This window comes from Artibeus jamaicensis, unplaced genomic scaffold (genome assembly GCF_021234435.1).
Source record: "Artibeus jamaicensis isolate MK-2021 breed Jamaican fruit bat unplaced genomic scaffold, CSHL_Jam_final contig_558, whole genome shotgun sequence".
NCBI lineage: Eukaryota > Metazoa > Chordata > Mammalia > Chiroptera > Phyllostomidae > Artibeus > Artibeus jamaicensis.
Genome location: NW_026521886.1, coordinates 5,639,498 through 5,783,676, shown reverse-complemented (window position 1 = coordinate 5,783,676; position 144,179 = coordinate 5,639,498).

Below are 144,179 nucleotides of genomic sequence, written 5' to 3'. Positions count from 1 at the left end.
GGGGCACCCAAATATATCAAGAAAATCTTAGAGGACTTCAAGAAAGATATTGACAGCAACACAATTATAGTAGGGGATTTGAACACCCCACTATCAAAAATGCACAGATTTCCAAACAAATTATCAACAAAGATATTGTGGCATTAAACAACACCCTAGATGAAATGGGCTTAACTGATATATATAGAGCCCTTCATCCCAAAGAAGCTAAATACACATTCTTTTCAAATGCACATGGAACATTTTCAAAGATAGACCACATGATAGGACACAAAACGAGCCTCAAAAAATTCAAGAAAATTGAAATCATACCAAGCATCTTCTCTGACCACAAGGGACTGAAACTGGAAACCAACCCCAAAGAAAACAACCCAAAGCACCCAAAAACATGGAGACTGAATGGTATGCTATTAAACAACGAATGGGTCAAGAATGAAATTAGGGAAGAAATCAAAACGTTTCTGGAAACAAATGAAAATGATCTCACAACAACCCAAAACTTATGGGACACAGCAAAGGCAGTCCTGAGAGGGAAGTTTATAGCAATACAGGCCTACCTAAAGAAGATAGAAACATTTCAAACAAACAACCTAACCCTACGCCTGCAAGAACTCGAGGAACAACAACAAAGACAGCCCAGAGCAAGCAGAAGGAAGGAAATAACAAAGATTAGAGCAGAATTAAATGACATAGAAACTAAAAGCACAATTTTACGGATCAATGAATCCAGGAGTTGGTTCTTTGAAAAGATAAACAAAATAGACAAGCCTTTAAGTAGGCTCATCAAGAAAAGAAGAGAGAGGACACAAATAAACACAATGAGAAATGAAAGAGGAGAGATTACATCTGATACCACAGAAATAGAAGGGATTGTAAGAAATTACTATGAAGAACTGTATGGTAAGAAATTTGAAAACCTAGGGGAAATGGACACATTTCTAGAAAAATACAATCTTCCAAAACTCAGTGGAAAAAAAAGCAGAAAATTTAAATACACCAATAACAGCAAAAGAAATTGAAGCAGTAATCAAAAAATTGCTATCACACAAAAGACCTGGACCAGATGGTTTCACAGAAGAATTCTACAAAGCATTTAAGGAAGAGCTAACCCCTATTCTCCACAGACTATTCCAAAAAATCCAGAAGGATGGAAAACTCCCAAATTCTTTTTATGAAGCCAGCATCATCTTAATTCCAAAACCAGATAGAGACACAACAAAGAAAGAAAACTTCAGGCCAATATCGCTGATGAACCTAGATGCTAAAATCCTCAACAAAATATTGGCAAATCACATCCAACAATATATCAAAAAAATCATACACCATGATCAAGGGGGATTCAGCCCAGGGATGCAAGGATGGTTCAATATTCGCAAATCAGTAAATGTAATACATCCCACAAACAAAAGCAAAGACAAAAATCACATGATCATATCAACAGATGCGGAAAAAGCTTTCGATAAGGTACAACACTTATTTATGATAAAAACACTCAGCAAGTGGGAGTACAGGGAGCATTTCTCAAAATAATAAAGGCCATATATGAGAGACCTACAGCCAATATCATACTCAATGGGAAAAAACTAAAAGCTTTTCCACTAAGATCAGGAACAAGACAAGGTTGTCCACTTTCACCACTTCTATTCAATATAGTATTGGAAGTTTTAGCCACAGCAATCAGGCAAGAAAAGGAAATAAAAGGCATCCAAATAGGAAAGGAGGAAGCAAAACTGTCACTGTTTGCAGATGACATGATAGTGTACATGAAAAATCCTATAGACTCTACCCAAAAACTGCTCAAACTAATTAATGAGTTTGGCAAAACAGCTGGTTACAAAGTCAATATCCAGAAATCAAAGGCATTTTTGTATACCAACAGTAAATCAGCAGAAGCAGAAGTAAAGAAAAAATCCCATTCGATATAGCAAAAAGAAAATAAAATATCTGGGAATAAACCTAACTAAGGAGGTAAAAAAACCTGTATGCAGAAAACTACACAGCCTTGAAGAACGAAATCAAGGAAGACACAAACAAATGGAAACATATATCTTTTTCATGGATTGGAAAAATTAACATCATCAAAATGTCCTTACTACCCAAAGCAATATACAGATTCAATGCAATACCTATTAAAGTACCAATGGCATATTTCACAGACATAGAACAAACACTTTGAAAATTTATATGGAACCATAAACGACCCCGAATAGCAGCTGCTCTTTTGAGAAAGAAGAACAAAGTAGGGGGGATCACAATACCTGATATCAAACTATATTACAAGGCCACTGTAATCAAAACAGCCTGGTACTGGCATAAAAACAGGCACATAGACCAATGGAACAGAACAGAGAGCCCAGAAATCAACCCAACTCTCTACAGTCAATTAATATTCAACAAAGGGGGCAGTAACATAAACTGGAGTAAAGATAGCCTCTTCAGCAAATGGTGTTGGGAGAACTGGGCAGCTACGTGCAAAAAAATGAAACTTGAGCACAGACTTACACCATACACCAAAATAAATTCAAGGTGGATAAAAGACTTAAATGTAAGTCATAACACCATTAAAGTCCTAGAGGAGAGCATTGGCAAGAAAATCTCAGATATTTCACTCAGCAACTTCTTTACTGATATGTCCCCTATAGCAAGGAATGTAAAGGAAAGAATAAACAAATGGGATCTCATCAAAATAAAAAGCTTCTGCATGGCTAAAGAAAGCAGTATTAAATTAGCAAGACAACCAACTGTATGGGAAAACATATTTGCCAATGATACCTCAGACAAAGGTTTAATCTCTAAAATATACAAAGAACTTACACGACTCCACTCTAAAAAGACACCCAACCCAATTAAAAAATGGGAAAAGGATTTGAAGAGACACTTCTCCAAGGAGGACACACAGAAGATCCAGAGACACATGAAGAGATGCTCAATATCGTTAGCTATCAGAGAGATGCAAATGAAAACCACAATGAGATACCACTTTACAACAGTCAGGATGGCTATCATAAACAAAGCAGCAAACAACAAATGTTGGAGAGGTTGTGGGGAAAAGGGGTCCTTAGTCCACTGTTGGTGGGATTGCAGACTGGTACAACCATTATGGAAAACAGTATGGAATTTTCTCAGAAAAATAAAAATCGACCTGCCTTTTGACCCAGCAATTTCACTGCTGGGATTATATCCTAAGAATCCTAAAACATCAATATCAAAGAACCTATGCACCACAATGTTCATAGCAGCACAATTTACAATAGCCAAGAGTTGGAAGCAACCTAGGTGCCCATCAGTAAATGAATGGATCAAAAAATTGTGGTACATATACACGATGGAATTCTATGCTGCAGAGAGAAAGAAGGAGCTACTACCTTTTGCAACAACATGGATGGAACTGGAAAGCATTATGCTGAGTGAAATAGGCCAGGTGCTGAAAGGCAAATACCATATGATCTCACCTTTAACAGGAAGCTAAACAAGAAAACAAACAAGCAAGCAGAAAAAAAAACCCACCAAAGACACTGAAATAGAGAACAAGGGGACAGTGACCAGAGGGGAGGAGGAAAGGAAGTTCAGGGGAAGAAGGGGGAGGGATTTGGAGGAACAAATAGGAAGGACACAGGGACGAGAACTAAGGGGGGTGGAAATGGGAGGGAGGTGGGGAGCAAGGGGCGGGGGAGGCTGGGATGGGAAAAATGGACAAAAGACTGTACTGAAAAATAACTAAATAAAATAAAAAAAAGAAATTAAAGAGGAGAGATTACAACTAACACCAGTGAAATACAAAGGATGGTAAGAAATTTCTACAAAGAGCTATATGCTGAGAAAATGGAAAACCTAGGTGAAATGGACAAATTTCTAGAAAAAATATAATCTTCCAAAACTCAATGAAGAAGAAGCAGAAAGCCTGACCAGACTAATAACAGCAGATTAAATTGAAGCAGTAATTTAAAAAACTCCTGACACACAGAAACCCTGCACCAGATGGTTTCACACGAGAATTTTACAAAGCATTTAAGGGACAGCTAACTCCCATTCTTCACAGAATATTCCAAAAAAATTCCAGAAGATGGAAGGCTCCCAAACTCTTTTTAAGACTCCAGCATCATCCTAATCCCACAACCATATAGATACATAGCAAAGAAAGAAAACTTCAGGCCAATACTGCTGATGAATATAGACACTAATATTCTAAAAAAAAATTGGCAACTGCATCCAGCAATATGCTGAAAAAAATCATACACCATGATCAAGTGGGATTCATCCCGAGGATGCAAGGATGGTACAATAGTCACAAATCAATAAACATAATACACCACATAAACAAAAGAAATGACAAAATCACATGATCATATCAACAAATGTAAAAAAAGCATTTGGTAACGTGCAGCACCCATTTATGATAAAAACACTTAAGAAAATGGGATTAGAGGATGCATTCCTCAACATAATAAAGGTTATATATGAGAGACCTACAGCCAACATCATACTCAGTGCACAAAAACGTAGAGCTTTCCCACTATGAGCAGGAACAAGAAAAGAATGCCTACTTTCACCACTCCTATTCAGCATAGGATTGGAAGCCATAGCAATTGGACAAGAGAAAGAAATAAAAGGCATTCAAATTGCAAAGGAGGAACGAAAACTGTCATTGTTTCCAGATGACATAATAAATGTTACATAGAATGTTTGCAGATGACATGATGTTACATGATACGTAGAAAATATTGTAGATTCCACCTAAAAACTATTTGAATAAGTGAATTTGACAAAACAGTGAGACAAAAAGCCAATGTTCAGAAATTAAAGGCATTTTGGTAGACCAAGAATGAAATATCAGAAATAGAAATTAGGAAAATAATCTAATTTTATATAACAGCAAAAAAATAGAGTACTTAGGAATAAACCTAACCTAGTAGGTAACCTCTTTTACCTAAGAGGTAAAAGACCTATTCTCAGAAAACTATACAACACTGAAGAAAGAAATTAAGGAAGACACAAAAAAATGGAAGCATGTACCATGCTCATGGATTGGAAGAATTAACATCATCAAAATGGCCATGCTACTCAAAGCAATTTACAAATTCAATGTAATCCCTATTAAAACACCCATGACATATTTCACAGATATAGAACAAATATTTCAGAAATTTATATGGAAACATAAATGACCCCAAATAGCTGAAACAATTTTGAGAAAGAAGAACAAAGCAGGAGGGATCACAATACCTGATATCAAACTGTATTACAAGGCCATTTTAATCAAAACAGCCTGGTACTGGCATAAAAACAGGCACATAGACCAATGGAACAGAACAGAGAGCCCAGAAAGAGACCCAAGTCTCTACAGTCAATTAATATTTGACAAAGAGGGAAGAAGCATAAAATGGAACAAAAATAACCTCTTCAACAAATGGTGTTGGAAGAGCTGGACAGCTATATGCAAAAAAAAACTTTATATTTTATCACCAACTTACAGCATACACCAAAATAAATTCAAGGTGGATAAAAGACTTAAATGTAAGTCATGACACCATAAAAGTCCTAGAGGAAAACATAGGCAGGAAAATCTCAGATATTCCACACACCAATATTTTTACTGATATGTCCCCTAGAGCAAGAGACATAAAGTAAAGAATAAACAAATGTGAGCTCATCAAATTAAAAGCTTCTGCATGCCTAAAGAAAACAACATGAAAATGAAAAGAGAACTGACCATTTCGGAAAACATATTTGCCGATGAAACCTCAGACAAGGGTTTGATCTTCAAAATACATAAAGCACTCACATGACTCCACTCCAGGAAGATAAAAACCCAATTAAAAATGGTCAAAGGACTTCAGCAGGTACTTCTCCAAGAAAGACATACAGAGGGTCCAGAGACAAATGAAAAGATACTCAGCATCAGTAGCCATCAGAGACACACAATTAAAACCACAGTGAGATACCACTTCACACCAGTGAGAATGGCCATCATGAACAAATCAACAAACGAGTGTTAAAGAGGTTATGGAGAAAAGGGAACCCTAGTGCACTGTTGATGGGAATGCAGACTGGCACAACCACTGTGGAAAACAGTATGGGATTTCCTCAGAAAAGTAAAAACGGAACTGCCTTTGGACCCAGCAATTCCACTGCTGGGATTATACCCTAAGAACCCTGAAACATCAGTCCAAAAGAACCTATGCACCCCAATGTTCATAGCAGCACAGTTTTCAATAGCCAAGTGTTGGAAGCAGCCTAGGTGCCCATCAGTAAATGAATACATCAAAAACTACGGTACATTTACACAATGGAATACTATGCAGCACAAACAAAGAAGGAGCGCCTACCCTTGTGACAGCATAAATGGAACTGGAGAGCATTGTGTTAAGTAAAATAAGCCAGGTGGTGAAAGACAAATACTACATGATCTCACCTTTAACAGGAACCTAATCAACAAAACAAATAAGCAAGCAAAATATAACCAGACATTGAAATTGAAAATAGGCTGACAGTGACCAGAGGGGAGAGGGGAGGGGATTGTGGAGGAAAAGGGTGAAGGGTTTGCAGGAACAATTATAAAGCACACATGGGCAATAACAAGGAAGGGTGCAAACAGGGGAGGGAGATGGGGAGGGCTGGGGTGGTGCAAAAAGGCAGAAAACTGTACTTGAACAGCAATTTTTCAATGTTTTTAAAATGTAATAATATAAATAAATAAATAAATAAATAAATAAATAAATAAATAAATAAAGGTGGGTCTTGGCACCCATCCTTGTGGCCACTTTGGGTGGCAGACCTGAAGTCTCCTCTCCCCTCACCTGAGCAATCCAGGCACCTCAGACATTGGAATGCCGTTGTGGTGTACCTACAAGATTTCCAGCACCCCATACCCACCCACATTCACTCCCCAGCTCATCTGGGCCACCTCATACTTTCTAGGCTAGTGACTCCTGCAGTCTACATCTTTTCAGAAACTGCCAGACGTGTTGGTGCAGGCCCCTCCAGGGACTATCTGGGGCCCACTTGCCTTTTTTTGGTGCAGACCTGGGTTTTGTGCTCACACCCAGCAGGCTTCCCAGCCCAGTCCATCAATACTGCCTATAAGCCCAGCCACCAGCCTCCCTGAGTCTGTTTTCTCCTCTGCAGCAAGGATAAGAGAGCTGTGGCTGTTCTGATTGTCCAGTATCTGTGTCACCCATCAATGGTTACATAGTGTGACATATTCTTACCCTGGCCCACAACAGATGCTCAAGTCCAGTTGGCATTTCCACATACACACCCTTCAGCTTTCGGGCCTATATTCCCTCTGCAGGTTGACACACAATCCTGGGCTCCAGGGGAACTTGAATCAGCATCTCCCAAAGGACCGGAGGATTGCTGAGGACCCCACAGCCCTCAGCCTGGCATAGGAGGTGCTGGCAGGGCTATTGAGGAGCTGTGTTTCAGATCAAAAAGCAGGCTGGCTGAGGGCAGTATTGATACATAGAGAAGAAAAAAAACCAAAGAGAGAGCTTCTCCTAGCAAACAGAGTGGGGAAGAGCACAAGGAAGTCTGTTTCATAAGTAGTGGTAAGTGCTCCCAGCTCAAGTGCAGAGCAGTTTGAGGTGGCCTCCATACCCAGTTTCTCCCAAGGTAAAACTGGGTGAGTGGCTGCACCTCTGTGAGCTAGGGCTCCTAACCAGGGACATCAGTCACCCTCCCTTCCCCAGGGCTTCAAAGATAGAATGAACTGGCAGAGGGAACATGTTTAGAGTGGTACCTGCACATGAGGCTCTGGTCAAGGTTATAGCTAAGCCACGCTTGGCATTGTGTATGTGCTAAGACTGGGCCCTGGACTCTCTTGTGAGGGAGATGTTGAATCAAAACAAGTGATGTACTCACACACACACACACACACACATACAACATTAAAAACCCTATGCAAGAGATTTTCATCTTTGTTTTCCAAGAGAGAGCTAGTGGCATGTAGGGAAGAAATTTGGAAGCAGACCCTGTGGGAAGCTGCCTGCAGAAAGATGGGGTTGGGCATTGGCATTTCTGAGTACATAACATTCATGGCCATGATGCACAATTGCACAAGGAGCTGGACACTGGCCCAGGCTGAGTGAGCCAGGTGAATTGGGAGCTAGATCTTACCAAAGCAAGTCTGCTACTGGTTCACATGTCTGGGAGTGGGTACCAGGGGGTTCAAACTTCTAGTGTAGCTCAGCAGCATCCTAAGCACCCCACTGCTTCTCTCATCTTGACCTTTCTCCTCTCAGGCCTGCTTCACCATTCATACCAGCTCCTTCCAGTGGCCTACAAGATGGTCACTGACAGCCCCAGAACTCTGTCTTCAATACCATTCATTCTGGCATCTTTCCCATCTCTAATAGTCAGTCACTGCAACCAGAATATCATGTGTTCTGGCCCACTCACATTTGGAGCAGGCTAAGCAAGTACCTGGCAGACAGGGATGACTCAGGGCACATTTCCCTATGGGCTATCCTAACTTCAGGTTGCAGGAGGACTTCACAGTTTGCAGATTGCTTTGTGCCCATAATCCATGGGGGCGTCATGCACCCTCCCCTGCCCCCAAGACACACCACCTTTACTACACTGTTCCCTGTGCCCAAAACGCCTCACACCTCTTCCTTCTCCTACCAAGAGCATTTCTTCTTCTTGCCCATGGTTCTAGTGGATATCTATGGTCTTTGCCTGCCTGGCATGCACAATAATTGTCCCAAATATTCATGGGGACCCCTAACTCTCAGGTATGTTGCTTCCTTGGAGCCACTTTCATCCTCTGTTCCAAAGTGGTCATAGGACTGGAATTATATTTCCTTGACTAGAGTCATTCACTCAGTCATAGGCATGTGACCCCATCCAAGCCAAATGAAGCACAATTCTGGGACTTTTATGGCAGGTGTGGAAAAAAATTTCTCTCTCTCTCTCTCTCTCTCTCTCTCTCTCCCTTGTCTCTATTCCCTCTCCCTCTTCCTTCTCCTATTTCTGTAGGTACTGAAGAGAGTATACAGCCTGCAGTTGTCATGTGTGGGTGGTACCTCCCAAGGGTAGAATCAATGTGAAGGAGGGCTCAGTCACATATAAAGCCATGGGGTCCCATAAATGCTTCTTTTTCTTGGCTAATTTGAATGAGTTTACTGTTTCTACTACCCAGTGCAAAAGCTCAGGACAATTGTAAAATCTCCAATGGAACTTCTGATTATTTGGAAGGCATTTGTCAACATTTTGTTCACATTCGCTGAAGCAGTTTCTTTTTCCTGCTCATATGCTTCTCTCCTAGTAGGGCATGAGTTCTATGAGGGCAGGGACCATAGCATCTGTGAAGCCATGTGGCCTGGAGACAGAGATGGGTTCTGGATCAGACATGACTGCCTCAGCCACCCTGGTGCTCTCCAGCTGTGTGACCTTGAGGAGATGGCTGTGATTCTCTGAGCTACCTCCTCTGTAAAAGTCATGAAGCTGTGCTGAGGATTCACTTAAAACATGTAGTCTGGGGCCTGGATTTTGTTTTCACTTATTTATTTAACAAGTTATTCTCTGGTGCTGTGTGGGTCAGGCACAGTTCCCTGGGCAAGAACAAGACCTCCTAGATCCTGCAGGCCAAAGGAAACAGGAGAAGATAAGCAAATGCACAAGCAGAGATAGATCAAGGCAGACACTGGTAAGTGTCATGAGGACAAGAGCACAGGGAATGGTCTAGACAAGTACAGTCCAGTAGACCCCCTCTACAAGGATTGAAAAATGTCCTGTATCTGCTCAGTGGTACTACTGAGCTCTTGTGATGTGGTCAGTGGGACTAAGAACCTGTGGCATTCGTTTAACTGAATTTCAAGTAATTTAACATTTCAAAACTTCTGCTCAAATTAGTTAAGGTATTTGCAACAACTTGGGTATGTAAATCTAATCTTTTGAAAGTAGAAAATACATTCAATCAAATATAAGTATAGATCAAGTATTTCCAATGAAAATTTAGCTTCTGAATTAATATGTGCAATAAGCATAAAATATATACTAGATTTCTGACTTAGTACAATAAAAAGAATGTAAGAATATCTCATTGAAATTTTTATTGATTACATGTGAATGATATCCTGAACATAACTTAAATAAAATATATTAATAATAAATATTAATGCATATTATATGTAAGTACATAAATAAATTTAAATTAATTTCTTTTTTAATGTGTTACTATAAAGTGTTTATTACATATGTGGCTTGCATGATATTACTATTGGATGGTGCTTTTCTAGAACATTCTTGGAAAGGGGCAGTGAATTAGGTTGATGGTCAAAGAAGGACACCCTGAAGGGATAACATTTGAGCTGAGTTCTTTAGCAGTGGAAGGAGCTAGTCACCTGGAGACAGAAAGTGCAAAAAACCCAAGGCAGAGTGTTTTCAGCATGTTTAAGGGACAGAAAGAAAGTAGGTCCCCCAAACAAGTGAGGGAGTGTGTGAGTCAGGACCACACTGTGTGCACTTGATAGGCTACTATTTTCCAAAGACAGCCACACCAATGTCTCTTATCTTGTATGTGCTTCTGCAGTGTGGCACTACAACTTTTCCATCTATGTCTCCTTCCCTTGACACTGAATGTGCCTGTGACTTTTTTGACAACTGAGTCAGTGAAAATACTCTACTATGTGACTATCAGGGCCAACTCTAAATAGGCTTTAAGCTTCCACCTTGTGCCATATCTCACTCTCCAGAAGCTCTGTCTCAGCCCCCACCCAACACCATGTTGTGATGGAGCCCAAAACTCATAGAGAAGACACATATAGATGTTCAGGTTGACAGTACCAGCTGAGCCCAGATCTGGTAGAACAGAAAGGAGCTGTCCCCCAGGTGCTGCCCAAAGTCCTGACACACAGAATCCATAATAGAAATAAAGTGGTTGTTGTGTTAATTACTCCACTAGGCTGGGATTGGTATGCCACCCACCATATTCCCCAGAAAATAGGACACAGCGAGGCATTTGAGCTGCATTCTAAGCTGCTTTGGAAGTTTCTAAACATAAAAATAATATGACTTGATGTATAATGTGTGAAATACTACTGGTGTGCTGAGAACTGACTAGGGGTGAGTAGGGCAAGAACAGAAGCAGAAAGATAGTTAAGAAGTACAGACAAGAGCGGGTGCAGCCAGGAAGGTGGTAGCACTCAACAAATCTCTGTGCCTTACTTGTATTATTGCATGTAATCCTGCCAACCCATATTATTGTTCCCTACCAGGTCAAATAGATAAGGGAAATTAAATAACTGGACTAAGATCACATGGCTGGGGAGGAATATTCTGCCATCCTCTGGACTGGAGGAAAAACACTAAAAATAGAGCCAGTGTTGGGGCTGAATCCCCAGCATCAGGCTTAAAGATGCCAGCCATAATCCAGTGTTGGATAAGTGCTATTAGGAGAAAACAAGTCAGTGTAGTTGGCATTGTGGGGCATTCATTGTGTGCCTCTTCTCTCCCATGAAGTCTTATTTCACCCTCCCTGTAACCATTCTCCACCTCTTGTAAGGAGCCTTGCTTTCCCCCATTCCCACAATGGCCTGGCCAGACCCCATAAGTCTGTCTTCTAGAAGAAACCCCAGGTTCTGGGCTGGCTCCACTAATTCTGGCAAAGTACAACAGGTCCATCATTAATTATCTGAATCTGATGGCAGCATGAATAACAGTCAGTCCACCCACCTTAATGAGTTTAATCAACTGGACTTGATGATTTTATTTGAAACCTAGATCCACAAAATTAAGTTCTTAAAAATGCACTTGAGCCCTGGCTGGTGGAGCTCAGTGGATTGAGCGCGGGCCTGTGGTTCGATTCGCAGTCAGGGCACATGCCTGGGTTACAGGCCAGTTCCCAGCAGGGGACCCGCGAGAGGCAACAATACATTGATACTCTCTCCCTCTCTCCTTCCCTTCTCCTCTAAAGATAAATAAATAAAATCTTTTTAAAAATGCACTTGAAATTTTTTCCTTATTTTTATAAATTTTATTGTTGTTCAAGTATAGTTTTCTGCATTTTCCCCCAACCACTCCCCCCTACCCCAGCCATCCCCACTTCTCTCCCCTGATTTCATCCCCCTGCTTGGCTTTATCCATGTGTCCTTTACAATTGTTCCTGAAATCCCTTCCCTCACCTCCCCCCTCCCCTCTGGTTACTGTCAGATTGTGCTTAATTTCAATGTCTATGATTATATTATGCTTGCTTGCTTGCTTGTTCTGTTAACTAGGTTCCATGAAGGTGAAATTATATGGTATTTATCTTTCACTGCCAGTCTTACTTCACTTAGCATAATGCTCTCCAGTTCCATCCATGTTGTCACAAAGGGTAGGCACTCCTTCTTTTTTGGTGCTGCATAGTATTCCATTGTGTAAATGTACCGTAGTTTTTGATGTATTCATTTACTGATGGGCACCTAGGCTGCTTCCAACACTTGGCTATTGAAAACTGTGCTGCTATGAACATTGGGGTGCATAGGTTCTTTTGGACTGATGTTTCAGGGTTCTTAGGGTATAATCCCAGCAGTGGAATTGCTGGGTCCAAAGGCAGTTCCGTTTTTACTTTTCTGAGGAAATCCCATACTGTTTTCCACAGTGGTTGTGCCAGTCTGCATTCCCATCAACAGTGCACTAGGGTTCCCTTTTCTCCATAACCTCTTTAACACTCGTTTGTTGATTTGTTCATGATGGCCATTCTCACTGGTGTGAAGTGGTATCTCACTGTGGTTTTAATTGTGTGTCTCTGATGGCTACTGATGCTGAGTATCTTTTCATTTGTCTCTGGACCCTCTGTATGTCTTTCTTGGAGAAGTACCTGCTGAAGTCCTTTGACCATTTTTAATTGGGTTTTTATCTTCCTGGAGTGGAGTCATGTGAGTGCTTTATGTATTTTGAAGATCAAACCCTTGTCTGAGGTTTCATCGGCAAATATGTTTTCCGAAATGGTCAGTTCTCTTTTCATTTTCATGTTGTTTTCTTTAGGCATGCAGAAGCTTTTAATTTGATGAGCTCACATTTGTTTATTCTTTACTTTATGTCTCTTGCTCTAGGGGACATATCAGTAAAAATATTGGTGTGTGGAATATCTGAGATTTTCCTGCCTATGTTTTCCTCTAGGACTTTTATGGTGTCATGACTTACATTTAAGTCTTTTATCCACCTTGAATTTATTTTGGTGTATGCTGTAAGTTGGTGATAAAATATAAAGCTTTTTTTGCATGTAGCTGTCCAGCTCTTCCAACACCATTTGTTGAAGAGGCTATTTTTTACTCCATTTTATGCTTCTTCCCCCTTTATCAAATATTAATTGACTATGGAGACTTGGGTTTATTTCTGCAGACCCCATTCTTGAAATATGGGATACCCCAGCTGCTGGGGGCTATCAGCAGGTGCCCTCATTATCACCCTAGCTGCCAATGCCACTTCCACAGGCCTACCCTACTTGGGCCCACATCTTGTAACTGTCCTACACAGATGCATCAAGTACTGGCCACCTCCCCTATTTGGGACAGCTCTGGGAGCCACTCTGGCTTCAGGTCCCAAGCTGCTCAGTGTCCACCTCTGTCTGCTCCTGCTTCCTCCATCCATGCAGACTGATCCAGGGCCCTCCTCAGGAGTCTGCCTTGTGGGGGTACCCATAGGCCACACCTCCAGTAACTCCTGGAATCAGAATCGACTTTCTCATAATCCACTGCTTTTTTCTGGCTTCTTAACCTTCACATCCCTGCTGTGGGTGCTGCATCACTTACTGGATCATTCTCCTCATGTACACCCTGGATCTGAGGCACACATTGGTGGGCTGTGGCCCCATGGAGCTTCAGGAAAAGGGCTCCCGTAGATCACAGGCCCGCTCTCATGGTCTCCTCAAAGAGCCTGGCTTCCATATCTGCCTGGCCTCCTGCCTCAGGGGTGGGGAATTCTTTGCTGCTTTGTGACTCTGGTTGCCATATCTTCCTGCTGGTGAGGGTTTAGGACAAGATCGGCCCACTTCTGAAGCCTAGAAAAGTTTGCTGGGGACTTTGAGAAAGGTCTTGGGAAATATAAATTTCCTCCCCTTGCTCCTGCTCCTGCTTAGGTCAGGAGCCTGCTATTGCAGCCCTGATGACAAAGGGTCAGAGGAGTGATCCCTGAGGCTCTTTCACTGGGCCCTGGCCTTTCTCTGGAGTGACTGAAATCTTGATACTGAGGGAAATGCATTTCCTTAGGGCTCAAGCCTGTTAGAGTCAGATGTCAGTTGCTTGCAGCCCTGGACAAGCTAGACCCAGGCTTTGGGACCCAGGCACCCCGACCTGCTGAGTCAGGCAGAGGACCATCCTTACAAACCTACACCTCTAGCTCCTCAGGCACTACCTGATGCTTGCAGGCCCTGGCATGGCTTCCTGGGCTGGTGTGAATGACCTCTTCTCCTTTCTCCCATTTTTCCTCACCCTTGAAGGCAGACATTGCTACTGCCTTCTCTCTCTCTCAATTTCTCTCTCTCTCTCTCCCTCTCTCATTTTCCTTCTTGTACAACAACCGTGAAATGGAGGACAGGGTGGCAAAGTACCTTTACCAAGGTTACTTGGCTGGCTTCTCTGTGCAGAGTGGGGATTTGAACCCAGGCTGTGTGGCCTCGAAGGTTCTGCTCCACACTACCATCTTTCAGCTCATAAAAAGCACTTGAAACAGCTCTGGGTACCCTAAAGGGCAGAGGGCTGATAGGGAGCTTGGGAGGCAGCTTCATCTGCTGTTGCTCTGTTCAGACTAATGGAGTGCTGGGCCTGCATTGCAGCTGGACCAAGGCTGCAGCCAGGAGCTAGCCTCTTCATGAATCTGCAGCTCAGTGCAGTGGTTTGGTTTTTGTTCTCTGGCCCACACTGCCCTGGCTTCCGCTGGTGATGACACTTCCCCAAGAACGTGAGATGTTTGTGCAGGGGGTTCCTGGTGGCTCCATGCCAAACTTTTCAGCCTTTTCCTCATTGATTTGAACCATCTGGCAGAGGGAACATCTGCTGATCTGCCCTGCTGAGACTCTACTCCTTTTTTCGCAACAGCCCTGATTTTGCTTTGGAGAGCTACCTTCCTATGTCAGTGCGAGAACTCAGGTGGGGTAGCTACAGGAGCAGGTGCATGGTTCAGACCTGCCATTCACATAGCTAATTCTCTGGCGATAGTGGTTAATTCATGGGTCATAACATGACCCCTTCAAGGCCCTCTTCTGTGTGACACTCTCTGGGGTTTCTGGGGAACTAAGAGGAAAGAGTAGTTCTCTTTCACTGGTTCACTTGGTCCTAGAACATAGCCTGAAGCTCTGATGGCATCTTGCCCCTGACGGACAGGCTCCCTGCTCTGCCCAAAGGGAAGACAACTTGCAGGAGAAGGGAGAGCAGCACACTCTTGGTATTATCTGGCTCCCCAGGTCACCATGCCTGAACTCTGGGTTTTTCCTATTCTCTTGTTGTCCTAAGCAGGCTTGAGTTGGGATCCTGTTATTGGCAATGAAGAAGTCTAGCTGAGGCACAGGCAAGAGACATTCCCAACACTGTGTCTGTCTTCTGACTTCTCTGTGTCACTCTGGGCTTAAAAAGATGCAACTCACTGATGGGACACATGACTGACTGCCCACCTGTGCTGGTCCCCCCAGGAGCCCTTGAATGAGATGGTTTCCTTCCTGTACCCAGTGCTCTTCTACCACATGCACTGAAGGCCACATCTGGAAGATGGGGCAGCTATAGCTTGAACTCCACAATGTCCAGTCCTGAGCCTGGGAGAGCAAGCAGATTCATGAGGTGTGGTGTTTATTAGGGACAAAAGCCCTTGAGTTTGAAGTTTGAATCCTGGCTCCATCCTGCCCCACTGTGTGACCTTGGGGAGATTATTTAGCCTCTTTGTGTCTCAAGTTTCTCATCTGTAACATGGATGAGAATAGTACTTCATAGGGCTCTCAGCAGTGCCTGGCACACGGAAAGCACTTCCAAGTATTAGCTGAGTAGAATGGAGAACTCCAGGACTGCTGGGGCCATTTGAGGTCTGGACTTCATTTGTCCCAGCAGCTGCAGAAGATGAGGGTTCTGGGTAAGAGCCTGTCACTCACACACCCTATGATGCTGTGTAGCAGGTGGAGACCTGTAAACTGGGGACACTACAAAAGGATGATTCCTGCTGCCATCCTGTCCCCACTACAGACACATGTATACACATGCACACATATGTTTTTTTTTTCTGAAAAGGAAATGGTCAGAGATACAGCCTGGCAATGTCCAGAGACAGTAGGACAGGAAATTGGGAAGTTCATCGGAAACCCTGAAAAGGTCCTCATTTTCCTATTTGCCACTCATAAACCTTGGGTACCAGTAGTATCTTAGAGGGTAAGGAAGTAGAGGTCTAGGATGAGAAAGACACTGTAGGTTTGTACTTTGCTGTAGTGTTTGAAATGCATACCATGCTCAAATCTTTAAAATTTAAGACAATAAAAAATTTCAATTATGTTCATCTCAGTGCTGTTAATAAGTATGAAAAATAAGAAACCCTACAGTTGTCCAAGCAAAGCAGATTGTTGAGGTCATGCTCATGTGGTAGAAGACTATGTAGTCTTTCCAAAGGGATGCTCACGAGTTATTTATTATGACAGGGAGACTGCTAATGAGTATTCATCTAAAAAAAGAAGATTACATAATTATATATCCAATATTATCTTGATTATAAAAAAAATTTCTGGCTGGTGTAGCTCAGTGGATTGAGTGTGGGCTGCAAACCAAAGGGTCACCAGTTCAATTCCCAGTCAGGGCACATGCCTGGGTTGCAGGCTGTGTCCCTAGTAGGGAGTACACTAGAGGCAACCACACATTGATGTTTCTCTTCTTTCTCCTTCCCTTCCCTTCTCTCTAAAAATAAATAAATGAAATCTAAAACAAAACAAAAAAGAAATGCCAAACCATAGACTGTGTTTTGGGTTGGGGTTATTTTAGATGGTTAAAGTTTTCTTCTTTATTTTTTTTCTACACTTTTCAAATTTGCTGTGTTGACTATGAATTCTTTTTATAATACCTCACCCCTGATACCTTAAGGAGCTTAAGCCAGGCAAATTCAATGGCCCAGAATCCAAGTTGGTCACACCATCTTTGACTCTGGGCTATAGTCTTCTAAAGCCCTGCTTGTGTGGGGCTTGTGGTTTCTGTGTCCTTCCAACCACTCTGTTCCACTCTGGCCCTGGTTGTGGTCCCTGGCCCTACCTCTCTCCTCCCAGTTTGCATCCAAGGTGTGGGCTACTTCTCCAGCCCTGCTCAGCCATTGCTACACCCTAGGGCCTGGAGCTACAGAGAGGTGACATTAACAGACTTCCCTTCCTTGTGAAGTTGCTGTGAAGATTAAACATGATGTGTGTTCCATGAACTTTACAGATAAATGTGACATTTAAAAAAGTCAAATTGAGCCCTGTCTGGTGTAGGTCAGTGGATTGAGTGCAGGCCTGTGAACCAGAGGATTATGGTTTGATTCCCAGTCAGGGCACATGCCTGGGTTGCAGGCCAGTTCCCAGCAGGGGATGCACGAGAGGCAACCATACGTTGATATTTCTCTCTCTCTCCTTCCCTTCCCCTCTAAAGATAAATAAATACAATCTTTAAAAAAAATGAACATAAAAAAAAGTCAAATTGAGTCTGGTTTGGGAGAGGTGAATGGGAAATCCTATTTTGGTCATTCTGGGGACTCTCCTTCCCTAATGTCATGAAAGTTCTAGCAGAAGTGGGGAGGGACTCAAAGGTGGCTCAGGCTCTACAGTGGAATCACTGCTGCTTCTCTGTTCCCATGCTTGTGAGGTCCTTTCAGATAGCATCTCTGATGGGTACTGGGAAGATAGTAATTTCCCAGCTGCACTCACATACACACTACACATACAGAAGTCTGTATGCCCAGTCTGAGAGTATAGCTGCTTCTTCTGGTTCCTGAGAGCTGCTTGTTAAATGTTTAAAAAAAGTTGTCAGGAATCAAGTCCCTGGGAGCTGGAATTAAAACATGGCTTCATCAAAGTCACTATGTGCCTCTGAGCAAATGACCTAAACTTTGTGCCTTAGTTTTCTTCTCAGTGAAATGTGGTTATAGATAGCACTTACACCATTAAGTGAGGCTCTGAGCTCAGGTCGAAGCCAGTTCCCACCTGTGAGCACTGGTGGTCATTACAGTTGTATGCTGGACTGCAACACAGCCAGCCACCTGGGCTTGTCACCTGATGTACAATATGCCTCTTCCCCAACTAGTTGCTGGGGTTGGGGAAGCTAGTAGCTGGCTCACACTCTGAGCCCTCCTTCTCCTAGATGGTCATTTTCCCTAGATGGCTGGGGTTGGCACTGGGATGCTGACTAGAGTCAAGGAGGGCTGGCCTTGTAAATGTGGGATTCATACTTGGGTATCCTTTCTGGCACCTCAGGCTTTCTGAGTCTTTCATCTTGACTGAACTTTAGAGACCAGAGGCCTCCTTATACTTCTGGGAACTGTGGGAGGCCCAGGGCCAAGGACGTCCTCAGTTTTCCTGATCTGGTACCTGCTGAGACTGTTTTGCCTCACATCAGATGCCCCAGGTGGGTTCAAGAAATGGATAATTTCTTGCCCTCTGTCTTTCCTGAGGGCAACAAAGTTTGGGGAATGGTTGGCCTCTATGTTCACCCTCTGTCACCTACTTGGCATCTCATTTAACCTTCTGAGTCCCAGTTATAGACTGTTATGCCTAGTGGGAGCAGTGACATCACAGGGTTTCTGCTGTGAGTATCCCAACACCAGTCAGAGCCACTGGTATCCAGGTGATAGGTTGTGGAGGTCCCAGTGACCTCTTGACATGGGGGATGAGATCTATCACTTGGTACCCCTCAGTCTGGGAGGAAGATGGCTGGAAATTGGAGTTTGGTGTGCCCTGAAGAGAGCCTGAGTTGCTGCCTACTCACAACCACCCTAGTCCTGGCCCAAAGGTGACTAGCAAAGCCTACCATCCTCCTGGAGATCATGTCCCTAACCCACTTCCTGCTAGCACCCTCTTCCCACAGTTTCCTTGGCCTCTCATGATTCAACATCTTGCCTCCTTGTTTGCATGCATTCCCTCTACTCAGCTACACTTATCGTCATCACCCTTTGCATGTTAGTAGCATGCTTTACATTGATTAATGACACTCAAGAATCCCACGAGTTTCTGTCTCACTCAGAAATCTTCATTATGCCTCAAGAAGTCTTGCAATCTATATCTATAATGTGGTTTAGCTTCTACCAAGGCCTGCAGGCTGTGCCTGATTTCAGTGTCTGGCCAGTGGTCCACTGGAGCCTCGGACTCATTCTCCCTGTTGACTACTCTGTGCCAAGCTCCAGGCTAGGGACACAGAGGTGTATACAAGGTTCCATCCCTGCCTTCAAGGAACTCCTGAGTTGGTGGGGTGGGTCAGGAGACACAAGTGTACACAAACTATTAAAACCTAGAGTGAGATGAGATCCTGCTGTGAACCGACCCAGCCTGTAGGCCAAGAAGTCTCTCTGGAGGAGGGTATTTGTGGGCCAGGTCTTGAAAGATGTATTTGCAGGCAATGGGAAGATGGATAGGCAGTGGGAGTAGCAGCTGTGTAGCTCATGGAAGCAGGAGCAGGGAGGAAATGGCTGGCATGATGAAGGCGTGAAGACCATACTTGGGCAGGAACACACCCATAGGAGCTCTTTTTTCAACTACACAGATGGTGTCACTAAAGGCCAGAAGGACTGGGATCAAGGCTATGATCTCGGCCTCAGTAACCTTGGGCATGCCACATTCTTCTCGGAGCCTCAGCTTCCTCATCTTGGAAACAGGGCTTGAGAGAGCTAGAGTGGGGACTGTCCATTGCAGGGACAGCTACAGGAGTTCCTAGCTCCCAGATGACTTTTGTTAAATGCCACAGCAAGTTGAGTCTGTTCCTATCCTTGGGGAAGGGGTGTAGCTTGGGGAGGTACTGACTAGAGATCCCTGGGAGGTCTGCTCACCTTGGTTCCCCCAGGGAGGAAGAAGAAAGATGCAAATAATTCCTCTCTTCTCTGTCCCCTGCCAAGGGTCAGCCTACCTCTATTCCCCTCACCAGGAAGAGTCACAACCATAGGAATGAGGTCAGAGGAGTGGGGTGGAGGTGGGGTGGTAGGGGTGCGGGATTCATGTTCTCTTACCCCAAGTAGTTTTAGTGTCTGTTTGAGGACAATAATTACTCCTGTTTACTATTACTGTTATTGCATAACAAAATACCCCTCTTATCCTAGTCCAGGATGCTGTGGATCTAGAATTCAGTCAAATATATGGGCACAGCTTTTCTGTGTTCCATGATGTCTGGACTGGGATGGGAAGTTTGAACCTTGGAGGTGACTCATCTGGAAGTTTCTTTGCTCATGCATCCAAGAGGGGAGACTTGAAGATGTGGCTGCCTTCAGGGTCTTTTCATGGGGCCCAGGGTCCCTCAGAGTATGGTGCATAGTGGCCTCAAGGTAGTTAGATTCTTATGAGGAGACTCAAGTCTCCAAAAGCAAGTGCCCCAAGCCTTTTATGATCTAGGCTCAGAAGTCATGCAGCACCACCTTTCTTGTTCTTTATTGGTTGAGTCAGTCCTGAGCCCATCAGGAATCCACCTTTTATTGGGAGTCATGCTAAGGAATCTTCAGAGAGGTTTGAGTGGCACTCTGTGCAAACAAGACATCATGTGGTTTTCTAAGGTTCTTTGTATAACTCTCTGCCCAACCACTCCTCAACTGGATGTCTGACATTCAGCCATTAGTGCTTCATTTTTTAAAATTTGATTGTTGATCTGTTAAAAATCCCAAGAAAGTCTCACCTTCAGCTTTCTTAGGCATGACCACTACAGGCCCTCCCTGTGACAGATCTAGCTTCCACCATCCTCAGGATAAAAACCCAGCTCTCAGCCTGGATTCAAGACCATTCATCTCTCTTGAACATTCTTCTTTCTTCTACACTTCTTATTTACATTGTGTCCTCTCCACCACTAATGCCTTTTTCTTTGCTGGTTCCTTCTCCTAAGGGCACTGTCACTTTCTCTGCCTTGGGACACCTGTCCTGAGACCCAACATCCCTTAGGCATATCTCATCATCCCCCTTCTGGAGACCCCTTCACCTTTTGCTCATACTTCTGTCTTGGCCCCTGTCAACCACTGGTCCCTAGAGTGAACACTCCTTGGAGACAGAGTGCCCAGTTCTGCCAAGATAATTTGTAAGCGTTTTCTTAGTATTCAGGTACTTGGTAATGGGTACTTGGTACTGTGCCATGCACTGGGGCTGTACAGTGAGCATGGTAAATAAAATCCCTATCCTCAGAGGCTCACACTCGAGTCTGGGGATACAGTGGAAATCAGCAAAATGGGCTCTGAGGCAAGCTGTAGTTGGTTCAAGTTCCAGCTCCAGCATTAACAGTTGTAGCAGTAGGCTAATGCTGCAGTAATACTCCATAAAAAGCCACCTGAAACTGAACACCTACAATAAGCACTTACTCTCACCCTGTGCATTGGCTAGAGAGGCTTTGTGAGCTGAGTTCAGGATTGCTCCACCAAGCTGTCCTTCTCCTGGACCAACAGCTCTTTGGAACATATCTTTGGATGTGTATAACCTTTGGATGTTCCCAGAAGAGTAAGCAGAAATATCCTGACTTGTAAGTCACCTACTTTTACACTTGTCCATGTTCTACTGGTTGATGCAGGTCACATAAGTAAGTTCAATCTAACTCAAGTGGGATAGAGTTAGAACTCCACATATGGAGGTGGAGTAGAGTTAGAACTTCAATGAACAAAATTTAATCCACCCTACCAGTTGTGTGATCTCAGGTACTTGCTAATCTGTCTGTGTTCCAGTTTCCTTATATAGAAAAGGGGGAGGGGACTAATTGAATTAAATATGTAGTTGCTTAACGCTTACCCCCAAACTTGGTGCTTAGAACAACAAATATCTATTATCTCTCTCGTTTTCTGTTGAAAATTCACACAGAGCAAAGTGAGGATGACTTTTCTCTGCTTCTAATGTCTGGGGTCTTGGTTGGGAAACTTGAGGGCTGGAGTTGGGGGTGAGCTGCAACCATCTGAAGGCTCTACATGGGTTGGTGTTGGCCTAGCTGGGCTTTTAGCTGGAATACCTACATGCCATTTTCCCATGTGTCCTAGGCCTGCTTATGATACAGTGCTAGGTTCCAAGGGTAAGTGGAGAGAGGAAGAATGAGATAGAGAGAGCACCAGGTGGAAACATCATATAAGCCATGTTGCCTTCTAGGACCTAGCTCTGGAAGAAACACACAGTCACTTCTGTGGCACTCTATTTTTTTGATTGTAGGCAGTTGCACGTCAATGTCATATGGTAAGATGGACTATATTGCTGTGACCATCTTTGGAAGACACAATCTGCCACAAGGTTATCTTCCTCACTAGGTCATTGTGAGAGGGTAATTGTTAGGTGAACCTTATCAAAAACTTACACCAGTGCCTGATATGCAATAAATGTTTAGTAAATGACTGCTGCTATTATTATTGCCTGAGAGTTCTGGAAGAATAGGTACCTGGCACTGTGAGACTTATTAAGGAAGACCTTACTTAATCCTGGGGAGAGATCATCAAGAAATATTTTTTACAGGAGGGTACATTTCAGCAGAGATGTGAGGCAAAGTGTCAGTAGAAAGAGTTCCAGGCAGAAGGAATGGCATGTGCAAAGGCCCTAAGGCCTCTGTGTGTGTATATATAGAGTGAAACTGAAAAAAAATGTGCTCAAGAGTTGTTTTTCTCAGGATTAAATAAAGAAATTAGGTTTTGTCTCATTTGGGTGGGAGGGGCTAGACTATGTTTTCTATGGCAGCAGGGGCCTAAATGTAGCCAATCATCCTTGTGAGGGGTTTAGTGACTGAAGTCACAGTAGCCTATATCCTATGGGCTAAAGTGGCAGGGAGAGGTGTATAATGAACTCTCAGCACAGCCTGTGACCTAAGGAATATGCCTAGCAGTACAGTTACCACCCACCCTGAACCTTCTAGGCCAAAGAGTTTGTGTCTGCTGCCTCCCAAGCTAGCTGGACTTACTCCCTTCCTAGCCTTCCACCAGAGAAGGTGGACAGCTGTTTGCCACCCTACATATGAGGATCAGCTCTTAGCTTGAACTCTGGGTTAAGGTGTGAGAGGTAAGACCCCATTTCTAAAGGCTGAGATCTGATCTCTGCCAGATCCCTGAACTTCACCTATGGCCTGACACCCCAGAAATAGCCAGCTGTATTCTCTAGGGGGGGGTTGACCTTTCCACTCTCCTTGGAGTTGGAGCACAAGAGCCCAGACACCCCATGACTGGGATTAGATGACACTGGACTGCCTCCTCCCTGTCTCCTTTGCTATTGCCAATTCAATGGAAGTGAAGATGACCTCCTGGTGCTGCTGCGTAGCTCTCTTCTGGTTTCAAAGAACCTCAAGACAAAGTAAGAGAAAAATTTAATTGTAGCCTGCCTAGCATGCTCCAGGGCACTGACCTCCTAGCTCACCACACTCCAGACCTGGCACGCTTTAATTAAAAACAAAGCCTTCTCAGAGGACCCTGCTCAGCCTGCCCCCGTTTCCTGGTGAGCAAAACTGGGCTGGCTGGACACCACAGGAAGGCCAGCTGACTCTCCTTTGCACAGGCATAGGGTCTGAGACTTTGCAGCAGTGGACAGAAGGCAGCAGTCAGCACTCAGCACTCAGGAGCTCTTCTGGGGCATGCTTGTAGGGTGATTATTTTCTAATCATTGACTGCAAACACAGCCAAAGGAGAGCCTTGAAGTTGCCCTTTTTTGAAAACCCTCCTCCTTGTGGATGACCGACCTTCTTCTCATTGTTGGCACACTTTTAAGCCATGTTAGTGGGGCTGTGGCCAAAATGATGTCAGACCAGCACCAGTGGGGGCATCCCTGGTCCTCTCTAAAGCAAGAGTCTACTGACAGGGGCAGCACAGTGAGAAGGTTAAGATCAGACTGTGAGTCTATGACTTTCTGTGTTACCTCAGGCAAGCCACCCACATTCTCTGAGTGTGGTTTCTCACCTGTAAAATGGGGAGAGCCACAGTAACCTCTTGTGAAGACTGATAGAGAGAGTATGGTGCTAGGTGTGGCGATCCAGTTGATGTCCTCATCACATTTCTGTGTGGGGCCAGGGCTGGGGTGCACTGTCCTTTATATACGCATACTTACTATTTATTCGCTCAAGTGCCTGAGGTCCCTCTCCTGTGCCAGAGGGGCTTAGCAGCTTGGGGACAAGGAAATATGGGAGTTCATGGATTCAGGACTCCAGAAAGAGCCCTCAATCAATGAAGAACAGGAGCTGATGGATGAATACTCTAGCTTTCCCATCCTGTAGCCCCATGGTGGGTGATTTTTTTTTTGTGTAAATTTACTTGTATTATTTTTTAACTTTATCTTTTGTTATTTTTGTCCTTAGGTTTATCTTAAAGACATACTGTCTAATTACTGTTTTTCATTCAAACATTATAATGGTGGTAAAATATACATAAGATAAAATTACCATCTTTATCATTTTTTAGTGTATAATTCAGTGGTGTTAAGTACACTCACATTGTTGTATAATTATCACCACTGTCCATCTCAAGAACTCTCTTTATGTTGCAAAACTGAAATTCTGTACTCATTAAACATGAACTCCCATTCCCCCCATGCCCACAAGCTCTGGACACCTACCATTCTACTTTATGTCTCTATGAGTGGGACTTCTCTAGGTACTTCATGTAAGTGGAATCATACAGTATTTGTCCTTTTGTGACTGGCTTTATTTGTCTTCAAGACTTATGTTGTAGCATGTGTCAGAATTTTCTTCAGTTTTAAGACTGAATAATATACTATTACACGAATAGACCATTTTATTTATCTGCTCATTCATTGTTTTTTTTTGTGAATAATGCTTTTGGCTATTTCAAATAATGTTGCTATGAACACATCTGTTCAAATATCTGATGTTATGTTAAATTATTTGGGTATATACTAAGAAGTGTAATAGCCAGATCATATGATAATTCTATTTTTAATCTTCTTTCTGAAATACCATGCTTGTTTTCACAGCAGCTGCATCATTTTACATTCTCATCAGTAGTGCACAAGAGTTCCAATTTTCCCACATCCTCACCAACACTTCTTCCTCCCTCCCTCCCCGCTTCCCCAATCCTTTCTTTTCTTTCTGATAGTGGCCACATTAATGGATATGAAATTACATATTATGGCTTTGATTAGCATGTCCATAATTATTAGTAAAGTTGAGTATATTTTCATTTGCTTTTTGGCCATTTGTATATCTTCTTTAAAAAATGTTTACTTTAATCCTTTGCACATTTTTATATCAAGTTGTTTTTTATCTTGAAATGTAGAAGTTCTATATATGAGGGGGATCCCTCCAAAACCAGAATTATCTCCTGGAGAGCAGGCCCCTTATAGTACAGGCTTCCCCTACTAGGTCAGTGTTCTAGGAACCCATCTGCATCAGTGTACCAGCTGGCATTGTAGCAGCCTCAGTGAATCTTTTTTGAAGACTCAAGGCTTTTGCCCATTTCAGGTGATTTATGAGCTCACCTGCCCATACCACACTGAGTGTTCAGTAGTTTTAGACCAAAAACAGCATGACCCCTGTTCCCCACCCTCCCTATTCATCCAATTACACCACCAGTGACTTTTTTTGTTTCCCTGGATGAGAGAAGTCCTCAAAGGGAAATGTTTTGCCAATGTGGAAGTGGTCAAACAAAAAAATGGCAGGAGCACTCACTAAAAGGCATAAAAATAAATGAGTTCAAAAACTGTTTTGAGAAAAGGGGTCCTTACTTCACTGTTGGTGGGATTGCAGACTGGTACAACCATTATGGAAAACAGTATGGAATTTTCTCAGAAAAATAAAAATCGACCTGCCTTTTGACCCAGCAATTCCACTGCTAGGATTATACCCCAAGAATCCTAAAACATCAATTTCAAAGAACCTATGCACCACAATGTTCATAGCAGCACAATTTACAATAGCCAAGAGTTGGAAGCAACCTAGGTGCCCATCAATCAGTAAATGAATGGATCCAAAAATTGTGGTACATATACACAATGGAATTCTATGCAGCAGAGAGGAAGAAGGAGCTACTACCTTTTGCAACAACATGGATGGAACTGGAAAGCATTATGCTGAGTGAAATAAGCCAGGCATTGAAAGACAAATACCATATGATCTCACCTTTAACAGGAAGCTAAATAACAAAACAAACAAGCAAACAGAATAAAAACAAAGACACTGAAATAGAGAACAAGTGGGCAGTGACCAGTGGGGAGAGGGAAGGGAATTTAAGGGGGAAAAAGGGGAGGGATTTTGAGGAACAAGTATGAAAGACACAGGGATGAGGACTAGAGGGGAGGAAATGGGAGGGAGGTGGGGAGCATGGGGCAGGGGGGGGCTGGGATGGGAGAAATAGACAAAAAACTATACTTGAAAAATTAAATAAAATTAAAAAAAGAAAAAAAACTGTTTCGAGTAGTGGAAAAAAACATCTCAATAGGTGTAATGGGATCTCATCAAAATAAAAAGCTTCTGCGTGGCTAAAGAAAACAGTATTAAATTAAAAAGACAACCAACTGTATGGGAAAACATATTTGCCAATGATACCTCAGACAAAGGTTTAATCTCCAAAATATACAAAGAACTTACACGACTCCACTCTAGGAAGACATCGAACCCAATTCAAAAATGGGAAAAGGACTTGAACAGACACTTCTCTAAAGAGGACATACAGAATATCCAGAGACACATGAAGAGATGCTCAATATCGTTAGCTATCAGAGAGATGCAAATGAAAACCACAATGAGATACCACTTTACACCAGTCACGATGGCTATAATAGACAATGCAACAAACAACAAATGTTGGAGAGGGTGTGGGGAAAAGGGGTCCTTAGTTCACTGTTGGTGGGATTGCAGACTGGTACAACCATTATGGAAAACAGTATGGAATTTTCTCAGAAAAATAAAAATCGACCTGCCTTTTGACCCAGCAATTCCACTGCTAGGATTATACCCCAAGAATCCTAAAACATCAATTTCAAAGAACCTATGCACCACAATGTTCATAGCAGCACAATTTACAATAGCCAAGAGTTGGAAGCAACCTAGGTGCCCATCAGTAAACGAATGGATCCAAAAATTGTGGTACATATACACAATGGAATTGTATGCAGCAGAGAGAAAGAAGGAGCTACTACCTTTTGCAACAACATGGATGGAACTGGAAAGCATTATGCTGAGTGAAATAGGCCAGGCATTGAAGGACAAATACCATATGATCTCACCTTTGACAGGAAGCTAAAGAATAAAACAAACAAGCAAACAGAATAAAAACAAAGACAGTGAAATAGAGAACAAGGGGATAGTGACCAGAGGGGAGAGGGAAGGGAACTTAAGGGGAAAAAGGGGGAGGGATTTTGAGGAACAAGTATGAAAGACACAGAGATGAGGACTGGGGGGGGGGAATGGGATAGAGGGGGAGACCGGGCGGGGGGCGGGTGGGATGGGAGAAATAGATAAAAAAAATGTACTTGAAAAGTAACTAAATAAAATTTAATATTAAAAAAATAGGTGTATTGTATAACAAATGGAGAGTTCTTCGAAGGTGATTAAAGTTTAAACATGTAAAAATAAATACACAATTTTTTATAAATAAATTCCAATTTTTTAAGTACCTCCTCATACTCTGGTTATTATAAGATATATGATTTGCAAATATTTTCTCCCATTTCATAGGTTGACTGTTCACTATGTTGTGACCCTTGCCACACATAGACTTTTAATTTTAATATAGTCTAATTGATCTATTTTTGCTTTTGTTCCCTGTGCTTTTGGTGTCATATCTAAGAATTCATTGACAAATCCCCCCATGTTTTCTTCTAAGAGTTTTATAGTTTTTAACTTAGGTTTAGGTCTTTGAAATATTTTGCATTAATTTTTAATATTATTTGGTAAGGGTCCCACTTCATTCTTTTGCATGTGGATATATTGTTTGTTGCAAAGACTCTACATTCCACTTTGAATGGTCTTAGCACCTTTGCCAAAGATTGTTTGACTGCGTCCCTGAGAGGTTATCCCATGGTGGGCAATTCTGAGGATTGTTTTCCACAGGCTCTTGGAGGGTCCCAAGCTGCCAACTATCATACCCTTTATGACTTGTTCAGCCTTACTTGTCTCATTTTCCCCATCTCACTTGTGTTTTCTGAGTCATTTGCCTCCCAAACCACTTGCACTTAAGTTTTTGTTTGGGGTCTTATTTGGGTTAACAGAACAGGTATACAGAACATGGTAAGGGTTCAGTAAGTGTTTGCTTCATTATTGTTCTTTCTATCATAGTGATTGCTGCTGTTTTTTGAGGTCTGGTATTCCTAAAGCCTCAAATGAGCTGTTTTATATAATTCACATGCTGTACTTATCACAACAACCCTGAAAGGTACATGTTATAATCCTTGCCTGACAAAAGAGGAGAGAGAGTCTTAGAGAGGTTGAATGCTTTGGCCAAGGTTATAGCCATAAAAGGCTCAACTAAGATGGAACCCTGGACTGCCTGAGACCAAGTCTGAGCCTTGTGTCTACCTTGTACCAGGACCTAAGAAGCATGTAGGAAGGCTGCTCAAAGCTAAGCACTGTGCTGGACAGTGTTCCTCTCTTCTTGGCACTTCTGCATCTGCTAAGGGTGCCCACCTTTCCGAGGTGGGGACATTCAGGGCCAGCCAAGTCAAGGATACCAGGTGTATCCTCTCCACAGGTGAGCAGGTCTGAGCATGCACACTCTGCTGGGATCAGTAGCAGTTGTAACCCATTCCAAACATACTGTCATTCTTGCCTTTCTGTCACCATCTGTTCCTGTCTGCTACCCCAACCCCCACAATGATGATCACTTTTGTCTGGGCAGAAATTGCTTAGAGGTTTGGGCCCTGAACTGCTTTGGAGGGATGTAGCACACACTTGCTACTGCTGTGGACTGCCACCTTCCTGACCTGGATTCCTTCCACCAGTTCACCATGTGAGGACACAGATGGCTTCAGTAGCAAAGGCAAGGCCAATCTCATGCGGGCTCTGTGTATCCCCAGTACTCTGACATGCTGCTGAGCTGTAGGGTCCAGATGATAGAAGCCATAGAGATGGGTCACTCAATTGTGGAGGAGCCATCTCTACACTATAGCCAAGCAGTTTATGTCTGCCACTGCACCTGGGCAGAGCCAAGGGGGAGGTCCCATGTCTCAGTAGACCTGAGAGTTGATGAAAAATGACCTGTGACAATACCTCAGAGTGCTGTCTGTCTTTCCATGTTTCAAGAGGGTAACAAATATTCTTCCCTGATTAGGGTCGGGCTGCGGTAGAGTCTTGACTCTGTGGCCTATGTGGAGATGTGCAAGGTAGCTGTGATGGTGTGGCAGAGTTGTCCCTTTACAGTGGGGCATGAGGTGCAGAACAGGTTAGATGTGTTCTTGCCATGTCCCCAGAACACCCACACCAAGGGCAGCCTGCCAAGGTAAAGGCCTTGTTAGATGCACTGGCTGCTCAGAGAGCTGTGTTTTAATGGGAATGTCTGTACTTTAACCCTACAGCTGGTATGGAGACATGGGACACCTGTCTGGACTATCTCTTTAAAATTCTTTACTCTTATCCAGATACTTGCATGTTTACCCAGGGTAGTCCCTGGATTCACTTCTTTCTCTCTCTTTTGATGCCAGAAGACACACAAGAGTAGAAGAGAAGTGACCTGGGTAACTATTGCTGTCTTACAAACTACCTTCCAATTTAATGTCTTAAACAGGATTTCGTGGGCCCAGAAGTGGGGCAGGCATAGTTGAGAAATTTTTGTTCTACAGGTGTAGACAGAAATCATTCATTACTATGCATTTGATGGAGGGGTTGCTCTGGAAGGTCCAGGATGATTTCCCTTTGTGGGCAGTGTGTTGGTAGGGATAGTTGGAAAGCTAGTCTCCCCTGCTTCTCTTGATGATAGAATCTCTGTATGGCTTGCCTGTGTGACTTGGGTTTCCTTGCAACTCCTTAGGTGGTTCTCAGGGCTTCTGAAAGGCAAGGCAAAGGCCCCAGTGCTTGCAGAGGCTGGCTTGAAAATGGCTTCCAGTCCTGGCTCAGTGGGTCAGGGGGCCACCCTAACTCAAAGGGACAGGTATCACACTCTACCTCTTATGGCAGGAGGGGTAAAGACTCTGTGGCCATTTTAAACCTACCATGAAAAGAATCACCTACATGTAATCAGACCTTTCATATTTAAGATAACAACATATTTCTTCATATATCTTTTTAGAAAACCATACTGTGATCACACATGCTTTTTAAAAAAGATTTTATTTATTTATTTATTTATTTATTTATTTATTTATTTATTTGTTTTTAGAGAGAGGGAATGGGAGGGAGAAACAGAGGGACAGAAACATCAATGGGTCATTGCCTCTCATGTACCTCTTACTGGGGGCCTAGCCCACAACCCAGGCATGTGCCCTGACTGTGAATCAAACCAGTGACCCTTTAGTTCTCAGGTTGGCATTCAATCCACTGAGCCGCACAAGCCAGGGCCACATATTATGCTTTTTTAACATATCTTTCCACTTTGAGAATTTTCCCAGTCACACAAATTTTCTCACACATTCTATTTTTATTTTTTGTACGATACTATATGTAACCACCCCACAATACCTAGATAATTGGGTGTCTCTCTCTCTCTCCCTGTCTCTCTCTCTTGACAACATAGCAGATGCTACAACAAATATCTGTATACATGTCTTTGCTTCCTTTTCTCTTTGTGATAGATGTTGCTAGAATAAACCTAGACATACTTAGAATGAATCAATCTGGTCTGCTTTTCTCATTACACTCTCCTGTTGAGTTTCTGACCTGGGCATGCTTTTTTGTCTTCTGGCCTTACCTTACTGGCTAGGTTTATACTTCACACTATCCTCCTGTGATTTCTCTCTCCCAGAGCTGTTCTTTGTGAATGCACTTCAGCTGCTCCCCACATTGGGAACTTCCTTCAGTGGTGCATTTCATATTGCTCTCTCTTCTTGGTGTTGGAAGAATCCAGTGGGGGCAATGACAGAGCCTTCATCCCAGTCTGTGTCATTGCAGCTAAGGATGCTGGGAAGTTTGGGCTTCTCACTTGGGAAGCTGGATTTATACCCTTAGAAGCTGGTGGCAGATGAATGAATGAATAATAGTGAATGAATAGTAATAGTGAATGTGGACAGAGTTCAAAAGATTTTGGGCAGCCATGAGTGACAGTTGTCTGCCACCCACAGCAATGTCATTTCTCACTGCCAGTGATGTGTAAGGGTCTTCAAGGACAAGGTTATGATTCCTGTTTGACAAGTGAGGCTTGCACTTGCCCATGGTCATGTAGCTACTGGGAAGAGAAACCCAGAGGCTCAAATTGAGGTCTATATATACCTGTATACTCCATGCTCTGGTAGGAGCTTAAAAATATGATGAAGGCAGAAGCCTAGTTGTATAGTCTGATCCGTCAAAGAACAAGGAGAACATAGGAAGAAGCCACAAGCATGCTGAACCCTTGGTTACTATGACCCTGTATTCAGCCTGGGGGCATAAAGGGAGGAAGGAGTGACAATTCACTGACTTCCCAGCCATAAACCAGCATGTGGGTCAGGCCTCCTTTACAGAACCAGCATGAACAGATCTGGTCTACTGCCTCTTTTGGTCAATAAAGTTTTATTAGAACGCAGCCATGCCCCTTCACTCAAGTGTTTTTTATGGCTGCTTTCATAAAACAATAGCAGAATCAAGTAGTTGTGACAGAGAACATGCAGCTTCACTTCAAAATCAAAAATACTTACTGTCTTGCCCTTTGCAGAAAATTTTTGCTTGCTTCTGGTCCACACCAATGACCACCCACTTTCTTGCTTCATGCCACCACTAAAACTAGATTCCTTTGGATCTTGAAAATATTTCATCCCTCCAGAGTACTTTAGGACCATGCAAATCACCCACCAGGGAGAATAGCTGTCAGAATCATCCTCTGTGTCCTCACTCCTCTTTTTCCCTTCCAAGTACTCACCAGGCCTGACCCTGCTTAGCTTCCAAGATCAGATGAAATTGGGTGCATTCAGGGTGGTATGGCTGTAGACAATGCTCCTCTTTTCAATGTTTCCTAATTCAGTAGCCCTGTTGAGTCATTGAATGTAAGGTACAGCTGGCTGTGGATAGGTCAAGATCATTTTCTGGAATAGAATCTGTATTTTTCAGGGCAGTTTTCATTGTAACTAACAGAACACTCAAACTAGCTCTAACAAAAAATGGAATCTTATTGGATCATAAAAGTCCAGGATGAATTTGGTTCAGGCACAGCTGAACCTAGGTGCTCAAATGATGTCCCTTCACAACTCAGCTTGGCTTCCTCTGTGTCAAATTCATTCTCAGGTAGGCTTTCTTTATGTGGTAGCTAAGAAGGCTGCTCATAATTTCATGCTGATAGTCTTTCACTAGAAAGTGTCTCATTTCCAATAACTGCTGTAAAGGTGTTAAACAGAGCTCCTGGTGGGCTCAGTGCTAAAGCCCTCAGCCAGTCACTGTGGTCAGGTGTATAGAACAGTCTGAGTGAGCAGGTGTGAGTCAGGAACTGGGGCTGTTAAATTCCACCTGCATCATAAGGACTGAGAGTAGGGTAGGGAGAGCTCTTCGTGAGAGCAGAAAGGGGACAGAGCCTGGCAAGGCACACACAGCAGGTGTCCACTCAGTGCTGCCCTCCCTGTGGCTGCTTTCCTGGGTCCCCCACCTTGCCAGAAAGCCTTTCTTTGTCCTGAGACTTCACTCCTGAGCATATAGTCACCTGTCCTCCTGACCCCACCCTCCTGTCGGGGCCACCTGAACCCTAAAAATCTAGGCACATCTCTTCAGTTTCTGTTGGAAACACTCTGGCAACACAGAGGCAGCCAATGGCAGAGGAGGATATGGGGCTGTTCGATGACTGAGCTGGTACAGGGATGACAGGAGCAGGTGTGAGAAGGTGGCATTACCTGGCAGGAGGGGACAAGCACATGTGCAAACATGTTTAACCCTGGTAGTTGATGGCCAATTCAGCTAGGACCCTAGCTGGAAGCTGAGGGTAATAGGAGGAGAGCTGACTGTGAAAGGGGCTTGTTGTGTCCAGGGACAGCTCTCAAGACCTGTGGGTCCAACAGGTTTCATGTTGCACTCTGGGGTCGTAGAGATACCCAGACACCTTGAGGGGCTCCACTATGTTGTGGAAAACAGATAATCAAGTACATAGATCAGGAAAGCTTCCTGGAGGAAGGAACCCCTGACACCATTATTGAAAGGCATTCTGGGGACAGGGTTGGAGGGCTGGCTGAGCAAATGACAGGCTGTTTCACATGATCTGAGCAGCAGTTTGGGCCCTAAGGTGAGCAGTGTGTGTGTGATGTTCAAGGAAGACTCCAGCCTTCTAGGATCAGGCCTATGCGAGCTTGAGATGGAAAAGCAGGGCTGACCCTGTTCCCAAGATTCCAACCCGAGCCCAGGGCCCAGATTGCCTAGGTGGGACTGAAGTGGGCAGATCATACCACCTGAGCCCATCTAAACTGAGGTCCTAACACCCCCACAGAGGAAGGGCAAAATGTATTTTTAATAATTAAATGAATTAAAAATAATATTGCACTGAGAATTCTTCTCTTCCAATTTCACAAACTCCTGATAATTGGAGGCCCCCTGGTGTGTCAGAACCCAGGGCTGGAATTCCTGGGGCGGGGCTGAGGAATTGCGGAAATCAGTTTAGGGCTGTTTCTGATTCTGTTCAGGGCTCTCTGACACAGCAGATTTTAAATGTGCTTATTTAAGTGTTTCTCCCCCAAATTATCTCATTACTAAGGATGTTTCTGAGATAATTGGCCAACCCCAGGAACCAGAGTCCACACCTATCATTCTATAGATGGGGAATCTGAGGGGCCAGAGAGGGAAATGACTTGATCAGAGTCAGGCACTTGAGAGGCAGAAAGGAAGAAATGAATATGGTAGTTGCAGAACAAAGCATGGCCCTGCAAGAGATGAAATCAGGGGACTTTTGCTACTTAGGAGAGCAAGAGGCCCAGAGTGTAAGCCAGGGGCCTGATTGCTCCAGGGGAGCAATCAGGGGTGAAGATTTTATGTCCTCTTTCAAAGTGGCCAAAGCAAGCCCCTGACCCCTGCAGCCCCTCCTGCCCTTCACTCACCAACACACCGTCCTTCCTCATTGTGAGTGCTAGCTTGCCAAGTGAAATTATCAATTCAGTTACGCTGGGACTCAGTGGGGATAATAAGTTAATGTGTAAGTGCTTCACCCCTTACCCGCACCCTCCCACTCCCCACAGCGTTTAATTCAGGACTTACAAATTCAGAGAGCAAGAGGCAATGCTAATGTGGGAAGTGGGCAGGGAAGAGACTATGAGAATGGTAGAGACTGAGTCAATCTGCAGAGCACTGTCTGACTAAGTAGAGGAACCAGTGCTCATTGCGAGGCAACTTTTGCTTTCAGGAACGCTATCCCAGGGGTAATAAATCTTTGGATTTTTTTTAAAATTTGGTAATTTTGATTTTAAACAAATACTATCCAATTTTAAATGTTTGCAACTTATTCAAAGTTTTATAACACTAAGTGGGTCATGCAAATATAAGTCATAGATTGGATTTGTTCTGTGGGTTCCCTTGATTTGAGAATGGAATCTTGTGATAGTGATAAAAAATATTGAGTGGAGGGACAGGGAAGAATGAACATTTAGAAATAGTTACTGTCATGTAGAAGTAGTAACTGACTACATTGAGTAGTCAGTTAATTATTAAGCTCATAAGTGTACTGGGATGCAGAAATAAACTAGACAAATGCAAGGCTTATAATATTCTAGTGGGGAAATTGCTATTGTGCAAATCATCATACTATTATTTGATGATAGTGCAGGTACAATCCTTCATGGATCTGGGCACTCTTTTAGAAAGTGTCACTCCTGATTTTGTTAACACTTGCCATGACCCTTTATTCTCCTTGAGGAAGGTGAGGTGACACCTGCTGATAAACTTTCTTGATGACTCTGGAGATGAGAGAACTGGGTGGGAGATTGTACATGGTGCCATGTAATATGTCCCCACTGTGGCACCAGCACTCCAAACACAGACCATCTGAGTAGGATAGATTTTCAATTTCCACAAAGACTGAAGCTCTGACATGTGGAAAGAATTAGCAGCTCCTGCAGCATGAGTGTCAATGAATATTCACTCTTTATGTCCTTCATCCTGAAAATTTAAGTTGACTGACACTGAGGAGCAAGGCTGAAAGATGTGCAAATCACTATGTACTAGTTGTATACCTGTTTTCATGAGATTAGATTGTTTTTTTCACTTTAGCATGTCTGTTTGTCAGTTCCCTTTCTCTGTGGCTATAAAGGGAGCAGCCATGTTTTTATATGACCCCAGCACACGGGTCATGGTTGGTGCTGTGGTGGGTCGTAGACCTGGGGCTGGCCAATGAGAGAACTTTGTAAGAAGTAGGGTCAGACTTTTCACACAGGAAGCAAATGCAGGTGATATGCTATATAGGGAGTGGCCTTGCTTGTCTATGACCACTCAATGATACCTCATCATCCTGTTCTGGCTAGATAGTCCTATGTCAGCCAGGAGTCCTCTGGCTGCAAAGGAAAGAAATCTGACTTTACTTAAGCAAAGGGCAAACTCGACTGGCACATGTGGCTGACAAGTCTTGGGAGATCTGTTCAGATGTGTTCAGCCCAGGCTGGCACCCTCAGGAATGGACTTTCTCCACACTCTTCCTTTCTCCTTCCTTCTGGATCAACTTCATTCTCAGGCAGGCTCACCTCACATTGGATTTCCATGATCATAACCTTCGTTTTGTCAGCTCACCAAGCTAGAGGAAAGTGGATCTCTTAAATCTCAGCCTGACTTCATTGGGTGACATGGGGTCCCTTGTTCATTACTGAACCAGTTGTCTGACTGAAAGTTTAGACCTAGACCATGTGCCTCTCTTGGATAGGGAGTGAGGACAGGACTGGGGAGGGATCTTAGCTTCTTTTTTTTATCACATGAAATAAAAGCAGGGAGATGGTCAGGGTGCTGTTATCAAAAGTAGGCTTGGCAGGCAAAACAATGAGGTGCTATCTAAGCTTGGGCTGTCATAATTGGGTGGCTTAATAGACATTCATTTCTCACAGTTCTGGAGGCTGATGTCAAGGTGCTGAAATATTCAGTTCTCTTGAGGGCTCTTTTCCTAGCTTACAAAAAGCTGCCTTCTCACTGTGTCTTCATACGGCAGGGTCGGTGGGTGAAGAGAGAAAAAAAGCTCTAGTGTCTTTTCTTACAATAATTCCATTATTAGGAGTTCATCTTTATTACATCATCTAAACATAATCACCTCCCAAAGGCCTTACCTCCAAACACCATTACATTGGAGGTTAGAACTTCAACATATAAATTTTTCCCCTTTATTCTTATTGTTTTTTTTATTTTTTTAAATTTTTTATTGATTATGCTGTTACAGTTGTTCTATTCCCCCCTTCATTCCCCTCCACCCTACCCCCCAGTCTCCACCATTACCCCCCCTTTAGTTTATGACCATGTGTCTCAAGTTCTTTAGATTCTATATTTCCCATGCTATTCTTGCCCCCCTTCTATTTTCTATCTACTGTCTATGCTACTTATTTTCTGTACCTTCTCCCCCCTTTTCCTCCTCCCACTCCCCTGTTGCTAACCCTCCTTGAGATCTTCATTTATATGTTTCCACTCCTGATCTAGCTGTCCTTTTAGTTTGCTTTCGTTTTAGGTGTGGTTGTTAATAACTGTGAATTTGTTGTCCTTTCACTGTTCATGTTTCTTTAACTTCTTTTTCTTAGATAAGTCCCTTTAACATTTCATATAATAAGGGCTTGGTGATGATGAACTCCTTGAATTTGATCTTATCTGAGAAGCACTTTATCTGTCCTTCCATTCTAAATGAAAGTTTTGCTGGATAGAGCAATCTTGGTTGTAGGTCTTTGGATTTCATGACTTGAAATACCTCTTTCTAGCCCCTTCTTGCCTGTAAGGTCTCTTTTGAGAAATCTGCTGACAGCCTGATGGGGACTCCTTTGTAGGTGACTGTCCCCTTAGCTCTTGCTGCTTCTAGGATTCTCTCCTTCATTTTAATTTTGGCTAATGTAATTCTGATGTGCCTTGGTGTGTTCCTTCTTGGGTCCAACTTCTTTGGGACTCTCTGAGCTTCCTGGATTTCCTGGAAGTCTATTGCCTTTGCCAGATTGGGGAAATTCTCCTTTATTATTTGTTCAAATAACTTTTCCACTGGTGGCTGTGCCTTTCCCCCTTCTGGTACCCCTATAATTCGGATGTTGGAGCGTTTAAAGATGTCCTGGAGGTTCCTAAGACTCTCCTCATTTTTTGAATTATTGCTTCTTCACTCTTTTCTGTTTGGCCATTATTTGTTTTCTTCTGGTCCACTCCATTGATTTGAGTTCCAGTTTCCTTTTCATTGCTATTGGTGTCCTGTGCAATTCCATTCATTTCAATTAGTTTTGCCTTCATATATTTGTCTAATTTGTGGCTATAATCAACCAGTTCTGTGAGGATCCTGATGACCAGTGTTTTAAACTGTGCGTCTGAGAGTTTTGCTATTTCTTCATCGCTTAGATTTATAGGCTCTGGGGCTTTGAGATCTTCTTGAGCCATTTTTGTTCTGTTCACGCAGTTAAATATGAGGAGCAGAGCCTTGGACTCCCAGGTCACTGGGTTGTGACGCTTATGTGGGGGCGTGGTCAGAGTGGGGAAATGGTGGCACCCTCTGCTCTTTCCTGCTGCTGGGTGAGGAGCAAAGCAGGTGGTTCTCCTGGGCCGGTCCACTCAGAGTCGCTGGGTTATGACGCTGCATGTGGAGGTGGGGTCAGAGCAGGGAAATGGCGGCACCCTCCACTGCCGCTTGCCGTGGGGACCCGCCCACTCCCTCGCCAGTCCGCCCGCGCACAAATGCGCGACCACAGTCAACACGCAGCACCGCTCCCCCACTGTCTCCCCCGCTGTCGCTCCCCTGGTCGTTCGCTCGGTCGCTCACTAGGTCCAACCCTGCGCCTGGATTCTGTGCGCCTGGATTCCGCGAGTCTGGATTCCGTGTACCTGAGTCCATCTGAACGAGTCCTCCTGTGCAACCCCGCTTCACCAGCTGCTGGTTTCGCCCCTTACCAGTCAGGCTGAAGAATTTGTTGTTAACGGACTTCCGAAAAGTTCAATTTACCGTGTTCTGGCTGTGTCTTCTGTTGCTAATATTTAGTTGTCTCTAAACTTGGTTGTGTGAGAAGGCACGGCACATCCACCTATGCCTCCGTCTTGGCGGAAGTTCGACATATAAATTTTGAAGAGACAAAATATTTAGTCCATAACAGGTGCCCCCTGTGGGGGCATAACCAGGTCCCACCACACAGGGCTATTTCTAGTTTTTCATCCTTCTTGTCTTTACACCTGGCTCCTACTTATGCTTGGGAGTCTGTGCTTGTCTTTCTCACTTATTGCTGCTGCCTGCCCAGCTGGACCACAATCTATTATGAAACTGCTGTTCTCCAGGGCAGCTGTTAGCCTTTGCACCCCACCCTCAACACTGTACTATCTAGGCACAAAAACAGACCCTCAACTGAAAGTCAGTCTGTTATTTTTTGATCAGGTCTTGGATAATCCATTTATCTCTTCACTCATTTATTCCTTTGTTTATCCATTCATGCATTCAACAAATATTCACTAAGGCAAGTAAGGTATCATCCTAGGAAATTGCCAAGTTTAGGCAAATTGGTTTCCTATCGCCCCAAATCAAAGGGATTCTTTTCTCCCAGCCAGGGCCTAAATTAAAATAAAAGTCCTTACTTAACATCATTGATAGGTTCTGTGACTTTAGGTCAAATTACATAACAAAACCAGTTTTACCATATGCTAAATGATGTAAATAAATGTTAAGTTCCTACAGTGTCTTATCAATGTTGTAACAAAATGACATTGAATGAAACAATATTATTCAAGGACTTACTGTACTTTTATTGAAGTATAATGGTAGAAAAAAGAACTGTGCATAATTAACGTGTACAATTTGATAGGTTTGACATAGTATATATCCACAAAACTATCAACCCTATTTAAAGTAATAAGCATATTCATAATACTCATAATAATCATTGTTTTCATTTATTCCTTTGTTATTCTGTCATCCTTCCCTCCTGCTCCTCCCCCACATCTACAGGAAATCATTAATCTTCTTTTGGTCACTATAGCATAGTTTAACTTTTCTAAAATTTGTAAATAGAACAAGACAGTCTGCACTCATTATTTTCTGTTCCTTTCACTTAGCATGGTTATTTTGCAATTCATTCTGCTCTTGGAGATTCATGTGTTTTGTTGCTGAGTTGTACACCACTGTATGGATGTTCCACAGTTTATCCATTTACCTGTTGGTAGATTTTGGATTTGCTGGGAATAATCATATATAGGTCAGTAGTTTGAAGAGTCAGCTAGGAAACCTGACAGCTATGTGATCTGTGAATGCAAGGTTTTGGATTCTAACACAATAGAAGGCATAGAGGCTGGGAGTTTGACAAATGTTCATGAACTGGCTTTTCCACACTGTCTTCTGTAGGAAATGGGTTTTGTGTTAAATGCTTGAAAAATGCACCTCATTTTTGTAGTTTCACCATCTATATTAGCTTGTTAAATGCTCAGAGAAAGCCCCACTGGTAGGAAAATTCAGTGTCTAGTAAATTAATTTGGTCATATGACACCCTATTCCCTTTTGTCCTAGCAATGATCATAAATCTCTTATGGAGGCAGTTTGATGACCACAGCCTTTGACAGCAATGCTGCCTGAACATGAGGACAGATGTCCACTGATAGTTATGTGCCATATGTATCCTGACATATCATCCATCAGGTCTCATACACATTCACAATCAACTTACAATGTTTTAAATTACAAATACTGTAAACACAGAAAAGGGCTGAGAATGAAAGGACAAACTTTCATAAACAACACATGGTTTGTCAGCATTCTGCCTCTGTGTGTTTCAGTGTGTGTGTGTGTGTGTGTGTGTGTGTGTGTGTGATTCAACAAATTGTCAGTGACCAGAGGGGAGGAGGGAGGGTGATAACAGGGGAAAAAGGGGGAAGGGTCATCAAGGAACATGTATACAGGGCCCATAGACAAGGCCAAAGTGGGAGAAGTGAAGGTGGGAGGTGGGAGTGGGGGAAAGTGGGAAAATGAAGACAATTGTAGTTGAACAATAATTTTAAAAAAAGAAAAGAAAAAAAAGTAGTAAAATCTCATCAGTATAGCCAGAGCTTCCTATGCATCTCTTTCCCATTCTACTCCCTCTCCCTGATTCTTAGCAGACTACTCTCTTGAATTCGATGTTTCTCATTTCCAGTCATATATTTATTCTTTTACATTGTACATTTCTGTACATCTAAATAATATTTAGCATTGTTTTCCATGTTTTAAAATTGCATAAATGATAATATACTATTGTAAAATTCTGCATTTTATTTTCATTTGCTAATGAAAACAGTGTTTTAGATTTAACTCTGGTTCCTTAATTTTAAGGGCTGCATAGTATTATCTTGACTGACTAGGCAATTCATGCTACATTATCTGGTTGGTGATGTTTAGGTTACATTTTGTTTTTCTCTGTAATAAACAAGGCTACAATGACAATTTTTGCACAGGTCTTATTGCATGTGTCAGAGTTATGGGTGAAATTGCTTGGTCATGGGAAAGGAGCATTAGTAACACAGATATTGCCAAAAGGGCAGCTCCAATTTATATATCTGTCCACATGTAAGAAAATTCGTATCACTAACAATTGATATTTCCAGGTTTTCCTTCCTTCCTTCCTTCCTTCCTTCCTTCCTTCCTTCCTTCCTTCCTTCCTTCCTTCCCCTTTCCTTTAATAGGGTAGGACCTTCAGGCCTAGACCCACGGGGGCCTTTATCCCAACTGTATTTTCACTAAGTGAATAATTTGTAGACAGACTATAGTGCTGCCCAGCTAAGTATTGGAGTAGACCTCTCACTTCCAGGGAGGAAGGCTATAGAATATTTAAAAAGTTACTCTAGGAGAGCAGCATTATCAGGAAAGTATTGTGGCCTCACATCCTGAAGTCTAAGGCATTCCCAGAAGCCATAGAAGCTCCTACCTGAACTCAGCATTTGCAGTTGCTAAAGTCTGGCTTCTGAAGTCATAATTTAAAGGGTTGCCAAAGTCTTAGCACCACCTGTTCCACCCCTCCACTCAAAGAAGCCCCAATCTCACACTCAAAGATCTAGTTTTGGAGTGGGGTATGAGTCATCTGCCCTGATCTAACATGATTGCAGAGTCTCCTTCATACTTACTTATAGGCCACAGATCTAGAAACTTACATATCCAGTAGGTCTATTCTAACATTTGGTCTAAGTTTATGTAAAAGACAGGACTGTCTGGGAGTTCCAGATTTTAGAATGAAAGAAAAATGCCTGATATATATTAGGTGCTCAGTAAATGTAAACCAACTGAAACGAAATGCTGTTTCCTTTACATCTTGTTGGTTATGGCTAACACCCAGCATCTCCTCCTGTTAATGATTATCCTATTTCACTCTTGATTACTTTTTAAAAAACTTATATTTTATTGGTTAGGTTATTACAGCTTTCCCAATTATCCTCCTTTATTTCCCCTCCATGCTGCACTCCCCAACCCTCCAGCATTTCCCCATCTTAGTTCATGTCTATGGGTTGTATGTATAAGTTCTTTGAGTTCTCTGTTTCCTATACCATTTTGACCTCTTCCCATCTATTTAACACCTACCAATTATGCCTTTTCTTCCCTGTATCTTTTACCCCCATTCCTTCCCTCCCTGTCCCCATTAAAAACCCTTCATGTGATGTCCATTTCTCTGATTTTGTTCCTGTTCTAGTTGTTTGCTTAGTTTTTGTTTTCATTGTTTTTCTTTCTTTTATTTTTTAGGTTCATTTGTTGATAGTTGTGAGTTTGTTGTCATTTTATTGTTCATATTTTTATCTTCCTTTTCTTAGATAAGTCCCTTTAACATTTCATATGATAATGGCTTGGTGATGATGAACTCTTTTAATTTGACCTTATTTGGGAAACATTTAACCTGCCTTTCCATTCTAAATAATAGCTTTGCTGGATAGAGTATTCTTAGATGTAGGTACTTCTTTCATAACTTCAAATATTTCTTTCCAGCCCCTTCTTGTCTGTGAGGTTTCTTTTGAGAAATCAGCTGATAGTCTTATGGGCACTCCTTTGTAGGTAACTGTCTCCTTTTCTCTTGATGCTTTTAAGATTGTCTCTTTGTCTTTAACCTTGGGTAACTTAATGATGATGTACCTTGGTGTTCCTCTTTGGGTCCATTGTCTTTGGGATTCTCTGGGCTTCCTGGACTTCCTGAAAGTCTATTTTCTTCACCAGATCAGGGAAGTTTTCCTTCATTATTTGTTCAAATAAGTTTTCAATTTCTTGCTGTTGTTCTTCTCCTTCGGGCACCCCTATAATTCATATTTTGGATTGTTTAAGGTTGTCCCAGAGATTCCTCAGCCTCTCTTCATTTTATTAGATTCTTGTTTCTTCCTTCTGTTATGGTTGGATGTTTATTTCTTCTTTTGTTCCAGATGTTCCTGAAAACCCTTCTTTGTATTCTTCCCATTATTCCCTCCCACTTCCCCTCTGGTTTCTGTCAAATTGTTCTCAATTTCAATGCCTCTGATTATATTTTGCTTGCTTCTTTGTTTTATTAATAAGGTTCCACTTAAAGGTGAGATCACATGGTATTTGCTTTCACTGCCTGGCTTATTTCACTCAGCACAATGCTCTCTAGTTCCATCCATGCTGTTGCAAAGGGTAGGAGTTCCTTCTTTCTTTCTACTGTGTGTTATTCCATCAAGTAAATTTACCACAGTTTTTTGATCCATTTATTTACTGATGGGCATTTAGGTTGCTTCCACCACTTGGCTATTATAAATTGTGCTGCTATGAACATTGGGATGTATAGGTTCTTTTGGATTGGTGTTTTGGAGCTCTTAGGGTAAAATCCCAGCAGTGGAATTGCTGGGTCATGAGGCAGTTCCATTTTGAATTTTCTGAGGAAATTCCATACCGTTTTCCACAGTGGCTGCACCAGTCTGCATTCCCCACCAACAGTGCACTAGGGATCCCTCTTCTCCACATCCTCTCCAGCACTTGTTGCTTGTTGAATTGTTTATGATGGCCATTCTCACCAGTGTGAAGTGATATCTTATTGTGATTTTAGCTTGCATCTCTCTGATGGCTAGTGATGCTGAACATCTTTTCATATATCTTTGGGCCCTCTGTATGTCCTCCTTGGAAAAGTGTCTGTTCAAGTTCTTTGTCCATTTTTAATTGGGATTTGACAAAGGGGCCAGCAGCATCAAATGGAGTAAAAATAGCCTCTTCAACAAATGGTGTTGGAAGAACTGGATATCTACATGCTTAAAAGTGAAACTCAATCACCAACTTATGCCATGCAAAATAATAAATTCAAGGTGGATAAAAGACTTAAATGTAAGTCATGACACCATAAAAGTCCTAAAGGAGAACATAGGCAGAAAAATCTCAGATATTCCATGCAGCAATATTTTCACTGATATGTCCCCTAAAGCAAGGGACATAAAGGAAAGAATAAACAAATGGGATCTCATCAAATTAAAAAGCTTCTGCATGGCTAGAGAAAAGAGCATTAGAATGAAAACAGAGCCAACCATATGGGAAAACATATTTGCCAATGAAACCTCAGACAAGAGTTTGATCTCCAAAATATATAAAGAACTCACATGACTCCATTTCAGGAAGACAAAAAAATTTTAAAATGGGCAAAGGACTTGACCAGATACTTCTCCAAGAAGAACATACACAGGGTCCAGACACATTGAAAAGATGCTCAGCATCACTAGCCATCAGAGAGGTGCAAATCAAAACCACGATGAGATACACTTCACACTGGTAAGAATGGCCATCACAAACAAAGCAACAAGCAACAAGTGCTGGAAAGGATGTGGAGAAAAGGGAACCCTAGTGCACTGTTTGGTGAGATTGCAAACTCATACAGCCACTGTGGAAAACAGTATGAATTTCCCCAGAAAAGTAAAAATGAAACTGCTTTGTGACCCAGCAATTCCACTGCTGGGATTATATCCTAAGAACCCTGAAACACCAATCCAAGAGAACCTATGCACCTCAATGTTCATAGCAGTACAATTTACAATAGCCAGGTGCTGGAAGCAACCTAAGTGCCCATCAGTAAATGAATGGATCAAAAACTGTGATACATTTACACAATGGTATAATATGCAGCAGAAATAAAGAAGGAGCTCCTACTCTTTGCAACAGCATGGATTGAACTGGGGAGCATTATACTAAGTGAAATATGTCAGGCAGTGAAGAACAAATACCATATGATCTCACCTCTAACTGTGACATAATCAACAAAATAAAATAGCAAGCAAAATATAACCAGAGACACTGAAAGTAAGAACAATCTGACAGTAAGCAGAGGGGAGGTGAGAGCGATCAATGGGGGGGAAGTATTTTCAGGAACTGCTGTAAAAGATACATGGACAAAACCAAGGAGAAGAGTGGAAGCAAGGGAGGGAGGACATTTTGGCTAGGGTGGGGTGTTTCAGTGGGGGGAACATGCAGACAATTCTGAAGAATGATAAAATAATTTTTAAAAATAGAAAAAAAAGTTTATTGACACCAGGCAGATACATTTATTTCTGCATTGTCACTGGCTGCTTTTACATTACAAAAGGAGAGTTGAGTAGCTCTAACAGAGACTGTGTGACCCATAAAGCCTAAAATATTTACCATCAACCCTTTACAGAAATGTCTGCTTAGACTTTAGTGTATCTGTAACATCAGCTGATTTTTGAGATAGGGAGAGGCTGTTTACAGATAAAATCCCCCTTTTCCAATTTCAAGTGTTCCTCTCCTTTCCAATCAGTGACTCATCATTTGCTATGGCTGTTAATTCAATTTACATTGTAATTCTAAAACCCCTTGATCAAATTTGAAGTCTTATTTGTGGCTGCATCAGCCATGTATCTACAAAGGAAAAGAGACTGTTTTGGGGACATTGTAGAAGTTTCCTAACTCTTTGACTGTGTCTTAAGCTGAGATTTTAAAGATCTGAATTTGTTAATTTCTTTCTGTAAACCTTCTTGTGCAGTCAGAAGCAGCCAGTCAATTGCAGAAATCTTGTAGCTATCACTCCTCATATGGCTAGTCCCAACAGCTATTTAGTCTCCCAAAGCAGTGTCTTCAGTTGGGACCTTATCCCAGAAAACTATATTCATTACCTGAAGGTGACTGGACCCATTTGTAAACCTTCAGATTGCTTTTTCCCTCTCTGATAGAATGTAACTTCCATGAGAACAAAAACTTTGTCATTTCTACCCTAAAATAATACGAGGTATATAGTTGGCACTAAATAAGTGCAGAACCCACAGCAAGCTGGCTTACAGAGGGAAAGAAATATACAGGCTAACATAACTGGGATAAGTATAAAATAACTCTTTCTTCATAAGTAGCTCTAGATTGGGTACCTGGTACTTGCCTCAATATGTATCTGATTGATAAGGTTCCAAAGTGGTTGCCTTGGACCAGAATCTGAAACTTGAAATTCCAGAATATCTGAATCAGTCTATGTGCCAATCTTCTCAGGTCACGTATAAGAAGAGGAGAGATTCCTGGATCCCCAACACCCAAAGCTGTTGGGATTTCTGTGCAGCCTAGGGGCCTTATGCAGGGATTGGCTGTTGGCTTCCTGGGAGTAAGTTTCCAGAGATCAGGCCATAGTGGAAAAGAAAGAGCACAGCATAGAAAAGAGGAAGAAAGAGAAGAGCCTGCCCTGGTTCTTGACCAAACAAAAGACCTCAGAACACAGGACACAAAAAGGATAATAGTTAGAGGGGCACCTGATGAGCAAAATCCCAGAACACAGGATACCCAGCCCAACAGGTGCCCATCTAACCATTGTGGCTTCTGAGTCTCCTAGGTGCATGGAGACCAGAATTTCATACCAGCCCTCTTTGTTGTTACATGAGAAACATTGGGCACAGAGAAGAGAGATGATTGCGAAGTCACATAGCAAGCCAGTATCAAACCTGTGGCTATAGCCTGAGTCCCTAACCAACACTTTTCACCCACCCCACACTCAGCCCAGTTTCCCAACTACTGTTCCTCTAAGGTGAGTTGAAAATCTTCCTTCCTTTCTCTGCGAACACTCCAACTCCCATTCTATGATATCTAGATTTAAAGGGCTCAGTTTTCTACTTTTACACTGCAGATCTAAATGCCCACTGCAAAACCTCCATGCCACCCAGGACCAGCCTGGAATACAGGTGCCCACAGCTACACTTTGCTTGGGTGCTTCTTTTTACTCACCCCAGGCTGGGTACCCAGGACCCAGCACAAAGTCTGTGATACAAGAGGACACAGATTACAAACTCAGATACAGCATAGTCAAGGACACAGTGTCAACAAGCTTTTGCTGCACAATAAAACTGAGCCAGAATTTATCGGATTAAAACCACAACTATTTATTTAGCTCATGATTTTGTGGGTCAACAAATTGAACTGGGCTCAGCTGATGGTTCTTCTGTGTGGACTGGGCCCAGCTGGTGTTAGCTGGCCTCACTATTTGTCCACAGTAACAGCACATTGACCAAGAACCACCTGATGAAGGATGACCTTCTGTGTCATAGTCTTTCTCTGTTTCACATGTCTTCCATCATCCAGCAGTTTAGCCGAGCTTTTTCATCTGGCAGCAGAGCAGTTCTAAGAGCCACAGTGGAAATGTACAGGGCCTCCTGAGATCCAGACTGGGAACCAGAACACTGTCACTTCTGCTACATTTTAGTGGCCAAAGCAGGTGTCAGGCCAGCGCAGAGTGGGGGAGGTGCTGTATCAAATCACAGATGTGCAAGAGTATAGGGTTTAGGGAAAAAATTATGGATATTTTTGCAAGAAATCACCACAAATTTTAAATATTTGGTGAATATCAAAAATATGACCTCTACAAAGTATTTATATTGGAACTTTAAGAAACCATTTCAGTTTTATTTTGAAAAACAAAACAAAACGTGACTGAGGACCAGATCTTGCTTAGTGCTGCCAACTTGACCCCTATATAAGATACAGTTAATGAATGTTTTTGAGGGGAAAAAATGAATAAAAGTGTTTCCCAGGTAAAAGATGCTTGGAAACTTCTGGTACCAGCAACTTGGCAAACTACAGAACCTGAACATCCCCTGCTACAAGTGTACAAAAATAGTAAATAAAAATAAAACAGGATGCTGGGAAGATGGCGATGGAGTAAGATGGAGCTGATACTAGCTCCTGTACTCATGGGTGAAAATCCTGGCAGATTTATAGAGAAACAGCACAATAAACCATCCGTTACCCAGCATTTATGAAATTAAAAGACCAGAGATTGTGACCGACGCTGAAACACCAGACGGCGGCAGAGTCAGCTACTGGAGCTGGGTCTCACGCGGCCCCTCTGCTGCCGCCAGAGCAACAGGCCGGGGAGCCGGGAAGTCAGGTACGGAAGCTGGACACTCCAAGCCCCTGTGACGGTCCTGGGAGACAGAGGAGTCAGGAACCGGAGGAGGGACACCCTTGTGCCGATGCCATAGCTACCGGCCTGGGCAACGGAAGGGTCAGTTGCAGGAACTGGGACACCAAAGGCCCCTGTGACCCTGCCATAGAGACAGGCCTGGAACCTGAGGAGCCAGCTACGGGAGCCGGGAAGCTCTCAAATCCTGTGCCGCTGCCATAGCGACGGGACTGGAAGCCGGGAGTCAGGTACGGAAGCCGGGACACTCCAAACCCCTGAGACAGCCCTGGGTGGCAGAGGATCCCTCTACGGGAACTGGGACTGTCTCAGCCCCTGTTCTGCTGCCATAGCGACGGGACTGGACACTGGGGAATCAGGTACGGGAGTTGGGACATTCTAAGCCTCTGTGCCACTGCCATAGAAACAGGACTAGATGCCGGGGACTCAGTATGGAAACTGGGACACTCCAAGCCCCTGTGACGGCCCTGGGCAGCAGAGAGAGCCAGATACGGGAGCCGGGACATTCCCAGCCTCTGTGCCACTGCCTTAGTAACGGGCCTGGGTGCTTGAGGAGGCGGCTACTAGAGCCAGGACATTCAGCAGTGGTAGGCGACCAACGCAGAAACCAGGCGAGGACCAGTGTGAGTGTAGGTGGAGACGAAGAACATCAAGAAACTTCAAGGAGTCTGCACCACTGAACTTCACAAGGATCATACCACAGAAGTTTACACCATAAAACCAGTGTTTCAGAACAGATCAATTTTGGAAGCAGAGACTAACAAGAAGAGTCTCAAACAATGGGAAGACAAAGAAACAATCCCCAAATGAAAGAAAAAGCAGAAACTTCAGAAAGAATGTTAGATGAAATAGACGCTGATCAACTATCAGACAGTGAATTCAAAGCACTGGTTATTATGAAGTTCAAAGAGCTCACAGTGAACTACGAGAAACTACAGGGGAACTATAATGATCTCTCTGCAAACTACAGCAACATCAAAAAGGAAATGGAAAGTATCAGCAAGAGACAAGAGGAAATGAAGAATACAATTTCCGAATTGAAGAACACAGTAGAAAGTTTCCAAAGTAGGATAGATGAAGCGGAGGATAGGATTAGTGAGTTGGAGGACAAGGTAGAAAGCATCTCACAGAAAGAGCAAGAAAATGAAAAGAGGCTCAGAAAGAATGAAGAGGGATTAAGAGAAATGCAAGACAATATGAAACGTTATAATATCCGAATAATAGGAATACCAGAAGGAGAAGAAGAAGAACAAGGGATAGAAAACGTATTTGAACGAGTAATGAGAGAAAATTTCCCTAATTTGATAAGAGGAAAAAGTCTCACAAATCCAGAAATCACAGAGAGTCCCAACCAAGAGGAACCCAAGGAGGCCCACTTCAAGACACATCATCATCAAAATGGCAAAATTCCAAGACAAAGAGAGAATCTTAAAGGCAGCAAGGGAGAAAAAAGAAATAACATACAAGGGAGCCCCAATAAGATTAGCTACTGACTTCTCAATGGAAACACTTCAAGCAAGAAGAGAATGGAAAGAAATATTTCAAGTAATGAGAACCAGAGGCCTACAACCAAGGCTACTTTACCCAGCAAGGCTCTCAATCAAGATAGATGGCCAAATAAAGAGCTTCCAAGACAAAAGAAGTCTAAAAGAATATGCCTCCACCAAACCAGCTACACAAGAAATACTAAAAGGACTGCTTTAAGGGAAGGAAGGATAAGAGGGAGACAGAGAGGAACACAGGTACAAAAATGGCAATGAATAAGTACCTATCAATAATAACCGTAAACGTAAATGGATTAAATTCTCCAATCAAAAGACACAGAATAGCTCAATGGATAAGAAAGCATGACCCACACATATGCTGCCTACAAGAGACCCACCTCAGGACAAAAGACCATCACAGACTAAAAGTGAAAGGCTGGAAACAAGTTTTCCAAGCAAATGGACAAGAAAAGAAAGCTGGGGTAGCGATTCTCATATCAGACAAAATAGACTTCAAAAAAAGGCTATAAAGAGAGACCCAGAAGGTCACTTCATTATACTCAAGGGAAGAATCCACCAAGAAGACATTAACATTGTAAACATATATGCACCAAACATAGGGGCACCCAAATATATCAAGAAAATCTTAGAGGACTTCAAGAAAGATATTGACAGCAACACAATCATAGTAGGGGATTTGAACACCCCACTATCAAAAATGGACAGATCTTACAAACAAATTATCAACAAAGATATTGTGGCATTAAACAAAACCCTAGATGAAATGGACTTAACTGATATATATAGAGCCCTTCATCCCAAAGAAGCTAAATACACATTCTTTTCAAATATACATGGAAGATTTTCAAAGATAGACCACATGATAGGACACAAAACGAGCCTCAAAAAATTCAAGAAAATTTAGATCATACCAAGCATCTTCTCTGACCACAAGGGACTGAAATTAGAAACCAACCCCAAAGAAAACAACCCAAAGCACCCAAAAACATGGAAACTGAATGGTATGCTATTAAACAACGAATGGGTCAAGAATGAAATTAGGGAAGAAATCAAAACGTTTCTGGAAACAAATGAAAATGATCTCACAACAACCCAAAACTTATGGGACACAACAAAGGCAGTCCTGAGAGGGAAGTTTATAGCAATACAGGCCTACCTAAAGAAGATAGAAACATTTCAAACAAACAACCTAACCCTACGCCTGCAAGAACTCGAGGAACAACAACAAAGACAGCCCAGAGCAAGCAGAAGGAAGGAAATAACAAAGATTAGAGCAGAATTAAATGACATAGAAACTAAAAGCACAATTTTACGGATCAATGAATCCAGGAGTTGGTTCTTTGAAAAGATAAACAAAATAGACAAGCCTTTAAGTAGGCTCATCAAGAAAAGAAGAGAGAGGACACAAATAAACACAATCAGAAATGAAAGAGGAGAGATTACAACTGATACCACAGAAATAGAAGAGATTGTAAGAAATTACTATGAAGAACTGTATGCCAAGAAATTTGAAAACCTAGGGGAAATGGACACATTTCTAGAAAAATACAATCTTCCAAAACTCAGTGAAAAAGAAGCAGAAAATCTAAACACGCCAATAACAGCAAAAGAAATTGAAGCAGTAATCAAAAAACTCCCATTACACAAAGGCCCCGGACCAGATGGGTTCACAGGAGAATTCTACAAAGCATTTAAGGAAGAGCTAACCCCTATTCTCCACAGACTATTTCAAAAAATCCAGAAGGATGGAAAACTCCCAAATTCTTTTTATGAAGCCAGCATCATCTTAGTTCCAAAACCAGATAGAGACACAACAAAGAAAGAAAACTTCAGGCCAATATCACTGATGAACATAGATGCTAAAATCCTCAACAAAATATTGGCAAATCGCATCCAACAATATATCAAAAAGATCATACACCATGATCAAGTAGGATTCATCCCAGGGATGCAAGGATGGTTCAATATTCGCAAATCAGTAAATGTAATACATCACATAAACAAAAGCAAAGACAAAAATCACATGATCATATCAATAGATGCGGAAAAAGCTTTCGATAAGGTACAACACCCATTTATGATAAAAACACTCAGCAAAGTGGGAATACAGGGAGCATTTCTCAAAATAATAAAGGCCATATATAGAGACCTACAGCCAATATCATCCTCAATGGGAAAAAGCTAAAAGCTTTTCCACTAAGATCAGGAACAAGACAAGGTTGTCCACTTTCACCACTTCTATTCAATATAGTATTGGAAGTTTTAGCCACAGCAATCAGGCAAGAAAAGGAAATAAACGGCATCCAAATAGGAAAGGAGGAAGCAAAACTGTCACTGTTTGCAGATGACATGATAGTGTACATGGAAAATCCTATAGACTCTACCCAAAAACTGCTCAAAATAATTAATGAGTTTGGCAAAACAGCTGGTTACAAAGTCAATATCCAGAAATCAAAGGCATTTTTGTATACCAACAGTGAATCAGCAGAAGCAGAAATAAAGAGAAAAATCCCATTTGATATAGCAAAAAGAAAAATAAAATATCTGGGAATAAACCTAACTAAGGAGGTAAAAAACCTGTATGCAGAAAACTACACATCCCTGAAGAACAAAATCAAGGAAGACACAAACAAATGGAAACATATACCTTGTTCATGGATTGGAAGAATTAACATCATCAAAATGTCCATACTACCCAAAGCAATATACACATTCAATGCAATACCTATTAAAGTACCAATGGCATATTTCACAGACATAGAACAAACACTTCGAAAATTTATATGGAACCATAAACGAGCCCGAATAGCAGCTGCTCTTTTGAGAAAGAAGTACAAAGTAGGGGGGATCACAATACCTGATATCAAACTGTATTACAAGGCCACTGTAATCAAAACAGTCTGGTACTGGCATAAAAACAGGCACATAGACCAATGGAACAGAACAGAGAGCCCAGAAATAAACCCAACTCTCTACAGTCAATTAATATTCGACAAAGGGGGCAGTAACAGAAAATGGAGTAAAGATAGCCTCTTCAACAAATGGTGTTGGGAGAACTGGACAGCTACATGCAAAATAATGAAACTTGAGCACAGACTTACACCATACACCAAAATAAATTCAAGGTGGATACAAGACTTAAATGTAAGTCATAACACCATTAAAGTCCTAGAGGAGAACATCGGCAAGAAAATCTCAGATATTTCACGCAGCAACTTCTTTACTGATATGTCCCCTAGAGTAAGGAATGTAAAGGAAAGAATAAACAAATGGGATCTCATCAAAATAAAAAGCTTCTGCGTGGCTAAGGAAAACCGTATTAATTAGCAAGACAACCAACTGTATGGGAAAACATATTTGCCAATGATACCTCAGACAAAGGTTTAATCTCTAAAATATACAAAGAACTTACATGACTCCACTCTAAGAAGACACCCAACCCAATTAGAAAATGGGAAAAGGACTTGAGCAAACACTTCTCCAAGGAGGACATACAGAACATTCAGAGGCACATGAAGAGATGCTCAATATCATTAGCTATCAGAGAGATGCAAATTAAAACCACAATGAGATACCACTTTACACCAGTCAGGATGGCCTTAATAAACAAAGCAACAAACAACAAATGTTGGAGGGGTTGTGGGGAAAAGGGGTCCATAGTTCACTGTTGGTGGGAGTGCAGACTGGTACAACCATTATGGAAAACAGTATGGAATTTTCTCAGAAAAATAAAAATCGACCTGCCTTTTGACCCAGCAATTTCACTGCTGGGATTATATCCTAAGAATCCTAAAGCATCAATATCAAAGAACCTATGCACCACAATGTTCATAGCAGCACAATTTACAATAGCCAAGAGTTGGAAGCAACCTAGGTGCCCATCAGTAAATGAATGGATGAAAACATTGTGGTACATATACACAATGGAATTCTATGCTGCAGAGAGAAAGAAGGAGCTACTACCTTTTGCAACAACATGGATGGAACTGGAAAGCATTATGCTGAGTGAAATAGGCCAGGTGCTGAAAGACAAATACCATATGATCTCACCTTTGACAGGAAGCTAAACAACAAAACAAACAAGCAAGCAGAATAAAAACAAAGACACTGATATAGAGAACAAGGGATAGTGACCAGAGGGGAGAAGGAAGGGAATTTAAGGGGAAAAAAGGGGAGGGATTTGGAGGAACAAATAGGAAGGACACAGGGACAAGATCTAAGGGGGGTGGAAATGGGAGGGAGGTGGGGAGCAAGGGGTGGGGGAGGCTGGGATGGGAAAAATAGACAAAAAACTGTACTTGAAAAATAACTAAATAAAATTAAAAAAAATAAAATAAAATAAATGCAAAAAAATAAATAAAACAAATAAATTTTTAAAGCCAAGAGAAACTGATAGAAAATGAGGGATCAGGAGAGAGACCCAAGATCTAGAAACCAAAAGAAAGTTGAAAAACAGTGCAGCAAACAAGGGAGGAAAAGGAGCAGACATGAAAACTATGTAGGTAAGGGGCTCAAGTGTGTGAGGGGCTCAGACTCTGATGCTCTTACAGGAGCAAGAGTAAGAGCCTTGGCCTTGGGAAGAGGTGGAGTTGAAACTGAGACTCCCTAGAGTGAAAGACTGAATAGACAAACAGACAATGGTTAGACCATATAGAGAGATAGAACTCAGGCCCATGATATACAGCATCCAAACCAGGAAACCAATCATCACCTACAGACATTAGCCCAGGTGTACAGCCTGCTCTCTACAGATTATACTTGTAGGAAGTCAGACACTAACTGTAACAACCAGTCCAGAGTAACAAACAATAACCCCTGTAATAATTGACTCCAAACAGCCAAAATTGGTTAATGACAGATAGCTTGCCTATTTTTGACCCTGTTTCCAACTTAAGACCAACCAGAAACTGCCAAATATGGTCCCCCAAATAGTCACATGGTTATCCTACATCCAGCTGCCCTAGGCCAGGGCACACCTGAAGATCTCCCTTCTTCCACTACTGAACTTTACCACTCCTCTGCCAGTCTTTGAGGCTCTGCCAAAATATAAATGATGGTAGTTGACTCCTCTGATATAGAAAGCTCCGAATAAATAAATAAATAACCTTACTTCCTCTGATTTGGTTGGCTTTCATTTATTTCCACAGAGAGAAAAAAGTCTCCATAAAATCTAGACTACTTCCAAATATCTATCTCAAGATATGTGACCAAAATAACTCTCTTCCAGCAGTGTAAGGGTATTTACATTAGAAACAACTATTAACATATCTATTCTCAGCAGGCTAGAGGAAAAAAAACATAAGATTATCTAAATACATGTAGATAAGCACTTAATATGATTTAATGTTTATTCCCCCCCAAAATCAACAAAATAATAAAATAAAACTCCTTAGTGTGATACAAAGTGTATATGAAAACCTCACTACAAAGTCATAATTAATATAGAAACATCTAGTAAGAGTCAGGAACATGGCAAGGATACTCACTATCACAGTAACCAAAAAATGCAGGTTCAACTGCCTGCTGTAATGAAAGCCAAACTTGTGAGACAGGTGCTGGTACAAAAGATAAGAGGTTTATTCAAGCACTGCACTTAGAACAACGGTGGTGTCCTGTGTCAAAGACCATCTATCCTTCCTGTTCAAACCTATAGTTCTTATAGGAATAGGGAGGGGAGGGATTTTTTTTCTATCCAAATATCTTGCTAGCTTTTGGTGTGCATAGACCCTATCCATTCATCTTTCTAATTTTTGACATGCTCGGTGTAAGAACCTCTCCCCTGTGCCATCTTGGCCAATGGGGAAGGCTCTCTGACAGTCCATGGTAGATGGGGGAAACTTCAGGAGCCACCATCAGGAAGCCCAGAAATGCAGCAGTCCTCAGCCCACCCCCTAACACTGGACATTGTGCTGGTACTCCAAGGGGAGCCAACTCCAGTCTGAAGGGTACCCCTGAATCCCAGAACATATGTGTCCTCTGCACAGCCCCTGCATGGACCAGCCCTCCAAAGTAGCCAGCCAGTCCCATGTTCTCACAGCGGCCTATGGTAACAATTCTCCCCTTTAAGACTATGGACCCTTGTAATCTTACAACGGTAAATGAATGGAGGTCTCATCTTCTATAGTTTCTTCCTGCTGTCAAGGTCTGTAGTCTTACCTATCTCCAGGTTCACAGATACTTGATATCTATTAAAGGAAGAAAGAGGTCAAGAATGGAGGGAAGCCTTTACAAAAGAAAGTAGGATTGAAATCTTTGGAAGGTGGATAGGTAATGTCTAGAGGATGGCACTACTGAACAAGTGAAGCTGGTAGACTCCATCATATTTCTTTTTTTCCTTTTAAAAAATTTTATTGTTGTTCAAATACAGTTGTCTGTCTCTTCCCTCACCTTCTCCCCCACCCACCCCAGCCATCCCCATTTCCCTTTTCTGATGCTCACCCCACCTTGGTTTTGTCCATGTACCCTTTATATCTGTTCCTGAAAAAGCCTTCCTCCTTTCCCTCACATTATTCCCTCCCACCTCCTCTCTGGATACTGTCAAATTGTTCTTAATCTCAATGTCTCTGGTTACATTCTGCTTCCTTGTTTGTCCTGTTGATTATGTCACAGTTAGAGGTGAGATCATATGGTATTTGTTCTTCACTGCCTGACATATTTCACTTAGTATAATGCTCCCCAGTTCAATCCATGCTGTTGCAAAGAGTAGGAGCTCCTTCTTTATTTCTGCTACATATTATACCATTGTGTAAATGTATCACAGTTTTTGATCCATTCATTTACTGATGGGCACTTAGGTTGCTTCCAGCACCTGGCTATTGTAAATTGTACTGCTATGAACATTGAGGTGCATAGGTTCTCTTGGATTGGTGTTTCAGGGTTCTTAGGATATAATCCCAGCAGTGGAATTGCTGGGTCACAAAGCAGTTTCATTTTTACTTTTCTGGGGAAATTCATACTGTTTTCCACAGTGGCTGTATGAGTTTGCAATCTCACCAAACAGTGCACTAGGGTTCCCTTTTCTCCACATCCTTTCCAGCACTTGTTGCTTGTTGCTTTGTTTATGATGGCCATTCTTACCAGTGTGAAGTGTATCTCATCGTGGTTTTGATTTGCACCTCTCTGATGGCTAGTGATGCTGAGCATCTTTTCAATGTGTCTGGACCCTGTGTATGTTCTTCTTGGAGAAGTATCTGGTCAAGTCCTTTGCCCATTTTAAATTTTTTTTGTCTTCCTGAAATGGAGTCATGTGAGTTCTTTATATATTTTGGAGATCAAACCCTTGTCTGAGGTTTCATTGGCAAATATGTTTTCCCATATGGTTGGCTCTGTTTTCATTCTAATGCTCTTTTCTCTAGCCATGCAGAAGCTTTTTAATTTGATGAGATCCCATTTGTTTATTCTTTCCTTTATGTCCCTTGCTTTAGGGGACATATCAGTGAAAATATTGCTGCATGGAATATCTGAGATTTTTCTGCCTATGTTCTCCTTTAGGACTTTTATGGTGTCATGACTTACATTTAAGTCTTTTATCCACCTTGAATTTATTATTTTGCATGGCATAAGTTGGTGATTGAGTTTCACTTTTAAGCATGTAGATATCCAGTTCTTCCAACACCATTTGTTGAAGAGGTTATTTTTATTCTATTTGATGCCTCTTCCAACTTGGTCAAATATTAATTGACCATAGATACTTGAATTTATTTCTGGGCTTTCCGTTCAGTTCCATCCATCTATGTGCCTGTTCTTATGCCAGTACCAGGCTGTTTTGATTATAGTGGCCTTGTAATACAGTTTGATATCAGGTATTGTGATCCCTCCTACTTTGTTCTTCTTTCTCAAAATTGCTGCCACTATTTGAGGTCGCTTTCGGTTCCATATAAACTACTGAAATGTTTGTTCTATATCTGTGAAATGTGTCATTTGTGGTTTAATAAGGATTTCATTGAATCTGTAAATTGCTTGGGTAGTATAGTCATTATGGTATTAATTCTTCCAATTCATGAGCATGGTACATGCTTCCATTTGTTTTTGTCTTCCTTAATTTTTTTCTTCAATGTTGTGTTGTTTTCTCAGTACAGGTCCTCTACATCTTTGGTTATGTTTATTCCTAGGTACTTTATTTTTCTTGTTGCTGTATCAAAAGGGATTTTTCCCCTGAATTCTGTTTCTGATATTTCATTGTTGGTTTATAAATATGTCTTTGATTTCTGAATATTGACTTTTTATCCTGCCGTTTTGTCAAATTCATTTATTAGAATAGTTTTTTGGCAAAGTACATAGGATTTTTTATGTTTACTATCATGTCATTTGCAAACAATGACAGTTTTTCTTCCTCCTTTCCAATTTGAATGCCTTTTATTTATTTACTTTTTCTTGTCTGATTGTGTGGGTAGGACTTCCAATCCTATGCTGAATAGAAGTGGTGAACGTGGGCATCCTTGTCTTTCCTGATCTGAGTGGGAAAGCTCTAAGTTTTTCTTCATTGAGTATGTTATTAGCTGTAGGTCTGTCATATATATCCTTTACCATGTTGAGGAAAGCACCCTCTATTCCCACTTTGCTGAGTGTTTTTACCATAAATGGGTGTTGTACCTTATCAAATGCTTTTTTTCTGAATCTATTGATATGAGCATGTGATTTTTGTCTTTCATTTTGTTTATGTGATGTATTACATTTATTGAATTGTCTATATTGAACCACCCTTGCATCCCTGGGATGAGTCCCTCTTGGTCATGGTGTATGATCTTTTAACATAGTGCTGGATGAGGTTTGCCAATATTCTGTTGAGGATTTTAGTAGAATCTTGTTCATCAGCAATATTGGCCTGAAGTTTTCTATCTATTGTGTATTCATCTGGTTTTGGGATTAGGATAATGCTGACTTCATAAAAAGAGTTTGGGAGCATTTCATCTTCTTGAATATTTTGGAATAATCTGTGAAGGACAGGGGTTAGCTCTTTCTTAAATGCTTTGTAAAGGTCCCCTGTGAAATCATCTGGTCCAGGGCTTTTGTGTGTCAGGAGCTTTTTGATTACTGCTTTGATTTCATCAGCTGTTATTGTTCTGTTCAGGCTTTCTACTTCTTCATTCAGTTTAGGAAGATTACATTTTTCCAGAAATTTCTCCATTTTACTTAGTTTTTCAAATTTCTTGGCATATAGTTATCATAGTAATTTCTTATATTCCTTTGTATTTCTGTGGTATCAGGTGTAATCTCTCCTCTTTCAGTTCTGATATTTTTTATTTGGGTTCTTTTCCTTTTTTCTTGATGAGTCTTCTAAAAGGCTTCTTGATTTTGTTTATCTTTTCAAAGAACCAACTCCTGAATTTATTGATCTTTAGAATTGTGCTTTTAGTCTCTATGCTCTTTAATTCTGTTCTGATCCTAGTTATTTCTTTCCTTCTAATTTCTCTGGGCTGTTCTTGTTATTGTTATTCCAGTTCTTGTAGATGTAGGGTTAGGTTGTTTATTGAAAAATTTCTGAGTAGTGTGGGACTTCCACCAAGATGGAGGTGTAGGTGGAGACACTGTGCCTTCTTGCACAACCAAGTTTAAAAACAACAAAGTTTTAGCAACAAAAGCACAGCCAAACCACAGAAAATTGAACTATACAGAAGTTTGACAACAACAAACCCTTCAGCCAAACTGGTAAGAGGGACAGAGCCAGCAACAGAGCAGGGTCAGGCAGGAAAGATCTACCAGACCAACCCAGGCACAACACCCAGGCACACTGGCAGCCATGGGTGAATCCCAGGTGTGGAGTAGTGGGCAGACCCACTGAGGGCACACGGCGGAGGAACCACTGAGGGTTGACCGCAGTCACACATTTGCACGCAGAGGAACTGGTAAAGGAGTGAGCAGTGAGACAGACCGTGGAGGCCCCAGTGGCAGGAAGTGGCTGAGGGAATGCCATTGTCCCTCTCTGACCCCATCCCCACGTAGTGTCACAAACCAGCGACCTGGGTGCCCGCGCCCTGTTGCACACCTAAGGCTCCACTCCTCATACGTAACAGGCATGAACAGATCAAAATATGGCTCAAGAACAACTCAGAGCCCCAGAGCTAATAAATCTAAGCAATGAAGAAATAGCCAAACTTTCAGATGCACAGTTCAAAACACTGGTGATCAGGATGCTCACAGAACTGCTTGATTTTAGTCACAAATTAGAGGAACATATGAAGACTAAACTAATTGAAATGAAGGGAAATGCAGAGGAAACTAATAATAATGGAAAGGAAACTGGGACTCAAATCAAAGGAGTGAACCAGAAGGAAGAAAAAAATGACCAAACAGAAAAGGATGAAGAAACAGGAATTCAACAAAATAAGGAGAGACTTAGGAACCTCCAGGACATCTTTAAATGCTCCAACATCCAAATTTTAGGGGTACCAGAAGGGGAAGAGGAACAGCCACCAGTGGAAAACTTATTTGAGCAAATAATAAAGGAAACTTCCCCAATCTGGCAAAGGAAATAGACTTCCAGGAAATCCAGGAAGCACAGAGAGTCCCAAAGAAGTTGGACCCAAGAAGGAACACACCAAGGCACATCAGAATTACATTAGCCAAAATTAAAATGAAGGAGAGAATCCTAGAAGCAGCAAGAGATAAGGGGACAGTCACCTACAAAGGAGTTCCCATTAGACTGTCAGCAGATTTCTCAAAAGAGACCTTAGAGGCAGGAAGGGGCTGCAAAGAAGTATTCCAAGTCATGAAATCCAAAGACCTACAACCAAGATTGATCTATCCAGCAAAGCTTTCATTTAGAATGGAAGCACAGATAAAGTGCTTCTCAGATAAGACCAAATTCAAGGAGTTCATCATCACCAAGCCCTTATTATATGAAATGTTAAAGGGACTTATCTAAGAAAAAGAAGATAAAGAAGATGAACAGTGAAAGGACAGCAAACTCACAGTTACTAAGAACCACACCTAAAACAAAAGCAAACTAAGAGGACAGCTGGATCAGGAGCAGAACCATAAAAATGAAGATCACATGGAGGGTTAGCAACAGGGCAGTGGGAGAAGGAGAAGGGAGGAGAAGGTACAGAAAATGAGTAGCATAAATGGTAGGTAGAAAATAGATAGGGGGAGGGCAAGAATAGTATGGGAAATATAGAATCTAAAGAACTTGAGACACGTGGTTATAAACTAAAGGGGGGAAGGATGGGGGAAAGGGTGTGCAGGGTGGAGGTGAATGAAGGGGGGAAATAGAACCAGTGTAATGGCATAATCAATAAAATATATTAAAAAAGAAAAGTTTCTATCTTTTTTATGTAGGCCTCTATTGCTATGAACTTCACTGTCAGGACTGCCTTTGCTGTGTCCCATACATTTTTAACTGTTGTGAGTTCATTTTCATTTGTTTCTAGAAATGTTTTGATTTCTTCCATAATCTCATTCTTGACCCATTCATTCATGGTATAATAGCATACTATTCTATCTCGATGAGTTTGAGTGTTTTGTGTTTTTTTTTTCCTTGAGTTTGGTTTCTAGTTTCATTCCCTTGTGGTTGGAGAAAATGCTTTATATGATTTTACTTTTCTTCAATTTGTTGAGGATTGTTTTGTGTCCTATCATGTGGTCTATCTATGAAAATGTTCCATGTGCATTTGAAAAGAATGTGTATTTTGCTTCTTTGGCATAAAGGTTCTATATATATTAATTCAGTCCACCTAATGTTGGGCATTGTTCAATGCCACAATATCTTTGTTGCATTGAACAAAGATATTTTGTTTGAAGATCTATCCATTTTTGAAAGTGGAGTGTTAAAGTCCCCTGGTATAATTGTGTTGCCGTCAATGTCATTCTTGAAGTCTTCCAAGATTTTCTCTTTGGGTGCTCCTATATTGGGTGCATATATATTTACAATGTTTATGTCTTTTTGGTGGATTTTTCCCTTGAATATTGTGAAGTGACCTTCTGGGTCTCTTTTTTTAAAAAATTTTTTTTAATTGATTATGCTGTTACAGTTGTTCTATTCCCCCCTTCATTCCCCTCCACCCTACCCCCCTATCCCCTCCACTACCCTCCCTTTAGTTTATGACCATGTGTCTCAGTCCTTTAGATTCTATATTTCCCATGCTATTCTTGCCCCCCCTTCTATTTTCTATCTACTGTCTATGCTACTTATTTTCTGTACCTTCTCCCCCTTCTCCTCCTCCCACTCCCCTGTTGCTAACCCTCCTTGAGATCTTCATTTCTATGTTTCCACTCCTGATCTAGCTGTCATTTTACTTTGCTTTCGTTTTAGGTATGGTCGTTAATAACTGTGAGTTTGTTGTCCTTTCACTGTTCATGTTTCTTTAACTTTTTCTTAGATAAGTCCCTTTAACATTTCATATAATAAGGGCTTGGTGATGATGAACTCCTTGAATTTGATCTTATCTGAGAAGTACCTTATCTGTCCTTCCATTCTAAATGAAAGTTATGCTGGATAGAGCAATCTTGGTTGTAGGTTTTTGGATTTCATGACTTGGAATACCTCTTTCCAGCCCCTTCTTGCCTGTAAGGTCTCTTTTGAGAAATCTGCTAACAGTCTGATGGGGACTCCTTTGTAGGTGACTGTCCCCTTATCTCTTGCTGCTTCTAGGATTCTCTCCTTCATTTTAATTTTGGCTAATGTAATTCTGATGTGCCTTGGTGTGTTCCTTCTTGGGTCCAACTTCTTTGGGACTCTCTGAGCTTCCTGGATTTCCTGGAAGTCTATTGCCTTTGCCAGATTGGGGAAATTCTCCTTTATTATTTGTTCAAATAAGTTTTCCACTGGTGGCTGTGCCTTTCCCCCTTCTGGTACCCCTATAATTCATATGTTGGAGCGTTTAAAGATGTCCTGGAGGTTCCTAAGACTCTCCTCATTTCTTTGAATTCTTGCTTCTTGACTCTTTTCTGTTTGGCCATTATTTGCTTTCTTCTGGTCCACTCCATTGATTTGAGTCCCAGTTTCCTTTTCATTGCTATTGGTGTCCTGTGCAATTCCATTCATTTCAATTAGTTTTGCCTTCATATATTTGTCTAATTTGTGACTATAATCAACCAGTTCTGTGAGGATCCTGATGACCAGTGTTTTAAACTGTGCGTCTGAGAGTTTTGCTATTTCTTCATCGCTTAGATCTATGGGCTGCAAGGCTTTGAGATCTTGTGACATTTTTGGTCTGTTATGGCCCTTTAAGTGTGAGAAGTGGTGCCTTGGACTCCCAGGTTGCTGGGTTGTGACGCTTATGTGGGGGCGTGGTCAGAGCGGGGAAATGGCGGCGCCCTCCACTGCCGCTTGCCGCGGGGACTTCGGGTCCCCTGTCCAACCGCCCACTCCCTCGCCTGTCTGCTCGTGCACAAATGAGGGACCACAGTCAACATGCAGCACCGCTTCCCCCCTGTCTCCTCTGCAATTGCTTGCCTGGTGGCTCGCTCGGTCGCTCACTAGGTGCAACCATGCACCTGGGTTCCGTGCGTCTGGATTCCATGCCTGAGTCCGTCTGACCGAGTCCTCCTGTGCAACCCCTCACCAGCCGCTGGTTTCGCCCCTTACCGGTCAGGCTAAAGAATTTGTTGTTAACGGACTTCCGAAAAGTTCAATTTTCCGTGTTCCGGCTGTGTTTTCTGTTGCTAATATTTAGTTGTCTCTAAACTGGGTTGTGTGAGAAGGCACGGCACATCCGCCTATGCCTCCATCTTGGCGGAAGTCCTGGGTCTCTTTTTATGGCTCTTTCTTTTGAAGTCTATTTTTTCTGATATGAATATTGTCAATCCTGCTTTTTTTTCCTGTCTATTTTCTTGGAATATTTGTTTCTAGCCCTTCACTTTCAGTCTGTGTAGGTCTTTTGTTCTGAGGTGGGCCTCTTGTAGGCAGCATTTGTGTGGGTCATGGTTTCTTATCCATTCAGCTACTCTATGTCTTTTGATTGGAGCATTTAATCCATTTACATTTAAGGTAATTATTGGTAAGTACTTATTTATTGCCATTTTTTTATACCTGTGTTCCTCTCTCTCACTGTTTTTCGTCCTGTAGACTGTTTAGCATGTCTTTCAGAGCTGGTTAGGTGGAGGTATATTCTTTGAGGCTTCTTTTATCTGGGAAGCTCCTTATTTGGCTTTCCATTTTAATTGAGAGCCTTGCTGCATAAAGAAGTCTTGTTGGCAGGCCTCAGGTTTTCATTGCTTTTAATATTTCTTGTCATTCTCTTTTGTCTTGGAGCATTTCCATTGAGAAGTCAGCTGCTAACCTTATTGGGGCTCCCTTGTATGTTACTTTGTTTCTCCCTTGCTGCCTTTAAGATTCTCTCTTTGTCTTATAATTTTGCCATTTTAATTATGATGTGTATTGAAGTGGGCCTATTTGGGTTCCTCTTGATTGAGACTCCGTGTGTCCAGGATTTGTGTGCTTTTTTCTCTCTTCAAATTTGGGAAGTTTTCCATCATTGCTTTTTCAAACAGGTTTTCTATCTCTTGCTCTTATTCTTCTCCTTCTTTTTCTGGTATACCTATTATATGAATATTTTTACATTCCCTGTTGTTCTGCATTTCCCTTAACCCCTCTTCATTCTTTCTGAGTCTCTTTTCCTTTTCTTGCTCTTTCTGAGAGTTCCCTTCTACCTTGCCTTCCAGCTCACTGATTAGATCCTCTGCTTCATTGAGCCTGCTTTTGAATCCTTGTACTGTGCTCTTTAGTTCAGAAATTGTATTCTTCATTTCCTCTAGGCCTTTGTTGATTTTCCATTTCCTTTTTCATGTTGATATAGTTTGCAGTAAGTTCATTGTAGTTTCCCTGTAGTTTCTGGTAATTGACTGTCGGCTCATTGAGCTTCCTTACAAACATTTCTTTAACTCAATATTTGGTAGTTGACTTCTATTTCATTTAGTCTTCTTTCTGTGGCTTCCTCCTTTTATTTCATTTGGGTATTGTTTCTTAGTTTTTCCATTGTTTGTGAGACTCTTCCTGTTATCCTCTACTCCTGAAATTGATATGTTCTAAATCCCTGAGTTTATGCTGTGAATTTGTATGAAAGACCTGTGAGGTTCATTGGTGAAGCCTCCTTGGTCTCCTGAGCTCGCTGGTCATGGGCTGTCATTTATGTTGGCTCTTCTTTATGTCTTCAGGTTTTGATTGTTGGGTCCTTCCCTCCAGCTGCTTAACCAAGGGTCACTCCTTCTTCCACATGTTTTATTCTGTTGTGCCGGTGTGGACAGGTTGTGTTGAATCTGGTCTTCTGTGTGTATGAAGTTTTGAGGCTTCTCTCTCACTATTGTTCAGTTGTTTATTCTGGGTAATTTCTGCAAAATTTAGTTGTATTTCTAGATCAGTTTTGGGTGGAGGTTAATGTTACTTCCACTCCCTCCCTCACCTTTTTTCATTGTTATCTGTTGGTTGTCCCTTTGTTAGTGAATTTCCTCTTCTGGCAGGTTTACTGGTGTTCACAGCTCCCACCTACTCTTTTTTTTGTCATCAGTTGGAAGTGGAAGGCAAAATGGTTTACGACAGTGGGAGTGTATTTAAAGTACCAATCCATAGAGAAGAGACAGTAATCCTTTGGATATGTATAGTGTTAACGGTGACATTTCACCCAAATAGCCACTTTTCAGAAAGGGTGGAAAAAAGGTAAGACTCTTATTAGGTGGGGAAAGGATTGTGAGTTGGATGTAGTTAGCAGTGAGCTTGTAAGAGGTCAGATTATGAGGTAAAGTGAGAGTAAAAGATAGAAAATAGGTGTAGTGTGTGAGAGAATAGAGTTAATTACAACAGTAATAAAGTTTAGGAAACAGTGAAGTGAGCTAAGATCTGTGAGGGATGCTGTATATTATTTACAATTGCATCAAACAGTAATTAGTTACAACAGTAATGGACCAACAATCATATGACAGAATGAATGTGATCTAAATAAGAATAATAGGAAGTACAGGACCTAGAGTAGTGTGATATTGGAACACAAGTAAAGTGAAAGGCAGAAAATTAAAAGTACACTATGAAAGAAAGAAAAAGGGAAATCAGTCAAACAATGCAATTTAACAAACGAAGTGAAGAAGACTAAACAGAAAGAAAAGAAATTTTAAAATACTAATGAAATAAAAGATGTAAGAATAATGAAAAAGTAATCATAATACAAATATACAATAACTTGCAAATTCTCTGGAATAGCAAAGTGAAATTTGTCTCACTGTCTCAGTTGTTGGGATGAACCCTCTTTGGGTCTAATTCTGGTCCTTTCACAGCTCCAGGTTTTATTGTCCCACTTGTGGGAATTTTAAGAAAAAAGAAGGAAGGAAGAAGGAAGAAAAAAAAGAAAGGAAGGAAGGAAGGAAGGAAGGAAGGGAGGAAGGGAGGGAGGAAGGAAATAGGAATAAAAAAGAAAGAAGGAAAGAAAGGAAGACAGAATTAAAAATAAAGAGAGGTTGCCTGCTTGCTTTAAACAAGCCAAGCCAGTCCTGGTCTTCCTGGCTGCAGCAGGCTGAGTGGGAATTGGTTTTGCTTTTCTCCCTTCCTGTGGTTTTGTGGGGATAGGGGCCAGGTCCGAGATGCACTCTTTGCAGTTGCCCAGCCTCCAGCCCAGTTCCTTATTTTGCTGCCTGGCCCCCAATGCCCTTCTGCGCTTGGCCTGTACCTTCAATCCACCAGTTGTGCTGTCCTTGAGGTGCACCAATTAGGGGCAATTCACACACCACCTTCTCACTCTCTGCTGTCCTAGATACTAGGGACTCTCAGAGTCTCTTCAGCACCCTCCCCTTAGTTGAGTCTTTATAGGGATTGCTGATCCCCTGGGTCCTACTGCTGTCCTCTGTAAGAATGTCTCAGCCTTCCTCTTAAAGAGCCACTCAACCCTGCACATCTGGGATGCCTGTGTGGCTGCCTCTGCTGCTGCACCAGGGGCAGTGGAGTTGGGCAGAGGTGCCTCTGGGTGGCAGGGTCAGGCATGCTCCATCCCAGGGCTTTGGGTTTCGGGGCTTCAGGTGTGAGTGTGTGGCCTCTGTTGCCGCTGCTAGGGTGGCAGGGTCAGGCGCTTCCCCCCACCACCACCATGAGCACTTCAGTTGCTGCAGTGGGAGCATGGTGCATGCGCCTGCCTCTGTTGCTGCTGCAGTGGCAAGCTGTGGCAGGGTGGGGGCAGCTGGGTGGGTGGTGTGCCACTGGGGTGGCAGCAGAATTTGGTGCCTTCTGCCACTGAGGCAGGGGGTAGGGGTGTTGTCACGGTCTTGGCAGCAGAGGTAGGCCCACGGCTGAGGTTGTGGAGGCTGCACATGCTGGTGAGGTGGGTGGGGCTGCAGTGGGTGAGTTCCCCAAACAGCTGCTGAGTGCCTCTTTTTCTTTTTGAATATTTCCTCCTAATCAAACCTACCTCCAAACAAGTGCCTGGCCTCTCACAGAGCCCAACTCTCCAACCAACCTGGGGTCTGTCTGGGTCAGGGTCCATCATGTCCCAACTCTTCCCAGCTGGCATCCACAGTCTGGGTGGGTGTACACTGCCCCTGTGTGTTTACCACTTCATCCTTATTCCCCCCAGTGACTTCAAGCATCCCTGTCCATCCTGGGGCTGCTCAAACCTCCCTGTTTGTCAGGAGAGAAAGCTGTTAATCTGGTTCTCCCCCAAGAATCCATTGACAGACCTGGTGGGCACCAGGCCTGAGTTGCAGCCACCCTAGTCCCCTTGCTGGTTTCAGGGATCTTATTGTCCCGAAGCACTCTCCTTACTACCTGATTTTTCAATGTCCTCTACAGTTTTGCCTCCAATCTTTATATATGCTGAGATACCATTGACTGTTCACTCTGTTCCTCAGAAGATGGGCTAGGTGTTCCAACCATGCTCAGGGGGATGTGGACTTTGCTTCCACCTGTCTCACCATCATCTACCCCTTCAATAAACTTTATTTTTTAAAACAACAAGAAACTGTCCAGATTTGGCCCATGGGCCATAGTTGGCCAACCCTGATAGAAACTATTGGAATTACTTAATGAGGAACTTTGTTATGGACCCAGCTAGGAGAATGCATCTGCAAAAACTGGTCATGCTACAGGTTCTGGTTTACACTTTGGACCATGAATAGTGGCTATTTTTTCCATAGCCAGAATCATGGGTCTAGGAGTCAAGGGTGGAAATTACCCACCCATCCATTTATCTGTTTGCCCATATATCCATCTATCCATCCACCCCTCTGTCTATCCATTCATTTGCCCATCTATCCACCTATATATCTATTTGTCCTTCTATTCTTTCCTCCATCCATCTGCCCACTCACTCATCCATTCATCCATCCATTTGTCTCTCCATCCATCTATCCATCCAGTCAACAAGTAGTATTGAGTGCCTAAGTGCCAGGTGCAGGATTAGGCTCTAGGGATAAAATTATGATATTAACCCCCCTAAATTTGGCTGCCCTGACATTCAGAAGTCACTTTCTTTCACCCCATACTCAGCCTAGAGCTGGGAAAAGCCATGGTCCAGAGCCATAGAATAAAATCCCAAATATTATGGTCTCAGTTTCAGTTCCACTTATGCCTTTGGGTAAGAGGAAGGAATTTCTAAATGACAAAGTGAGTAGAGTTTATGGCCCCAGTTGTCAACATGTGGTAGATTTTTCAACATTACTTTTAGAATCATATCATTGTGGGGACAAGAGTTATATTCTTGCCTTTTCTTACTGTCTACCCTCAAAAAAACAAAGACTCTTCTTCCCCTGTTCTTCCATGCCAATTATCTTTAAACAACTGGCGTTGTACAACTCACTAGAAACCAGTTTTTAGCATAGCAGCACAGCACTTCCAACATATATACATTTATGTATGGGTAACATACTAAAACCTATCCATATAGTAGATATTACCAAAAGTTAGTTTCTTTCTTATTCATTAGATTGTACAAATCCAGATATTTTTATATGGTATACACACTTGTATCTCCTCCTGTCCTGAGGTAAAAAAAAAAAGTGTCATCTTTGCTTCCCTATTCCATGTCTGTGTGGTGCAGGATCCAGAGTATAAAGGAAGGGAGTGGAGTTGAGTTGTTGGAGAAAGGAGGGAACTTAGGTAGACAACTGGAGACAAGAGCAGAGAGATATGGAGAGGTACGGAGGCATGGAGATAAACTGGCTGTAGAAATTTTCTGGTCTATGCAAGCTGAGATGGGTGAAGATTCTGAGAGGTGCCCCTTGAAGTTTTTTTGTGGATTGAGGTCAAGTTCTAAGTGCCTTTAGCTTGTGGGATTTTCTGAATGTGACCTCTGCAGAGATGTACACAGAGTTGGGGGAATGACTTTTTCTTTACATAGAAAAAAAATAATGATTTAAGGCAGGCCCGTTAACCTCAGCATTATTGACATTTGAAGCCAGAATCATTCTTGACTGTCTGGATCATCCTGTCGATGGTAGGATGTTTAGCAGCATCACTGGCCTTTATCCATTAAATGACAGTAGCACTCCCATCCTGCAGAGTGACAACCAGAAATGCCCAGACATTGCCAACTTTTCTGGAAGACACTGTTCTCCTGAGTGAGAACTGCTAGTTTAAGAAAAAAATGTGTAAGGATAGGTCATTTTCCCAAGACAAAGATCTTAGAAGTAAAATTATGGGATGCGAGGGTATAAATATTTTCTTTAAAATAAATGTAATTTCCAATTGCAAACTTAATACACTATAGCTGCAGAAAACTTGGAAAATGCAGAAATACACAAAGAAAAAAAAAAGACTTCCCACTTCCGCCAAGATGGAGGCATAGGTGGATGTGCCGTGCCTTCTCACACAACCAAGTTTAGAGACAACTAAATATTAGCAACAGAAATCACAGCCAGAACATGGAAAATTGAACTTTTCAGAAGTCCGTTAACAACAAATTCTTCAGCCTGACCGGTAAGGGGTGAAACCAGCTGCTGGTGAAGCAGGGTTGCAAAGGAAAACTCAGTTGGATGGACTCAGGCGCGCGGAATCCAGGCGCAGGGTTGGACCTAGTAAGCAACCGAGCGAGCCACCAGGCGAGCAACCACGGGGGAGTGGTGCTGCGTGTTGACTGTGGTCGCTCATTTGTGCGTGGGTGGACAGGCAAGGGAGTGGGCGGTTGGACCGGGCCTGGTGGGTCCCCACGGCAAGCGGCAGTGGAGGGCGCCACCATTTCCCTGCTCTGACCCCACCTCCACATACAGCGTCACAACCCAGCGACCTGGGAGTCCAAGGCACCACTTCTCACACTTAAAGAGCGCGAACAGACCAAAAATGGCGCAAGATCTCAAAGCCCCAGAGCCCATAGATCTAAGCGATGAAGAAATAGCAAAACTCTCAGATGCACAGTTTAAAACACTGGTCATCAGGATCCTCACAGAACTGGTTGATTATAGCCACAAATTAGACAAATATATGAAGGCAAAACTAATTGAAATGAATGGAATTGCACAGGACACCAATAGCAATGAAAAGGAAACTGGGACTCAAATCAATGGAGTGGACCAGAAGAAAGCAAATAATGGCCAAACAGAAAAGAGTCAAGAAGCAAGAATTCAAAGAAATGAGGAGAGTCTTAGGAACCTCCAGGACATCTTTAAATGCTCCAGCATCCGAATTATAGGGGTACCAGAAGGGGAAGAGGAACAGCCACCAGTGGAAAAGTTATTTGAACAAATAATAAAGGAGAATTTCCCCAATCTGGCAAAGGAAATAGACTTCCAGGAAATCGAGGAAGCTCAGAGAGTCCCAAAGAAGTTGGACCCAAGAAGGAACACACCAAGGCACATCAGAATTACATTAGCCAAAATTAAAATGAAGGAGAGAATCCTAGAAGCAGCAAGAGCTAAGGGGACAGTCACCTACAAAGGAGTCCCCATCAGACTGTCAGCTGATCTCTCAAAAGAGAACTTACAGGCAAGAAGGGGCTGGAAAGAGGTATTCCAAGTCATGAAATCCAAAGACCTACAACCAAGATTGCTCTATCCAGCAAAGCTTTCATTTAGAATGGAAGGACAGATAAAGTGCTTCTCAGATAAGATCAAATTCAAGGAGTTCATCATCACCAAGCCCTTATTACATGAAATGTTAAAGGAACTTACCTAAGAAAAAGAAGTTAAAGAAACATGAACAGTGAAAGGACAACAAACTCACAGTTATTAACGACCATACCTAAAATGAAAGCAAAGTAAAAGGACAGCTAGATCAGGAGTGGAAACATAGAAATGAAGATCTCAAGGAGGGTTAGCAACAGGGGAGTGGGAGGAGGAAAAGGGGGGAGAAGGGACATAAAATAAGTAGCATAGACAGTAGATAGAAAATAGAAGGAGGGGCAAGAATAGCATGGGAAATATAGAATCTAAAGGACTTGAGACACATAGTCATAAACTAAAGGGGGGGTAATGGTGGGGATGGGGGGTAGGGTGGAGGGGAATGAAAGGGGGAATAGAACAACTGTAACAGCATAATCAATAAAAAAAATTTTAAAAAGACTTTCCTCTTACATATTCCAGAGATAACCATTCTGAATATTTTATTTTGTAATCATCTGTTATTTTCTAAGATATAGGCATTTTTAAATTTTTAAATAAAAGTTTCAGTATATTCATTGTTTTATAATGTACAATTTTCATTTAATGTGTGATGACCACCTTCATAAAAATATAATTCTACAATACAGATTTTATTAGCTGTTGTTACTTTATGATTGTATTATAATTTACCCAAAGCTCTCTTATTCCTTAAAATATTTATTTTTATTACACAATTAATATATGTTTATTATAGAACATTTTGAAGTTAAAATGCCACAATGTAACAAGTACAAATGAACCATCACTTCATCAGCCATGGTTAACCCATTTAGTATTTCAGTTTACAGCTTTTCTTACTTTTTTCTAAAAATAAATTTTTAAGGGAGAATACTGAGACCACTGTAATAGCATAAACAATAAAATATATTTAAAAACTTAAAAAAGAGAAAGATATCTTTTTTTTTAATTTTATTTATTTATTTTTAGAGGGGAAGGGAAGGAGAGAGGGAGAGAAACTTCAATGTATGGTTGCCTTTCATGCATCCCCTGCTGGGAACTGGCCTGCAGGGAACCAGCCAGCAACCCCGGTATGTGCCCTGACTGGGAATCGAACCTCGATTATCTAGTTCACAGGCCCGCGCTCAATCCACTGAGCTACACCAGCCAGGGCAAAAAGATATTTCTCTATGTTCAAAAGTTAAATAGAGACAGAGATGAGATGTAATATTGAGCATCTTTTCATGTATCTCTGGATCTTCTGTATGTCCTCCTTGGAGAAATGTCTGTTCAAGTCCTTTGCCCACTTTTTAATTGGGTTGTTTGTCTTAGAGTGGAGTGGTGTAAGTTCTTTGTATATTTTGAAAATTGAACCCTTGTCTGAGGTATCATTAGTGAATATGTTTTCCCATACAGTTTGTTCTCTTTTTATTTTAATATTGTTTTCTTTAGCTGTGCAAAAGCTCTTAATTTTGATGAGATTTCATTTGTTTATTCTTTCCTTTATGTCCCTTGCTCTAGGGTACATATCAGTAAAAATGTGAAATACCTGAGATTTTCCTTCCAATGTTCTCTTGTAGGACTTTAATGGTGTCATGGCTTATATTTAAGTCTTTTATCCACCTTGAGTTTATTTGGGTATATGGTGTAAGTTAGTGCTCAAGTTTCACTTTTTTTGCATGTAGCTTTCCAGTTCTCCCAACACCATTTATTGAAGAGGCTATTTTTAGTCCATTTTATGTTGCTGCCCCCTTTGTCAAATATTAATTGACCACAGAGACTTGGGGTTTATTTCTGCTCTCTCTGTTCTTTTCCATTGGTCCATATGCCTGTTTTTATCCAGTACCAGGCTCTTTTGATGACAGTGGCCTTGTAATACAGTTTGGTATCAGGTATTGTGATCCCTCCTACTTTGTTCTTCTTTCTCAAAATTGCAGCTGCTATTCAGGGTCGTTTATGGTTCCATATAAATTTTTGAAGTGTCTGTTCTATGTCTGTGAAATATGCCATTGGTACTTTAATAGGTATTGCATTGAATGTGTATATTGCTTTGGGTAGTATGGACATTTTGATGATGTTAATTCTTCCAATCCATGAACATGGTATATGTTTCCATTTGTTTGTGTTGTCCTTGATTTCTTTCTTCAGTGTTGTGTAGTTTTCTGTATACAGGTCTTTTACCTCTTTGGTTAGGTTTATTCCTAGATATTTTATTTTTATTTTTGCTATATCAAATGGATTTTTTTTATTTTTGCTTCTGCTGTTTCATTGTTGGTATACAAAAATGCCTTTGATTTCTGGATATTGACTTTGTAACCAGCTGTTTTGCCAAACTCATTAATTAGTTTGAGCAGTTTTTGGGTAGAGTCTATAGGATTTTCCACGTACACTATCATGTCATCTGCAAACAGTGACAGTTTTGTTTCCTCTTTTCCAATTTGGATGCCTTTTATTTTTTCTTGTTTGATTGTGTGGCTAGGACTTCCAATCCTATGCTGAATAGGAGTGGTAAAAATGAGCATCCTTCTCTTGTTCCTGATCTTAGTAAAAAAGATTTTAGTTTTTGTCCATTGAGTATGATGTTGGCTGTAGGTCTCTCATACATGCCCTTTATTATACTGAGGAATGCTCCCTCTATGCCCACTTTGCTGAGTGTTTTTATCATAAATGGGTGTGGTACCTTATCAAAAGCTTTTTCTACATCTATTGATATAATCATGTGATTTTTGTCTTTGCTTTTGTTTATGTGATGTATTACATTTACTGATTTGTGAATATTGTACTGTCCTTGCATCCCTGGGATGAATCCCACTTGGTCATGATGCATGATCTTTTTAATGTATTGTTGGATGCGATTTGCCAATATTTTGTTGAGGATTTTAGCATCCATGTTCATCAGCGATATTGGCCTGATGTTTTCTTTCTTTGTTGTATCTTCATCTGGTTTTGGGATTAGGATGATGCTGGCTTCCTAAAAGAGTTTTGGAGTCTTCCATCATTTTGGACTTTTTGGAATAGCCTGTGAAGAATAGGGGTTAGCTCTTCCTTAAATGCTTTGTAGAATTCTCCTGTGAAACCATCTGGTCCAGAGCTTTTGTGTGTAGGGAGATTTTTGATTACTGCTTCAATTTCATTTGCTGTTATTGGTCTGTTCAGGGTTTCTGCTTCTTCTTCATTGAGTTTTGGAAGATTATATTTTTCTAGAAATTTGCTCATTTCACCTAAGTTTTCAAATTTCTTGGCATACAGTTCTTCATAGTAATTTCTTATAACCCTTTGTATTTTTGTGGTGTCAGTTGTAATCTCTCCTCTTTCATTTGATTGTGTTTATTTGGGTCATCTCTCTTTTTTTCTTAATGAGCCTGTTTAAAGGCTTGTCTATTTTGTTTATGTTTTCAAAAGACCAGCTCCTTGATTCATTCATTGCTTTTAGAGAGAGAGAAAGGAGAGACAGAAAAATTGATGAAAGAAAGAAGCATAGATTGGTTGCCTCCTGTACACATCTAGATCAGGGATCATCAGCCCACAGACTAGGAATTTAATGCATCTGGACCAGGAGTTGAATCCACAACCTAGGTATGTGGACTGACTGGGAATCAAACTTGCAGCCTTTCAGTTATGGGACAACGTTCTAACCAGCTAAGCCACACCAACCAGGGCGTGTGTGGGAAGTTTTAGAGTGTGTGTCTGAGTTGTGATTTGTGTATGTGTGGGTATATTCATGAGTGCTTATTTACAAGTATTGAGTATGTGTGAGCATAAGTGAGTATATGTAAGTATGTGTGTTTGTGAGAGTATACCTGTGGAAATGTGTGTATATAGATTTGAGAATATCTGAGTGTGTTTTGTGAGCATGTGCGTGGATTTTTGTTGTCTGGGTGTGTTGAATGTGTACCTGGGAGTGAATGTGTGTGTATCTTTGGGTCTGGGTGTCTATGTCTCTCTGTGAACCAGTACACGCTGGTCTGTGTGGTGTGTTGATGAGAGCATGTGTTAATAAGTGTGGGTCTGTGTGGTCAGCTCTGTGTGTATCTCTGGGTCTGGGTGTCTGTGTGTATGAGTTGGTGCACATGTGACTTGCATTGTAAGTGGTCATGCCTATTTGTTATCCTGGGCAGATGCTCATGTCAGCAGCATCCAAGAGCACTGGTTAGTGGAGAGACTGTGTGCACTGACAACAGCCTCAACAGCCCCATCCTGCCAAGCCCTTTGTCTTCTTCTCCAGGAAGGTCTGCTGAATGCTAGAGCCCTTTGTCCTGTATATATCACCACAATCCTGTCATTAGACATAAAAGGGACCGTGAGCCCAGGCCCTCACCTGCCTCTCCTAGTGCCTCACCCCTGCTGTCACCAGGGCCACTGTCTTGGGTTAACAGATTGCAGGGAAAAACTCATTAAGCACCTGTCGTTCCTAGCCATCTGTGATCAGCACTGTCCTTGCCATCCCCAGGCTGGCAACATTTACTTGTCTTCACATTATTGAAGACAGTTTTACTGTTACCTGCTCTTTCTGACATTCTGGCCCTGTGCGCCGTCACCTTTTCCCCCTTTGCAGTCATGTGACTTCTGTTTCTTTTCCCCTGTCTTAAGAAGCTGACCTAAGTTTACCCTTTGTTATTTTTTCCCAAACTTGGAGTCAGCTTGCTCTGAGCCTGGGCTTTACAAAACCATTTGTAGAGGTGGTCCTGGGAAGAGTTACTCCCCGTTCTGGGGCAGAGTCTGGGCTGGTTGTCCAGCTGCCTTGAGGACGGGCAGGGAACAAATGTTACTTTTTGGCCATGTGCCTGGGTGATTGTGCAGCCTGTGAATCCCTGAGCTCCTGTCTGAGCTTGACAAGCTGTTATGGGGACAAGCAAATGGAGAGCTTCAGGTATAGTGTTGTCCCCATGGCTCCCATGGGGGCTTCCTGTTCTGACCTTGGCTTCCCACTGAACATGGTTGCCAACAAAAGCACTTCTTCTTACTCCCCATCGCTGGCTCCTCCTACCAGTACTTGGGGCTTTACTCGCCCCAAGGTCTGACCTGCAATGGGCCTGAAGTTGTCAGGTTTGTCTCACTGGCACTCTGTTGTAACCCTGATTTCTCCCACACCTCACATTGGCCTCTCAGCCTTTTCTTTCCCTATGATGACTCTCTCTCCTATCTGGGATACACTGTATCCTGCAACATAGACAACACCTAGTCAGGCTTGGCTTACCTCCCTAAAAGAAGCATGGACCAGGCCTTGTCCTAGCTGGAGCTGGGCTCTGCTGAACACTGGAGAATCTGTGGGGGCCATGAGAAGAATGACTCCTGCTCAGTGCCTTGGACCCAGAAATCATGTAGATTCCCAGTGTACATGGCCTCACCAAATGTAGGAGACATGCAGCGATGCCTTCAGATTCCTTAATTCGTGATTCAAGCCAACTTACTGTAAATGGAGCTGGAGAGAAGTCAGGCCAAACCTTGATGCTGGTCCCTGAGGAGGTCCTGGTAGGAGACCCAAGGGTGCAGGTTGCAAGTGATTTAGAGGTTTTCCTGGTATTTAACTCAGCTTCTTCCTACCTCCCTGATGCCCTGGACCTTTGCCTTCTGGATCTTAGGTAGCTGTTGCCACAGGTCCTGCCCTGAAGATTTCTACCCTCCTGCCTTTTCCCATCTCAGTGCCCCTCATGCTCTCAGAATAATGCTTCCACTGCAAACCAGACAATCGCGGTTCGATTCCCAGTCAGGGCACATGCCTGGGTTGCAGACCAGTTCCCTGCAGGCCACTTCCCAGCAAGGGATGCATGAAAGGCAACCATACATTGATGTTTCTCTCCCTCTCTCCTTCCCCTCCCCTCTAAAGATAAATAAATAAAATGTTAAAGAAAAAAAAAGAAGAATGCTTCCAACCCCTGGAGGGCATCGGCTATAAAGGGGAGCAACTCTGGCAATGTTCACTACCATTTATGTCCCTCTTGTGCCTCTGAACTCAGGCACTCTGGGAAAGTACATTCGGAGCTTTCTACTCTTGCCTTTCTGTGCTCCAGGACACAGGGCAATGAGCCTGGGAACCAGCCTGGGAACCAGCCTGTACCCAGTTAGGTTCAGCTTTCTCAGAGCAGTGATGCCTGCTTTCCACTGATCCCTCTAGTCTAGATACTTCACCTAGGTAACCAGGGCCAGGTGTGTGAGAAACCCATCTCAGGTCTATAGCCTTCCCCTGGCATCACCATGGTGCTGGCATAGAGACAGGGCCTCTGGAGACAGGCTAAACTGGACAGAGCACTCGTTACTCTCTGTCCCTATTACCAGGTCACCCTGATGCCACCACCATACACCAAACGTCTGAGCCAGTTCACAGGGGGTCCTGTGGCCACTCCCCCAATGCCTTCCAGCTCACAATGCTCTGCACCATTCCCCCCAAACCCACAATGGGCTTCTATTGAGAGCTGCTTCATTCTGGCCATGTCAACCCATAAGGAGGCATATATCAGCCACTGATTAGAGAGGCATCATGATTCAGCTTGACAGCCCAGGTCAGATAACCAGCTGGTTCACTTTGGCACATGATTCACTTCTCTGATCCTCAGTTTCCTTATCTGTAAAATGAGATGATAATAATAATAGTTCCTACTTCACCAGATTGTTGTGAAATCAGATTAAATGAGTTAATAAGTATAAGCCACTTGCAAAAAAGAGTGCCAGCATGTGGTGAACCTTCAGTCATGGTTCCTTTATCCCACACCTCATCCTCAGCAAGTGCCATCACAGGTAATTCCCCTCCATAGTCTCCAGGAACCCTTATTTCTTGCCCTAAACTTAGAGCAGAGAGGCAGGCTGCTCCCCTGGGTCATGGTGAGCCTGCAGATTCACTTAGTCTCCTATGTAGAATGAGTTTTGTTTCTTAAATTTTTATTGTACTATAAATTCCAGACAGAAAGGTCATTATATACATATTAATTTGGGGATTTCCACCCAGATCAAGGGGCCCACTCAGACTGCCTGCACCTCAGGTGAGTCCTGAGGAAATACCTGCCACTACACCAATTGCTCTGACCAAGAGACATTTTGGTGTAGGGACTCTGTTGCTTTTACTAAATGTCCTATTGTGAGCCCCACTTCCAGGGTTTGTCTATCAAATAATTGCCCTGTGTTATTGTTATATAATATTTCAACGTATGAAGACATTCTGTAGAATATTGAACATTTTAAATTAGTTAACAACAATTCAACAGATTTCACATAAAATACAGATATCTTCATCAAAATGTGAAAAAAATGCAGATATATAAAGTCTAGTGAAACATCAGCACTGGGCCATGTTCCCATGTGATAGTACACAGTGATGGCCAGTAGAACTGACATCCAGCTGAGTCACAATCCCTACTACTCTTTACTGTGGACCATACCCAGGACATTTCCTCCAAGTGCATGGCCAGCCTGGCCCACCTGAGTATCTGGGCTGTTACCCATTGGCCTGGAAGGGAATATCTCATTTTCATATTCATCTTTTCTAGTGTGGTCTCTTGATCTATCAATTGATTGCAAAAATGACCCCCAAACATTCCCTTCCTCATATACATGTCCCTTCAGAGCAGGAATCTGTGGTTTATACAATCCTGTTGAGGTCTGCTTCTTTGCCACTGGAATGGAGGCTTGGTCATGTGATAGGTTTGGCCATTGGAACATCATCAAATATAATGATGGCCTAGTTTGGAAAATCACCATGTGATAGAGCTTGCTATCTCTTGCTACATTTAAACCTGAGATTGTCATGGAGACAAGTCTAGGGTAACCTGCATCTGGAGGGTAAAAAGCCAAGTGGAGAACCAAGGCACCAAGGCCAACAGAACTGCCAACCTCCATACATGGCTGTGTGGCACTCTAGAATTTTATTCTAACCACAAATACTTGGGAGAGCCTGGAAGATCTGAGTCAAACCAGCACTACACTAGCTGAGCCAGAATAGCATGGTAAATGAAAAATGGATATTCCAAGATAGCTGCAAAGTAGATGGAAGCTGTGTCTACTTGCTTCCAGCCCCAAAACATGACTTGCAGCTAAAATCCAGTACAGTTAACCAAAACAAACAAACAAACAAACAAACAAACAAACAAAAAACCCAACAACTGAAAGCTAGCTGATGTAAAACATTATAATCAAGGAATATAGAGAAAGCTACATAGAGACTGGTAAGAAGGGTTGAGATGCAAAGGGAGAAAGCCCCTTCATGCAGGTATGGTGGCATCTGAGAAGGCGTAAGTATACTGTGGCTTTGGACTCCCTCCGCTTAAGAGTGTGAGGTCTTAACTCACATAGGGATCCCCAACCCAGAGCAACAGAGATGGGAGGAGGATTCTGTGTAGCCTCTGGTGGTGGGAATCAGTGGAGATTCACTCTACCTGGGAGACTCAGAGTGTTCCTTCCTAGGGTAGAGTGTTTCTATTGTTACACAGTTGACAGTCTGGACTCTGATTGCTGGAAAAGCCATTCTGCCATTCTCGGGACCATGGAGGAATCTGCTGACTACACCCAACAGTAACTTTTGGGTGCCCTCTATTTTCTGAGGAGGCTTTAGGCAAAGGCCCAGACAGTGACTAAACTGTGGTTTGGGAGAGAAGACTGGTCTCCCCTACCTTGAGTGCACAGCTGATGCCTCTCCTCCCCACCTGTCAAACCATTCCTGCAGATAAGTTTGGAGGCGCAGAGGAGCTGCACAGGGCTGGAACTTTGGGGCTTGTCCTGCAGTATCCAGCAGCAGGACTGAGCTATGCCAAGCTGGGACTTTTAGCCCCAATATGCTGAGACCAGCCACATGGAGAGATCAGAGTGTTGTGCAGGGCTGGGATTTTTGGCCCCATCCTGCTTGGTTCAGCTGCACATCAGGGACTTGCAAGGAGCTGGGGTTTTTGGACTGTATCTCTCAGGGAGGCTTTGGTCCAGAAGCCAGGTGGGCCAGAAGCCAGATGGGCTAGAAGTCAGATGGGCTTCCCATAAGGCTGTTCTGTGCTGTGTGGCTACATTGTGGGGAAGCAAAGCCAAATTCCTGTGCAACTTTAGCCCACACTACCCTGGGAAAAAGAAGTTCCTACCCCCTTCCTACAGGTTTGCAGGCACCACCCTCAAGGGGAAACTGTTTGGATTGCCTTGCCAAGTCCTGGATAGCCCTTCTAGGCACAGTTCTGTTGGAGGAAGAAACAATAACTCAGAAGAGGAGACCTGCATTTCAAAGTGTGAGGCCTTTGGAGGCTATTGTCCAGTAACAGGACAAAAAGAAAAAAACCTTAGTTTTGTCATGCAGGCTGGACTGGAATCATCCCCAACAGAACTCTTTTGATCTATCCCCCTGAGTTCAGGGCAGCTGAGCTTCCTCATGCAAAGAAGACTGCTGTCTGTACCCAAACTGAACCTGCAGCTAGCCACTCTGGGGGAACTAGGGTTGGAAACTCTAGTCCAGAGACTAGAGTCCAGCCCAGAGACTGAGGGGCCTGGCTTTGAAGCTAAGAGCTACTTTCTCCTCATTGAGTTCCTGACTGACTTCATGACCCCCAAGTACAGAACACACTAGCTCTATCTCAACTAGCCTGGTTTCATTCTATAATCTCTCATCAAAAGGCTCAGAGAAAGACCAGGTAACCTCAGAGCATGGCTGAGTGGCTGAAAGGGGGAGGTGAACCTCAGGGAGCTCTAAGCAGGAAGAAGCTGACCCTTTTACACAGACTGGCCCCTCACAGGCACACACAGGTCCAGTGGACACAGACACAAACAGTGAACAGCCTGTTTAGACAGGTAGCCCAAGGCCAATTACACACAATGTCTAACAGGGAACTTTACCTAAACCCCACTCAAGTGAGCCCATAACCAATACATCCAGGGTGGGCTTCAGACCACACCAGAGACTGCCCCAACTGGCTATAAAACTGGTGCACCTAAAGGTGGATTCTTGCAGGCACCAGACCCTTCTGGGAACAACACTGTTCCATGGGCAGCCCATGCATAGTGTCTCATACATGATGGTCGAGGCTTAGCCTTATAGTCTCCCAGCCTGAAGAGTTAACTCTATCCACAATAGAGCCGACAGCATGCAAGACTCAACTACAACAGGGAGTGAACATAACCCATAAGAAATATTCCTAGAGCATGGAGCTCAAGTGATCTGGAAGACTGTGCCACAGAGCCCAACAAGACACCTTCATTACAAAACCATCAAAACAAGTTTTGGAGACATAGCAGATCTATCTAGCACACATAGGAAAAAAAAAGTCCCAAAGAACAACAACAAAAAGAAATCCCCAGGAAAAGAATGAAAAGAAATAGATGAAATGGGGGAATCCAAAATACTAGATGCAGAGATTAAAATAATGGTTATAAGGATGCTCAAGCCCTTAGGGGAGCCATGGATGATCTCAGTGAGAACTTAAACAAAGAGATAGTAAGCATTAAAAAAGGGATAGAATTTACAAAAAGTCAGAAATGAAAAAATACAATATCTGAAAGGAAGAATACACTAAAGGAATCAACAGCGGGTTAGATGAAGCAGAAGACTGAATCAGCAAATCAGAGGACAAGGTAACAGAATGCACTCAAGGAGAATGTGAAAAGCAAAAGAGAATTAAGAGAAACAAGGAAAGTCTAAGGGACCTCCAGTATAACATCAAGTGTAACAAAAAGAAGAGAGTGAGAAAGGGATAGAGAACCTGTTTGAAGAAATAATAGTAGAAAAAGTCAAACAAATTCAGGAAGCACAAAGAATCTCAATTGAGATGAATACACAGAGACTGACGCTGAGACACATCATAATTAAACTGGCAAAGGGTAAAGACAAAGTGAATCTTAAAGGCAGCAAATGAAAGAGAGACACAGAGAGGCAGAGAGACAGAGACAGCCAGTTAGTTACCTACAAGGGAGTTCCCATAAGGCTGTCAGCTGATTTCTGAACAGAAGCATTTCAGGCCAGAAGGGATTGGCATGAAGTATTCAAAGTGATGAAAAACAAAAATGTGCAACCAAGACTACTTTACTTGGAAAGGCTTTCATTTAAAATTAAAGGAAAATAAAGATCTTCCCAAATATAATAAAGCTAAACGAGCTCATTACCACCAAACCAGCATTGGAAGAATTGTTAAAGGGATTGCTTTAAGAAAAAAGAAAAAAAATGGAGACAGTAACATGGGTATAAAGAAAAAAATACCAATAAATAAATATCTATCAATAATAACCTTAAATGTAAGTGAATTAGATGCTTCAATAAAAAAAACACAGGGTAGCTGAATGGATAAGAAAACATGGCCCTTCTACATACTGTCTAAAAGAGACCCAACTCAGAACAAAAGATTCACAAAGGCTGAAAGTGAAAGGATGGGAGAAAATATTTCATGTAAATGGGAAGAAAAACAAACAAACTAACTAACTAACTAACTAACTAACTAACTAACTAACTAACTAGGGTAGCAATACTTACATCTGACCAAATAGGCTTCAAAATAAAGTCTATAACAAGAGACAAATAGGGTCACCACATAATACTAAAGGAATGAATCCAATAAGATAATATACCTCTTGTAAGCATATATGTACCCAATTCTTACATATTTCAGAGCACCTAAATATATTTAAAAATCTTGGTGGACTTTGAAAAAGAGATCTATAGCAATACAGTCATTGTAGGGGACATTAACACCTTATTGTCATCAATGGCTAAGTCTTCCAAGCAAAAGATAAACAAGAAAGCAATGACTTCAAACAACACATCAGGTTGAATAGATTTAATTGATATTTGCAGAATATTTCATCCCAAAGAAGAATATATATTCTTCTCAAGTGCATACATGAACATTCACAAAGATAGACCAAATTTTAGGACACAGAATAAGTCAACAAATTCAAGAAGATCAAAATCGCTTCTAGCCAAGATGGAGGCGTGGGTAGATACACTCTACCTCCTTGCACAACCAAAAGAAGGACAACAATTTAAAACCAAAAAATAACCAAAATTTACAAAAAATCAAACTGTATGAAAGTCTAACAACCAAGGAATTAAAGAAAAAAAAACATTCATTCAGACTGCTAGGAGGGGTGGAGATGGGCAGCCAGGGCAGAGAGGATGTGCAGCAATGTGATGGCTAGAGGACTGGATCGTCCCACATTCAAGTGTGGATAAACTGGGAGGAGCGACTGGGGAGCAAGATAGACCACACAACCCGGGGTTTCAGCATGGGAAAATAAAGATTCAAAACCTCTGGCTATAAAAATTTGTGGGAGTTGTATCAGTGGGAGACTCCAAGCCTCACAGGAGAGTTTATTGAACAAACCCACAGGGTCCTAGAATGTACGCAACTCCAACCACCTGAAATGAGCACCAGAAGGGCCCAGTTTGCTTGTGGGTAGGGCTGGGAAGTGATGGAAAGCTGGCTGAGAGCCAAGGAAGCAGCATTGTCCCCTCTCTGACCCCCCTCTCAAATAAAGCAAAGAGGGATGCCCTGCCCTGGTGACTACCTAGGGCTCCAGCCTTACAATGTAACAGCTGTCCCAAGACAAAAATATATGGCCCTAATAAAAGAACAGATCAAAATTCCAAAAATAGAACGAAGTGATTAAGAGATAGTCAACCTATCAGATGCAGAGTTCAAAACACTGGTAATCAGGTTGTTCACAGAAATAGCTGAGTATGGTTGCAAAATAAAGGAAAAAAATGAAGGGTATGCAAAGTGAAATAAAGAAAAGTATACAGGGAAATAACAGTGAAGGGAAGGACAACCAGGACTTAAATCAATGATCTGGATGAGAAGGAGAAATAACCATTCAGCTAGGACAGAATGAAAAAACAAGAATTCAGAAAAATGAGGAGAGACTTAGGAACCTCCAAGACAACTTTAAACATTTCAGCATCTTAATCATAGGGTGCCAGAAGGAGAAGAGGAAGAGCAAAAAAATTAAAAACTCCTTTGAAAATAAAATGAAGGAGAGCTTCCCCAATCTGGCAAAGAAAATAGACTTCCAGGAAGTCCAGGAGGCTTGGAGAGTCCCAAAAAAGTTGGTCCCAAGGAAGCACTTACCAAGGCACATCATAATTATATTACCCAAGATTAAAGATAAAGAGAGAATTGTAAAAGCAGCAAGAGTAAAGGAGACAGTTACTTACAAAGGAGTTTCTATGACTATCAGCTGATTTTGCAAAAGAAAACTTGTAGGCAAGAGGGGCTGGAAAGAATTATTCAAAGTCATAAAAGGCAAGAACTTGCATCCAAGATTACTGTATCCAGCAAAGCAATCATTTAGAATGAAAGGGAAGATAAACTGCTTCCCAGATAAGGTAAAGATAAAGGAGTTCATCACCAAGCCCTTATTATATATGAAATATTAAAGGAAATTATCTAAGAAAATGAAAATAATAAAAATATGAACAGTAAAATGAAAACAAACCCAAAACTATTAATAACTGACCATAAAACAAAACAAAACAAAAACAAACTAAGCAAACAACTAGAACAGGAACAAAATAACAGAAATGGAGATCACATGAAGGGTTATCTCCCTCCAGTGGGGAGGGAAAAAGGAGAGAATGAGCAATAAGAAGCATAAATGATAGGTACAAAATAGACAGGAGGGGGTTTAAAAATAGTATAGAAATGGAGAAGCCAAAAAACTTATATGTACAACCCATGAACATGAACTAAGAAGAGAGGAATGCTGATGGGAGGAGGGGTGCATGGTAGAGGAAAATAAAGTGGAGAAAAATTGAACAACTATAATAGCATAATCAATAATATATATTATTTAAATTACTTTATTGTTGTTGAATTACATTGTATGTATTTTATCCCACCCCCACCACCTCCAAACCCACCTCTCTCCCTTGTTTCCTCCCTCCCTTTTGGTTTTGTCCATATGTTCCTAAAAACCCTTTTCCCCACTGTCCCCTCCCCCTCCCCTCTGGCTCATTTTAGATTGTTCTTAATTTCAGCTACTCCAGTTATATTTTGTTCCCTTTTTTTCTTTTGTTGATTATGTTCCAATTAGAGGTGAGATCATATGGTATTTGTCCCTTACCAGCTAGATTATTTCACTTAGCATAATGTTCTCCAGTTCAATCCATGCTTTTGCAAAGGTTATAAGCTCCTTCTTTCTCTCTACTGTGTAGAATTCCATTGTGTAAATGTATCATAGTTTTTTGACCCATTTATTTACTGATGGGCACTTAGGTTGTTTCCAGTACTTGGCTATTGTAAATTGTGCTGCTGTGAACATTGGGGTCCACAGGTTCTTTTGGATCGGTGTTTCAGGATCCTTAGGGTATAATCCCAGCAGTGGAATTACTGGGCCAAAAGGCAGTTCTGTTTTTAGTTTTCAGAGGAAATTCATACTGTTTTCCAGAGTGGCTGCACCAGTCTGCATTCCCACCAACAGTGCACTAGGGTCCCCTTTTCTCTGCATCCCCTCCAACACTTGTTTGTTAATTTGTTTATATTGGCCATTCTGATGGGTGTGAGGTGGTATCTGATTATGGTTTTAATTTGCATATCTCTGATGGCTAGTGTTGCTGAGCATTGTTAAAAATATCATACACCATGACCAAGTGGGATTCATCTCAGGGATGCAAGGATGGTACGATATTCATAAATCAATAAACATAATTCACCACATAAACAAAAGCCAAAAATCACATGATCATATCAATAAATGCAGAAAAAAAGCATTTGATAAGGTACAGCACCCATTTATGATAAAAACACTCAGCAAAGTGGTAATAGTGGGTGCTTTCCTCAACATGATAAAGGTTATATATGAGAGACCTACAGCCAACAACATACTCAATGGACAAAAACTTGGAGCTTTCCCACTCAGATCAGGAACAAGACAAGGATATTCATTTTCACCACTCCTATTCAGCATAGGATTGGAAGTCCTAGCCACACAATCAAAAAAGAAAAAAAAAGGCATCCAAATTGGAAAGGAAGAAGGAAAACTGTCACTGTTTGCAGATGACATGATAGTGTACATAGAATATCCTATACACTCCACCAAAAAACTGCTCAACCTAATAAATGAATTTGGCAAAACAGCGGGATACAAAGTCAATATTCACAAATCAAAGGCATTTTTATGCACCAACAATGAAATATCAGAAACAGAAATCAGGAAAAACATCCCATTTGATAAAGCAACAAGAAAAATAAAGTACTGAGGAATGAACCTAATCAAGGAGGTAGAAGATCTGTACTGAGAAAACTATGCAACACTGAAGAAAGAAATTAAGGAAGAAGCAAACAAATGGAAGCATGTACCATGCTCATGGATTGGAAGTATTAACATCATCAAAATGGCCATACTACTCAAGCAATTTATAGATTCAATGAAATCCTTATTAAACCACAAATGACACATTTCACAGATATAGAACAACATTTCAGAAGTTTATATAGAACCTGCAAGTGACCCCGAAAGTGGCAGCCATTTTGAGAAAGAAGAACAAAGTAGGAGGGATCACAATACCTGATATCAAACTGTACTACAAGGCCGCTGTAATCAAAACAGCCTGGTACTGGCATAAAAACAGGCACATAGACCAGTGAAACAGAACAGAGAGCCCAGAAATAAATGAGAGTCTCTATGGTTAATATTTGACAAAGGGGGAAGAGTAATAAAATGGAGTGCCAATAGCCTCTTCAACAAATGGTGTTCGGAGAGCTGGACAGCTACGTGCAAAAAAGTGAAACTGGACTACCGACTTACAGAATACACAAAAATAAATTCAAGGTGGATAAAAGATTTAAATATAAATCATGACACCATAAAAAATCCTAGAGGAAAACATCAGCAGGAAAATTCAGACATTCCATGCACCAACATTTTCACAGATATGTTTCCTAAAGCAAAGGACATAAAGAAAAGAAGAAACAAATGGAATCTCATCAAATTAAAAAGCTTCTGCATTGCCAAAGAAAACAGCATTAAAATTAAAAGAGAGCCAACCATATGAAAAAACATATTTACCAATGACCCCTTGGACAAGGGTTTGATCTCCAAATATATAAAGAGTTCACACTATTCCACTGCAGGAAGACAAAAAACCCAATTAAAAAATGGGCAAAAGACTTGAACAGACACTTCTCCAAGGAGAACCTACAGAGGGCCCAGATTCACAAGAAAATAAAATATATTTTCAAAAAAAAAGAATATTGAAATTATATCAGGCATATTCTCAGATCGCAGTGGCTGAAAACTAGAAATCAAGTTCAATTAAAAAACCCTCTAAGACATTCAAGTACATAAATAGCATGCTATTAAACAATGAATGGGTTTTCAGTGAGATCAAAGCAGGAATAAAAAATCATCTGGAAAGAAAAGAAAATGAACACACAACAAACCAAAATTTATGGGACACAGTGAAAGCATTCCTGAGAGAGAAGTTCATAGCATCACAGGCCTATTTCAAGAAGAAAAGAAAAAACTTTCAAGTAAACAATCAGACCCTACACTTAAAAAAACTAGAAAAGCATAAACAAACAAAGCCCAGAGTAAGGAGAAAGAAGGAAATAATGAACTTTAGAATGGAAATCAATGACATAAAGAGAAGAAGTAGAGCCCTGGCTGGTGTAGCTCAGTGGATTAAGCACAGGTCTGCAAACCAGAGGATCGCAGTTCAATTCCCAGTCAGGGCACATGCCTGGGTTCCAGGCTGGTTCCCTGCAGGCCAGTTCCCATCAGGGGATCCATGAAAGGCAACCATACATTGATGTTTCTCTCCCTCTCTCCTTCCCCTCTAAAGATAAATAAATAAAATCTTAAAAAAAAAGAAATAGAATATAAAAGATAAATGAAACAAAGAGCTGATTCTCTGAAAACATGAAAAAGATGGACAAGCCTTAAATGAGAGTCATTAAGAAAAAGGAGGACTGAATTAAATAAAATCAGAAATGAAACAGGTGAAATTACAACTGATACCACAGAAATACAAAGGATAGTAAAAAATAATTATGAAGAACTATATGCCAAGAAATTTGAAAATCTTGGTGAAAATGGACAAATTTCAAGAAACATAAAATCCTCCAAAATGAGTCAAGAAGCAGAAACTTTGAGTAGACCAATATTAGCTAGTGAAATTGAAGTAGTAATAAAAAACTCCCAGCACAAAAATGCTCTGGATGGGACAGATTCATAGGAGAATTTTGCCAAACATTTAAAGAATAGCTAACCCTGATTCTTCTAAAACTATTGTGAAAAATCAAAGAAGAGCAAGAACTCCCAAACTCTTTTTATGGGGTCAGGATTATCCTAAATCCAAAATAAGATAAAGACACAACAAAGAAAGAAAACCACTGGTCAATATTGCTGATGAACACAGAAGATACTAAAATCCTCAACAAAATATTGGCAAATCAGATCCAGCAGTACATTAAAAAGATCATACACCATGATCAAATGGGATTCATCCTAGGGATAAAAGGATGGCACAGTATAAGCAAATCTATAAATGTAATACAATACATAAACAATACAAACCCTCCACATGATCATATCAATAGATGCTGGAAAAGCATAAAGTACAGTACCCATTTATGAGAAAAACACCAGCAAAGTAGGAATAGAAGGAGCATACCTCAACACAGGAAAGGCCATATATAAGAAACCTAGAGCCAACATCATACTCAATGGGCAAAAACTAAAAGCTTTCCCACTAGGATCAGGAGCAAGACAAGGCTATCTGCTTTCACCACTTCCATTCAATGTAGTTTTGGAAGTCCTAGCCACAGTGATCAGACAGGAAAAACAAATAAAAGGCACCCAAATTAGAAAGAGGCAGTAAAGCTGCCACTGTTTATAGATAATGTGCTAGTGTATATAGAAAATCTTATAGATTACCAAGAAACTACTGGGTCTAATAAATTAATTTGGCAAAATGGTAGGATACAAAATCAATATTCAAAAATTTAAGGTGTTTTTGTACACCAACAATAAAATATCACAAACAGAACATTTTTTTTAATTATCCCATTTGCTATAGCAAAAAAAAAAACAACAAAACTTAGGAGTAAACTTAATCAAGGAAATGAAAGATCTGTACTCAGAAAACTACTGAACACTGAAGAAAAAAATTAGGGAAGACATATGTAAATGGAAAGCATATACTGTATTCACAGATTGGAAGAACTAACATCATTAAAATGTCCATACTACCCAAAGCAACCTATAGATTCAATGCAACATCTGTTAAAACACCCATGACATATTTCACATATATAGAACAAACATTTCGAAAATTTATATGGAATCATAAATGACCCTGAAAAGCCTCAGCAATTGTGAGAAAAAAGGATAAAGTGGAAGGAATCACAATACCTGATATCAAAGTGTATTACAAGGCCATGGTAATTAGAACAGTCTGGTACTGGAATAAGAACAGATACATAGGTCAATGGAACAGAATAGAGAGCCCAGAAATAAACCTATATGAGTACAGTCAGTTAATATTTGAATAAGGGGGCAGGAACATAGAGTACAGTAAAATAGCCTCTTTAACAAATGATGTTGGGAGAGCTGGACAGCTACATGCAAATAAATGAAACTCAAGCACCAACTTACCTCATACACAAAAATAAATTCAAGGTGGATAAAAGATTTAAATATAAGTTGTGACACCATTAAAGTACTAGAGGAAAGTGTAGGTGGGGAAATTTCAGATATCTCATACAGCAATATTTTTACTGATACATCTCTTGGTCAAGGGATATAAAGGAAATAACAAACAAATTTGAATACATCAAACTGAAAAGTTTCTGCATGGCTAAAAAAACATCAACAAAATGGAAAGGGAACTAACTGTATGGTAAAACATGTTTGCCAATGATACCTAAGATAAGTGTTTGATCTCCAAAATATATAAAGAACTCATACAACTCCACACCAGGAAGAGAAGCATTCAATTAAAATATGGGCAAAAGACCTGACAGTCACCTCTCCAAGGAAGTCATGCAGGGGGCCCATAAACATCACTAGCCAGTAGAGATGCAAGTTAAAACCACAATGAGTACCACTTCACAACAGTCAGAATGGCCATGATAAATAAATCAACAGTATGTGCTGACAAGGTTGTGGATAAGAGGGAATCCCAGCACATCGTTGGTGGGAATGCAGACTGGTGAAGCCACTGTAGAAAACAATATGGAATTTCCTTAAAAAACTAAAGATGGAACCTTTTGATCTGGCAATTTCACTGTGCGACTATACCCCAAGAATCCTGAATCACCAATTCAAAGGAACCTATGTACCCCAATGTTCATATCAGCATTATTTATAATAGCCAAGTGCTGGAAACAGCCTAAGTGCCCATCAGTAAATGAGTGAATCAAGAAACTGGTACATGTACACAATGGAATACTATGCAGCAGGAAAAAAGAAGGAACTTCTACCATTTGTGACAGCATGGATGAAACTGGAAAGTATTATGCTAAGTAAAATAAGCCAAGCTGTGAGAGACCAATACCATATTCACCTACAAGTGGAATCTAAACAACAAAACTAACACATGGTCAAAATAGAACCAGGTACTTGGAAATAAAGAACAAACTGACAGTGACTAGGGGTTGGGGGGAGAAGGATAACAGGAGAAAGAATGGGAAGGGCCAAGCAAAGGAACAAGAATAGAGGACTCATGGGCACAGACAATTGCGGGGGGATTGGTGGGAGATGGGGTTGAGATGAACAACGGGGAAAAAGAAGGGACAACTGTAACTTAACAACAATAAATTTTTTACAAATGAAAAAAGAAATAAAAAAGAAGTAACAACTTATATCACAGACATATAAAAGATTGTAAGAAAAATACTATGAACAACTATATGCCCCCAAATTGGATAACCTGGATTAAATGGGTAAATTTCTAGAAACATACAATCTCCTAAAAACTGAATCAAGGAGAATCAGAAAAAATGAATAGGACTTCCGCCAAGATGGAGGCATAGGTGGATGTGCCGTACCTTCTCACACAACCAAGTTTAAAGATAATTAAATATTAGCAACAGAAAACACAGCCAGAACACAGAAAATTGAACTTTTCGGAAGTCTGTTAACAACAAATTCTTCAGCCTGACCAGTAAGGGGCGAAACCAGCAGCTGGTGGAGCGGGGTTGCACAGGAAAACTCAGTCGGAGGGACTCAGGCCCATGGAATCCAGGTGCGCGGAATCCAGGCACAGGGTTGGACCTAGTGAGAGACGAAGCCAGCGACCAAGCAAGCGACCGCGGGGGAACCAGCGAGAGAGCAGGGTGGCGGGTTTACTGTGGTCGTGCATTTGTGCATGGATAGACAAGCTAGGGAGTGGGTGATTGGACCGGAACCCAGCAGGTCCCCACAGCAAGTGGCAGGGAGGGCGCCGCCATTTCCCTGTTCTGACCCCACCTCCACATACAGCGTCATAACCCAGCGACTCTGAGTGGCTCGGCTCTGGTGAACCACCTAAGGCTTGGCTCCTCACCCAGCAGCAGGAAAGAGCAGAGGGTGCCACCATTTCCCCGCTCTGACCACGCCCCCACATAAGCGTCACAACCCAGTGACCTGGGAGTCCAAGGCTCTGCTCCTCATATTTTGGTGGAGAGAACTGCGTGAACAGAACAAAAATGGCTCAAGAAGATCTCAAAGCCCCAGAGCCTATAAATCTAAGCGATGAAGAAATAGCAAAACTCTCAGATGCACAGTTTAAAACACTGGTCATCAGGATCCTCACAGAACTGGTTGATTATAGCCACAAATTAGACAAACATATGAAGTCTAAACTAATTGAAATGTATGGAATTGCACAGGACACCAATAGCAATGAAAAGGAAACTGGGACTCAAATCAATGGAGTGGACCAGAAGAAAGCAAATAATGGCCAAACAGAAAAGAGTCAAGAAGCAAGAATTCAAAGAAATGAGGAGAGTCTTAGGAACCTCCAGGACATCTTTAAATGCTCCAACATCCGAATTATAGGGGTACCAGAAGGGGGAAAGGCACAGCCACCAGTGGAAAAGTTATTTGAACAAATAATAAAGGAGAATTTCCCCAATCTGGCAAAGGTAATAGACTTCCAGGAAATCCAGGAAGCTCAGAGAGTCCCAAAGAAGTTGGACCCAAGAAGGAACACACCAAGGCACATCAGAATTACATTAGCCAAAATTAAAATGAAGGAGAGAATCCTAGAAGCAGCAAGAGCTAAGGGGACAGTCACCTACAAAGGAGTCCCCATCAGACTGTCAGCGGATTTCTCCAAAGAGACCTTACAGGCAAGAAGGGGCTGGAAAGAGGTATTCCAAGTCATGAAATCCAAAGACCTACAACCAAGATTGCTCTATCCAGCAAAACTTTCATTTAGAATGGAAGGACAGATAAAGTGCTTCTCAGATAAGATCAAATTCAAGGAGTTCATCATCACCAAGCCCTTATTATATGAAATGTTAAAGGGACTTATCTAAGAAAAAGAAGTTAAAGAAACATGAACAGTGAAAGGACAACAATCTCACAGTTATTAACAACCACACCTAAAACAAAAGCAAACTAAGAGGACAGCTAGATCAGGAGTGGAAACATAGAAATGAAGATCTCAAGGAGGGTTAGCAACAGGGGAGTGGGAGGAGGAGAAGGGGGAGAAGGTACAGAAAATAAGTAGCATAGACAGCAGATAGAAAATAGGTGGGGGGGCATAGAAAAATTTTACCAAACATTAAAAGAAGAACTAACACCTCTCCTTTTCAAACTGTTCCAAAAAACTGAAGACGAGGCCTGGCTGGTGTAGCTCAGTGGATTGAGCACGGGCCTGCAAACCAGAGGATCACAGTTCAATTCCCAGTCAGGGCACATGCCTGGGTTGCCGGCCAGTTCCCAGCGGGGGATCCACCAGAGGCAACCATACATTGATATTCTCTCCCTCTCTGCTTCCCTTCTCCTTTAAATATAAATAAATAAAATATTTTAAAAAACTGAAGAGAAAGGAATATTTCCAGACTGTTTTAATGAGGCCAGCATTATCCTAATTCCAACACCAGATAAAGATACTACAAAGAAAGAAAATTATAGGCCAGTATCCCTGATGAACATAAATGATATATTCCCCAACAAAATATTGGCAATCTCATTCCAGCAATACGTTAAAAAGGTCATGCACCATGATCAAGAGGGATTTATTTCAAGTATGCAAGGTTGATACAATGTTTGCAAATTGATAAATATAATACTTTGCATAAACAAAATGAAACATAAAAATCACACGATCACATCAATAGATGGAGAAAAGGCATTTAATAAAATCTAGCACTCATTTTTGATGAAAACTCTCAGCAAAGTGGGAGTAGAAAGATCATACCTCGACATAATCAGTGGCATGTATGAAAAACCTACAGCCAATATCATATTCACTTGGCAAAAATAAAAGTGTTTTCCTTAAGATTAGGAATAAAACAGCAATGTCTGCTTTCCCTACTCTTATTCAACATAGTACTGGAAGTCCTAGCCTCAGCAATCAGAAAAGAAGAGGAAATAAAAGGCAACCAAATTGGAAAGGAGAAAGTAAAACTCATTTTTTGCAGATGGTATGATATTGCACATGGAAAATCTGAAATACTCCATCAAAAATTACTAGACCTAATAAGTGAATTCAGCAAAGTAGTAGGATACGAATTAATATTCATAAATTGATGGCCTGTTTATACAGGCCAATTGCAATTGTGACAACACAAATAAGGTACTTAGGAATAAATTTAACCAAAGATGTAAAAGACCTATACACAGAAAACTATAGGACAGTGAAAAAATAAGTGAGCAAGATATAAATGATTGGAAGCATATACTATATTCATGGATTGGAGGAATTAACATAATTGAAATGTCTATACTACCCAAAGCAATTTATAGATTTGATGCAATTCTTACTAAAAAACAAATGGCATATTTAACAATCTGGAACAAAATTTCCAAAAATTTATGTAGAAACAGAAAAGAACCTAAATAACTTTAGCATCTTGAGAAACAAAAACAGAGTTGGAGGGGTCACAAGAACTGATATCAAACTATACTGTAAAGCCACAGTAATGAAAATATCCTTATACTGGCATAAGAACAGGCATACTGACCAATGGAACAGAACAGAGATCCCAGAAGTAAACCCATAATTTTATGGTCAATTAATATTTAAAAAGGAAGCAAAAACAGTTTCTCAATAAATGGTGCTGAGAAATTGAACAGGTACACACACACACACACAAAATCCCCAACAAACAAACAATGAAACTAGACCACTACAACACACCATACACAAGAATAAACTGAAAATGGATAAAAGACATACATATAGGTCATGAAACCTTAAGTATCCTAGAAGAAAACAAAGGTAGTAAAATTTCAGACATCTTGTGTAGCAACATTTTTGTGGATATATCTCCTAGGAAAAAAGGAAAAAAGTAAACAAATGGAACTACATAAAATGAAAAAGCTTCTGCACAGCTAAAGCCATCATCAAAATGAAAATGGTACCCACTGTTTTGGAGAACATATTTGGCAATGATACATTGGACAAGGATTTGATCTTTAAAATATGTAAAGAACTCATCTGACATAACACCAGGAAAACAAACAATCCAATTAAAAATGGGCAAAGGACCTGAACACACTTCTCCAAGGAAGGCATACAGATGGACTATAGATATATGAAAAGACATCACTAGACATCAGAGAGAGAAAATTAAAACAACAATGAGATATCACCTCATACCTGCTAGAATGGCTTCTATCAATAAATCAACAAACAAGTGCTGGCAAGGATGTGGATAAAAGGGAAGCCTAGTGAATTGTTGGTGGAAATGCAGACTGGTGTAGCCACTGTGGAAACACTCTGGGAATAAACCTACCCTCAAAATTCCAAAACAGCAATTTGAAAGGAAATATGCATTCCTATGTTCATAGCAGTGCTATTTACAATAGCCAAGATTTGGAAACCCAAGTGCCCAGCAGTAGATGGGTGGATAAAAAAAATCTGTGGCACATTTACACAGTGGAATAGCATGTGGCAGTTAAAAAAGAAACTTACCTTTGTGACAGCATGAATGGACCTGGAGATTATTATGCTAGGTGAAATAAGCCAGTCAGTGAAAAACAAATATCACTTGATCTTACTTTTATGTGGAATCTAATGAACAAAATAGACATGGGGGCATGGATGCACAGAATACACAGACAGCTGTAAGAGGAGAGGCAGAAGTGGGTATTGGGTAAAACAAGGTGAAGGAGTTAGCTAAGGAACATATGGGGAGACCCCAAAAAACTCCTGGAATTTATTTATAAAAATTGTGTATTTATTCTTACATGATTAAACTCAATCACCTTCAAAGTACTCTCCATTTGATGCAATACACCCATCAAATGTTTTTTTAATTGCTCAAAACAGTTTTTGAACTAATTGATTTTGATGCCTTTTAGTGCTTCTGCCTTTTTTGTTTCACCTCTTTCACATCTGCAAATTATTTCTTTTTTAGGACTTTTTCATTTGGAGAAAGAAAAAAATCACTTGGGGTGAGACTGGGTGAATAGGGAGGGTTTGCCATAGGGGTCATGCCATTTTCAGTCAAAAACTGTTGAACATTCAGCATGGTATGGGCAGGTGCACTGTAAATCACCCATTATGAAGTGGGCAAATGCATTGACAGAGTCTTAAAAAAATTCACTGAGGACAAATACAGCCTCTCACAACAATGCCAGCTGGCACACTGATACAGATGGGTTCCTAAAACACAAACCTAAAGGGGGAAGCCTATACTATAAGGGGCTTACCCTCCAGAAGATAATTTCATTTTTTTGCCCCCCATATATGCATAACCCATACCATAGACAGCAATGTGGTGATGGCCTGAAGGAAGAGGGGTGATGAGAGCTGGGTGGAGGTGGGTGAAGGGAGAAAAATGGGGACAACTGTAATAGTGTAGAGAATAAAAATAAAGTTTAAAAAATGGTTATTTTAAGCCTTTGAGTTTTGGTATGGTTTGTTATATAGCAGAACCTAGCCGATCCATGGCATTTGTGCCCTGAAGCAGGCAGTGCCCTTGAGGACTCTTTCTGAAAAGGCAAGTGGTCCCCACTATTGCTGAATACTGCTCTCATAGAACTGTTTAGCAGTCCTGCCCCCATGCCTGGCTGAAGTCAAGCCTGTCCTAGGGGACCTGAGCTCTCTGGTTCTTCAGAAGGGACTCTGCTGACCAACACTGGGCACTCAGGAGAGTAACCAGGAAATATACATTAAATTCTCTGATACCTCTCATATCTGCTTTGGTACTCAGAAACCCACCAAGAGTTCTCAGGCAGCCTACCATGTTCACTATTACAGTTCTGCTGGGCTTTTCTGCTCCTGTACTGGCATTAAACATAATAACTGACACATATTTCACACCACCTAGCTTGCTGTGGGCACACTGCTTCCTGCCCTAGTTGGCCTGGCTACCAGATACCTACAAAGTGGGGTCTCCAGACTCTCATCGAGACCTTCTGTTTGACTTGAGACCAGGGGCACTTTGCTAAATATTAAGCAAGCCTGTGGTATGAGCACTGCTAAATCAGAACAGACACCATGGATGTCCAACATCAGCTTGTTCATGTCTTTAGCTCCTCTACATCATAGCACATGCACACATGTGCATACAGATGCATACCTGTGCACACCTACACCCACGCATGTCCCATGGACCCTTTCAGTTCCATGGAGTCATAGCAGCCAGTCTAACTCTTGTCCTGCTGCATACCTCTCCTCCAGATAGTGAAGGAGTACAACAGGGAGTTTAGATGAGCTACCCAATTAAGGTGCTCTGGCTAACTGGCTATGCTTTCTTTGGCACTTCCTTCCTTTACCGTGACTGAGTATCTTAGTGTTGGTTTCTGGGCCTCAGTTTCCACATTTCTACAATGGATTACTCATTTCAGTCTCCATCTCAGTTCATGGAGCTAACTGTAGCATCCTGGACTGCAAAGGACCAGAACTGTGAGAACTGTGAGCCTGAGTGACAAGGGTATCAGAGAATAGCAACAGTAATGAATAGTGCCTGCCCTATCTGCTGCTCTGAGAAGCACTGAGAGAAAGATGTGGCCATGTGTTGTTTTCACTTACTCTGGATCAGCTTGAAATTTTTGCATGCACCCTAATCCCTTCCTGCTTCCTTTTCTCTTGTCTCATCCAGATGGTGCTTCAGATCAAGAGGCTTCAGAGGTGGAGAAATCTCCCCTGGCCTCCTAGAGGAGGTCAGATGTTGTTCTGGCACTCTCATAGGAACATGTTCCTTATTGGGTTGGCCTGAGCAGAGTTGCATCTGACAATTACTTTTGAGTGGTTTGATTTAGTGTGTTTATTTTTCACTAGACCATCAGGTCTGTGAGGGCTGGACCGCCTGTCACTGCTCATGATTGTTTCCCCAGATCCTGGCAAGTACTTGTCACAAGTAGGTACCCAGCAAATATCTGCTAGATGGATGGACAATTGCATGAGGGCTTCTGTGCTGGGGGAACAGCTGGAACGGACTCCTGCAGTTCACAATTGCACCTCCTCTGTTTCTGAGGATGCTCTGGCTCCACATAATCGCTGAGCTGCGCCAGGGGCAAGAAGTGTCAGTGAGCTGAAAGGGAGCCTCTAAGTGACAGGTGCTTCTTAGCTCCAGGTGCACCCCGAGCCCAGACTGAATTGGCTATTCTAGCAGCTCTGTTTCCTAGGCTAATTGGGGATGGGGTAGGGGAGCCAGAGTGAGGGAAACTCTATTCTGGGCTCAGACCAGGCTGTTCCAGCAGCTCTGTTTCCTGGGCTAATTGGGGAAAGGGTGGGGAGCCAGAGTTGGGGAAGCTCTATTACAGGATCAAACCAAGGGCAGTCAGGGCTCACTCACTGATGACAATGGTGAGCCAATCAAGTGTTTGTGTGTGTGTGTGTGTGTGTCTGTGTGTGTGTGTGTGTGTGTGTGAAGGGGGAAGAGAGAGGTAGAGGAGGGAGTTTTGAGTGGGGCAGACAGAGATGGAGGAGATGGTATATATGCAAATGTGGTATAGATGTGTGTGTGTCTAAGTCTGTGGAGGCTTGTGACTGAGTTTTATATGTGCACTTGCACATGTATATATGTCTTGTATCTTTGTGTAAATGAGTACATTTGTGCCTGTGTGTGCTTGTGTGTGTTTGTGTCTGAATCTGTGTGTCTCTGAGTACATGCTTTTACTCATATAGTTGCTTCTGTGTATATATTTATTTCTGTGGCTGGTGTTTATGCCTTGAGTGTTTATGTGTATGTGTTTATGGTCTAAATGTATGTGTGTGTGTATGAGCATGAGAGAGAGACAGGAGGACACTTAATGAGAAGTAAAGTTGTGTGATTTTTTTGTGTGTGAATGTATTTGGAATTCTGTATGTATATGAGTGAGATGTGCTTAGTGAGCAATGATTGAAGTGTATATGTTTACTCTGTGTTTGGCTGTGTGTGTATGTGCCTGTGCGCACATGTGTAGCACTGTGGATTTACCCTTGGTGTAGAGCTCCCTAAAAGTGGTGGATGAGAGGGCCATAAATTTCATTTTGGGCCCAGTGAGAGCTCTCTCCTTTGTAGCTTCATCAGCTCCCTGCCAACCCAGGTACTATGAGAAGGGACAGCCCATGGAAGTCATGGCCTCCTGATTTCCCAACCCCTCCTCTGGGTTCATGCTTTATCCTGGTTCACCTACAGCACCCCCTGACAGGCCTGGAGCCCCAGGCCCACATCCTTGACACACACACAGCTTCTGTTGACACCATTCAACTGGATAGTGAGGCTCCTTCTTAGGATTCTGATGCCAGAATCTTCTCATTGAGACTTCCTAGGAAGCCCCTCACTTCAGTCCTCAAGCCTACCAAGTGGCTTACAAGACCCTGGTTTTCCAAGGTGATCATATCATAAAACATGGACACTTTGTGAATGGAAGGATGGCATGAGAGTCACATGGAACAATAAGTACCAACCGGGACTGTCCCAGGCAACTCAGGCAACAGCCATCTGCTGTACTGTGCCCACCAGGCAAGTGCCATCTCTCTGCCTTGCTGAAGTAGCCATGTGACTCGGCCTTCCTGGGGCTGAGGGAGTGGAGGATGCATCACTCCTTCACACCACACTCACTTTGGAAACAACTGTTTTGCATCGGGTATTATGACAGGCACTGGGGAAGCCAGGAAACACATCTGCCCCCACCCCTGCCCCTGCCCCTGCCCTCCTGGAGCTTATGTTCTAATGGGGGGTCGTGGGGTAGAAGGCAGAGACACTAAACAAATAGCAGCACAAACATGAAATCCATCTGTGGGGAATACTATCAAAGGAATACAGTGCCATAGGTGCCAAAAGGATTTCCGGAAGGGCTCTGACGCCAAGAGGAGAGCAGGCAGCATGTGCAAGGCCCCCCTGGGCATGTACCTGCACAGGTTCTGTGTTTGGTGAGGAGGTGTGAGGCTGGGGACGAATATGGAATGTTGGAATTGGGAGGGCATGGGGGGTTCTGAAAACTTTAATGGTGCTCAATGTGGGCCTCCTTTTCCTCTGGCTTTATTGAGAAGGGAAATGTCAGGAGATGGGAAGGCCAAGAGGAGCAAATGCAGGGGCCTGGCATGACCAGGTGGCAAGGACAATGCTAGTACTGAAAGGAAGCAGGAGTGGGTGAAAAGACCCCTTTTCAGGAAAGTGTGTGGCCAAGCTACACTGGCTGTTTGGAACATTCCAGAGTCTAGTCTGGAAATGGATGAGCTGGAGCCTGTCTGGGATGGTCAGGAAATGTCCCTGGTCCAGAGGGACAGAGAGGACTCTCGACATGCTGCCAGAGTCCAGGCCATATTCAAGAATTGAACTTTGTAGGGTTTCTCCAGATGTCCTTCATATTTCCATTGCCAAAGGCATCATGGTTGAGTGAGAGGGAGTTTTTGCTTCCCCAGGACAGCCCTGCAGGCAACTTAAGGGCAGCATGATGGGCATTCCCTCCCCAGTCTTCATGCTGGGCTCTAAGCTCCACAGTAGAGAGGGGCAGGGAAATCTCAGGGACCAGGAGGAGCACAACAAATCAGGAGGGCCAGGCCTTCCCCACAGAACTGCCCAGACTGTGTTGATTGTCATAGCTGGGTCCCATTTCAGCCTCAGTCCTCTGGAACACTGATGTTTACTGGAGCCTGGAGGCTTCCAAGTTTTTTGAACCTAGTGCACTTACTGAGCAGATAGAAAATTTGGGCCCTGGGATGGGCAACACCAGGTACAGGGAAGGGCTTTTCAGTAGACCCTGTGGTGTGAAGGATGGCTGCTGGGAGCTCTCAGCTGTCCCTTCTCCCATTTTCCCAGGCTGACGGGACCTCCTTGCTAAGAGGCCTCTGGGAAGTTGGGGCTTCTCTTCTCCCTGGGAGTGGAAGGTATCCTGCGGCCCAGCAATGATGGACTGATAGAGAGTTCATGGTTCAAGACTCCAGTCCTCTTGTCCAGGTGGGACTGCTCTGTGTTATTCAAGCCCCATTCCTACAGGATCTGGTGGAGGCAGAGGCAGCTTAAATCTTTCTCCCAGCATCTTTTTCTGTCCATTCCCTTTCTCACTCCCCTCCTCCCCCAGCAAATCACCAGCAGTAGACCCCATGGAGTCTTCTCCTAAGAAAGCTGCCTGGCTGCCTGATACTATTTGTTTCTCAGATATAATAAGGTATGAACACATGGAAGAATGAGCTTATCTGGTGCTGCACAGGCTCTGGAATGGAGCTGGAGGGACCTTCAATGGCACTGCCACTCTTCACAGGAGAGGAAAGTCAGGGTAAGAGTGGGGCCACCCAGGTGTCCCAGCAAGGTCAGAGACTGGCTTTATGCTGCTTGTCCCCTCAAAATAACCTCATGATAAAAAGTTAAAAAAAAAAACATTTCTTTGATCAGGGTTTAAAAGAGAGAAAAAAATGTAGAAAGGGGAGCAGAGCTCAGAGAAGTCTGTGCCTTATCCACATCCAGAGCTGACTTTGGATGTCTAGGGTATCCTGGAAGAGGCTGGAGGAGACCTGAGAGTGCTGGCCTATAGTCCTGCTTCATCCTCTCAGTCTCCCGCCTCCTCTTCCAGTGGTTTCTATACTGGAACCGTAGAACCCTCTGGGCATTGCAGGGCTCCTTGTTGGGAACCAAGAGCTCAGCTGTTACCCCACTTGTCCAGTGGGTCAGACTCCTGGAGTCTCAGTCTCTCTTTGCAAAACTCAATGACAGTACAGCTGCTCTGCCTCCTGGGATTAGGGCCTTAAGCAAGCCAATAGCCTGAGTAATTGCTCAGAGGTACCACCTGCATGCATAGCAGCAGCACCTGTTGTCCTTAGAGTACACCCTGCCCCTGTTAGCCAGGACCCTTGCACTCCACCAGAACCTCTTTGAGTCCCTGGTTTCTCCCTGTAAATTGGGGTGGTGGTATGATAATAAGGCCCAGTACTTAGGGCTTTCGGATAAGTGTTTTGTGAATAGCTGGGTACCTAGTACCCACCCATATCAGCCATAGATGATCCCACTTCCCTTCCCTGCCTCTCTGTGAGCTATGGGGAGTGTTGTAAATTGGTCCTGGTGACAGATTCTACAGAAGGACATGAAATTCTGTATGCAGTTCCCATGAGAAGGATAATCTGGTCTTGTGCCCTGCTTGGAACTGTCTTTCCTTGAAAAAAACCTGCCAGGATGCTTCAGGCAACACAGGCATTTATGATGCCAGTGCTGACTCCTCACTGACAGGCAGGCCTTGGGAACAGACCTCAGCAATTTCCCCTACACTGGCAGTTATTGCCACAGATAAGAGCAAATACAATCCTTTAATGCATTTAACAAAAGCTGTTCTCTGTTTATAGATACCATGCCAAGCAGGGACCTCAGCATGCATAAAGCTAGTATGCTGGGCATGGGACTCAGCTGGCTGAGCCTTCTGGGCAAACCCCTCTCTTTATGGGCCTCAGTTTTCTCACTCGTAAAAGGAGCAGTCCCCATTGGATGACCTAGAAGGAACTGACATTTTGTGAGTTGACATGTGAGTACATGCAGCATGTGTATGTGCATGAGTGTGCATGTGCATGAACACACACACAGCCTCCACTAAGGAAGTCAACTGTCAAAAAACAGTGTTTTAAAATGTACCTACTTATTTGGCTTGTTTGCACCCTATCTCCTCTCTGCCTTTATAAATATTTATCAATGGTGGTGCAGTGACATTTCCTAGGAGGAAGTGAGAAGAAGAGGATATCAAAGAGGAGGTAATAGACTGAGGGAGGAGAGGCAGGCCCTAGACCCAGTGGAGGGTGAAGAGGGAACCAGGGGCCAGGGCTCTCAGGAGATTGAGAGGGGTCCTAAACTCAGAGAACTGACCCAGGGACCCGACCCAGGGACCCAGCAGCTTGCATTTGAAAGTGGGGCCCAAATTTCAGAGCATCAGGTGAAGTTGAGTCAGGTTATGAGAATTATGTGACTTCTGCTACTGCCCAGTGACCATCCACATAGTTATTAAATGCCAACAGGGCACTGTTTTGAGTATTCACTTAGTTAACATTTACAGACAACTCCATGATGTAACTACTCATCTCCCCGTTTTACACATAATGAAACCAGGGCACTGGGTTTAGTTTTCTGCCGAAGTCATGAATTTTGAAGCATAGAGTCAGATCTGATTGTCAGCAGCTGATGGCAGAGCTTCAGTGCATCATTTCCATCTTTAACAATCATTTCTTAAAATCCACTCCAAAGTGGAAGCCCTGACCTCACTCCTGAGGCAGCAGCGATTACCAAGACCAACCCCTTAATCTGGAGGAGCTCAGGGTCTCCTGTGGTAACCAATGGCCAGTTAACCTTAGAATGCTGCTGTGTGGTGGGCATACAGATGGGAGCACTGGATCAGGTAGCTTTTGTTTCCTGAAAATCCACCCCAAAACTTTGTGGCTTAAAACAACCACTACTTATTTAGCTCATAACTCTGGATTAGCAGTTGCTTTGGACAGTTCTTGTGGGACTCTCTGGGTCTAAGCTCTCTGGCTGAGATGGGGGGGACCTCTCACAGTCTAGTGGGCTATCCTGGGCAATCACATGCTGGTCTCAAGTTTCCAAAAACAAAACTTATTGAGGCCTGGGCTCAAAACTGGAATAATATTGTTTCCAGTGTGTTCTGTTAGCTAAAGGAATGGAGAAATACACCCCATTTTTTTATGGTAAGAGTTGCAAAATCATATTGCAGAAACATGGTAGAAAGAGAAGGTGAGGCTTGGGGCCATTTTTGTAATCTACCATACAGATCACACACAATTATGAAACTATAGAGGGAGGTGGGAAGAGGGTTGTTGCTGAAATCAGTCTAGGACATAATTGCATTGGAAGTGTTGATAGGATCTACAACAGAAAGTAACACATGGAACTTTGGAGATCTGGGGTCCAGGTTGGTCTTCTCAACATGACTTCTCAAAGGGCAGCATTCACAGTCTCCCAATCCCTGCTGACCTTTTCTGTGCTGACTGGCTCCTGAGTAGCCTCTTCCTACATGCCAGTGACCTCTGAACCTGTCTTCTGCCTGCTGAATCAGATGTCCACTCAGTTCTGATACCAAAGTGAGAGGACAGTGCTAGGACCCAGCTCTTCTGAGTCCTACATGAGCCAAGGACACAAGGAATTTGGAGTCAGGTGCTTTGTGTCCAGCTCTCTGCCCCGTTCCACACCGACTGAAAATCCTTACAAATTTCTCTCTCTCTCTAAGCCTCAATTACATTATCTTTAAAGAAGAGGAATGATGCCACCCTATCTGGTCCATGTAAGGGCCTGATGGTACTTACACAACCCCTGACAAGAGACAGCACAAGGGAGCCTCAAAACCATCACCTCCCACATCTATGTGGGTACAGTCAGCCAGTCCACTTACTGTAAACCTTGCCTCAGTTCTTCCCCTTCTGTCTCTTTGTTCTGTGCCTTCAGCAACCACCTCACCCACTCAGCGTGGGTTACCCTATTGTCTGGATTGATGGAACTTTCCCTCTTTTTCCTCCCTTGGAGTTGTTGATGAGCTTGCCAGATAAAGAACTCTAAGTTAGATTTCAATTTGAGATCAAAATAAATATATATTTTTAGAAAAAGTATGTCCTATCCAATTATTCATTGTTTTTATGAGATTCGAATGTAAGTGGGTATCCCGTGTTTCATTTGCTGAATCTGGCAATCTTGGGAGAGGTGGGAGCTTCTGCCTGGCCTGGTGTTGCAAAAGCTGACCACACAGTCTGCACCACATGATGGCTCCTTTCTCATTTTTTTCTTTTATTGTTGTTCAAGTACACCTGTCTTCATTTTCCTGCCATCACTTTCCCCCACTGCACTCACCTGGCTTTCATGGTTTCTGTTGAGAAATCAGTTGCTAGCCTTAACAGAACTCCTTTGTATGTTATTTCTTGTTTCTACCTTCCTGCTTTTAAGATTCTCTCTTTGTCTTTAGAACTTGGCATTTTAATTATGATGTGTCTTGGAGTAGGCCTCTTTGAGTTCAGCTTAATTGGGAACCTCTTTGTTTTTGTACTTCTGTGGTTTTTCCCTTCTCCAGGTTCAGAAATTTTTCTGTCACTATTTTTTCAAAGGGTATTTAAAAAGATGGAAACATTTCAAATAAATAATCTAACCCTATATCTATGATAACTGGAGGGATAAAAACAAAGACAAACCCAGAGAGAGTACAAGAAAGGAATTAACCAAGATCAGAGCAGAATTAAATGACATAGAGACTAAAAGCACAATTCTAAGGTTCAATAAATCCAGGAGCTAGTTCTTTGAAAAGATGAACAATATTGGCAAATCTTTAATGAGACTCATCAAGAATAAAGGGGAGAAGACTCAAATAAATAAAATTAGAAATGCAAGAGGAGAGATTACAACTAATACCACAGAAATAGAAAAGATTGTAAGAAATTACTATGAAGAACCATATGCCAAGAAATTTGAAAACCTAGGCGAAATGAACAAATTTCTAGAAAAATATAATCTTCCAAAACTGAATGAAGAAGCAGAAAACTTGAACAGACCAATAACAGCTGAAGAAATTGAAGCAGTAATTAAAAAACTCCCAGCTTGCAAAAGCCCTGGACAGAATGGTTTCACAGAGGATTTTACAAAACATTTGGGAAAGAGCTAACCCCTATTTTTCACAGATTATTCCAAAAAATCCGAGAAGATGGATGATTCCCAAACTCTTTACAATGCTAGCATCATCCTAATCCCAAAACCAGATGAAGACACAACAAAGAAAGAAAACTTTGGGCCACATCACTGATGAACATGGATGCTAAACTCCTCAACAGAATATTGGCAAAACCCATCCAGCAATACATTGAAAAGATCATACACCATGATCAAGTGGGATTCATCCCAGGGATGGAAAGATGGTACAATATTCACAAATCAGTAAATGTAATACAACACATAAACAAAAGGAAAGACAAAAAAGACATGATCAGATCAATAGATGTAGAAAAAGCATTTAATAAGGTACAGCACACATTTGTGATAAAAACATTCTTTCCTCAACATGATAAAGGACATATACAAGAAACCTACAGCCAACACCATACTCAACAGACACAAACTAAAAGCTTTCCCTCTAAGATCAGGAACAAGACAAGGATGTCCACTTTCACCCCCTGTATTCATCATAGTATTGTAAGTCCAAGCTGCACTTCATCAGACAAGAAAAAGAAATAATAGGCATCCAAATTGGAAAGGAGGAAGCAAAACTACCATTGTTTGCAGATGACATGGTAGTGTAGAGAGAAATCCCTGGAGACTCCACCAAAAAACTACTCCACCTTATTAGTAAGTGAATTTGGCAAAGCGGTGGGATACAAAGTCAACATCCAGAAGTCAAAGGCATTTTTATACACCAACAATGAAATGTCATAAACAGAAAGAAGGTAAAAAAAATCTCACTTGCTATTGCAAGAAGAAAAATCAAGTACCTAGGAATAAACCTAACCAAGGAGGTAAAAAACCTATTCTCAGAAAACTACACAATGCTGAACAAAGAAATTAAGGAAGACATAAATAAATGAAAGCATGCATCATGCTCATGGATTGGAAGAATTAACATAATTAAAGTGTTCATAATACCAAAAGCAATCTATGGATTCAGTGCAATCCCTATTAAATTAAAAATGACACATTTCACAGATATAGAACAAACATTTCAAAAATTTATGTGGAACCATAAATGAACCAGAAAAGCCTCAGTGATTTTGAGAAAGAAGAATAAAGTAGGAGGGATCATGATACCTGATATCAAACTGTATTACAAGGCCATGGTAATCAGAATAGTCTGGTACTGGCATAAGAACAGACACATAGATCAATGGAACAGAGTAGAGAGCCCAGAAATAAACCCAAGTTTATACAGTCAGTTAATACTTGACAAAGGAGGCAGCAGCATAAAATGGAGTAAAAATTGCCTCTTCAACAATTGGTGTTGGGTGATCTGGACAGCTGAATGCAAAAAAATGAAACTCAACCACCAACTTACACCATACATGAGAATAAATTCAAGGTGCATAAAAGACTTATATTAAGTTGCAACACCATAGAAGTCCTAGAGGAGAACACAGGCAGGAAAATCTCAGATATTCCATGCAACAATATTTTCACTGATATATCCCCTAGAGCAAGGGACATATAGGAAAATATAAACAATTGAGACTTCATCAGAATAAAAAGCTTCTGCAAGGCTAAAGAAAACATTAGCAAAAGGAAAAGGGAACCAAGTGTAGGGGAAAATATTTTTGCCAATGATATCTCAGATAAGGGTTTTATCTCCAAAATATATAAAAAAACTCACCTGAAGAATTCACTCTGGGGGACTTCTGCCAAGATGGAGGTGTAGGTGGAAACACTGCACATTCTCGCACAACTAAGTTTAAACACAACAAAGTTTTAGCAACAAAAACACAGCCAAACCACAGAAAATTGAACTACACAGAAGTCTGACAACAACAAACCCTTCAGCCAAACTGATAAGAGGGGCAGAGCCAGCAGCAGAGTGGGGTTGGGCAGGAAAGATCCACCAGCTGACCAGGGTGGGAGACCCAGGCACACTGGCAGCCGTAGGTGGATCCCAGGTGTGGAGTAGCGGGCGGACCCACTGAGGGCGGAAGGCAGTGGACCCACTGAGGGCTGATCGCGGTCACACATTCGCGCGCAGATAAACTGGTGAAGGAGATATCAGTGAGACAGACCACAGAGGCCCCAGCAGCAGGAATCGGCAAAGGGGACCACCATTGTCCCTCTCTGACCCCGCCCCCCATAAGCATCACAAACCAGCAACCTGGGTGGTCTCTCTCTGATCACACCCCAACATGCAGCATCACAACCCAGTGACCTGGGTGGCCCCACTCTGGTGAACAACTATGGCTCTACTCCTCATACATAACAGGCACGAACAGATCAAAACGTGAAATGTCAAAGGGACTTATCTAAGAAAAAGAAGATAAAAAATATGAACAGTGAAAGGACAGCAAACTCACAGTTATTACAACCACACCTAAAACAAAGGCAAACTAAGAGGACAGCTAGATCAGGAGTGAATCATAGAAATGAAGCTCACATGAAGGGTTAGCAACAGGGGAGTGGGAGAAGGAGAAGGGGGGAGAAGGTACAGAAAATAAGTAGCATAGATGGTAGGTAGAAAATAGGGGGGAGGGCAAGATTAGTATGGGAAATATAGAATCTAAAGAACTTGAGACACATGGTCATAAACTAAAGGGGGAATGGTGTGGGTGGGGGGTGCAGGGTGGAGGGGGATGAAAGGGGGAATGGAACAACTGTAATGGCATAATCAATAAAATAAAAATTTAAAAAATAAAAAAAGAACAACTCAGAGCCCCAGAACCCATAAATCTAAGCAATGAAGAAATAGCCAAGCTTTCAGATGCACAGTTCAAAACACTGGTGATCAGGAGGCCCACAGAACTGGTTGATTTTAGTCACAAATTAGAGGAACATATGAGGGCCAAACTAATTGAAATGAATGGAAATACACAGGAAACCAATAGTAATGGAAAGGAAACTGGGACTCAAATCAAAGGAGTGGACTAGAAGGAAGAAAAAAATGACCAAACAGAAAAAGATGAAGAAAGAAGAATTCAAAAGAATGAGGAAAGACTTAGGAACCTTCAGGACCTCTTTAAATGTTCCAACATCTGAATTATAGGGATACCAGAAGGGGAAGAGGAACAGCCACGAGTGGAAAACTTATTTGAGCAAATAATAAAGGAGAATTTCCCCAATCTGGCAAAGGTAATAGACTTCCAGGAAATCCAGGAAGCTCAGAGAGTCCCAAAGAAGTTGGACCCAAGAAGGAATACACCAAGGCACATCATCATTACATTAGCCAAGATTCAAATGAAGGAGAGAATCCTAGAAGCAGCAAGAGATAAGGGGACAGTCACCTACAAAGGAGTTCCCATCAGACTGTCAGCAGATTTCTCAAAAGAGACCTTACAGGCAAGAAGGGGCTGGAAAGAGGTATTCCAAGTCATGAAATCCAAAGACCTACATCCAAGATTGCTCTATCCAGCAAAGCTTTCATTTAGAATGGAAGGACAGATAAAGTGCTTCTCAGATAAGATCAAATTCAAGGAGTTCATCATCACCAAGCCCTTATTATATGAAATGTTAAAGGGACTTATCTAAGAAAAAGAAGATAAAAAAGATGAACAGTGAAAGGACAGCAAACTCACAGTTATTACAACCGCACCTAAAACAAAAGCAAACTAAGAGGACAGCTAGATCAGGAGTGAATCATAGAAATGAAGAGCACATGAAGGGTTAGCAACAGGGGAGTGGGAGAAGGAGAAGGGGGGAGAAGGTACAGAAAATAAGTAGCATAGATGGTAGGTAGAAAATAGGGGGGAGGGCAAGAATAGTATGGGAAATATAGAATCTAAAGAACTTGAGACACATGGTCATAAACTAAAGGGGGGAATGTTGGGGGAGGGGTGTGCAGGGTGGAGGGGAATGAAAGGAGGAAATAGAACAACTGTAATGGCATAATTAATAAAATATATTTAAAAAAAGAACTCACTCTGGGAAGGCAAACAACACCACTGAACAATGGACAAAGTACCTGAACAGACACTTCTCCAAGCTAGGTGGGGGAGGAGCAGGGAGGGGAGGGGTGTGTACAGAGGGCCCATAGATATATGAAAAGATGCTCAGCATCACTAGCCATCAGAGAGATGCAAATTAAAGCCACAATGAGATGACACTTCATAGCAGTCAGGATGTCCATCATAACCAAATCAGCAATCAACTACTGGTGAGGCTGTGGAGAAAAGCGAACCCTAATATACTGTTGCTGGGAATGCAGACTGGTGCAGCCACTGTAGAAAACAGTAAGGAATTTGCTGAAAAAACTAAAGATGGAACTACCTTTTGATCCAGCAATTTCTCTGCTTAGGGCTGTAACCTAAGAGTCCTGAATTGCCAATTCAAAAGGACTTCCTAACCCCAATGTTTATAGCAGCACAATTTACAACAGCCAAGTGCTGGAAGCAACCTAAGTCCCCGCCAGTAAATAAATGGATCAAAAAACTGTGCTACATTTACACAACTGAATACTACACAGCAGAAAGAAAGAAGGATCTCCTACCATTCTGTGCAGCCTGGGTAGAACTGGAGCACATTTTGGTAAGTGAAATAAGTTCGGTGGTGAAAGAGAAATATCATATAATCTCACCTGTAATTGAAACATAATCACCAAAACAAAGAAGCAAGCAAAATGTAACCAGAAACATTGAAATAATGAACAATCTGTCAGTAACCAGAAGGATGGGCAAGAGGGATAATGGGGGAGATTAGGGGAATGGCCACCAAGGAATATGTATAAAGGACACATGAACAAAGCCAAATAGGGTAGGTTGGAGGATGAGGAACAGAAATTGATGGGCCTAGTGGGTGGTTGGTTGAAACTAGAGACAACTTTACTAAAACAACAAACAAGCAAGCAAACAAATAAATTTCTATCTTTTTTACATATGCTTGTATAGCTATGAACTTCCCTCTCAAGACTGCCTTCTCAGTGTCCCATAGCTTTTGGACTGTTGTGTGTTCATTTCCTATTTTTTACAGAAACTTTTTTATTTCTTCCTTCATCTCATTATTAACCCATTCATTTAATAGCATGCAATCAGTCTCCATGTGTTTGAATGTTTTTGAGTTTTTTCCTTGAGGTTGGTTTCTAAGTTTCAAGCCCTTGTGGTCCAAGAAAATGCTTGGTTCAATTTCAATTTTCTTGAATTTGTTGAGGCTTGTTTTTTGTCATATCGTGTGGTCTATCTTTGAAAATGTTTCATGTGCATTTGAAAGAATGTATATTTTGCTTCTTTGGGAGGAAAGGTTCTATATATATTAGTTAAGTACATTTGACATAATGCATCATTCAGTTCCACAATATTTTTTTTATCTTGTTTGGAAGATCTATCTATTTTTGACAGTATGGTGTTAAAATCCTCTACTATAATTGTGTTGCTGTTTATATCTTTCCCAAAGTCCTCCAAGATTTTATCATATATACTGGTGCTATGAACTACTCATCTCATATTTGCAAAATTAAAGTTTGAGATGAAAAAAATAAAAAAGAGACTAAAGAAAAATAAAATGGCAGGATGGAAGAGAAAAAGAAGAAAGAAAAAAAGAAAAAAATGTTAGGACAAAATTGAAAATTTAAGACAAAAAGAGAGTAGAAGATAGGGTGAGTAAAATTTGAGATTTGAAATACAGTTAGTGAAGATCTAGATATAAAATTGAAAAAGAGAAACAACAGCTATGCTAACCACAACCAGTGAGCAAAGACTGCTAAAGGTGGATAGAGAACAGGGTTATTTTAAGAGAAAGGGAAAAAGAGTATGAGATGACCATCAACAAGAAAATTTGTTTTGTGAGGCTGGATTGGGGAGAAATAGTGAAAATTAGGAATGGAAACAAGTTGTAGCAAGAGAGAAAACAAACTTTAAAACAAAAATAATGAAAGGAAAGAAGAAGGTAAAATGGGGTAAGATAAGAGGGGGCAAAGTATGTGATTTGAAATAAACTGTAGTATAAAATCTAGTGACTTAATATGCACCAACTTGATGGACAAGAAATGAATGTTAAAAAGCTATGCAGGAAAGAAAATATCACAAATCATGGAGAAGACCACAGTGGATTTGGTCTCAGTAGCCTCTAGTATTTACTTCTGCTTTTTCTTTCTGGATCCACCTCTGGTGATGTGAGATGTTGACCCCATCTGAGACTTCTAGGGATCTACTGTGTGTGGCTGTCTCCTTCAGTTGTTAACCTAGTCACTCTGCATTGAGCAGTCAGGCTTAAGCACTACAGGACCAGGGCAGAATCCCTCCTGCAATCAGAGCTATTACTTCCTCTCAGGCTGCTGCCTGCTCAAGGGAGTGGTCTGCCTGAGCAAGATGGCTGCTGCAGTATATAGAGATGACTCAGCACTGGGACCCCAGCTGCTACTCTCAGTTCTGTCCCCAAAACATCTGTCCATAGTGTCTCCTCAGGTGTCTCTAGCCCACTCTGCCCCCACCTTTGCCAGAGTCCAGGGTAAGTGGCTGTGAATAAAAAATTGTTCTTTGGCCTTCTAAATGGCTCTTCATCTGTGGCAGAGAGCAACCCTGATCCTTTTTGCTACTGGTTGTTATCTGTGTACTTTTTGAGCTCTGGAGCTCTAGGCTGGGGTTTCCAGGTTAGGGTTTAGACCCCAACCTTCTCAGGGAGATCCAACTGGCCACTTAATTATTATTCTGGTGCTGCTGCTTATGGGTGGGGCCCAACCAGCCTTTCTTGAGTCTGCACCGTACTCCTTACTGGTCAGGTTGTGCTGAAGTTGATTCTTCTGTTTCCTAGGTTATAAGTCTTTCTCACTATTTATTGTTCAGTTGTTTGCTCCAGGTGATTTCTCCATAATTTAGTTGTAATTTCACATTGGTCCTGGGAAGAGGTTAGTGTTACTTCCATTCACTCTCCTGCCATGTTGCCAAAGCCTGATGTCTCCTTTCTGCTTGGCCTCCAGCAAGAAGCTCATTGGGGTGAGGTGGGGCCTGAGTGAGGCTGAAACAGAGACCGGGGAAGAAAAGAGTTGCTGCTGGCTGGCTTGGGAGAGAAGGTAAGCTTGGGCTTGGATCTTTAGGGGAGATAGCCCAACTTAGCCCTTCTGGATGCTGGCCCAGGAGGAAGACCAGGTGCCCTGACACAACCCCTCCCTGAACTCCACCTGCGGTATCATGTTGGTGTCTCTACCGTCATATAGTGAGGTTGAACCCCTGTGCCCTGCTCCTTCCTTCTTCCAGGCACTCAGGCCTTGAAGGCTTTGTTCATCCTGATGCCTCCTCTCCCCTACCCCACACCTGTTGGCCTTACCTTTATAATGTATGTACCTAGACTTTGACTACTTCTCTTATCTGATGTACTCAGCTGCCTTCTTCCCAACCTCCACCATCCATTGCTGACTGTTCCACAACAGCATCCTCATTACATCAGCACCCCCTTTCCTGCTCTCTTCTGTACAGGCTCCCCATACAGAGAGGTACTGGTCATATCTAAGTCAGACCAGGTTCCACCTCTGCTAAAAGCCATTGCTCACAATGTGTGCAAGTGATCTACTTACCTGAGACCTCTCTGTCTTCATCCTCTATCTTCACTCCTGCTCTCTCCTCTCTCCCCCAGCTGGCCTCCTTTTATTTCTCCAACTTGTACCACTCTCTTTCACTTATTTTAACTCTTTCCTCTAATACCGCCTTCTTAGCAAGACCTTCCTTGACTGTGTTATTTAAAGTTGCATGCTCACCTCAGTACTCTCCTTCCCTGCTTTATTATTCTACAAAATATTTTTTCCTCCTGATATACTCTATAATTTAATGTTTTGTGTGTTAGCTTTCCTCCGAATATAAAGCCATGAGTAAAAGAATTTATGTATGTTCATTGTTGTGTCCTCTGCCCTTATCACAAGGAGCCTCGTGTGCAGTAGGCACACAACAAATATATGCTGAATTAATAAGTGGATGGATGGATACATGATGTGTGCATGTATGTATATAAGTAGGTATGTGTGCATGTACAGATGGATGTTTGTATGGGTGATAGGTGGATGAATGAATGAATAAATGATGGATGGATGGATGGATGGATAGAGAGATAGATAATGGACTGATGGGTGGATGCATGAATGATGGATGCATGGATAATGGATGAATGAATAATAAATCAAAGGACGGATGGATGATGGATAATGCATGGATGGGTGAATGATGGCTCCACAGATAATAATGAATGGGTGTATAATGAATAGATGAGGGATAGAATATGGATGGATGATGGATGAGTGGATGAATTGAAGGATGGATGAATGATGATGGATGGATGAATGATGATTGATGGATAGGTGAATGAATGGCTTTCGGGTCCCAATCATCCACTGCCTAACCTGCTCACTCTGTTGGTCAACCTCTATGTGTCCCTTGTAACATGGGGGTGGTGGAAACATGCTTTCAGATGGAAACCTGGCAGCTCAGATATGATTTTTGTTTAAACTGCACAGTGTTTTAAACAATTTCAATAACTTGCTAAAATTTTAAAATAAGAATATTTCACACAAAGATCCAGATTTCAGCTATATATGAGAGAAGATAGTTCTTTTACCTTGGGAGTTTCTTTCTTTCAATCTGGCAGTAACTGGCTGGAGCAGTGGGGCATGCCTCTGCTGGTGGAGCTTGCACCCCCAGCTACTCATTTCTCCTGTTAGCTCTCTAGTGAGTCATGACTAGCCCAAGTAGGTAAATGAGGCCCTGCTCTATTTAAAATATGCATATCTGACAAAGCCATTTCTAGAATTTCAGATTTTTGTTGAGTGCTTCCTATAAACCTGATACTTTATGTGTCTTAATGATTTTGGCCTGGCCATGAGCTGGTTCTCTGTGGTCATGCAGGAATTCTGGTGACACAGAAGGTCTAGGGAATAATGAGGGGGCATGGCATTACATGAATAATTATCACAGTTTAAGAAGGAATCCCCAGCACACTTGCTTCCTTGGAAGAGTGGAACAAGCCCATTTTGTGGATGGGAATGTTGGGGTACTAGGGGTTATGCAGTTTCCCCAAGATCACACCTATGACTGGTAACTCTGGGACTGGGGTCCAGGTTAGCATAACTTTTCAGTCTCTCCTCTCTCCTGAATTAGTTGCTTCTGGTTACAATATCTTAGACCTTTGGGATCCCAAACCATCTTTGGCTCTGGGGCCCAAACATCTCTTCTTCTATCTTCTCCTAGAAGTTCCTGTGGACTTGTTTTCCCCATTGCTGACCCTTTGTGTGTGGGGGGGTGGTATTAAAATATTTATTGTGGTATTATACACATGTAATAAAATATACATATTTTCAGTGTATACCTCAGAGACTGTGCCTAAGTTAAGATGGGAAGCACAACTTGCCATTATACTTTTTGTGTTATTTATTTTTTTTAAAGAAATTGTTTCCTAGGTTTAAAGCAGAATGGAATCTTTAGTGAAAGTCTTTTGGCACTTTCTACTGACAAATAAATTATCTGGGAATGTTTATGTCTTTATAAGATGGGCATTTGTACACATCACTTGACCCCACCTATACTTTCAGTTTCACCTTTAGCACTGTCAAGGTTACAAAGTCAACTAAAGCCATGACTTCCTTCTGTAAGAGTAAGTATGCTCTTGCTTCATAATTTCAATTTCTTTCTTCATGCAGTGTTCTAGTTCCTTAGTCTCTGGAAAATATAAGACTAATTTATTTCAAAATCAGAGATGACAATGTTGGCAATCTCCAAAAAAGAAAAGTTATTTCCAGTTGTTATTTTATATTATAAGAATGAAATCTGAAAGAATTAGACTCATTTAAAATATTTATTATAAATATTTGCTATCTGTTGAATTACAACTCTGTAATTCAAATTATTTAAGTCTGATTTAGATATTCAAGAATAAGTTGAATATTTAAATCAGAACACTGACAGACATGTCCAACCTGTAGCCCCACAGGCCTCATGCAGCCTAGAATGGCTATGAATGAGGCCCAACACAAAATCATAAATTTACATAAGACCTTCTTTTTGCTCATCAGTTTTCATTAGTGTTTGTGCATTTAATGTGTGGCCCAGGACAACTCTTCTTCCACTGTGGCCGAGAGACAGGAAAAGGTTGGTACCCCTGCCAGCATGTAATTTCCCTGCAGATATAAATTTGGGAATCATCAACCTATATAAAGTCACCTTGTTTATTAGAAACTCTGAGAGAGAGAGAGAGAGAGAGAACAGAGTGAAAAAAATATTGCCTGGAAAAGAGATTTCAAGTGCACCAACAACCCTAGAAATTAAAAAATGAAGAGGAGCTATGAATGAGGATAGAAAAAATAAACAAAATAATAGGAAGAAATTCAGGAAAATGTGAGATGACAGAAATTACACTATAAAGACTTTTTTTTATAAATTCACAGTTTATAATCTCACATATATAAGTGGATTTAAGTTAAATGGACTCTGAATTTTGTTTAATGATTGAAACAAGTGGGAGGCTAGTGTTGAGCTTGGTTAGATTAGTTTAAATGTTGCAAAAAATGCATGAGTTGATGTATAAATTTATAATATGACAGAGAAGACATTTATTAAGTAGGTAAAATTTAAGTAAAAATGTGGAGGTATATTTGAGAAATTGCTAAACATTGTTAAACTTGATATTGCTAAATGTCATTTATAATAAGGTGATTAAGTATATTTCAAGCATAAATAATACTGTCCAAAAAACAGTTAAAAATCAGGATATTGCTCTTCAGCTCTATAAACTAGCTGCTATAGTTTCATATTCTCTAGAACTCGAGAGCTTTTTCCTATGAGAGGGTTTTAGTTATGATCAGATTTTTGGCATTTAAATTTTAAACTGAATTTCAATAATTTCTTTATAAATATATTAATCAATAATATATTTCCACTCCTTGTATATATTATATGTGTTTTATTCAAAATTTATTACAGATAAGTAAGGAACATTTGGAATCTATTTTATAGAGCTGAAGAGCAATATCCTGTATTTGTTATTTTTAAAAGTTGCCTGTCTCCCTGTTAATGACTGAGCTGGATCTCTGTCCCCATGATGTTCCTTTCACCTTGGGGGTGCTTGGTTTCCTCCAAGATGGGTACTTAGTAAGTCCTATTTGAGTGAAGGTGTAAGGAGCTGCCCTGGGGACAGGGTCAATCTTTGGCATCAGCTGGGCCATCCAGAGCAGGAGATGGACAAAGTTTGTGGTATGAGGTAGGGTAGCTCAGGGTCATTTATTACTTTAATGAATTTAACCAAAAATATTGTTTTCCTTTATCTGGACTTCAGGGATCTATGGGATCACTTAACATTGAAAAAATGTCAATTATCCTCCAATCTGTAAGTGCAAAGCCATCCTGGTGTATATCTTTTTGACTGTGGGCTCAGAGAGAATTTCTTAAACATAATTCCAAAAGCATAGGCTATAAGATAAATGAATTGGTGAATCTGTTGTCATCAGCATTAAAGATTTATATTCTTTAAATATAAATTTATTTTTATATTTTTATATTTTATATTTATCAATGAAGGACATTGGAGAAAGTTCCTAGACAGGTGGCTGACTAGGAGAAGATATTTGCAGTGTTTCAAATGGTCAAGAGTCTAGAATCTATACTGGTCTGTATATTAACCATTTAGTTTCTACCACTACTACAGAAAAACAGATTAAAACAACAGGAGATCACTTTTACCTGCTAATTGGCAAAAACGGGACTGCTGGATGATGTCAATTGTGAGGAACAGGGGACTGCAGGGACCTCTGGTGAGAATGCAAGTAGATGTGGTGCTTGGGAAGAGATTTCATAGGACCTACTTAAGTTGAATATGTGAGCATGACTTTAGCCAGCAAGCAGCTCTGGTACACACTCTGGGAGACTTCATACCCATGCATATGGGTCCTGTAAGAGAAGGGGTATGCAGGGTTTTTATGGGATGAGGAGTAGGAGAGCAGTGGGTAGAGTCACAAAAGACAACATGAAACAATCTTAATAATAATGCTGGGTGGGGAAAAAGACACAACATGAAATTTAAACGTAGTACTATTTATGCAAATTTAAAATATACAAGACAGAGCAATGCTCATTTTGAAAGCACATCTACAAAGCACATGCATTGAACATAGATAGGCTGGTCACCTTTGGGTAGTGAAGTGAGAAGGGGAGAAGGGAATAACAATTAATAACCAAAAATAGGGGAATCTTTGAGCTCTAAATTGAGGAGTGTGGTTAATACATTCCTCCATACCTGAGGTCCAACTGTCAAACATACACACAGTTGCAGCAAAATTTAAAAAATTAACATAATAAGTTTATTCTAAAATGTATATATAAGAATAAAATTATTTAAATAGAGAAGCCAAAACAAACAAACAAATAAATAAATAGTGAAGTCTGTTTTGAAAAATCCAAGAAGGCCAACCTGCCCTAACAGATTTTAACACATCTTGCAAAGCCATGGTGTTAGGAGAGAAAGGCATTGGAACATAGCATGGGTCTAACACACTCACAGACCCAGCTCCAGGCAGGAGTTGGACACTGTTGAATGAAGCTGTCCTTCTTATGTATGATCAGTGATTGGACATTGTCTCTGCACAGCCTGGGCCTGGTGCTAAGGTGCAATAATGAGCACAACTCCATCTGTGCTCCTGTTGCTCCCAGGGCAAGGAACAGGGAAGAAATAACCACACAGTCACTTTATACAGTGATAATGAGCTATGATAAGAAAGTGGGGGGCCTGGGGGCACAGGGAAGGGATGCTGGGGTAAGGTGGCCTGAGGAGGTTTCCTGGAACAGGTGGCATTTTCTTGAGATCTGAAAGATGCATCTGTATACTCTAGGTTGGATGTGGTGGGAGTGGGGTGGGATGTGTTCCAGGAAGGAGAAAGGCATATAGAGTCTTGCCCAGAAGCAGAGAAGTGGGATAAATTTGGGAAGGTATGGTGGAACCCTCCCTTGGGATGGGGTCTGAAAAGCCCCTATGTCCTCATTTAATCCCTATCATCATTACATGGGGGTGGCCTTTATTTCCCACAGCTGTCTCTCAGAACCATGATAAACTCATAGGGCTTTAGAGATGAAGAGCCCATACTCCAGGGAAGAAACTGAGGTTCAGAGAGATGAGAACATTGTAAAGGAGGTAAGAGACAAGGGTCTTATGGAGCTGTGTAGAGCCTTCCCAGATCTCCTGGCCTCCAGACAATTGCTTCCTTTAGCCTGGTCTCTCCAACTCCACAGCAACCACAGGTGGACCCCTGCTACTTGGTCTCTTGGGAGCCTAGGGCCTCCAGTTTAAGCAAAGCTGATGGGGTGTATAAATACTATCAATGCTCTGGCTCAGTGGATTGAGCACCAGACTGCAAAGCAAAGGGTTGTTGGTTTGATTCCCAGTTAGGGCACATACCTGGATTGTGGGCCAGGTCCCCAGTAGGGGGTGCATGAGAGGCAACCACACACTGATGTTTCTCTCCCTCTCTCTAAAAATAAATAAATAAAATCTTTAAAAAACAATAAATACTATAATGATTATTATAAGAGGGCTTATGAGTCTTATCCACTTAGATTTGTATCTGTGGGAGAGCTGTTCATCTTAAATAAATATATTTTTAATAATCTCCACGTATTTATGGAACATAAAGCTGTCAGAATGAAGACAGATACTTGCAGTTGCTTCCTGAATGCTGCTCTATCAGAGTCATTATTAAAGATGCTCCCAGCAGGAGATCTTGCTTCTTGCTGAGGGAAACAAACCGAACGGAAGTCTTAGGTGATTATCATCTTCAAGTATTGTTAATAAGCCAGTATTGATTATTTAACCTATAATAGCCACTTAATAAACACAGTAAACTAATTTCTTGCAGGTTTTTAAATATTATCTGCTCCTCCCTGCTCCTCCCAGGACCACCTGTGACCTCAAGCTTTGACAGGAAGTCCCAGAGAGGATGTTCTGCCCAGGTCCCTGCTGCAGTGGGCCTGTCATCTGCGAGGCACAGGGTCAGAGTATGGGCCTGTGGAGATTTGTGCCCCAGGCCAGGGTTGTTGTGCTTCCTTCCTAGCGCCAGTAAGAAGGCTAAGAGGCACCCAGAGGGATAGGGCAGATGGTCCTGGCTAGCCTGACAGGCCTCCCTCCACCTCTCTTCTCTGTGGTGAGCTCCCCATTCAGCACACTTATTCCACCATTTTTGCTCAGTCCCCACAGCACAGCAGACTCTCACCAGTTTTAAAGAATTTATACATATCTTTTAATCCATCCCCTTCACCACCTGATGCCATGAGCTAACATTTATTGAGCATTTACTATATTCCTGGTGCCATTCTAAGCACTTGGCACATCTTCACTCACTTTATCTACACCACCAAGCTGTGAGGTAGGAACTATTATCATCTGCTTTTACAGATGAAGAAACAGGCTCAGTCCCTTGCCCAGCTGATTTTCACAAATGGTACAGGTAGGACTATAAGCCCTGGCCACTAACCATACTCTAATATTCCAATATCTAGCTAATGATGTTCTGGTTAACTGTGACCTACCCATTGTTTAATGGCTTATGCCTGAGTCAGCTCAGGCTGCTATAATAAAATACCGCAAAACTGCATGACTTAACCAACAGACATTTATATCACACAGTCTGGCTAGGAAGTCCAAAGTGAAGATTTAGTTCCTGGTGAGGAGCCTCATCCCAGTTTGCAGACAGCCACCTTCTTGACATGCCCTCACATGGTCTCTTTTTCTTTGTATAAAGGACACTATATCTGCACCCTCATAACATAATCTAACCCTAATTACCTCCCAAACCTCCACCTCCAAATACCATCACTTTGGTATTTAGGACTTTAACATGTGAATTTGAGGGGATATGCAAACATTCAGTCCATAGTGGCTTAAAACAGCATCATTTTATCTTTATCTTTCCTGGTTCCTTGTATAGATGGATGGGCTCAGCTGGGTGGTTCTTGCTCAGGGTCTCTTACATGGTTGCAGCCAGATGAGAATGAGGCCAGTAGTCATCTTGAAGCTGTTTCCCTCCCATGTTGGTGGTCAACACTGGCCATTAGCTAGGCCTGACATCAGCTTTGTGTGGTCCCTGCTTCCTGTTGATAAGACAATTGGGTTTTCAGAGAAAATGTCCCAAGAGGTCCAGGTGAACATGGGACTGCCTCTTGTGAACCGGTCTAGACATCATATAGTTCTACTCCTGCTATAGTCACAGGCCTCCTCTGGATCAAAGTGAGAAAACACAGATCCCACCCACCAAATGGAGGAATGTCAGTATCTTAATGTGAAGAGAGTGTGTGTGATTGGAGATTCTGTTATGATCATCTTGTAGGGTACCACATATTACACATGACAGGACAGTTAATAGCCAGATGCGTAGCTAAGCAGCCACACTGCAAAACTCCAACCCAAACCTCTAATTCTTATTGCTTCCTCCAGATGTGGTGGTATACTTAGTCCCATCTCCCAGACAAGGAGACTGAAGTTCAATGAGAGACATGCCTAGTGAGTAGCTGGGGCTGGAACCTGGTCTGAGCAACACAAGTCCATACAGCCATGCATTTTGCTTAGGTGAGGAAGTCGAGATTGTTCACAGTCCTTCCCCAGTGCAGAGCACTCAGTTTCATCCAGGAGACCTTCAGCTGGTGGATTATGTCACTATCATAATGTTACTCAGAGGCTCTAAAGAGAGGTGTGTCTACCCTGAGAGTGTCCCAGAAAATCTTTCAGGGTGAAGACAGATAATATTAGAATTTTCTTAAAAAATTAACATAAGTTAAACTTTATGTAGACATTATAACATGAATATATAATTTAGAAAATATGTACATATATTGATGAGCATGCTCGAATTTTCTATTTACTGGGGATGTAAGATAGATGTGATTGACAGCAAGGGAAATACAAATTAAAGCTGTAATGAAATACTGCCACACCCCAGAAAAATGGATAGAACTGAAAGACATACCTGCATTCACCAACTTCTACTCAACATTGTTTTGAATGTTCTAGCCAGAGAAATTAGGCGAGAAATACAAATTAAAAAGAAGTAAAGAAGATAAATAAGGGATAATAAAATAAAGAATATAAGAGGTCAATTGGTTCTGGCTAAGATGGATGGATAGGTAGAAACACTTTGCTTCCTCACACAACCAAAAGAAGCATAACAACCAATTTAAAAACATTAAACAACCAGAACTGCCAGAATAGTAACCTGCATGGAATTCCAACAACCAAGTAGTTAAAGAAACATTCATCCAGACTGACAGAGGGGCAGAGACAGGTGATGGGCAGCTGGGTGGGCTGAGAGAACCTGTGGAAAGGCAGCAGACCCCACAGGTGAGGAGGGGTTGGGTCATCAGGAAACTAAAGACTTGAAACCTCTATTTGTAAATACTGTGGGGGTTGTGAAGGTGGGAGAAACTCCCAATCTCAAGGGAGAGCTCATTGGAAAGTGGGACTAGAGTGGAGCCAAGGAGTGGCATTATTTCCTCTCTGACCCCTCCCCCTCATACAGCGCCACAACACGGCAAAGAGGTTTGCCCCACCCTGGTGAATACATAAGGCTCAGTCAGTACCTTACAACATAACAGGTGCACTGTGACAAAGAAATATGGCCTGAATAAAAGAACAGATCAAAACTCCAGAAAAGGAGCTAAGTGATGAAGAGATAGACAACTTATCTGATGCAGAGTTCAAAACACTGGTAATCAGGATGCTTACAGAATTGATTGAACTCAATCACAAAATGAAGGAAGAAATTTTTGCAAAGTGAAATAAAGGAAAATATACAGGGAACCAACATTGAAGAGAAGGAAATGGTACTCAGATCAACAATTTGGAACAAAAAGAAGAAATAAATATCCAACTGGAACAGAATAAAAAGCAAGAATTCAAAAAAATGAGGAGAGGCTTCAGAACCTCTGGGACAACTTTCAGTGCTCCAACATCTGAATTATAGGGCTGCCAGTATTAGAAGAGAAGGAGCAAGAAGTTGAAAGCTTATTCCAATAAACATTGAAGGTAAACTTCCCCAATTTGGCAAAGAAAATAGACTTCCAAGAGGTCCAGCAAGCTCAGAATGTACCAAAGAAATTGGACCCAAGGAGGAACATCATAATTAAGTCACTCCAGAGTAAAGCCATAAAAAGCAATCTGAAAAGCAAAAGCAAAGGAGACAGTTATCTACAAAGGAGATCCCATAAGACTATCAGCTGATTTCTCCAAAGAAACCTTGCAGGCAGAAGGGGGTGGAAAGAGGTACTCAAAGTCATGAAAGGCAAAGACCTACATCTAAGATTGCTCTATCCAGCAAAGGTATCATTTCAAATGGAAGAGCAGAGAAAGTGCTTCTCAGATAAGGTCAAGCTAAAAGAGTTCATCATCATGAAGCCCTTATTATATGAAATGTTAAAGGAACTTATTTAAAAAATAGAAGAAGATAAAAACTATGAACATTAAAATGATAATAATGTCATAACTATCAACAACTGAACTTAAAAAAACAAAAACTAATCAAACAACTAGAAGAGGAACAGAAGCACAGAAATGGAGACCACGTGGAAGGTATCAATAAGGAGAGCGAGGGGGGAAATGTTGGGGGAACGTACAGGGCATAAGCATAATTGGTAGGCATAAAATAGACAGAGGTAGGTTAGGAATAGTATAAGAAATAGAGAAGCCAAAGTACTTATATGTACAACCCATGGACATAAACTAAGGGTGGGGGGGAATGCTGCAGGGTGGGGGGTGCAGGGCAGAGGGGAGATAAAGGGGAGAAAAATTGGAATAATTGTAATAGTATAACCAATAAAATATACTTTAAAAGAATATAAGAAGTCAGAAAATAAAAAAGAAATAAAAATATTTAAAAGAATGTAGAAAAAAGTGAAAGTTTGATAGAAAACTGTACTTGAAAAATAAGTAAATAAAATTTTTAAAAAAGAAAGTTTGCAAAGAAAGAGTAAAATTATTCCAATTCTTCAACAGCTTGATCTTGCATATAAAACACTCTGAGAAACCCACAAAATAAGTATTAGAGTTAATAACTATAAGACTATAGCTCTATAAATAGTAACTGTAGGAATAATTAAGAAAATATTATCAAAATAAGTGCTGATTTTAAATTTAATAATTTTATAGGATAAAATATCCATGTACAAAGTTCAGATGTATTTTTAATAACTAGCAATGAACAACCCCCAAATGAAATAAAACACCAATTTTATTTATAATAGCTTCAAAAAGAATAAAATGTTTAGGGATAAATTTAACAAAAAAAGTGTAAGTCTTCTACACTAAAAACTATAAAACATTGTTAAAAGAAATGAAAGAAGACCAAAATAAGTGGAAGGACAGCCCATGTTCATGAATGGAAACTTCATATTTTTTTTAAAGATTTTATTTATTTATTTATCTTTAGAGGGGAAGGAGAAAGGGAGAGAAACATCAATGTATGGTTGCCTCTAGTGCATCCCCTGCAGGGAACTGGCCTGCAGGGAACCTGCCGGCAACCCAGGCATGTACCCTGACTGGGAATCGAACCGCGATCCTCTGGTTCACAGGCCTGTGCTCAATCCCCTGAGCTATACCAGCCAGGGCTGGAAACTTCATATTTTTAAGATGGCACTACTCCTCAGATTGTTCTACAGATTCAACACAATCTTTATGAAAGTCCTATTTTTGAAGTTGCTTCTTTAAATAAAGTTAAGTTGATCCTAAAAGTGTATATTAGTGTCCTCCAGAGAAGCAGAACCAATAGAATGTCTCTGTCAGTCTACCTATCTATCTATCATCATTTATTTAATCAGTTATCTATTTATCTATCCTCGTCTATGAATGACAGAGATTTATTTTAAGGAATTGGTTCACATGATTGTGGGGGCTGAAAAGTCTGAATTCTGTAGGGCAACCCCTCATACTGGGGATCCAGGAAAAAGTGATGTTGTACTTGGAGTCCAAAAGTAGTCTAGAATTCCTTTTTTCTCTGAAGATTTCAGTATTTTTTCTTAAGGCCTTCAATTAATTAGATGAGGCTCACCCATGTTATGTAGATAATATGCTTTACTCAAAGTCTACTGATTTAAATGTTGATCACATCTAAGTAGTACCTTCACAACATCTAGTTTGATGTTTGACCCCAAACTGTGCACATGGGTACCATAGCCCTGTCAAGTTGACACATAAAGTTAAACACTACAGTTCATATGGAAATAAAAGGGGTCACAATAGCCAAAAAAATCTTGATAAAGAAGAATAGTTGGAAGGCTCACACCTCCCATTTAAAACCTTACTATAGGACTTCCGCCAAGATGGAGGTGTAGGTGGGAACACTGCGTCCTCCCACAACTAAATGTAAAAACAACAAAGTTTTAATAACAATAAACATAACCAAACCACACAGAAAATTTGAATACAGAGTCCAAAAACAAGGAACTGCTCAGCTAAACCAGTGAGAGGGGCGAAGCCAGCAGCCGAGCCAGTTGGACAAAAGATCCCCTGACCCTGGCAGTGCACAAACAGTCAAGGGCGTGGATCCCAGGTGCGGGCTAGCTACAGGCAGACCCAGGAAAGAGGCACAGTTGGCTGTCTGCACTCGGTCACGCATTTGCATGCAGATAAACCAGTGAAGAGGCAAGCATTGAGACAGAACGAGCAGGCCCCAGAGGCCAGTGCAGGGTGACGGTGGGCTTGCACATTTGTGCTCGGATAAGCAGGCAGGTGCGAGTGGTGAGGCACACTGGGCTAGTGGAGAGGACCGCCATTGCTCCCTCTCTGACCCTGCCCCCACATACAGCCTCACAAACCTGCAACCTGGGTGACCCCGCCCTGGTGAACACCTAGGGTGCCTCTCCTCATACCTAACAGGCACAAACAGATAAAAACATGGCTCAAGAACAACTCATAGCCCCAGAACCCATAAATCTAAATGATGAAGAAATAGCCAAGCTTTCTGATGCACAGTTCAAAACACTGGTGATCAGGATGCTCACAGAACTGGTTGATTTTAGTCACAAATTAGAGGAACATATGAAGGCTAAACTAATTCACATGAATGGCAATGCACAGGAAACCAATAGTAATGGAAAGGAAACTGGGACTCAAATCAAGGGAGCAGACCAGAAGGAAGGAAAAAAATGACCAAACAGAAAAATATGAAGAAACAAGAATTCAAAAGAATGAGGAGAGGCTTAGGAACCTCCAGGACATCTTTAAACATTCCAACATTCGAATTATAGGGGTATCAGAAGGGGAAGAGGAACAGCCACCAGTGGAACACTTATTTGAACAAATAATAAAGGAGAATTTCCCCAATCTGGCAAAGGCAATAGACTTCCAAAAAATCCAGGAAGCTCAGAGAGTCCCAAAGAAGTTGGACCCAAGAAGGAACACACCAAGGCACATCATAATTACATTAGCCAAAATTAAAATGAAGGAGAGAATCCTAGAAGCAGCAAGAGCTAAGGGGACAGTCACCTACAAAGGAATCCCCATCAGACTGTCAGCGGATTTCTCAAAAGAGACCTTACAGGCAAGAAGGGGCTGGAAAGAGGTATTCCAAGTCATGAAATCCAAAGGCCTACATCCAAGATCGATCTATCCAGCAAAGCTTTCATTTAGAATGGAAGGACAGATAAAGTGCTTCTCAGATAAGATCAAATTCAAGGAGTTCATCATCACCAAGCCCTTATTATATGAAATGTTAAAGGGACTTATCTAAGAAAAAGAAGATAAAAAAGATGAATAGTGAAAGGACAGCAAACTCACAGTTATTAACAACCACGCCTAAAGCAAAAGTAAATTAAGAGGACAGCTAGATCAGGAGTGAATCATAGAAATTAAGATCACATGGAGAGTTAGCAACAGGGGAGTGGGAGGAGGAGAAGGGGGAAGAAGGTACAGAAAATAAGTAGCATAGAGCGTAGATAGAAAATAGATAGGGGGAGGGTAAGAATAGTAGGGGAAATATAGAATCTAAAGAACTTGAGACATGTGTTCATGAACTAAAGGGGGGCAATGGTGGGGGAGGGGTGTGCAGGGTGGAGGGAAATGGAGGGGGGGAATAGAACAAATGTAATGTCATAATCAATAAATTTTTTTAAAAAGAAATAAATAAACCCTTACTATAATGCTACAGTAATTAATACAATGTGGCTCTGGCATAATAACATATAGACCAGTGAAACAGAACTGAGAATCCAGAAATACATCCTTACATCTATCACCAACTAATTTCCATCAAAAGTGCAAAGTCCATTTTTTCAGCAAACCATCCTGGGACAACTGGATATCAACATGCAAAACAATGAAGTTGGACTCCTACCTCACAGTATATATAATGATCTCAAAATGGATCAAGATCTAAATGCAATAGGTATTAGAAGAAAACACAGGTATAAATCTTTGTGACCAATGGTTTGGTAATAAATTTGGCAAAGGTTTCTTATATGTGACACCTAAAACAGCCAATAAACAAATCAATAAATTGGGTTTCATCAAAATTAAAATCTTGTGCTTCAAAGTACATCACAAAGAAAGTACAATGACAATCCACATAATTGAGGAAAATGTTTGCAAATCACATCTCTGATAAGGGACATGTATCTATCCAGGACATATTTTAAAAACTTATAACTCAACAATAAAAATATAAATAACTCAATTTAAAAACAAAGGACTTAAATTAACATTTCTCCAAAGATGATATATATATAAATGACCAATAAGCACATGAAAAGGTGCCTAATATCATTAGTTCTCAGGGAACTACATCAAAACCACAATGAAATACCACTTTCCATTAGGGACTTTAATTCAAAAGACATTAATGAGTGGTGAGAATGTGAAGAAATTGGAACCCTCATACAATCCTGGTTGGAATAAAATGGTGTAGCTGCTGTGGAAAACACTTGGGTAATTCCTCAAAAAGTTAAAAATAAAGTTACCGTACAACCATGATTTTCCAGTTGGACAAAGATATTGTGGTATTGAACAAAACCCTAGATGAAATGGACCTAATTGATATATACATATAGAGTTCTTCATCCCAAAGAAGCTAAGTACACATTCTTTTCAAATGCACATGGGACATTTTCAAAGATAGACCACATGATAGGGCACAAAACAAGCCTCAACAGATTCAAGAAAATTGAAATCACAATTTCAATTGTGATTTCAATTGTGACAAACAATTTCTCCAACCACAAGAGACTGAAACTAAAAGCCAACCCCAAGGGGAAAAAAAAACACCAAAACATTCAAAATTATGGAGATTGAATAGCATGCTGTTAAACAATGAATGGGTCAAGAATGAAATTAGGAAAGAAATTAAAAAGTTTCTGGAAACAAACTAAAATGAATTCACAACAACCCAAACTTATAGAGCAAAAAGAAGGCAGTCCTGAGAGGCAAGTTAATAGAAATACAGGCCTACCAAAAAAAAAGATAGAAACATTCTCAACAATCTCCTAACTCCACAACTACAGAAATTCCAGGAACAACAACAAAGACAGGATATAGCATGTAGAAGGCACAAAATAACCAAGATCAGAGTAAAATTAAACAGCATAGAGACTAAAAGCACAATTCTAAGGGTCAATGAATCCAGAAGGTCCTTCTTTGAAAAGATAAACAAAATCTACAAGACATTAAGTAGTCTCATCAAGAAAAAAAGAGGATTGTGTCTATCTACTCAAATAGACACAATCAGAAATGAAAGAGGACAGATTAAAACTGATACCACAGAAATACCACTGATACCACAAAAAGAAGATTGTAAGAATTACTATGAAGAACTGTATGCCAAGAAAGTTGAAAAATGAAGTGAAATAAACAAATTTCTAGGAAAATATAATCTTCCAAAACTCAGTGAAGAAGAAGCAGAAAGCTCGAACAGATCAATAACAGCAGATGAATTGAAGCAGTAGTCAAAAAACTCCCATGACACAAAAGCCCTACACTGAATGGTTGTATAGGATAATTCTGCAAAACATTTAAGAAAGAGCTAACCCCTATCTTTCACAGATTATTGCAAAAAATCTAAAATGATGGAAGACTCCCAAACTCTTATCAGGAAGCCAGTATCATCCTAATTTCAAAACCAGATAAAGACACAACAAAGAAAGAAAATTTAAGGCCAATATCACTGATGAACATAGATGCTGAAATCCTCAACAAAATATTGGCAAACCTCATCCAAAAATACATTAAAAAGATCATACACCAAGACCAAGTTGTATTCATCTCAGGAATGCAAGAATGGTACAATATTCACAAATCAATAAATATAATACATCACATGCACAAAAGCAAAGACAAAAATCACATGATCATATCATTAGATGCGGAAAAAGCTTTTGATAAGGGACAGCACCTATTTATGATAAAAACACCCAGCAAAGTGGGAATAGAGGGAGCATTCCTTAATATAATACAGGCCGTATATGAAAGAGCTACAGCCAACATCATACTCAATGGGCAAAAAACTAAAATCTTTTCCACCAAGATCAGGAATAAGACAAGGTTGTCCACTTTCACTGCTCCTATTCAATATAGTATTGGAAGTTTTAGCCACAGTGATCAGGCAGGAATAGGAAATAAAAAGGCATCTAAATCAGAAAGGAGGAAGCAAAATTGTCACTGTTTGCAGATGACATGATAGTGAACATAGAAAAATCTATAGATTCTGCAAAAAAAAAAACCTGCTCTACCTAATAAATGTATTTGACAAAACAGCGAGATACAAAGTCAATATCCAGAAATCAAAATATTTTTGTATACCAACAATAAAACAACAGGAACAGAAATCAAGAAAAAAATCCCATTTGATATAGCAACAAGAAAAATAAAATGCTTAGGAATAAACTTAACCAAGGAGGTAAAATACCTGTATGCAGAAAACTACAAAACACTGAAGAAAGAAATCAAGGAAGACACAAACAAATGGAAACATATAGTGTGTTCATGGATCAGAAGAATTAACATCATCAAATGTTCATACTACCCAAAGCAATTTACAGATTCAATGCAATACCTGTTAAAACACCCATGACATATTTCACAGATATAGAACAAATATTTCAGAAATTTTTCTGGAACCATAAATAACCCCACATAGCTGCAACAATTTTGAGAAAGAAGAACAAAACAGAAGGGATCACAATACCTAATATCAAACTGTATTACAAGGCCACTGTCATCAAAACAGCCTGATACTGGCATAAAAACAGGCACATAGACCAATGGAACAGAACAGAGAGCCCAGAAATAAACCCAACTCTCTACAGTCAATTAATATTTGACAAGGGGTACAGTAACATAAAATGGATTCAAGATAGCCTCTGCAACAAATGGTGCTGGGAGAACTGGACAGCTATGTGCAAAAAAATGAAACTTGAGGACAAACTTACACCATATGCCAAAATAAATTCAAGATGGATAAAAGACTTAAATATAAGCTGTGACACCATTAAAGTCCTAGAGGAGAACACTGGCAAGAAAATCTCAGATATTTCACGCAGCAACTTTTTTACCAATATGTCCCCTAGAGCAAGGAATATAAAGGAAAGAATAAACAAATGGGATCTCATCAAAATAAAAAGCTTCTGCATGGCTAAAGAAAACAGTATTAAATTAGCAAGAAAACAAACTGTATGGGAAAACATATTTGCCAATGATACCTCAGACAAAGGTTTAATCTCTAAAATATACAAAGAACTTACACGACTCCACTCTAAGAAGACACCCAACCCAATTTAAAAATGGGAAAAGGGCCCTGGCTGGTGTAGCTCAGTGGATTGAGTGCGGGCCTGCGAACCAGAGTATCGCGGTTCGATTCCCAGTCAGGGCACATGCCTGGGTTGCAGTCCAGTTCCCAGCAGGGGACTCACAACAGGCAACCACACATTGATGTTTCTCGTCGCCCAGTCTTTCTCCTTCCCTTCCCCTCTCTCTAAAAATAATTAAATAAAAATATTTTTAAAAAATGGGAAAAGGACTTGAACAGACACTTCTCCAAGGAGGACATACAGAACATCCAGAGTCACATGAAGAGATGCTCAATATCGTTAGCTATCAGAGAGATGCAAATTAAAACCACAATGAGATACCACTTTACACCAGTCAGGATGGCTATCATAAAGAAAGCAACAACCAATGTTGGAGAGGGTGCGGGGAAAAGGGGTCCTTAGTTCACTGTTGGTGGGATTGCAGACTGGTACAACCATTATGGAAAACAGTATGGAATTTTCTCAGAAAAATAAAAATCGACCTGCCTTTTGACCCAGCAATTCCACTGCTAGGATTATATCCCAAGAGTTCTAAAACATCAATATCAAAGAACCTATGCACCACAATGTTCATAGCAGCACAATTTACAATAGCCAAGAGTTGGAAGCAACCTAGGTGCCCATCAGTAAATGAATGGATCCAAAAATTGTGGTACATATACACAATGGAATTCTATGCTGCAGAGAGAAAGTAGGAGCTACTACCTTTTGCAACAACATGGATGGAACTGGAAAGCATTATGCTGAGTAAAAAAGGCCAGGTTCTGAAAGACAAATACCATATGATCTCACCTTTAACAGGAAGCTAAACAAGAAAACAAACAAGCAACCAGAAAAAAAAACAAAACACTGAAATAGAGAACAAGGGGACAGTGACCAGAGGGGAGAAGGAAGGGAAGTTAAGGGAAAAAAGGGGGAGGGATTTGGAGGAACAAATAGAAAGGCCACAGGGACGAGAACTAAGGGGGGTGGGAATGGGAGGGAGGTGGGGAGCAGGGGGCAGGGGAGGCTGGGATGGGAGAAATAGACAAAAAAACTGTACTTGAAAAATAACTAAATAAAATTAATTTAAAAAAAGAAGAACAAAACAGGAGGGATCACAATACCTAATATCAAACTGTATTACAAGGCCACTGTCATCAAAACAGCCTGGTACTGGCATAAAAACAGGCACATAGACCAATGGAACAGAACAGAGAGCACAGAAATAAACCCAAGTCTCTATGGTCAATTAATTTTTGACAAAGGGGGCAGCAACATAAAATGGAGTAAAAATAGCCTCTTCAACAAATGGTGTTGGGAGAACTGGACAGTTACATGCAAAAAAATGAAACTCGAGCACCAACTTACACAAAAGTAAATTCAAGGTGGATAAAAGATTTAAAAATAAACCATGGCACCATTAAAGTCCTAGAGGAGAACATTAGCAGGAAAATCTCAGATTATCCACACAGGAATATTTTTATTGATATGTCCCCTAGAGCAAGGGACATAAAAGAAAGTATAAACAAATGGAATCTCATTAAAATTAAATGCTTCTGCATGGCTAAAGAAAATAGTATTAAAATAAAAAGAGAACCAATTTTATGACAAAACATATTTGCCAATGATACATTAGAGGAGGGTTTTTATCTCCAAAATATATAAAGAACTCACATGACTCCACTCCAAGACAAGTAACCCCATAAAAAATGGGGAAAGGGCTGGAACAGACACTTCTCCAAGGAGGACATACAGAGGATCCAGAGACACAAGAAAAGATGCTCAGTATCACTACCTATCAGAGAGATGCAAATTAAAACCACAATGAGATACCACTTTACACCAGTCAGAATGGCCATCATAAACAAAACAACAAAAAAGTGTTTAGGAAGTTGTGGAGAAAACGGTACCCTAGTGCACTCTTGGTGGAATTGCAGACTGGTACAACCACTATAAAAGTACGGAATTTTTCTCAGAAAACTAAAAATAGATCTGCCTTTGACCCAGCAATTCCCGTGCTAGGATTATATCCTAAGAACCCCAAAATACCAAGCCAAAAGAACCTATGCACCCCAATGTTCATAGCAGCACAATTTATAATAGCCAAGTGCTGTAAGCAACCTAGGTGCCTGTCAGTAAAATATCAAAAAACTTTGGCACATTTACACATTGGAATTCTATGCAGCAGAAAGAAAGAAGGAGCCCCTACCCTTTGGGACGGCATGGATGGAACTGGAAAGCATTATGATGAGCAAAATAAGCCAGATGGTGAAAGACAAATACTATATGATCTCACCTTAACAGAAATCTAATCAACTAATCAAACAAACAAACAAAATATAACCAAAGGCACTGAAGTTGGAAACAGGCTTACAGTGACCAGAGCAGAGAGGGGAGGGAATTTCAGGGGGGAAGGGTTTGCAGGAACTAGTATAAAGGACACATGGACAGTAACAAGGAGTGGCTAGAGATAGGAGGGAAGAGGGGAGCACTGTGGGGTGGGCTGGGATTGGGGTAAATGACAGAAAACTTTATTTAAACAACAATTAAAATACAAAAATTAAAAAAGTATTCCCAGTTGTAGGTATATACTGAGGAGAATTGAAAATATATGCCAACAGAAAGATTTGTACATGAATGTTCATAGCAGCATTATTCACTATAGCCATAAGGGGGAACAAATGCCCGTCAACTTATAAGTGGATAAACAAAGTGTGATACAATTAAATATTATGAAACTATAAAAAGGAATGAAGTATTCATACATGCTATAACATGGATGAACCTCAAAAAACATTAAGTAAAATAACTCAGTGTAAAAGGCCACATATTGCATGATTACATTTATATAAGATACTTGGGAGTGAGCCAGAAAGGATATTACTGATTGGTAAGAACTAGGGAAGGAGAAAATACAGTGAATGTGGTGTGACTATTAATGGGTACAGGGTTTCTTTTTGAGGTGACAAAAATGCTTGTTCTTCAGTTAGATGGTAGTAATATTAAAACACTTTGTGAATATTTAAAAAACCACTGAACTGTATAATTCTTTTTTTTTATTTAGTTACTTTTCAAGTACATTTTTCCCCCTCCCCCCCCGCCCGGTCTCCCCCCTCCCTCCCATTCCCCCCCCCAGTCCTCATCTCTGTGTCTTTCATACTTGTTCCTCAAAATCCCTCCCCCTTTTTCCCCCTAAGTTCCCTTCCCTCTCCCCTCTGGTCACTGTCCACTTGTTCTCTATTTCAGCGTCTTTGTTTTTATTCTGTTTGCTTGTTTGTTTTATTCTTTAGCTTCCTGTCAAAGGTGAGATCATATGGTATTTGTCCTTCAATGCCTGGCCTATTTCACTCAGCATAATGCTTTCCAGTTCCATCCATGTTGTTGCAAAAGGTAGTAGCTCCTTCTTTCTCTCTGCTGCATAGAATTCCATGGTATATATGTACCACAATTTTTGGATCCATTCATTTACTGATGGGCACCTAGGTTGCTTCCAACTCTTGGCTATTGTAAATTGTGCTGCTATGAACATTGTGGTGCATAGGTCCTTTGAAATTGAAGGATTCTTGGGGTATAATCCTAGCAGTGGAATTGCTGGGTCAAAAGGCAGGTCAATTTTTATTTTTCTGAGAAAATTCCATACTGTTTTCCATAATGGTTGTACCAGTCTGCAATCCCACCAACAGTGAACTAAGGTCCCCTTTTCCCCACACCCTCTCCAACATTTGTTGTTTGTTGCTTTGTCTATTATAGCCATCCTGACTGGTGTAAAGTGGTATCTCATTGTGGTTTTAATTTGCATCTCTCTGAGAGCTAATGATATTGAGCATCTCTTCATGTGTCTCTGGATATTCTGTATGTCCTCTTTAGAGAAGTGTCTGTTCAAGTCCTTTTCCCATTTTTTAATTGGGTTCGATGTCTTCCTAGAGTGGAGTCATGTAAGTTCTTTGTATATTTTGGAGATTAAACCTTTGTCTGAGGTATCATTGGCAAATATGTTTTCCCATAGAGTTGGTTGTCTTTTTAATTTAATACTGTTTTATTTAGCCATGCAGAAGCTTTTTATTTTGATGAGATCCCATTTGTTTATTCTTTCCTTTATATTCCTTGCTCTAGGGCACATATCCGTAAAAATGTTGCTGAGTGGAATATCTGAGATTTTCTTGCCAATGTTCTCCTCTAGGACTTTAATGGTGTCATGGCTTATATTTAAGTCTTTTATCCACCTTGAATTTATTTTGGTGTATGGTGTAAGTTGGTGCTCAAGTTTCATTTTTTTGCACGTAGCTGTCCAGTTCTCCCAACACCATTTGCTGAAGAGGCTATCTTTACTCCATTTTATGTTACTGCCCCCTTTGTCGAATATTAATTGACTGTAGAGGGTTGGGTTTATTTCTGGGCTCTCTGTTCTGTTCCATTGGTCTATTGAACTGTATAATTCAAAAGGTTGAATTACATGATATACAAATTATATCTAAATTAAAAAATAAAAATGATGATGTCAAGTGTTGACAAGAATGTGGAACCACTGGAACTCCTTCATTGCTGCTGAAACTGTAAAAAAAAATGGTACTGCACTTTGGAAAGCTATTTGGCAATTCCTTCTAAAATAAAATATACAGCATATCTTTTTTTTTTTTTAGTGTTTAAAACTTTTTTTAATTAAATTTATTTATTTTTTTGAATTGATTATGCTGTTACAGTTGTTCTATTCCCCCCTCCATTCCCCTCCACCCTGCCCCCCCAACCCCACCATTACCCCCCTTTAGTTTATGTCCATGTGTCTCAAGTCCTTTAGGTTCTATATTTCCCATACTATTCTCGCCCCCCCCATCTATTTTCTATCTACTGTCTATGCTACCTGTTTTCTGTACCTTCTCCCCCCATCTCCTCCTCCCATTCCCCTGTTGCTAACCCTCCTTGAGATCTTCATTTCTATGTTTCCACTCCTGCTCTAGCTGTCCTTTTAGTTTGCTTTCGTTTTAGGTGTGGTTGTTAATAACTGTGAGTTTGTTGTCCTTTCACTGTTCATGTTTCTTTATCTTCTTTTTCTTAGATAAGTCCCTTTAACATTTCATATAATAAGGGCTTGGTGATGATGAACTCCTTGAATTTGGTCTTATCTGAGAAGCACCTTATCTGTCCTTCCATTCTAAATGAAAGTTTTGCTGGGTAGAGCAATCTTGGTTGTAGGTCTTTAGATTTCATGACTTGGAATATTTCTTTCCAGCCCCTTCTTGCCTGTAAGGTCTCTTTTGAGAAATCTGCTGACAGCCTGATGGGGACTCCTTTGTAGGTGATTGTCCCCTTAGCTCTTGCTGCTTCCAGGATTCTTTCCTTCATTTTAATTTTGGCTAATGTAATTATAATATGCCTTGGTGTGTTTCTTCTTGAGTCCAACTTTTTTGGTACTCTCTGGGCTTCTTGGATTTCTTGGAAGTCTATTGCCTTTGCCAGATTGGGGAAATTTTCTTTTATTATTTGTTCAAATAGTTTTTCCACTGGTGGTTGTGTCTTTCCCCCCTTCTGGTACCCCTATAATTCGGATATTGGAGCGTTTAAAGATGTCCTGGAGGTTCCTAAGACTCTCCTCATTTCTTTGAATTCTTGCTCCTTGACTCTTTTCTGTTTGGCCATTATTTGCTTTCTTCTGGTCCACTGCATTGATTTGAGTCCCAGTTTCCTTTTCATCTCTATGGGATTCCTGTGGAATTCCATTCATTTCCCTTAATTTAGCCTCCATATGTTTCTCTAATTTGTGGCTGTAATCCACCAAATCTGTGAGGAAGGTGATGACCAGTGTTTTAAACTGTGCGTCTGAGAGTTTTGCTATTTCTTCGTCATTTAGGTTTATCTCTGGGGCTTTGAGTTCTGCCTGCGACATTTTTGGTCTGTTCTGGCCCTTTAAGTGGGACAAGCGGCGCCTTGGAGTCCCAGGTCGCTGGGTTGTGACGCTGTATGTGGGGGCGTGGTCAGAGCGGGAAATGGCGCGCCGCCGCCGCTGGCCGGTCCAACCGCTCACTCCCTCACTCGCGCGCAACCAGGCAACCACAGTCAACTCGTTGCCACCGCCTCCCCACTGTGTCGCTCCCCCGGTGGGCTGCTCGGCGGCTCACCAGGTCCAATCCTGGGTTTGGAACCCGCGCGACTGGATTCGCGCGCCAGGATTCCGCGCCCGGTCCGACCGAGCCCTCCTTTGTAAGTCCTCACCCGACGCCGGTTTCGCCCCTTACCTGTCAGGCTGAAGAATTTGTTGTTAGCGGACTTCCGAAAAGTTCAGTTTTCCGTGTTCTGGTTGTGTTTTGTGATGCTAATATTTAGTTGTCCCTAAACTTGGTTGTGTGAGGAGGCAGGCACATCCAGCTAAACCTCCATCTTGGTGGAAGTCTGTTTACAGCATATCTTTAAATAACATTTCATTCCACACAGTTTCATTATAATGTTGATGAGATGTTATAGGAACTTGACTCTTGTTTATATCAATTAACCTATTGTAAAATTGGTTTTGTTATACTTAGTTTCACTTAAAGTCATAGAATCTATTGACAACATTGAGGACTTACTGTATGGTTATCACATGACCTAACAAATCCCCCATGGGAATAGGTCCAAATGATGTGAATGCATTTTTCATCATAATAACATGGACAAAACATATTTTTAGCAGCATTATTCATAATAACCCCCAAATGGAAAGAAACCAAATGTCAATAAACAGCAAAATAGGTAAGTTGATTGTGATCAAGTAATGTAATCGTATACTACATGGCAATGAGAAAGAATGAACTACTGCAACACACAACAGAGAAACCTCAGACACAGTGAATGACAGGAATGAATAACCCAGACACAAAGAGCACACAGCATACATCTATTCATATCATGTTAAAGGACAGGTAAGGTAATGATAGAAAGGGATTCACAGGCCCAGAAGTGTTCCAAATATTGATCTGGGTGGTAGTTACACAAATGTACAAACCTGTAAATTTCTATTTGCATAAAGCCTAAAGATTTGTGAATTTATGCATGTTGTATTTAATAAATATTCATGTGTTAAGGTCATCTGGGTGCTGGGTGGTTCTTTGTCAAAGCATTCACATGGGTACAAGGCCTCAGATTTTCTCTGCAGCTGCAGCCACCTGCCTTAGAGAGTGGGGTGGGATAAGGTAGATAAGGAGACCTGCAAGCTTCCCCTGACAAGTGAAGGGATCTGTTGCATTCAGTTGAGTCCAGCCTGACACCAAGTGGCCTGAACACTGGGGGAGGGCTGTCCTGAGAACCATCTGAACAAATCAATAGTAATCCCTGACCATGCCTTGAGCTTGATGCTGTTAGCATCCTAAGGATTTGCTTATTTGGTTTGTCTTGAAAAGAACTTTTGGCAACATGGGGAGCAACTGGAAGCTGAGTGAAGTGGGATGAGGGTGGCTGTACCAGACTGTGATGTCATATGTCACTGTATGACTGTGACCCAGGCTCTTCCATAGCATGGAGGCAGTGGACAGGCACTGGAACTGGGAAGACAGCAGTAGGAGTAACCTTGAGTCTCAGAGGCTGGGATGAATGGCTGAGCTTGTGTGGGTGCAAGCGTAGAGCTTTGGGCTTTCTGTCCTTTAGCCTGACCCCCTGAAGACCATGGAGGCACAGTGGGAGGCTCTGGCCCTACCTATTCAAGTGCATAGTCCACAGGGTCATGTGGCTTCAGGAGTGCTGCTTGGAACTTGATGCTTTTCTTCCTGCATGGTACCTCATCAGAGGAGGGCTGCATGGAAAGTATTTATTGAATATTGGTAAGTGCGACAGTACTGGGATACTGACCAGGTATGAGTGGAATACTGGCCTGGCCAGGGTAGGTTCATGAAAAAAGAGAAGTAGGGAACAGCAGGAGTCTTCAGACAAGACCCTTGCTCTGAAGTGGGCCCGTGAAGCAAGCAGGAAGGGACAATGGTGATTGTGGGGCTGTAGTCTGGATACAAGGTCTGAGACAGGGCACCATCATTGGGATTGGTGGGGATGTCCAGCTGCTGCACATTGGAGACCAACTTGGGAGATGGTGGGCAGTGGTGGCAGTTCTTGAGGTACTGATCAGACAGGAGGCAGGTGAAAGCAGGCACTGAAGAGGAGGGGGCAGGTATGCTCAGCCACTCAGGCAGCCTGCCTGTATCTCCATGTGTATCTATTTGCCATTCTTGGGTGCTCCCTGCCTCTTTCATTTCCTCTCCTCTGCTCCTTTTCCTTCTGTTATTGAGTCTCTTTTTCAAACCACCTCTAGCTTTTATATATTTTTCTTACTAAAGGATATTTATTGTGGAATGTATTAAAGATTCAAAAGTATGTAAACTGTATATGCATGGTTTAAAGAATTGTAAAATTAGTGTACAATGAATAGAATATTCCCATATTTCAGCAGCCCTGTATGTGCCAACCATGCCTCCCACCCTCTGGCCCCCAACTATTGTAAAGTTTGTATTTATCATCCTGTACATTGTATTGTTCAGGCCTATCTATTATTTAAACTTTCTGTTTTTTTAATTTTATATAAATGGAATCAGACCTGTGTATTCTTCTGTGACTTAATTCTCTTGGGTAACATAATTTCTGAGATTCATTCACTTTGTGGTGTGTCAATCATTTTCAGTGTTGTATTGACTTTCATTGTGTAAACATGCTGCTATGTATTTGTTCATTCTGTTATGGATGGTCATATGAATTGCTTCCAGGACTTCTTTTTTCAGTACAAGAACAATGTTGCTGTAGACATTTCAGACACACTTCCTGGGGCACATACTTTTCTGGACTGTGGGGGTGAGTTTTAGTGTCACAGGGATGATGATTCAGAGGGGTTCCCCAGCAGAGACTGAGACCCTCCTGTTTTTATATTCTCCTTGCCTATTCCCCCCATTCCCCTTTCTTCTCTCCATATCCCACTAAGGTAAAGTTCAGATATGTGTTGATGTACCTGCTGAATTTGATCAGAGTCGTCTGCTGTTTAGGGCAGAGCAGGAGGATATCCTATAGAAAGTGTCATGATGCAGTCTGATGGGAGGATAGTGTCCCATGCTTACCTCAGTTTAAGCAGGCCATTCTTGGGGGCCTATCTCTTCCCCTGCCTGTCTTCCTGCTATGCTCTGCCACTCCCTCACAGTTGTACCATCCAAAATGCAGCCCCTGGTTGAAGAAATCAGGATGCTGTTGTCCTCAAGGCAGCCTCTGGCCCTCTTGGGGTTCAGCTCTCTTTGGAGTAGAAAGCGTCCCCTAAACCCACATTAGTTCTGAGCTCCACCTATCCTCAGTGCTTGGTTCTGACTTCTATGGGAAGCTTAAAAATGCAGGGAGTAGGTCCTTTGTGTCTGACTTTACAGGTGGTTTGTAGACACTCCCAAGGAAATGCTTCTCAGTGATGAATGAGGCCCCTGTGCAAGATGAAATTGTATGAGCAATTAACCCAGCTGGCTTAATGCCAACAGAAATGCTCCAGCTACTTCCCTGGGATAAAGCCCAGAATCCCTGGGTATGACTCTCTCCTCTTCTCTCTTTCACTTGGGGGATGTCAGGAAGAAGTGGGTGGGTCCAGGCAGCCAGGGTTCCAAAGGGCGGGCCCTCCTCCCTGTTTCCGACTATCCTACAGGCTCTGGATTCCTGGTGGTTTCTGAGGTTGTGGGGACTCAGAAACTCATCCTTTGAGGTCCTCACCACTGGGTGGCCCCCAACTGATGTATATGTCCATGGCTGTGAGTGGGCTGGGGACAGGCAACTCAGGCTGATGTGTGTGTGTGTTATAAAGATGACAATCACATCCATTTTCAGCATTACATTCAGACACCTCTGTGCCCAGCAAAGAATCACAGGAACACTTCCATTCATGAAGCTCTTTTTATGAGTGGGGAAGACCCTTTTTAGATACCCTCATACCTCCCAGGATTGGTCTGTGTCTCTATTAGCTGTGAAGGGAACTGGGAAAGTGAATATCCAGCATTTTTTAAATTTTTTATTTTATTGATTATGCCATTACAGTTGTTCTATTTCCCCCCTTCATTCCCCTCCACCCTGCATCCCCCACTCCACCATTCCCCCCACTTTAGTTTATGACCACATGTCTCAAGTTCTTTAGATTCTATATTTCCCATACTAATCTTGCCCTCCCCCTATTTTCTATCTACTGTCTATGCTACTTATTTTCTGTACCTTCTCCCCCCTTCTCCTCCTTCCACTCCCCTGTTGCTAACCCTCCATAAGATCTTCATTTCTATGTTTCCACTCCTGATCTAGCTGTCCTTTTAGTTTGCTTTTGTTTTATGTGTGGTTGTTAATAACTGAGTTTGCTGTCCTTTCACTGTTCATTTTTTTATCTTCTTTTTCCTAGATAAGTCCCTTTAACATTTCATATAATAAGGGCTTGGTGATGATGAACTCCTTGAACTTGACCTTATCTGAGAAGCACTTTATTTGTCCTTCCATTCTAAATGAAAGCTTTGCTGGATAGATCAGTCTTGGTTGTAGGTCTTTGGATTTTATGACTTGGAATACCTCTTTCCAGCCCCTTCTTGCCTGTAAGGTCTCTTTTGAGAAATCAGCTGACAGTCTGATGGGAACTCCTTTGTAGGCGACTGTCTCCTTATCTCTTGCTGCTTCTAGGATTCTCTCCTTCATTTGAATCTTGGCTAATATAATGATGATGTGCCTTGGTGTGTTCCTTCCTGGGTCCAACTTCTTTGGGACTCTCTGAGCTTCCTGGATTTCCTGGAAGTCTATTTCCTTTGCCAGATTGGGGAAATTCTCCTTTATTATTTGTTCAGATAAGGTTTCCACTGGTAGCTGTTCCTTTCCCACTTCTGGTACCCCTATAATTTGGATGTTGGAGTGTTTAAAGATGTCCTGAAGGCTCCTAAGCTCCTCCTCATTTTTTTTGAATTCTTGTTTCTTCATATTTTTCTGTTTGGTCATTTTTTCCTTCCTTCTGGTTCACTCCCTTGATTTGAGTCCCAGTGTCCTTTTTATCACTATTGGTTTCCTGTGCATTTCCCTTCATTTCAATTAGTTTAGCCTTCATATGTTCCTCTAATTTGTGACTAAAATCAACCAGTTCTGTGAGCATCCTGATCACCAGTGTTTTGAACTGTGCATCTGAAAGTTTTGCTATTTCTTCATCACTTGGATTTATGGGTTCTGGGGTTTTGAGATCTTCTTGAGCCATTTTTGGTCTGTTCTCGCCCATTAAGTATGAGGAGCAGAGCCTTAGATGTTCACCAGGGCTGGGCTGCCCATGTCACTGGGTTGTGATGTGATATTTGGGGGCAGGGTCAGAGCGGGGAAATGGCGGCCCCCTCTGCAGCCTCCCACCTCTGGGGCCTGCTTGGTCCTGTCTCACTGCCCACTCCCTCGCTGGTCTATCTGCACAGGAATGTGCAACCACAGTCCACCCGCTGCCCTGCACCCTTGCTGGGTCCTCTGGTCGCTCACTGGGTCACTCACTGGGTCCACTCATTGCAACCTCATGCCTGGGATCCGTGCGCCTGAGTCCATCTGACTGAGTTTTTCTATGCAACCCCGCTCAGCCAGCTGCTGGCTTCATCCATCTACCGGTCAGGCTGAAGAATTCGTTGTTATCAGACTTCCGAAAAGTTCAATTTTCTGTGTTCTGGCTGTGTTTTCTGGTTATAATATTTTATTGTCTCTAAACTTGGTTGTGTGAGAAAGCACGGTGTCTCCACCTATGCCTCCATCTTGGTGGAAGTCAATATCCAGCATTTTTAATTCTCAGCAGGGGAATGTAGACTCTGCTTTCAGGAAAGGAGTGGATGAGTGTGGGTAGGCAGAGTTGTGCCTTGAAAGTTAAGTTTCAGGTCACTAGTACAAAAAAAGAGGAGGATGGCTTTGGCTGAGAGACCATAACTCAAGGAATCCTTACCCCCATTCAGCAGTCTCAATTTACCACCCACTTCACAGGTGTGTGAAGGTCAGAGATGGGAAAGGAGAGAAGAAGGGCTGAGGTGCAGATTCTGGGTGGCTTACAACTGGGGCTTAACTGGCTTTGGGGACATCACAACCATTGCTGAGCCCTCATTCCTTTGTTACATAGACTGGGTGACAATACATCTTGCCTAAGACTGTGTGTGTATTCGGTGGATAAAATGTGGATAGGGCACAGAGAGGGTACTCTAGACCCATGCACTTGACATTCAAGCTGTGGTTGCTAAACACCTAATGTATACTGGACCTGGGGCACATAGCCAAGAACTAGGAAGAGAAAGCTCTGCCTTCCTGGAGCTATCATACTCGAATGAGGCTAATCAAAAGAGAGCTTTAGAGAAAGTTAGCGAGTTAGTGTGTCAGGAGCCAGGGAAAGGTGAACTTCTTTGTTGTTTTTCTATTACAGTTGTCCCAATTTTCCTGTTGCTCTCCTCTGCCCCACCCTGCCCTTCCCCACAGTCAATCTCTACTGTTGTTCATGTCTGTGGGTCATTTATACTTTTCCTTTAACAGGACGCATCTCCTTCTTTCCTCCCTTAATTTCCTCCTTTCTGTTCCCTGTCAGTACTTTTCTTGTTTGCTTGCCTTTGGTTCTATTTTGCTCATTTGTTTGTTTTATTCATTAGGTTCTTGTTGTAGCTGAGATCATATAACATTTGTCTTTCACTGTCTGGCTTATTTCACTTAGCATAATACTCCTCAGTTCCATTCATGCCGTTGTGAAAGGTAGGAGTTCCCTCTTTTTTCTACTGCATAGTATTCCATTCTAGAAATGTACCATAGTTTTCTGATATACTCATTTACTGATGGGCACTTAGGTCATTTCTAGCACTTGTCTATTGAAAATAATGCTGCTATGAAGATAGGGGTACACAGGTTCCTGTGAATTGGTCTTTCAGGATTCTTAGGGTTTAATACTAGCAGTAGAATCACTGTGTCACAACACAGCTAGCTCCATTTCTAGTTTTGGGGGGAAATTCCATGCTGTTTTACACAGTGGCTACACCAGTCTGCATTCCCATGAACAGTGCACAAGGATTTCCTTTTCTACACATTCTCACCAGCATTTGTTTGCTGATTTGTTTATGATGGCCATTTTGACTGGTATTAAGTGGTATCTCATTGTGGTTTTAATTGCATCTCTCTGAGAGCTAGTGATATGATACATCTTATTATGTGTCTCAGGACCCTGTTTCTGTCCTCTTTGGAGAAGTCTTTGTTCAAGTCCTTTGCCCATATTTTATTCCCGTTTCTTGGCTTTTAGAGTGAAGTCTTATGAGTTCTTTATATATTTTGGTGATGAAACCCTCCTCTGAGGTATCATTGGCAAATACATTTTCTGGTATGGTTGGCTGTCTTTTTAATTTAGTACTGTTTTCTGGATGCTGGGAAGATGGCGACAGAGTAAGATGGAGCTGATGCTAGCTCCTGTACCCATGGGTGAAAATCCTGGCAGATCTATAGAGAAACAGCACAATAAACCATCGGTTACCCAGCATTTATGAAATTAAAAGACCAGAGATTGTGACCGACGCTGAAACACCAGACGGCGGCAGTCAGCTACTGCAGCTGGGTCTCATGCGGCCCCTGTGCTGCCGCCAGAGCAACAGGCCTGGGATCCGGGGAGTCAGGTACGGAAGCCGGACACTCCAAGCCCCTGTGACGGTCCTGGGAGACAGAGGAGTCAGGCACCAGAGCTGGGACATTCTCGGCCCCTGTGCCAATGACATAGTTACCGGCCTGGGCAACAGAACGGTCAGTTGCAGGCGCTGGGACACCAAAGGCCCCTGTGATGCCCCCATAGAGACAGGCCTGGGCCCTGAGGAGCCAGCTACAGGAGCCCGGACGTTCTCAGACCCTGTGACATAGCGACGGGACTGGACACCAGGGAAATCAGGTACGGAAACCAGGATGCTCCAAACTCCTGTGATGGAGGTGGGCAGCAGAGGAGCCAGCTACGGGAGCGAAACATTCTCAGCACCTGTGCCACTGCCATAGCGCCTGGACTGGACGCTGGGGAATCAGGTACGGGAGCTGGGACACTTCAAACCCCTGTGATGGTCCTGGGTGGCAGAGGAGTCAGCTACAGGAGCGAAACATTCTCAGCCCCTGTGCCGCTGCCATAATGATGGGACTAGATGGCAGGGAGTCAGGTACAGGAGCCGGGACACTCCAAACCCCTGAGACGGCCCTGGGCGGCAGAGGAGCCCGCTACGGGAGCAGGGATGTTCTCAGCCCCTGTGCCGCTGCCATAGCGATGGGACTGGATGCTGGGGATTCAGGTATGGGAGTAGGGACATTCTAAGCCTCTGTGCCACTGCCATAGAGACAGGACTAGATGCCGGGGAGTCAGGTACGGAAGCCGGGACACTCCAAACCCCTGTGATGGCCCTGGGCAGAAGAGGAGCCAGATACTTGAGCCAGGACATTCCCAGGCCCTGTGCCGCTGCTGTAGTAATGGGCCTGGGTGCTTGAGGAGGCGGCTACTAGAGCCAGGACATTCAGCAGTGGTAGGCGACCAATGCAGGGACCAGCGCGGGACCAGCATGAGTGTAGGTGGAGATGAAGAACATCAAGAAACTTCAAGGAGTCTGAACTTCACAAGGATCATACCACAGAAGTTTACACCATAAAACCAGGGTTTCAGAACAGATCAATTTTGGAAGCAGAGACTAACAAGAAGAGTCTCAAACAATGGGAAGACAAAGAAACAATCCCCAAATGAAAGAGAAAGCAGAAACTTCAGAAAGAATGTTAGATGAAATAGATGCTGATCAACTATCAGACAGTGAATTCAAAGCACTGGTTATTACGAAGTTCAAAGAGCTCACAGTGAACTACCAGAAACTACAGGAGAACTACAATGATCTCTCTGCAAACTACAGCAACATCAAAAAGGAAATGGAAACTATCAGCAAGAGACAAGACGAAATGAAGAATACAATTTCCGAATTGAAGAACACAGTAGAAAGTTTCCAAAGTAGGATAGATGAAGTGGAGGATAGGATTAGTGAGTTGGAGGACAAGGTAGAAAGCATCTCACAGAAAGAGCAAGAAAATGAAAAGAGGCTCAGAAAGAATGAGGAGGGATTAAGAGAAATGCAAGACAATATGAAATGTAATAATATCCGAATAATAGGAATACCAGAAGGAGAAGAAGAAGAACAAGGGATAGAAAACGTATTTGAACTAGTAACGAGAGAAAATTTCCCTAATTTGATAAGAGAAAAAGTCTCACAAATCCAGGAATCACAGAGAGTCCCAATCAAGAGGAACCCAAGGAGGCCAACTT